This window comes from Lagopus leucura, unplaced genomic scaffold (assembly GCF_019238085.1).
Source record: "Lagopus leucura isolate 7727_CA_CO unplaced genomic scaffold, USGS_WTPT01 Super-Scaffold_100159, whole genome shotgun sequence".
Classification (NCBI taxonomy): Eukaryota; Metazoa; Chordata; class Aves; order Galliformes; family Phasianidae; genus Lagopus; species Lagopus leucura.
Window position 1 is genome coordinate 5,441,639 of NW_024962335.1, and position 144,179 is coordinate 5,585,817.

The window sequence follows — 144,179 nt, forward strand, 5'->3', positions numbered from 1 at the left end:
TATTGTTCAGGACTTTCACAATAAACTGTTATAAATCTTTCAAGACTACCTTTTGTTTTTCAAAAAATATAGTTGGTTTCTTTTGCTAGCTTACAGCATACACGGAAAGCCTTATTCACTTCTTGTAGCTAACCCATGAGGAAGTTTTCCTTCTGTGACTCCTTCTCCAACCCCCTCCAATCCCTACCAAAGCAGTTCTTTCAAGGCTTTTCAATCCTGATGTGAAGGAATTGAAGGATTGGAATAGCCTCCATCTCCTTTGTTCCTGTAGACTTTCAGTTCATCTGTAGTGATTTCTCTAGGTATGTACACCTTTTTTGCACTCTTGTTTTCCTTTCACCACAGACAGATAGCAAATACTAACACAACGGCTTGACAGCTCTCTCCAGATTCCCTCAGCATACCAATTTAATAGCTTAACATGAGCCTGAAGTGATGCACTGAGACGTGTGATCTAGCCCCAGGCGATGCAGCTACAGCAGTAGCCCTGAACAAGTAGGGGATCCTTCACCAGAGAGTCTTGCGCTGTTTCAGAATAGCAGCTCATCAGCATACTTAAAATGGCACCAGGCACTCACGCTGAGGCAGCTGAAAGTTACACAGGTGTCTGCTAGAGCCAGGACAGTGGGTCATCCAAGGTGAATGCTTAATGATCAGTCACCCAAATGACTGTGCAGGCTCTGGCAACTACAGGAGGAATTCAGACTCTTCTAACTTGGAGCTGAACTACACATACTGCACTGAAGAGCAGTAGAGGGTTCCCTTACTTTAGACCGATCCAAAATGTTTCTTGCACACAGCAATGTTTGTATCAACTACCTGGGAAAAATGCTTGGCCTGAAATTGCCATTCACAACTGTTCCTTTTCATGTCCATTGAGTGTCCGCGCTTAGTTTAAGATATAATTCTTTAGGCCTTCACACCAATTAAAATCTGAAGCATATAATTGATAATTTGCTGGAAAAAAAATGAAGAGCCACAACACACAGATATTTCCCAGCATGCTGGCAGTGGGTGAGATCTTGATGTAGAAGGCAGAAACCCAAGGCAAAGCACGAGGATGATACAGGAGAACTCCATAATTGTACCTCTTACTGCACATGCCCTTCACTGATTCTTTAGGATAGTCTTTGACAAACTGGAAGGAGAAGCAAGGAAAAGGGAGATCATACCTGGTTTTAGGTCATATCCACATTCCTGCTATGTTCACTAAAATGGCCCAGATAATTCAGTAAAAGGAAAAAAAGCTAGGAATTATTCCTCTTAGAAAATTAAAGTACCACGGCAAATAAATGTTCCAGGATTGGTGGATGGTTTTTTTCTTTTCATTTTAAACTTCATAGTAGTTTAGTTCTAGTAGTTTAATAGAAGTGCTTGTTATATGGTGGTTCCCAACGCTGTATTAAACTGCTGTATGATGTCAGAAACAATGTAGAGGCTCACATAATGTCTGGTGAGTAAAGATCTACCTTCTCATCTGCAGAAGTGTTGCTGCTCATAAAGCAAACCCGAGAGCCTCTTACCTAAATATCAATTCCAAAATCTCCCCATTTTAGGCAGTCTACGTTCTCACCCATGTGTCTTTTGACAGGTCCTCCGGCAAGGACCGGAATGTTCTTATTTGACAGTTCAGCAGGTTCCCCCCTGAAGTACGTAGCACAACACACTACTCAGTACCTGCCAGCACAGCATCAGAAATGAGCTCATTTCCTCTCAAACATCGGCCAAATCGCTGCTTACCTTCGGGAGATCTTGAGACTAGCTTAGGTTAAATCTAAAGATGCTTTTTAGCTACGGCCATCATCAGAGCAACCAACTTCTGGAAAGGGAAAGTGACAGGTTAAAGCCTTTACTTAGAAAATTGAAATTGTCAAAGAAAATTAATATATCCTCTGGAGTTTATTGGTAGGATTTTTGTTGTTGTTTTTTCTTTGTGTTTTATTTTTTTAAGAGCAACACTTTACTCAGAAGTTTTAGGAAGGTATTCACATGAAGTTTAGGAGCTTTTTTTTTAATTCTACACAGGTTAATCTTATTCATTAACTACCAAAAATAAAATGATAAAAAAAATCATTAACTTTATTTTCTTCTACTGTTCTGTGACAAAATTGATGCCTCCATTTCTGTTAAGTCTAGAAATACAAAAGAGTAAAATAACTGAGCTAGTGGGAACGAATGCAGTCTGAAGGAAACTTCATCTTACTTACAAACTTAAGTTTGCTGACTAGGGTAAAGGCACTCCCTTCCTAAGCTTTGGATTTTACACAGCTTTCTATTTGTTTGCAATATGTTTTTAAACAATCAAACAAACAAAAAGGATGCATTCACTTTTAATATCCGAGTAGCCCACCTATTTAAAAGTTGCATAACCCTGCTAAGCCCCAGGAAAAGCAGTGAAAAAAAATCAGCAGAATTTGAGTTTTTTGAGATCTTTATGTCCTTTTAAAATGATACAGGTTCCTTTAAGTACCCGAAGGAGGCTTTTACGTTAGATACCATGTAAGCCAACTCCTGGATTGGTGCTGTGATCTCCTGAAGAAATTGATTAGATATTTCTGCATAGAGATCAGGAGATAAGCTGAAGCAGCTCTCTGGTTCTTGACTCTGGCACAAAAATTCTCAGGACATGACCCTGAACAAGCAAGCCAGACCTTCTGTCTCAAGGTAAGTAAGTTGAAGTCGGAGCTGGTAAGGTTCATCCAAAAAAGTTAAGGTATTTCAGTGAGGGCTTGGAATCTGTAAGATCAGAAGATATACACTGCTTGGGGAGGGTATGGTGGTGGGAAAAGCAAGGAGCTCTTTATAACCAAGCATTTCTATTGCAAAAGCAGAATGGATGCTAAGACGTTCTACTTTAATTTTCACAAGGCTTAGTATTGTCTAGACATTACACTGCAGAAGCTGGCACTGCTAGCAGAAGCTGCACACATTATGTCTTTGGGAAAACTTCCCGATACCATCAGCTGAATATGAGTTATCCTTCCATGAATATTACATTTACTTGTTCACTTGGAAACACACTGGAAAGCTTCCTACTGTTCTAAATCCCTGGGTGTCAGTTCATCGTCCTTGGATGCTCACACTTGCTACAGACCCCTGTGTTTTCCTATTGGTTTGACATTACAGCATTGTTTCTCTTCAGACTATTCCATGCTGAAGGTTTTTCCTCCTCCTGTCAAGATCAATATAGAAAAAATGAAACCACTTATAAAACAACCAACTTTTCACCCCTCCTCCAAAACCAACATTATCTGCCCTGAGATTTGTCTTATAAAGAAATATATTAGAGATCCCATTCAAGATACTGAATTCAAACAGAAGTCAGTCTAGAACTACATTTAGATTAGTTACTATTGCTTGATCATAATACCATGCATACTTTGACTTCTTGAAAAGGAATGAGCTTAAAGTCATGGCAGTAAGAGCTGTTTTATAGAATAAGCATGCGTTTCTGATTTAAATCAGTCCTGTACTGACATTCAAGAATTTCAGTCCCCATACAGACTGAGATGAACAGCACATTTATTTATTTCAGTTACAATAGACAAGTAAACCTTACAACCAGAAAGGCAATGAAGGCCTCAGTAGCTTAGTGATAACCATTTCATAATCTAGGCAACATGTTATGATTTCTTGAGATCACAAAGAAAGCATTCCCTCCCCCCACCCCCCCCCCAACAACTTTTCCTTATTTAGGTTTCACTTACACTTCCTATAAAGAACAGCACACTGATATTAACAGAATCAAGAGGGACCACTGATGTACAAAGCCTACATTTGCTCCCCTGTCCCCCAAAAGTCTTATGTGTAGAATTTATTCCAAAAGATACAACGCAGTCATGAGCACAACTAGAAGAGGGAAAAACTAAAGACTGTTTTCAAAATCAAGTTGAGTTATGATACAGTGAATCTTCCTCTCACGGTGGTGTACTGTTATGGGTAACTTTCCACATTTTAAACCGATGCTTAACTGACTTCAGTAGTAGGGAGAAAAACCACGTACATAAAAAGGATTACCTCACCAAGCACTCTAGGTAAGAAATCTGAAGTGAGAGAAGTGCTAGAAACACGTGGGAGAAGTTACTATACAAAGTGTCAAGTGCAAACTCCCCTTGCCTAGAATTCAATGTATTTTCTTCAGTAAACTAGAAAGATTGAATTCAGATGTGGTTGACAGTGGGATACAGTGCTACACATTCAACATCAGCCATTGAAGAACAAACGCAAGCATGAAGTTATCCCACCACAAAGGAAAAGATCTGCTCGAGCTTGTCTCCTTAACTGCTCACTTCTGCAGTTTGCTCTAGTATCATCATCTCCTCCCTCATTACCAATGTAGTTCCTCCCAAGGGACCGCTTTAAAAAAAAATATTATGGTCTTCAATATTATGGACTACTCTGGGAAAGAAGAAAAATGATCCACGCAAACACTACGCTTATGAATACAGAGCTGTTGAAAAGAAACGCAGTATTAAACTCATGCTCTTCTGAACAGTAACGGACCTGGAAAACACAGCAATAGGAAATTCAGCGCTGCTCCACCATCCTTAGCTGTTTAAAGGATGCAGCGGAGGCAGACCGTGGCTCTTCCAGTCTATCACTAGCAGGTTAGTTTTGGTGCATATTATTCAAGTGGAAAGTGTACTTTCACCAGTGCCATCGGTCAGTTCTTCTTTTCCTCCTTTTACAAAGGGATGTACTTATAAATCTCTGTATCTCAGAATCTCAGCCAGACAATTCATTGCCAAGGAGTATCTTTTGGGCTCAGCCAAGACTTGTGAGTACCTTAATCTTACATTCATTCTGATGCAGCCACGGCAACTCCATTTACCCACAGTCCTGCTTTTAGTGGGGCTGTTACCATCTTGAAATTGTAGCTAAAAGTAGTTTTAACCAGTAATACAAGAGAGCACTTTTCAGTGTTTCCTGTGATGGAGATGAGGGCAAAAAAAAAAAAAAAAAAAAAAAAAAAATCTGTAATAAACCATTGCTGCAATTTTATTTTAACAAAAGGGCAGGTTTATTCATGTTTACAAACAAGTTTCAAAAACAAAAAGGAGAACATGTATGCTACCCACTAACAACCTTTCAAAATGCCAACAGCCCTCATGCTGCATGAAGGATTTTATAGATTAGAAAAAAATCACAGTTCCACTCACAGTTCACCAAGACAGCACTAAACTAACATGTTTAGACAAAAACAAAGGACTAAGATTCTGATGTATTCTGATTTAATCCATTTTGCCCGAGATAACAGAAATATTTCAAGCAAGTTCCATCACATATTGATGTCCTGCATTAAACAATCCTACTAAGTTCTGAACAAAAGTTATTCAGTAAGTTTCTCAAAATTTTTAAAAATTAAACAGTTGTTTCAAAACCATTAAGTAGTAAATGTATTTAAGAAACTAATCAGGACAGAGGCCATAACTTCATTAGAACACCACTGCTCATGTTTTTACAAAGCATTAGTGTTATCTATTTGGCTATTAGTATCAGCAATTTATCTACAATATTTAACAAGGTAAATTGCAGGCAAAATTTAGTACAGTTTCAATAGAAACACCCTTTTCCTGAAAATACAGCAGTATTTGAAGGACTAGTTTTTTTTTTTTTTTTTTTTTAATTATTATTATTTTTCTCTGCATCATTTATAAGGAAGCTTCCCATCTATGAACAGGAACAAAAAAGTATCTACAAACCTTGTAAACAGATCTGTATCATTTATAAACATAAATAATCCAAATTATTAACAGCCAACAGCAGAAATTAAAGTATCAATTCAACAATCCAGGGCCTCCTTGCCCTTCCCAGCCTTCCCCTCAAAAAAGGATCATGATAAACTAAAGCTCTGCTAACACACCGTTCAGGACCATTCTTAAGTACAACAGATGATCCACAGGTCACTTATGCCGAGTTACTGTTCATCTGTCAGAGTTCATTATTACTCCCACCCCCAGAAAAGCACCCTCCAGTCTGGCAGAAAGCTTTTTTTTAAAAAAATAAATCTACATTCGTACAAGTGTGTCTTCTGTTGAAGTCCGAGACAAGAATCTCATCTTGTCCATCATAAAGTGTGAAGAGACCCAGTTTCAATTTCTTTACAATGCAGCTAGTGTGTTAACATTCAGCTTACAATCAGAGTGATGTTTCCAAACTATGTAGCGGGCTCCCTGGGGATGAAGAGGTAGCAGACTTGTTCATGTCTGTTGTAAGGTGAATTCCACTGTCAACCGCATTGTTATTTTTATTGGGAGAGGGTGGGGGGGTAGAGTTGCGTTTTGTTGGAGCGTCATCTTCAGCATCAGTATCATCAATAAGGGGAATATGAGGCTCGGAGTCTTCTATTCTAAACTCAGGATGCGTCATAAAATTGTGAATTGAACTTCGTGTCTCAGGTTTCTCTAGCCCCTCATACAAAGAACTACGAAATGCATTCACCACTCGTATCTGAAAACAAAGGAAAAAAGGTGTTAACGTGCTGCAGATTTACTGGTAATGACATGGTTCTTATGAGTTTGAGTCCACAAACAGCTAGACATGAGTGATTCGAATTTGTATGTGATGCAGTGGAACTTGCAATAAACTGTAAAAAATGAAGAGCATTTCAGTACAGCACTGCCAGTCTACAAAGTAGGAATAGAAACTGTGAAAATACTGCAAGAAGCTGAAGGGCCTAAAATTCAGACATGGCACTAGAATTGTTTAATTACTTAACGTGGGCTAAGCATTTTTTTTTTCTAAATGAGGCCAACAATTACTTATTCACAAATTAAATAATTTTCAGTGAGATTTATAGAATACTGAGGGGGGTGGAAAAGGCTGAAAATAAGTTAAAGGGTAAAAGAGTTACTAATTCTCATGCTGGGAATTTAGGATTTCAACTGACTATGAAGAAGCCAAGCATGTGTAAGCCAATGTCACAATGACCAGACAGTAACGAAGTCATGCAAAAAAAGGATATGACTAACTATAAACAGCTGTAAATGTTCGAGTATATACCCATCTACCACACTGGAGAAAGTTTCTTACCTAATGATTTGGAATCTAAACACCAGAACTAGGAAACTGAATGCTGTATTGTATACTGAAGATGTAGCTACAACAGGTTACAATTTGGAAGAGACTGCTCAAGCAGCACTAAATACGAGAGAAGCATGTGATCAGTTTTAGCTTATTTGAATTTTCAACTCCCACTGAATTCGTGGATAAAATGCCCAGGCTGACCGTAATTTCAGGTCTCTTCATTGTTTAACTAACATGTGCAAATCAGAACACTAAGTTTAAAGAAACCATAAACAAACATTTCAGAAAGAAATTAGACATGAAATTGGATAGGGAAAAGGTGCAAGCTCATTTTACAAAATGTGCATGTCCAAGATGACTGGAATTTACACTTTTCTAATTGCGATGTGAAGGATGAAGCCACCTGCTCCTACCTCCTGCGCTCCACCTTTCCCTGACCAACTACATGAATTCAGGATTCATTCTTGACTTTATATAAAATATTTAATAGAAAACCAATGACCCCTTTGTCCAATACTTTGATCAAAACACATTCTTCAGCTTCTGTTAGCTTCTGCCTGTTCAATACTCAACATCTCTAATTAACCTGAGTAAGTCTTCAGGAAAGTACACAAGAAGTTCTGTGTAGTACAATAAGAAGCAGAGCAAAACTCTGTAGTACAGGCCAACTTACTGTTACAGAACAGTAAGTCAAATTTTAAAAGATTTTCTAGGACATCTGAGATGACTTCGAGAGGTGTTTCAGGATTACTGCTTCCATACAGGATGCGTTGAGTTCCTTAGTAGTAAAAAAAGAAGCAATTCCAGGTGAAGGAATGAAGCTGGAAGGTCAAGCAGGACAGGAATGATGACTTCTGAAGAGTTAAGATACACCAAACATCCTTTTAGTGCAAACAGAAAAGGACTCTCCAGCAGCAGTGTATCAAGTTTGTTATCAGAGCAGCTCTACACATTGATTCTGACCACATTCTTTGAGATCCAGAAATAGGTGCTGTCTCCCCTAACCCCGCCCTAACTTTCATTAAGAATTTTACTAAAAAGCTATAAAGTCCACATTTTCATACTGCAGGTATACAACTGGGCTCCGCTGATGATGAAAATCACTTCAAGAGGACAGGAAGGATACGTAATATTCAAAATGGACAGAACAGGAAATAGCGTTGTGCTTCAGAGAGGAATCATTACAGCAGCATCTAATGCTTTACTGTTAATCACATGAAAAACTTAGCACACTTTAAGAGTTTGCATGTTATGTGAGATTTAAACAAATCCAGAGTGCTGCATAAAATCTCTTGTCACTTTCCAAGTGAATCAGTAGGAGTGACAGAGTCGGACTGAAAGTTTACAGTGCCTTTATTTGGCATGTTGCATCCCACTGTGCCACTGATTTCAGTGGCAAAATGAAATACGACTGCCTCATGGAACTTGTTTTTCATTGCTTACAGATGCTATGTTAGAAAATAAGCAGTAATGAAACACAGTTTTTTAGCTTAATAGGAGAGCTGTAATTATCATAAGGATAGAAGAATATCCACAATAAAAATGTGATTCCCAAAAGACAAACAGCTGACCTGGATGATGATCCTACAAACCGAGGACCCTCATAAGGTCTGGCCACGAAGATTAGAATCAGACTACCAGTACTTTATCTTACACTTAAAAGAGAAACATCTATCATTTTTAAGGCTTTATTTTCAGTTACTAAAGATAATGAGATGAGATGAGATAGCTAACAATAAAATTGCATAAGCGAGGAGCAAACAGGACAATTTATTATATCATCAGGCCTATCCTACAGTAGGTACCAGAAAGAATAGCAAGGAATGCAAATCTTCCTGGCCAGACAGCTCCTTTGGACTAGCAACCTCAGTACATGTGAACTACCTTCCAGCTAACAGCTCCAAAAAAGACAAACTGAATAAACCTATCTGTTTGCCACTAATATACATTAACTATCAAAAGAGGATCTCCTAGCAGGAATAGCAGAAGGCTGTATTTCATAGTGAGGATCAAAAACTAGTTTTTTACTCTTGTAGGTTTGTATCTGCATTGGTCATTTGATGCAATGAGATGATGCAGTACCCATCAGGTTCTGCTCAAATGACAGCATGGCATGAAGTTGCTCTCTAGAGAGTTCTCAATGTCTAATTAATGTTCTTGAGTGTAGTTAGGGATACAGGTTACTCATTACCATTTTAAGTAGGAGATGCAATCCTGCATATCCTTACTGTGAAATCTACTTTTCATTTTGTGTTCTTCAGGCATGCAAATTTGTGAGCTAAGCTTCTCAACACTGCTCACTTGCAGGGTAGGGAAGTATCTGTGTCGCCAAGGGAGAACAAGTTAGCTTGTGCAAGCTAACACAGAAATTCTGGCCATGCCAAAAAGAAAAACATAAAAATAAAGAAACCAGAAGAAAACATTTAAGGCAGCTCCTGAAATTAAGGGTCTTCATCCACTTGGTAATCTGAAAGCTTAAAAAGCAGGGCAGGGGTGGGGAAAAGAAGCCTTCTCACAGTTATTTTAAAAAACAATTATTTAACTGGTCTATAGGAAGTTAGGGCAGTTAAACATATAATACATAACTAAGATGGAAAATGATTTCAACAACAGTTGAATACTGAGAGCTAGTATCTATAACTGTTACACATCTTCAGACTCCATAATTTAAGCCTACATATGAGTAATTAAATCTCTAACTTCTACAAAGAGGAAGGCTGAAACTGAAATGCCACTTAGAGTACAATATAAAGAGGGCAGAATTGAGGTGAGACAAGAACTGTACTGTTACTGATGGCTTATGAACTGCTGTCTGAAGAACCTAGAAAGGAAAAGAAACCCTTCAAACGTGAACAGAAATTTCACTACTTAGTCCTTAAGCCCTTCTTCTTTTTCATGAGCTATGTTTCTTCTGACTTGTACGCATTTAAGAAGCCTTGTTTCGCCACCTGAATCCTGATGTTGAGAAAGTTGTGTTATTCAGTAAAAAAAAAAAAGTCCACTGAAAGCAGAAACTCAGAAGTTCCTCACAAGCTACAAAGAAAATGCATTTAGTGTTCCATGTTCTAACTACATTCATATTTTTAAAACTGCAATGCTTTTCCATCCGTTTCTTCGCCTTTTCAAATATCATGTGCTGTGCGTAGTGCAAGACAATTAAACTAGGTCTATGATTATACACTTAATCAATTTGCTTATTCAACAGAAGTCACCCATGTAAGGTGACTTTCAAGGCATATACTCGAAAATTTACAACGGTTTTCCTGTTTTATCCTAAACATTCTTCTGTACACGAATGGATGAAGGCACAGGATGTGCAGGCTCACAGCTTTAAAGTGAAAGTCTTTTGTTGCAATTGTTCCACCTGTTCTCAGCCCTCTAAGAAAAAAAAGTCTTGAGGACTCCACTTTGTGAAAAAGCTCTATGAAAAGCCTGAACGATGAGTTTAAGTACTAAGGAGAAAATGAGAAACGTTAGGTATGTGAATCAGGAAATGTTAACTTCATGCACTTTAGGAACACACACTCACACCCCACAGTAGTAGAAGCAGTAGTAGAGGAAAACACTACATGTGTAGGGGTAGAAATATTTGTTACATCATGGTGCTGGCTGGCGATGGAGGGTTGCCGCCTTAGAGCCCCCTGAATGGTACTTCCACTCTGGAAAGCATTCACTACATCCATCTGCAAGGAATCAGAGATTGTGACAGCTTGCTCAGCAAGAGAGAGAGAAAGAGAGAGAACAAGAGAGGACCATCCCCATCTATAGCACACAAAAAGTGAAGAAAAAAGGCACTTTTTTTTTTTAAATACAGTAGATAAACAGGTAAGAGTTGAATTTAGAGCAGAAGAAAACAGAGAACCCTGAGGGATTGTACAGTCATCCATATCCCCTCGAGAGTCTCATCCACACCATTTAAAACTGCCACCTTAGTCAAAGGGATCGAGAGGAGTGATTTCCCTCCTAACACGCACCGCATCCTACCTTTTCCAAGACCATACCTGAGTTTGTATTCTGTTTAGGCCCCTAAACCACAAGATCTGACCACGACGTAATTCTCGCTCGGCATGATCAATCTCCTCCACATCTTCTGCTAGCTCTTCCTCAGGAATCTCTTCCTTTTGTGTTCCATGACCAGCTTCCTTAAGGAATTTCAGGCGGCTAGTTGGAATTGTTGAAATCAACTAACAGCGAATAAGAAGTATGGATCAGAATTATTATTATTTTAAGGGAAGAAAAAAAAGAAAAAAACATAATCATAGACATTTAAACATAATAACCTGTATATATGATTAGCACAGTTGAATAAAAAAAAAAGACATGAACGGGATAAGTATCAATGTAGAGCCATCACTCCAGCTGAATAGCTGCACAAGCCTAAGTTTTCTTACAACCTCAACAACATTTAATCAGAAGTAGCCACAGCTCATTCAGATACATAGAAGAGGCAGGCATTCTTTTGTCACCTGAACGGTATTGATCCACTTGCAAGCGATGTTTCCAAAACCCTTATATAAAACTACTAAATTGCTAGTTGCTCACATTAAATTGCTACTTATTTTTAATTAATTAATCTAGCTGAAGCTAAAGAGAAGCTATGTGTGTCTGTTCCGGCTTTCCTTTTCATCCCCACCTTCAGGGCTATTCTGTTGAACTATGTAGTGAAGGAGAATCATCTTTTGATACATCCCATCTAGCAGATCCACATCAGTTCCAAGCCTGCTTTCCTTGAGCATCATTAATCTAGAAGACCATTTCAGCAGCTGCAGAGGAAAAACACTGCTCCAAAAGCAAGATAAACTGCCTTTCATACTGACATTGTTACTATGACTTCAGTTTCTACTATTAGCAGAAAGTCAAAAGCCCTTTCACTATGATCAGATGCTAGAGCAGCATGAACTGCAGCAGGGAATCTCTGCCTTTCCAGGATGCTCTGGAATCAAAGATATCTCAAGCTACATGACTCTCTTTGAGGCTACCTTTAAACCTCAGCATGACTCTATTCAATTTTTAAAAAATAATCAGTCTTCCAAAAACCTTCTTAAAAAGTTTAGACCCACATTTAGAATATGCATTTATGTATTTATTTACAACTAAAATTCATCCTGAAAAGGTATTCTTTACAAATTAGAAGGGAAAAAAACTGTACTGGAAAACTCTTCATGTGGTATGAAGAATTTAGACAACCATGTCATTAACTAATGAGAAACTACACAGAGTTCTAAAGTTTCATGTAAATAAGCTTGCAAGCACTGTTACATGTGCAATAGCAAAGAAACCCCAAGAAAGAAAACAATCAAAATGCAGTAAGCTTAAAAGTATATTTCATAATTATGCAAATGAAGAATTTTAAAGAGAAAACTTTTGAGTTTTGCTGCATTTCTTGCTACTCTAGGATATCTTTAAACAAAAAAGACTAGCACGTATAACAGTTCTCATTTTTCAAGAAAACCATTCTACACCACATTAAATGTATTGAAACATTAGTATATTAATTGCCTTATGTTCTTATAGAAATTCTTAAAGTGTTTATTATCTGGCTGAAGACAATTTCATATTCAAAAGCAACTACAGCTGCTTCTAGTTAAAAATAACTGAACACAAACATAGAACCATAGAATGGCCTGGGTTGAAAAGGACCACAATGATCATCGAGTTTCAACCTCCTGCTATGTGCAGGATTACCAACCAGCTGACCAGGCTGCCCAGAGCCACATCCAGCCTGGCCTTGAATGCCTCCAGGGATGGGGCATCCACAGCCTCCTTGGGCAACCTTCCAAAAACTTCCTCCTAACTGTCCTAAACCAGACACAGTATCTAGTTATGACTTATAACCAAATAATCAAGTCATAGTCAGGAAATGTCTAACCACAGACTTTCTAGCTATTAACCCAGATAAATTTAGGCAGCATTTACTGTTAATTTCTACAAATTTACATAGTCCACTTCAAAGATCAGAATGTTTAAGGTAAAATGCTTTACATGAAAAATACAAATTCATTAACACAAATGGATTTGACATTTGGAAAAAACCTATTTTACCTGGCCCCAGAGTAGTGTTCCCATGCCCAGGAAAACAGACCACAGCCACTGTTCAATTGAGAGTTTTGAGCAACTAAAAGGCTTTCCACCAAACTGCACGATAATTATCTGTGAAGAGCAATACCATTAAACATGTATCAGTGATCCATTAATAGAAAACTCCCTGAAGCTTCAAGATCAGCATAGACAATGCTGCATTAAAACACTGGATTTACTATCTCATTAAGCACACACTTCTACGTCTCAGCAGCTTGAGTTATATTTCCAAATCTAAGCAATTTTCTCAGTATTTTATGAACTTATTATTATTCTTCAAATGGTTCACAAAAAGAAAAAAATGTTTTTTGCTTCTTTGTCCTTACACTTTTCCCCCTTCATTTAACATTTACAGCGTGTACTTGATGCTACATATTTATTTCAGCTATCTCAGAACCAAGTTAACTAACGATCTTCTATTAACACAAGTCTTAGGTATCCAAAACACGAACACGATTTCTGAAATCATTCAACAGAATATTACCATGTATCCCAGTCTTAAGCATGAGAGTTTATATGACAAACTGTGATGAGGAGCTGAAATCTGAAAGCCAAGTTAAACACATTCCCACTGACTTAACTACTAGAACAAGCTGCATGGGCTCTAATGAGCAAGGTATCCCACTGCATAGGAACTATATGCATGGAACACTGCCCTGGAGAATAAACATTCAAGCAGCAGGGCAAGTGTCAAAAGGAGACAGTAACAGCCATTAAATAGGGCTCCTGACCTAGAAAGCCCAGGAGTATCTTATTTTATTAACAAAGAATAAGACACTATGAAAAAACACAGCACTAAGTTATATAGGAAGATAAGCCCCTTATGAATCGCTGATAAAGAGAACATTATTGCAGGCAGGAATAATTTTTACTTATTTGGATTTGTTGCAAAACAAGTCTGCTGCACTATTGGCTCTAAAAATAGAAGCAGCTTTTGAGAAAGATTCTCCTGAAGAAATTTAAAAGTAGATTAAGTGAAGCAACTTCACACTATGCATACACTTGCATTGCTTGAACTGTTATACGTTTGGTTAACTCCAAGGAATTCCAAGGTTAAGATTCATCTTATACCTTAGATTACTCACATCCAAAATAAACTGTGTGAAAATGAAAAAGATTAAATTGTAAGAATACAAAAATCAAATTGTTGGTTATTTCACTGTTATTCGTATTGATTAATTAAACATAAAGGTTAATTCGAAGGTAAAAATATTTTGTGTCAACTATTTTCCTTTAATTAGATTTTGACTTGGTCTTTCTCAACACCAGGATGTTAGTCTGATTTATTTCAGATAATTTAATTCATCTTGTTAGTAAACAGAGAATTAACCAGTCAGCTCTTACAAATCTGCCTAGATGCACCAACTCAAGGTCCCCAGACATCAGTGTTTCATGCCAAAATAAGACCTAAAACAACAGCATCAATACAGACAACTGATTTCTGTAAGAAATACATACAGCCTCTTGAGAAACTGTCAAAAGACTGGACAACTGGGATCACAGAGAGGGAAAGAAAATTCAGAAAGTATATACAAGTAGTTCAACATTTGATTTTGACAATTTCATGAGGTTATACCTGAAGACCTTGTCAAGCAAGACTTGAAAATTATTATTATTTTAATAATGTATTTATTTTTGAATAGTGTGACACTGCAGATTCTTCACATTGCAGAAATAAAACATCTGGCTGCATAAGCATTAGTTGGTGAGCATTTCCAAGGTAAGCAATAAGTTACTCACCTGCACAACAAATGTTCCCAGAACAATAGTACAGAAGATAGCGTTGTTAAAGATTCCTTCAAAAACATTTCTTTCACCATGAATTTTCCGGGCATTAATTTCATTAAAAAGCTGCATCATTACAAACGTATTAAAGACAATAGTATAATGCTCTGAAGGAGGGGCATGCAGAGGTGCATTTCTTCCACTATCAATATCAAAAATTTTCTCACCTGTGTATAAAAGACATTGTATCAGCAGCTTAAATTGGTGGCTTTATACACATACACAGATAGATAGAACATGTACTAGAATTAGAACAAAAATAAATAAATAGTTTTTAAGACTTCATCTCCCTACAGCTTGGCAAAGTTTCAGTGCTCTTACCAGCAAACAGGAGTGTAAAGACCACTACGAGTTGGTAGAATGCATGACCCAAAATATTCTTCATCATCGTACGAGAAATCAAAGGTTTGTTTCTACCATAAGGCTTTCGCAATAGAAGAGCTTCAGTGGGTGGTTCTGTCGCCAAGGCAAGAGAAGCTAATGTGTCCATTATCAGATTTACCCACAGCATCTGCACAGCTTTAAGCGGAGAATCCTATAAAGACAGGAACGTAAGCTCTCTCCAGTGTAAGTGAACAAGCTGCAGCTATTAAAGGCATTTATTATAAAACACTGTCACATTTTGAATGGAGACCATTACATTCTTCAGGCTAGCATACACCTGAAAGTTGAATTCAAGAGAGTCAGTCATGATATTTACAGCATTTATTAGCTGTATCTACCAATGTACATACCTGTGTTATGCATGCTCCTGTAAAAGCAACAATTACTGCTACTACATTGACAGTGAGCTGGAACTGAAGAAATTTCGAAATGCTGTCGTATACGTTCCGTCCCCACATAACTGCTTTTACAATACTTGTGAAGTTGTCATCCGTAAGGATAATGTCAGAAGCTTCTTTAGCAACATCAGTTCCAGCAATTCCCTGGTAGAAAAAGAAAAACGCTAGGAAATGCAACAGGATGCACTGATGTATATAGTAGGAACAATTACATCCCTGGTCAGCATATCAGCATTCATTTTAATGCACCACGTCTTTAGAACTACTTTAAGGTAAACAACCTAAAGCTGTGCTGCAGCAAGTCTTTCTTCCACATTCTACTGCAGAATGGAAAACACAAAAAATCCTCATCTTTACTTTAAAGATTTTAATGAATAAAGAAATCTCAAGCTGACAATAAAAACCACACTGCGCCAGTTTTCCCTGTTCAAGTTAAAGGCCACCAGATGGTGCAGTACTACAGTTTAATCCACATGCTATATAGATTCCAGGAGTAGGAAAATACACGTGTACCTACATGGTAAAGTGATGTACGCTGCCAAAAGCTTTTTGAAGAATGTTGGCAAAGAAAAGCAGGACATTAAGTATAATTGCATTTAACATTGCAATGCAATGATACTGTTAGGTTTTAAGCACCTGGAATCTCCCACATATCTAAAAAATTAAACTTAGTTTATGAGTTAAGTAATATCCACTTAAAGCAGGTGGGGTTTTTCTTTTTTTAAATGCCCTAACTACAACTTAATAGGAAATTTAAGGATCCTTATTCTTGATGTTTACTAAGAAAAAGTCACCTGCCCAGCTATGCATACAACTCACAGTTATCTTTGAGTACGATTCTATCATTCCATGGGAAAGCAATATACACTAGTCTACCTACATAAACTTGAATCCAAATTTGTAACACAGCACAAGGAGCTGCAACTTAGATTATTTGTTGACAGTGATTTGGTTTTGAAGGGACTCGCATTCTTAGCTGTAATTTTCCTAATATTTAGTACCACATAGACAAACCAGTCTGCAGAACAAATACATAAATCACAATGAAAGTAAAGACAAAAACAAAGCAAAAAAAGCCACCACACAAGCCTTGCCTATGGAAGACACATTTATGTATTAAATTTTTATCATCTTTTTAATGTTCACCTATTAGCTGAGAAGAGACAAGTCAGCTATTTAATTCCTTCAAGTCAGCTCAGGAAGAACAATACAGTTCCCTTAGCTACTGTAGGCTGCTTAGGTCTCCGCAATAAGGCGTACTTAACAAATGCTAAATTTAGGCTAAAATGTTTTATCCCCAGCAGTTAATTTTCATGGACAGTTAGACTTTGTTTGGCTACCATTTCAAAGAGTGTTTGAGAATTTCAACTGAGAAAGTGTTTCTGAGCTCATACGGACAAACGCAGATCCTAGGCTGCTATGAATATGCTGTTTTATTTAGAATGTACAAGATGTCTTGGTACCACCTCCAAAGGCATTTTAAATATCAACTTCTACTTTTTGTCCTCCTAGTCTCCCTGTTCTTCTGCATCATTTCACAGAAAACAGGTGAATAAACTTAGTCCATATCATATATAAGGCTTACTGAAAGCCACTGTATGCTGTTTACCACGTCAGGTCATTTTGCCATATGCTGAATAGATCTCATTTCAGGAATATTTCAGTATCAGGAATTGCAGTGCAACAAGTTTTTGTGTAAAAGTGACTGCAAAAGGATCTGCAGTGTAAGTTTGTACATTCTACTCATTGGCAAAAGCCAGAAGGACATTTTTAATCAAAAAAAATGGGAAACTCACCAAAAAAGTAATTAGTTTTAAGTGTGAGAGAAGTTAACGCCCTTAAATGAGCTGTATGTAAGGCTCATGAAACAAGTAAGGCTGTTGAGTCTTGAAAGTGATTTGATAAACTGCTTTATTAGAAGAGTGTTCAAAATATTGAAAGTAAAAAAGTCGTACCATAGCAAATCCAACATCTGCTTTCTTCAGTGCAGGACCATCATTGGTACCATCACCAGTTACTGCTACAACTTGCCTCTGATCAAAGATAGTGCTGTCAATTATACCTAAAGTAAAATGACATCTCAGTATTATAGTTCAAAACAGACAATACAACAAAGATTGAGGTTCAAAGAGAAAGTCATTTTATCATCCTCAAACAAACAAAAACACACAACAACTAGAACCATCTATTATTTATCTCTTGGGAAAAAAAAGAAGAAAAAAAAAAAAGAGTTGGCATATGAAGACACCCTCATTGACATTTCCCACAAACTGTAATCCTATTTTTCTCTAGAAATAGAACTTTACTTGGAAGTTCAAATAACTTTTATTTACCTTTTACCAGAGTGTGTTTGTCAGTAGGAGATGATCTTGCAAGAACACGTAGCTTTGGCCAAATTTTATCTATTCGCTCTTGCTCTATCTGCAAAAAGAACATCAGGTGTATTTTGCAATTACAAGCCTTTACAAAATAGCTGATCCAACTTAAGTCAGCATGCTTACCTCTCCTTTTTCATTGCGTATTCTCCTATTAAAGTCTTTGCCCTCTAAGCACAAAAAGTCTTCACCAGGATTCAGAATACCACATTTTAATGCAATAGCACGAGCAGTATTAATGTTATCACCAGTGACCATACGTACAGTTATGCCTGCACGCTGACATTTTTTTATTGCATCAGGTACCTATATGCAAAAAGTGAAGACAACAAAAAAACAAAAAGTTAGACTATACAAACACTTAATAAATTAACAAATTCACATGACTTTCACATGACAAACTCACATAGACATGTGAGTGAAGTGTCTTCAAGTCAAACCAAAACAACTTATTTTAACATGCTGCTAAGGAACATTTAAGAAATTTAAGTAACCTGCCTTCATCATTTTCCTGAAAAACACACACACCCTGGATATTTTTTGTTTTGTCTGTCCCATTTATTCCCCCTTTATTTTCCAAATACTGCAGTGTGCAAATCCACCACAAAAAGTCCCATGATACACGTTATGGAGTAGCAGTCAAAAGTACTAAGTACTGGCTTTACATTTATGATTATGTAAAATGAACTACAGCTCACACACTACTTGTCAGCCCACAACTTTGACTGTGAAGTGACACTAATGTGGGTCAGAATGAAGACCCCCTTAAAGCATAAAAGCTTTTACTGTTGAGAAACACTGCCCTCCGTAGACTTCAACCACAAGCAGATCTCCTTAGCTCAGTTAACAAATCCTCTTCCCCTTTAGAACCTTGCAGCAAACACAATAGCTAATATGATCCTAATCCATACTCCTAATATTCCTAGTAGTTTAAAGAAGAAAAAAGACCAGTTGTTCCATCTACTGAGACACTGCTTAGTAAGCGCCTTAAGTCATTAGTTTGTACAGAGCTTCAGTAACACAGCATAAGTGTCATTAAGGTTTTAATCTGCTTTTGTAGCTACATTAACTTTTCCCCCTAAGAAATAAGATTTTCGTTTATTAACAATGCTAAAGATGCAAAACTCACTCTTTGCATGACTGAAAACAACATGAACCAGGACCTCCTGAAACAGAAACACTGCAGCTTACACAGTGACCCTACCTCAGGTCTCACAGGATCTTCAATCCCAACAACAGCAATGCATGTCAGACCAGTAACAATGTCATTTTCATTGTCCCATTCTGGCTCTGGTTCCCCTGCTGGAAAGTCTCTAAATGCCAAACAAATGGTTCTGAGCCCTTCAGAAGCCATTGGCTCAATTACAGTTTTTACAATATCATCACGGTCCCTAGGTCTGAATACCTTTGGTTCTCCATCAGCACTCAGTATTTTGAAGCACCTGAAAAGAAAATATTAAAGTTAACAGATCTTTATGAAAGTTCAGACTTTTGTGGTTAGTAGTTTATTAGTCAACTTGTTTAAGTTTCCATAAGCTTTACTCTTCCAGACAGACACACTAGCAGATAATCTTCTCCATATGCACTTAATCTCTTCCTAACTGCAAAACATGCTAGCTGTTCACTGAGATGGTTGTCCTGGGATGAAAATAATGCTCTGTAAATTATGGAAACAAAATTAGTTATCTCCCAGGAGTAACCATTTCTCATTGTACTTAAATGTAGTAAAGGCACTAGCTGTGTCAGTTAATCGAGTTTCAAGTTCAACAAAATAGTCCCACCTTTAACAGTTGCACATGGCTCAGAACTACAGTAAGCTTCCAAAACATGCACACAATGCCTCAGCACTAAACTTACAGAATGAAAAGCAAACTCGCATGGTATGAAGAACCAGTGATATCCTTTGTCAGTACAAAGGTTCACAAAATAATCAACACGCACGTTACCAGTTCTGAGTTTGGCAGTTCTTAAACATAAAGCATTAAATAAAAAACAAATACTTCAAGCTGTTGTAAGAGACTAGGCTCAAAATAACATACTCTAGCATTTCAAGTTGTGTTCTTTTAGTCTGTTTCTTTATGCCTAAACATCATTGCTTTCCTAGAGCATACATACTTTACTAATAACGTTGCAAATGTAACACTACCAAATGTTTTTAACAATAAATTTAATTTTGTTCCTTTGAGTCTTTACCAAAGACTTTAACACAAAACCATAAGAGCTTGTTTCACAAATCAGTGCTAATAGGACACTGAAAAAAAGCCAAGGATTTATGACATTTTGACAACACCTGAGAGATCTGATAGACAACTTCATTCCAACTGAAATTTGAAGTCTGTCATTGATTTGGGTTACCTGTTCAAATGTCAGCAACCACTGCATGTATCTCACATTATCACCAATCACAGGGTTCATGAGTAATCCCAAGTATACAGAGATGACTATATGGAAATCAGTAAGATTTATGTCAAGAATGAAACAAGTTTTAGTTAAAATACTTGACTTGAGACATGAGTGTAAATGAAGAAAAACTGCTCTGCTTGAAAAGTTTTGCAGCATTTCTTCTACACTTACAGCTGACTCATTTATGTTATTTTTATTTATATATATATATATATATATACTTATATTCATGTTTAAGTTTTCAGTGCTCAGTAGTCATTTCTGTGATAGCGAAGAATGTGTAGCACAACTGGCAAGCCATGTTATGATCAACTTCTTTCACTGCACAGACAGAAGATAAAGAAAACAGCTAGGATTTTCTCAGATGGTGCTGCTCAAATAGTTTCAGGCTTACAGCTACTTCAGTACCATCTAAATCACTCCATATTTTCTTGTTCTTTCTTAGCTATCACTATTTATTATCTCAGATGTGAAGCCAAATGAATCGTATGAGTCAAGGCTGAATGAGTTCTAGCATATTCTAAAGTTCAACTGTTTAACAACAAAAGAAGAAAAAAATTCCCCAAAGCTAGAAGAAATGCACGTGTAAGCATACTTACTGATGAAACTTGGCTTAAAATCTAGCTAAGATTTAGATATGAATTATTCCAAAGTTCTGTATCAAAAGGAACTAGAAAGTCCTTGAAAGACTGATATTTTGCTGTGAGCGCGAAGCTGGTGGAGAAGGAGAAAAATCATCTTTTCTACTTAGCGTGTTAGTATGTCCCTACATGGGGCCAGGTAGCAAGCTAGAAGTTAAGGATGGTACATGCTACTATTAAGACTAGAAAGAGTTTGAAGCCAGGACTGAAAACAGACTGGTTACAACTACAGCTCCTAGACAACATAACATAAGGCACACATGCCTTCTCCCCTAGCCTGCTTAGGAGTTACCACAGCTTTCTACATACTAAGGTTTGTTCCAATGGCAACACATCTCTCACTAACAGTCTAGCAAATAAAAGAAAAGGCCTCTGGAAATGGGCAGACAAGTAAGGAAACAACTTGCTTTGTCATACTAAAAGAACAATTAACTTTCTCTTTTACTCAAGGTTCAACCTTCTATCAAAGTAATCAGCTTTGACACCCATTCACACTGTCATTTGAAGCTGGAAGTAATCTTTTGCAAAGGCACCAAACTCCAGACAGAATTTGAATGGATCAGCTGCCAGGACTTCCACACTTAAAATTAAGGTGGTTTAACTAGACAGGCTTGCCTGTACCAGAATCACACGCTGAAGAACTCTACTTCTGCTTTCTATCTTTCAGTGCATGAGATTTAAAGTTATTCAAGTGTTCCTTCCCATTTTATTGCATAAAGTCAAATAATCAAGAGACACAAGACAGGAAACTAGCAGCTATTTCAAGGGTACAGGACTGTTGCACTTGTTCATAAACACAGCTACAGAAATAATTTGCAGACTACAGCATAATGTTGTTCAGCAGTTTACAGTCTCACAAAGTTGAACCAAATTCAAAGTGCTAAAGTACAATAGTAGCTGTTCTTACTTTTTAAGAACTATCTCAGAGGCACCTTTACTGAAAATTCGGAAACTGCCATCAGAGTTTTTTAACACAGTACTCATAGATTTTCTAACAGAGTTGAAGGTGTACACTTTGTGCAACTTCTCTTCCGGGATCTCATTTCGTACATCCTGATAATCACGTTTTAAATCCAAAAGAAAACCCAGCAAGGCACATTCAGTTTTGTTTCCAACATGACGTGGTAGACCACCTTCTTTTTCAGGAGGCTGCAAGAAAAACAATAATCTTCACTTACTAAAAGGTTAATGTAAGAACCACTGAAGTACAGCATTTAGAAAACAAGGAAGCCAAGTCTAAGTTCAGCTCTGAGTTGGGAAGTTTCACTTTTGCAATGATTAATCTATAAATTCCTATGAGTCATAAGCTCACACTGCTGGCTTTCATAAGTGACTTCTGCACCTGTTTAGTCTTTCAATACATTTCTCAGGCTCAAAAATCACCTATGAAATCTATATAAAATACAGAGCTGACCTTCCATTTTAGTTAGTTTCCACTGCTTGAAATAACTGTCTGGATCACTTGGGTGTACTGGATCCCTGAATAATTTTGCAATTTACAAGTACTGTTAAGTTTAAGGAAACTGTCTTTAAAATACTAGATGCCATTATTTCTGCAAAGTTAATGTATTCTCACATGTAACAGTTCTTCCTTAATAATATACTATGAACACATCACCTGGTAGCCTTCTATGGAAGAGAATTAAGTCTTTAAGCTTCTTAAGCCTCACTATAAGTTCTGTTTTCCAGACAATGTCCTGTTCAACATGTTTCTGAAATCTCTCCAGTTTTCAGCCCTTTAATACCAGAACGATTTCTTATCTCAGAAATGTGGAATATACAGACTTTTGTCACACATGAAAGAATACTTTTCTGAAGATATTTCTGAGCATATATATACATAACATCAGTTGTAGTTTGTAGAAAAACAAAGAAAAAAAAAAAGCAGGAGAACTTACTCTGCCTGACCAGGCCCCGAATATCTCAATCACAACTGTATTTGTTGTAAGACAGGGATCTATTTTCATTCTTAAGAGCTGCAACATCTTGTGTTTTAATGAAAGCTAAGTTCTAAAACGTTCAGTTCAACACGCTCCCCAGACATCAGCATACTGGTGCAAATCCAGCTGCAAAAATGAAGGGTCCAGAGCACCTGCCTAAGAGACTTTTATACATAGGTACCTTTTATTTCTATAAAAAGATTTTTAGGAATTGGACTATGAAACTCCTCACATGCCATAACTCATTCCACAGAGATAGATGCTTGTGGCCTTGATGCGCTCCCTCAACTGCTACCAAAAAAAATCCTGCGAACATCTTTGTTGGCTGACAATTGACTTTTGGACTGTGGTTTTGCTTGTGTACTCAGATTTGTAATAATAGTATCTGAAATAAAAACCCAAACTTGTCTGCACCTGCATTTTCCCATCATATTTTGGGCATCCTATGCTACCCTTAAACGTCGACTTTGAAGTAGCACTCAAATCAAACTATGATGCCTTCCAAATAAAAAGCTCTCCTTATAAAAACAAAATTAGACAAATTTACCAACTTACGAGGAGAAAACATACCTTTGGATCATCAATTCAAAACAGTTCTTTAAGTTCAGCCTTAATTGAACTGTTAAGTAATTCACAGTAAGTACAAAACACTATACAGTTTTCTGCCACACACTTATACTTAATTGCCTACCATGCAGCAAACAGACCATTTTCATCTTTTGAAGATGTTTAGTTGTTTTGGTTAAAATGAATAAGTGTACTTACCAGTATTTTGGAAGTGTAAGCACAATTAACAGAAATTCCTGTGACAAGATAAGCCATGATATTCTCTGGAATAGCTTCTGGTGCTGGAATTTTTTTGTAATGTTTTTCACTGATGTAAGCTTGGACCACTGTCATCCTGTTCATAGTCAATGTTCCTGTTTTATCTGAGCAAATAGCTGTGGCATTACCCATTGTTTCACATGCATCCAGATGTCTCACCAAGTTATTGTCTCTCATCATTTTCTAAGAAAATAAAAGCAGTTAATAGTCAACCATAACCTTCATCCCCCATTTTTGAAATTCTCATTTAGAGTGTTCAGTTTCAGACAGCAGTTTCAGAACACGCTCATCTTTCAAGTTCTCTGGCTAGTTGCTGTAAGGATTACCCTAAGTCTATCATGTCACAGTAAGCATCAGCATGACCAAAGAGCTCCTAAACAGAGCAACCTATTTTCTCCACATCTGCATGTCAGACCAATTACTGTTACAGCTCAGACTAATAAGGATATTTGTGTATACAGAACATGAATACAGCTTTATCAAACACAATATTAAAACATATTTCACAAGTAAGGTGGGATTCTATTGGCTCAAGTCTGTTGTTTCTGCACACTCAAAGGAGGAAGTAAGCTATGCCCCAGACTTACCATAAGATTTATATTTCAAAGATGCCAGCATCACACTTTATATCAAATACAAACTGGGAACCTAACTGGTCAGCTAAGAGAGTGAGGACTAGACAAGTAAAGGTCTAATATTGCTTACGAGTCTTTACTTAATGTGTTTGTCTTTAGAATCTGCTCCCTTTCCACCCACTTACCTTAACAGAATAAGCCAATGATATGGTGACTGCAAGCGGAAGACCTTCTGGTACTGCCACCACCAAGACTGTAACTCCAATAATGAAGAACTTCACAAAGTACTGAATATAAATTGGTGTACATTCAGCAAGCCAGGGTCGCTTCTGAACCCAGAAGGTATCAATCACAAAATACAACACAAGGATAATGACTGTGATTGCAGACATCAACAAACCTTGTTAAAAAGAGAAAAAACAGTTTTCAGAAGAAATAGTTAAAATGTGTGACAATACAGATTCTGGATAAGTCAAGGGCAAACATTTCTCCCTTTGTACAAGATACAATTCAGAATTTCAACAGGTAATTCAGAAAACATGGAGATAGTTCTCACAGGTATATTGATTTTCAACACAAGTATTTCCTCATGAATTTCACTTAAAAGCCTATAAACTATGGGTTGTTTTTTTTTTTTTTTTTTTTTTTTCCAATTAATTGAAAAGTGTAGATTTAATTATGAAGGAGAGACCATTATGTAAAGTAAACTGACTGTTCAGAATAACAATTAAAGGAGTTCAGGAAGCTTTCCATGACTATACTGGTGACATACTCAGCAGAGAAAGCAGGTATCTCTTCATACCTTACTTCCTGCTGAAGCTGGGAGTTAATATGGCAGGTAAGCACAATGTTCAATGACATTGGAATAACTGGGAAGACAAATTAGAACTGAAGTTAACAAGCTGAGTGGCACACTTCAGATAGTACAAGAAAAAGAGCAAAAGAAATTGCGCTTTGTGAAAACACCAGAAATAGCCTGTTGAACTCTACGGTCAATTTACTGTTCTCCAGATATATCACTAAATGCTATGTTTATCTAGAAATATCTTTTATAACAGTAATCCAATATTATGAAGTCTGAATTTTCTGTTCTAGAAGCTAATACACTAAAGCTTGAGTATTTAAATCAGGAAAAACATTACCAGTATTATGCAGTCAGAGAAGCCATCAGCACCCTTAAGCATGATGGCACACTTACATGTATTTGAATTTTACACTTCACTTCAGTAGCTAGCTTTGATCAGCTTATCTTCTCATGCAAATGTGAGGCATCAGCAAAAAGAGTACTGGTGAGGCATACCTGCTTTGCCAATCTGAACTGCAAGCTTTGTAAGTTTGCCTTGGAGAACAGATTTTTCTTTCTTTGGCAAATTTGATCTCTTCTTATCTTTTTCATCTCCATCCACACCATCCTCACTCTTCAGTGGCTGCATTTCCATAGCTGCACCATCTTGAGCTTTAGCTATAAGTTACAAACAAATAAGAGTTAGCCATTCTAGTATCCCTGAAATCAACAGTACACAGAGTTTGATTACATTGGCTTAGCACAAGTGTTGTGTCGTACCTGATATTCAGAGAAGGCATAACATTCTTGAATATCTAGCTAAATACCACAGAAATAAAGTTCAGAAATGTTTACTATCAAGACTATCAAGTTCATTTTTCATTTGATCATTTTTTTTTAGGAAGATTGACTTAGACGATGCTTAACCTAGGCACTTTGAATGTAAGGATGCAATAAGCATTTTCATTCTGAAGTATGTTGTCACTGAAAATAAGTACTTAGAAGGGAGGATCACAGAAACTGCATTTACCTTTGTTGCGGTTCTCAACAGCTCCATCTTGCTTTTTGCCTGTCAGAGAAGGGAACAAGTTATGTTTCACACTGGCCATGCAGAGCCCATCTAAGTATTAAGGCTTATCAAAAAGACATATTAATATCTGCTGAGACAAGTAACTATTTCAAAAACTGCAAATCAAACTGGGAGACAGAAGGCTAACACAAATAGTTGATGTGTAGGTTAACGCACAGAAACAACTCATTTTTTTCGGACAGCAGAAGTCTCATACAGGAAAAGCATTACCCAGACACAGTTAAGTTCGAACAGACTGATACAAACATTCATATGCAACTAAACGAAAATACAGCAGAAGGCATTGCTGGGCCAGACAGCTGTCCTGTCAAAGTGTCTTCAGTTGAAGAGAGTAGTGATCTAGTTGTGAGGAAAGCACCTAAAAGGCTTTCCTAAACTTTTACTGGGAAGGGGATTTGTGACAAGCAAGAGATCCTGACAGTCTCACTCTTACTCTGTTCCAACACTGGCAAGTCTGCCTGACTACTGCTGCAATGAATTTTAAAATTCCACCTACAGAATCAGTGCTTTTGCATAGCACTGCAGAAATTACTGTAGTATATCTTTACAAATAAATATTTATAAATCCACATCAAAGCTTAATGGAGGTACAGTGCTGGATTACTGGATCTACGCTAACCCTATTTACGCAAGCATGAACATAATCTGTTGGCAACACACCAACATTAAAGAATGAAGGGAATAGTTCAAGTTCCTAACAAAATACCACTCCTACCTCTGTTCAGAAATGGGGGTCAGCAGAAGATCATGAAGACCATTAGAATAATTAAAAAGTAATGAATGAAATTTATGAATGAAACATTAAATACAGCTAAACCTAACTATGTCAACAAGCAGTTCGTTAGAAGGTCACTATCCTTTTTTGTTTGGGTTTTTGGGTAAGATGGCTTACATGCCCTGACAAGCGGCAAACTGGCAGCTTTTCTCTTAACTAGAGAAATCTAACTTTACAGTTACTATTAGCAGTAACTTCAAATGAAAGAATAAAGTCAAAGAACCTTAAACAAAACCCAGAATTGTTCAGTTTCACTGCTATTTCATTTTATCTTCTGCTTTAAAGTAAGTAGCCTGAAGTGAATGAGAGCTAGAAGGAAACAGAATAAAATTCAGCTAGAAGAAAATCAACTTGTCAAGCATCCTATCATGGATGACATTTAGTACCTCCAGTGTACTGTTGTATTACTACTGATATCTGTTTTTTTACATACAAGCTTTTCTTCCAGCATCCTCTGAACAGCTGATGAGAAAAAACAGCATGCTCATCTTCTCCTGAAGATGTCACTTTGGACTTGTTAAGAATTCATTACCTGCTGATTTAGTATTTGTTCTTTCTTAGGTCTATTTTCTCTCCTACAAGAACAAAGTTATTGTACACTTGAACACTTGAATTGCTTCTAACTCCCTGCACATACACATGCTTTCACTCTGAACCAAGACATATACAGCCAACTAAAGATAGCCACTTTAATCTCCTTAACATTCACAGAGAAGCTAATTTAGTTTAACCTGAATTTTACCAAGGAGAATCTTAACAGTCACATAACTTAAGGGAAAGAGGAAGTTGCCTATCTTGGGAGACAAATTAAAGACAGGTTTTCTGTTCCAACAATACATCAAAACACTATTTGTCAAAAAAACTTTTGCTTTTATAATTCATATTAGCAGACTATCAATAAAAGTTATCATCTTGTCCCATCGCAGCTAATATAGCTTACTTCCTTCTCCCTCCTCTGTCAGAGAAGAGTAAAAAGCGGAAAATGCTCTAAATCAATTCCTGACAGTGCTGCAAATCAGCTTCTACTCTTCACTATTCTACTTAAGCTTGAATCTCACTCTGAACTCAAAGCAAATTTCAGAAAGGGCCAGAATTTTGAAGTTACTTGTAGATAAGGCTACCAAGAAAAAAAACACAGTTCAATCTTAACCCCTGCACAGAGCACACATTTCAATCATCACCAACTCAGTTTGAAAGCCAAGATTCCTAAGCACATTCCTATATGGCTTCCCATCATCATTTCTTATTCCTTTGAATAAAGACCATACTTTTCTGCAAAAACCCTCGCAGACTCCCTCACATTCAGTTAATCTCACAACGGTTTCTACGAAAACTTTGTGGTGGTAAAGTTCACCACCTAACACATCTTACGAAGGCTAGCATCAAAACATCACTGTTTAGCATTTCTAGGCTTTGATTCTTAGGCAAGATAAAAGATTATGACTTATAACACTAGTAGCTGATTAAAGCCTTCCAAATAAGGCAGATGTCCCGTTTCACCCTTCACAGAAGAGCTCTTATATGGTCTGGGTTACAATTTCCTTATTCTTCTGAAAGGAAAGTTTACAGAAAAGCATCACTAAATTCTTTTATTTTGTACTTCTTTGAGATTTACAACTGTGGAAAAGGGCTGAAAGAAGAAACTATCTGCTTACCTTTAACAAAATATGTTATATTTCTACTTAAGTTACCCACGAGCTCAGCATATCAATGATACAAACTTCTTTTCAAATGGGATTTTTTCATTAAAAAGCTTGCCTTACAAGACACAATTAAAAGCAGAACTAGATGCTCATTAGCCTGATTTATTGTTAATAACCCCTTTGTCATAAACAAGTGTTTGTTATGAAACATGAATGTACTTTAAAGTTACGTGAGATGACAGTTTAACAAGTTATACACAATAAGACTGGCTAAACATCCCAGCCCCTAATTCATCAATGTGACCAGAAGTTGTTAATTAAGCTTTTGTTATGTGTTTTTTTAATGATGCACACTTCCAGGCCACTGGACCCTTTTTTTTTTTTTTCCTTCCTGTGAACCCTCTGAAAATATAAGACTTAAAGATCTCTAGCTCCAGGTGACTATAATACTTTTCCATTCTACAATATTCAAGAGTTCACCCCTTCCTTCCTAACGAAACAAGATTATTATGCTTACTTTTCTTGTCCTTCTTCTCTTTTTCCTTCTCCTCTTCATCTCCTCCAGCCCCAAGCAAAGTAAAGATGATTCCTGTCTGAGAGTTCACACCTACAGCAGTAACTACCATCCTTCCAGAGCCTTCCATCACATGAGTACCTGGAAGAGGGTATTGGATTTTCCATTGAAACTTCAACTATTGTATGAAGAGCACATAGGAAATCCATTCTCAAACTTCATAGTGACAGAATCATAAGTTGATGCATATAGGTACCTTAAAACACAGTAAAATAATTGCAAAAAACTATCTGGAAAATAAAGCCATAATCAACCACACGAAATGCTCATCGGCTTTAAGAATCTGTTCGCTTGGACAAAGTTTTGCAGAAGATATCAGCCTAGATAAGGTCCAGTTCACTAGATCTAAATATCACAATTTAAAATCATCAGTTCCCAAAGGAAAGCTAATCACATTCTTTCAATGCTACACACCTGAAAGCAGCATAGGATCTCTGTCCAAAGACTTCTTAACATGGTCAGACTCTCCAGTTAGTGAGCTTTCATCAATTTTGAGATCATTTCCTTGAATAAGGATGCCATCAGCAGGTAAAAGGTCACCTACAAGAGATCATTAGGTGTGTTGACTTCAGATACTTCTTTGAAAACAAAATAAAGTTGAACTCAAAAAAAAGTTTACCATATTTCACTTGTGCAATATCTCCAACAATTATGTCAGCTACTGGTATTTGGATGACTTGGCCGCCTCTGATGACTGTGAATTTCTGTTCTTGTTCGATACGGCTCTGCAGTCCTCGAAATTGTTTCTCTTTACTCCAGTCATTGAAAGCTGTTACTAATACAACACAAACTACAGAAAGGAGGATTGCTGCTCCTTCAATCCAACCTGCTTCAGATTCCTCCTCCTCTTCACCAACATTTACTGATCCACATACTGTAGGAAACAAGATTTAGAGCATTTAGAGCAGAAGGCTTGCAGAGATAATTATTTCATAAAACAAAAGTTCTCCCATACAGAAGAGTGGTTGCTAAACATTCTCCTTGCTGGCTTTTACAGCAATTTTAGATTATTTTCAATAAGGGTAGCACACAAAGAACATCCGTGTTTATATAAACACAAGAGAAGCTGACAGAGAAACTTACCCAGTTTGCATTATCTTGTTACGTGACATGCGTTAAGAGGCAAAGATTGGACAACTAGTTATCCACCTCCTGACGCCAACATTTCCTACTTTACCCTTCTCCCAACAAACCAGATGCAATTGTGAAAGTTTGGTTTAACTGAGGCCAGATCCCTCCATCTTCTGTTTTGAACTTTTAGCTTCATTTCTTAAATTGGACAGTTACAAGTGCCATAGTGCAAAATCATGAAAAAATTAAGACACACTGACTTCCTAAAGAAAGCCGATGAACACAAGTTACAAATCGCTTAAATATTTGAGACGAAGCTAGCAAGATACTTGTGCAGAAGCTTGGCTGATCTCAGACAGAGCATACCTCCTGCTGCTTATATTTCATTTTTTCCACTACTTTGTCTAGAATCAGCCTAGATCATGACATGGGAAGTCCTGTGTTGCCTTTTTAAGGCACAATAAGAGTCCTAGTACTGTCTCCATAAGGAATAATCAGCTACATTTCCACCGTCTTATTATCTTCCATCAGATTCACAATAGTAGCATGCTGGACAAAGCAAGTCAGTAGTATAACAGAGGTAGGTATCTACTTTTTCATTTACTTACATGCTTCATTTCCTCCAGGAGGCTGGTAAAAAGAAAGGCCCAAGGACACTACGGCTGCAATTTCTAATATAATTAGTGTAACATCCTGTAGTGCTTCCCATACTAACTGAAGAAATGTTTTTGGCTTTTTAGGAGGTATAAAGTTCTTCCCAAAAACTGCTTCTCTCCTTTCTATATCTGCTGGGTTTCCACTTAAACCTATTTAGTAAGAAGACAAAGTTAGTGATTCCCCATTCATGGAGTCATGTGTCACTCCATATTTTGTAATAATACTGAAGAAAACATATCATGTACACTTACACAGGTGTCATCCTTAAACCAGACTTGCTATATTTCATAACTCACATTTCACCAATAATCAATAAAATGAAGGTCTACCTACTTGTACTTAACGTGGTGGAACAACAAAATAACACTGACATTCCCCCCCCCCCCCCCAAAAAAAAAAGTAAATAAGCATGCAAGACAAGACTATTAGAGGGCTGCTCCAAAAGTAATGCCTCCTATTTTATTATATTGCTCTTCTGCATCAGAGGCAGATGTGGTTGGTGGTATGTTGGTAAAGGTTGAGCCTTCCCACCAATATTCCACTACAGATGGCAGCAGGGGGCAGTCAGACAAAATGATACCTGACATGGGAACACAAATGAAGCAAATGTGTGGAACTGAATTCCTCCATGTGGAAAAAATTACACTTCTTAACATTCATTGATACTTGCTGACCATTTATGGTGACCAAACTATAGATGTGAGCACAGTGAAGCAGGGGGTGGTGAGTTTCAGCATCAATGACATTTGGTCACCTCCACTGAGCAGATTTTCAAGAACACAGAACACAGGCTCTTGCTTATCAGTGGCAAAAGCACACTGTAACAGTGGTGACCATGTTGTAAAACAGTGTTTTGTAGCTGAGAATTAGCTCTATCAAATAGTGTCACTGTGCTCCTTGCATCTGTTGTAATTTCCATGTAAATAAATAGGTTACATTACTTTCAGAGCAGCCTACATAGTAGAACTGCTACAACAGAGACTGAGCAGCACCATCCAGTTCTAGCAAGCCTGGGACTCCAGCTCTGGTTGCCTTAGTATGGATTCTGCATTCAGAGAGAACATCTCAGGATCCGATAGCTCATCTAATACTTTGATGATATGTTTAATTAAATTAACAATTTAAAATACTATGAATGCCAAGTTTATGCATTATTTATTATATAAAACTCTATTACAGTCACTGAAGCTCTCCAGGAATCACAAGGTGAGTAGCAGCCACAGTGCTGCTTCAATCTGGACAGCAGCTGTTGACTACTCTGAAGCTTCCATCTCTTCACATCCCCTATCAGAGAGCCTATGTGGGACTGCATATGTAGTCAGTCCTTATGGTTTATCATCTCAGCTTTATGCTCGCCTTCTTTCTTAGGTACTATATTTCTTTCTGAATCCTTTTCACTGCTCCAATTCTCGCGCCATCCTTGAGGACGCCAATAATTAAGAGTGAGGGACATTCACCAGAAATTGCTGCATCCTTCAACAGTTAGCTAAGCCCATAAAAACAAAAGAATACCAAGTATATTAAGTGCAAAGTCATGCACCCAAGGTCTTCCATATGTTTAGTTCCTGTTGAAGCCTTCAACAATAGTCAGTTGCCTAATGCCTCACTACAGCTTTCAATTTGCACCACTAGCTCCTTTTGGAAGGGAAAATGAATCAACTTTTTGCTGTATTCAGGGCAGAGCTTTGGATACCTCACAACCTTATTGTTTCAAGTTGTTGTTATGTGTGTTTCCTTTTAACAAAGACAACAAAGATGGCAATTTTCTGAGCAGTAGTTTTTCAGCAGTTAACCCAACTGCTTAGGGATTATCAAGGCATTAAAAACACACTAGGTAACCAACAAGTACGCAACTGGCTTTGATATTAAATGGATAATCTAACAACTCCAACAGTCATTTCCTAGAATCAAGTAGGAACTAGTAAACAATCAAAATGATGTAGACTTATGGAAACATTGATGGCAGTCTCTCTCCAGAAAACACAGAGGATTTTGTTATTATAGATACATCAAGCGTTCATTTATTTGATCTTATTTGAGTTTGCACACATAAAAATGACATAAGCATCAGCATTAAATAGTAAGCATTTAATTTATTTAAAGTGATACTGGTCAAAGATAGTTCTATTTCTATTTCTCATTTTATATCAAGTAGGTCTGATCTTCATTTTGTCTGAAAAGAGACATCATCTTACATTGTCAACAGCCTCAAAGCAAGCATTAACACACCGAACTTGCTCACTCCATTTCAAAACTGTCTGTACTTTTGCAGTGAAGCACTAGTAATTATGCAAGCCAGCATTTCGTATCATAGAGACCTTCTGAATAAGAAGTGTCATTAGGCCTCGTAGATACGCACGTAACTTCAGAGAACTCGAAGTAGTATAATGCATAGAACAGAACTATAAACTATTCTGAGTTGGAATGAACCCATGATGATCAAACTTAACTCCTAAGCAGTCTAGTTCTAGTCCTGTTCAGGTTTTTTCCTTAGAAATTTCTTTGCTTTTAACATTTACACCTTGAATAACAACACTGAAACCTAGTTCTCCTTCCACATTAATTCTACAGTAACACCTCTCTGAGACAACCTTATTCTCGAAAAATTCACATAGGGATTTAGAACCAAAACACCATTTCTGTACAATTTGTAACTCATCTTAACCTTTACTGATGTAATTATCAAGTTCAGCTATTGAATCTTTTTGCAAATCTATTGCAAACTTTTGAGCTGCTATCACACTTATAAACAAGCTGCATCTTTTTATCAAGTTAGCGATTGTTAAACACATCTAAAATGTTAAGCTCTTTTAAAAGGAAAGGCTCTGATTGTGCAGCTCTCAGTACAGTAGAATCAGTCTGCTATCTAGCTGTGTGACGTTACAGGACACCCATGAAGTGAACCCTGCAGTACACCATCTGCTTGGTGATTTTCATAAACATGCATCCTTATAGATTGTAATATGGGCCTTAAGCTTCACAGACCACTGCAGAATTGGATTGCACCCTCAGCTCAGTCCCGATTTTTTGAATACTACTGAAGTTTCCCTTCTCACTGGAAAAACATCAATCAAACAAACAAACAAACAAAAACAAACAAAAAATAACAAAAGCAACAACAACAAAAAAACAAACAACTTTCAATACCATTCAACAGGTTCACAAGGTGCCAGGATATCACTGCTCTTAACCTAAGAATGTTACATTGCTTGTACACATGCACTAACTTTAGAACAGCTGATGATGAGAAACAGAGTTTGCATCCCTCAGGTTGTACGTGTTTCTTTGTCAGCCTAAAACTGGTCTAGTGGTCCATCGGGTATATGAGCTAGCTACTTGCCATTTGTTAAAAGGAACCCAGCTGACATTCAGAAATCATTTCAGCAATCTGGACTTCAGGAATCTGGTAGAGAAAGCCAAAATACACTACATGTAGATGCACAGAGAAGTATCCTTCAGCATTACACAATCATGGAATTGCAGGAGTTGGAAGGGACCTCAAGAGATCATTGAGATCAACCCCTCTGCTAAAGCAGGTTCCATATAATAGGTCCCACATGTAGGCATTACTGGGCTGTTCTTGAGACAGGACGACAAAAAATTTCCATAGCATTTCAGAAGGACAGAAAGCAATACCTCTCCAGAATTAAGGCAGCAAGTACTTCACTGCTACCGACATGAAGCTGCTTAAAAGCTGTGAGAGTGCTTAAATGCAGAGACACCAGAATTTGTCAGTATCTTGATTTTGGTACTTGGTATCAATCTCTATCGACAGCAGGACATCAACTTAACATAAGCTAAACATGTTTTAAAAAAATGATTTCAATGAGATAATATAATTTAGATAAGCAATACAACTGGAACCTATTTCTTTCACAAATTAAAACTCACAGTTTTCACTTCAACTGGAAAAGAGGGTTAAGTGTTCAAGAAAACTTCTGGAAAGCTCTCAGCAAGGACACTCATTACATTTATAAATAGTGACATTTCCAGAATGCCACTGAGTCTGAAATGGCAAACATTTGTTTAAAAGATCCTTATTTCTAGAGACCAAGAATGCGTGATTACTTTGCATACCTCCTACTCGTGGTTATAGTACCTTTCAGTGCCTGAAGCTATACCAACAGTTAACCTTGTTGATCAACTGAAAATTACAGAAGAATAGCGAATTATGAAGACTTAAGTTAGACGTGGCTTAGAAATCCCATAGTATTGTACTACAGTACAATTACATAGCAATTTTCAAAACTAGTGAAATCTGTTATATTAAGGAATGCAAAAGCTGGGTCACAACACACAAGAACTAATTAGCCCTGCATTAGAATACTAGAACCTTGTTCTATGACATCCCTTAGTTCACAAACTTACACATTCATAGCAGGTTAAACACTGTTGTTTTGCATTTCTATTTCCTATCTGGATTCCTACATCAAAGCTTCCTCCTATGTGCAATTTTGCCACTAATTCAAAAGGATGCACAGTTGGACCAGTTGGAAACCCTTGCTTATTTAATGAAGTATCAACCTGCTTTAGAGAAGAAACATATATTATTATAGTAACTGAAATACCTTTATAAACTTTCTTATATTAAAACAACAATGACAAACAAAGTAGTTTGACTGAAACATTTCTGAAGTGGAATTTTCTCAGTAATAATGTGAAAATCATCTTACCTTCATTTGGTGAAGTTTTCAATTTTGTACAGATGCCCTGCACATCTCCATAGCATTCCTGTATTTTATGCAGTGCATCTGTAGCTCGAAGTTCCATAAGAGAGCGGAGCTCTGCAAGAGTGACTCCAAATTCTCCATGATTTGCTTCTTTGACAGCATTTTTTACACCACTATATGCAACCGAGTTGTTTGCCATATCACCCATCTTGTATGCAGTCTTTAGCGTCGGTAATTTCCAGTAAGGAATAAGACTTCAGCTTAAAATATTTCCAAAAGGAAAATAAATCCTCTGGGTATGAAGACAGTCAAGGCAGCAGACACATCACCCAAGTAAGAGACCCATTCTGGAGAGATATCTTTGAGGTCGTCCCATGGCGAGCTGTGTTCCCCAAGCCAAATGACAGGCACAATCTAGAGAAAGAATAAACACAGATTAATATATCACATTGCAAGACCATCCTACCTTATTGAGGCTACAGAACAAATTTCTGCTTAAAGACGAGTTCTATATATTTGTCACAATGTTTTTAGTCAGTATTCAGCTGGCATAGTGATAAGGCAAAATAAATGCTTCCTGTCCCAAAATAACCCTGCATTATTGCACTCCCTAACCTCTCAGAAGAGCCGTTGTCTTCACATCTTAGATTTTGCTTGGTACATCCCTATGGTTTGTCACCAACAGGAAACCTTTATAAATGCTTGGAAGTAAATCAGCTCCCAGGGAAATGAAATATGGAACATCCACTACGGGCAACACGCAGTTAACAATACGCTCAGGTCACAAATACTGATACAACAAAAACACCGGAGAAGTCTCAGAGCTCAAGATGAGCAAGCTTCCGAGCACATGCTTGAACTCATTTGTGCAAATCTCAAGGATAACAGCTTCAGCAGTAAGCTAAAACCACACACGAACCACTTTTGTACTGTCACTAGGAATATATTTTCAGGCAGACATACATCTGAACACATTTTCATGTCCAAGCAGTTTTAGCACCCCACTGCAGCCCATTTCATCACAACTCAAGCCTTAAACAGAATCTTCATTTTATTTTTGGGGAAAAAAAAAGAAAAGAAAAGAAAAGAAAAGAAGAAGAAATGCACAGTGCAATCCTCCTAAAAAACCGATATGGAAGACTAAGGTCAGCTCTTCCAGTTAACACCAACCCACAGGATTTGACCTGCACAGGCACTCCATATTTGTAATTTCCTACTCAGCTGAGATTTTCTGCATATACACATGTATCCATTTAACAAAACAGTGAATCCACAAACTTTTCATGCCTATATAAAGATCTGCTTCAAGCAGAAGACAGGAGCCTCATCACATCATCACATAGGTCAGCTTTAATAACCTAACAGGTCAAGGTGAGCACAATTAACTATATATTTCCTCATGACACATTAAAGTTGCCAGCTTCAGATGGAAAATGGGCACTTCCAGGTTAACATGACTCCAAGGTGCCACATGCCCATTTGTCTACCACACCACCACCTGCTCGCCCCTCACCCAACCAGGCCACAGGTAGTATTCAAATTTAGTGAATCTCATTTAGAAACTCTACTGGCATCGCAGTGAAAACTAATTGTATCATGGGCTCATTCATAAGCAAAGGCAAAGAGTTGCAAATGAAAGATTTCTGGCTACTGTCAGGTCAGAACATCTACAAATAAGACATCAGACATCTACAAATAAGCACCTAATAACCTGAAATTTAGGTGTTCTGGAAAGTCTCAGTTCTCTGCTCCAGAAACAATAAGCTACATCCATATCTGACCCACCATTTTGGACATCTAGTCACAGTACTGCATTTACACTGAAGACAACCACGAATACAGACATAGGAGTGAAAATGTCATCACTATGGCTGTTCTTCTGGTCCTACATCTAGAAAATTCTGAGAAAAAAAATGATTATCTATGGTCATTTTCCAATGAGAGATAAAAGGCATCAAACTATTTATACGCGTAAAATTTCTGCATCTTATACTATCAACTTAACTGACATAGAAATTCCATTTTAAACTTTGATAGCTTTCTTCATGTCAGTTACGAGAAAAATCTCAGAAATAACAACAACAACAACGAACCTATTGCAATAGTTTAAGAGCTCAGGTCAATGGCATTAACCTGCGCGCTAGGATTCAGTTTTCTTCAGCTGTATTCTTCAGCAGAACATGCTACAGTCAGATATGGTAACCTATAAGTGATGGGACTCATGCAAATCATGTATGAAAGAATGCTATTTCAAGGCGCCATTCATCTTTATTTAACCAGCAAAAGTTGAATTTGTTGGCCAACTGGCACCTGGTCACAAGTTGCAACAGTGTAATAAGAAACAGATCAGGCAAATGAGTTTGTATAGATATGGAAAAGATACAGTAGCTGCTAATTATAGAAGAATAGACCAAACACAATGTCCAACAACTAACTGTAATCAAAATTGATTCAAATATAATTAAGACTGTCCAGAAAAGCTCAATTCAAGATTCTAACCATAGTTCTCCACCTCAGGCCCAAATAACTCCTAAATTCAAATAACTCCCAAATAATTCCTAAATTCAATACAACCTCAGATATGAGGTTAGAAAAGCTACAGCTCTAGTCATAGCTTTGCAATGAAGTTGTAAGCCATACCAATACTTGTTTTCACTTGACATCGTGAGGAGAGGAATAACATCATTTAGTAACTCATACTGTGCTTCACACTCCAGCCCAAGCATTTTTCTGTCACCTGGATTCATTTTCACTGAGACATAATACTCTTAGCTATTGCTAAGTTTTTATACTGAAAGGACTTCTCCTACGTCCTGGTGTCCTAACATACCAGCAGATCTTCAGGGTTCACAAACATCTTCTGGAATCTTACATTAATACAAAAGCAGTGCAATTCTGCAGATCAGATGTTGTAACATTACAGACTATTCTGCACGTCCCATTTCAGAAATATTTCCGGAAAACTCAGAGGAATAGTGACAAAAGCTCTTTAAACCCTGAATTCTGAGCAAGAACAGATCCGAATAATAAAAAACTTTACTGAACATCAACAATTTTTGATGAACAGATCAAAAATCAACGTACTCCAGTAGCTTCATTTTTTGACAAGCATTTCAACAGTGTAAGAGCACAAGTTCAGAATGGATGTATATCCTGACCGAATTTCTCTGCTGTTTTCTACTGTAACATATCACTACAAGTTTCTTTAAGAAATATCCTTAAAGTCAAACCTTGCAACATTTAAACATTTCCTGTTACAGCAAGTTCCAACAGTCTGCTGCGGTAACAAGAAAGTGACAATGTAGAAGGAAGCTGTAAATCCTGAAATTTTAGTATCAGAAAATAAAGCATATTCCTTAAGGCAAACAGATCATCTAATATTTCTTTCTCCCAGTACTCCATTATTTTACTTGTTTGGATCAGTGCTCCACAGTTCTAAACTCTACTCTTCCAGCAGCCACTTGAAATGCACTGTTTGAGCACCACGAGCTCTGAAGCAACTCACTCTAAGCTTCCAATCCACTAATATCTCAAATTTTGAAATCAGGTAGTTGTGGTAACCATTACCAGCTGCTTGCACACCATTACATGAATTACAGTTTATCAAAAGTTTTAACTCAGCTGAAGACACACTAGCGTCCATATTAAAGCTGCATATCATATGATTAAGAGCGAGAAGTCGGTCTGCTATTAGGCACACCCTGTTTAACACTAGCAGCAACTTCAAAGCTCCAGTATGTAAAACCTGGGAGACAAAGAATCCTGTACTGTAAAGGCACCTGACGCTACCATTATAGGTAGGCTGAAGATGCCTGTGCAAATCGTTGTGAAAAGACACTGCTGTTCCATGACTGTGACAGCTCCACTAATTCAAAGTCATCATGGCTGTCTGCCAGGAGAACTGCATCAAACTGACATTCAATAGCCGAGTGTGTTTTGTTATGCGGTAAAGACAATAATTTAAAATAATTGAATCAAAGATCAGCTGCTCCCAGCTGTGTAAAAAGTCAGTCGTTTCATGAGTCTCTAGTTGAGACACAAAAAGTCAAACACATACACAGAGATGTTTACCGCAGCATGACAAGACTGTAGACTACAACTCTGTCCAGTGCCACCAGCACATACCATGTTGACCAAGCTAGAAGAAACTGCAATGTTTCCTGAAGATGTTTTATAATAACTACAAAACTGTGTTAGTTTTCTTTTCCCTGAAAAAAGAAAATACAGTTGCTCCTGTGACAGCCCTAGATAATCATGCTTCAAAAAGGGTCTCCAGAAATAGTCCTTCATAGACATAAGTAAGACTAAGCCCTTTATTTGGAAGCAAGCTATAATCCTCCTTCTACACTGGTTAAAATTAGGACTACCTTGAAGTAATAGTTTGAAGTGGCAACACAATCAAATGTGAACAGGAGAGGTCAAAGGTAGCACAATTACTATTGCCCAAATGCACAGGAACTAATACACCAAAGAACCACCTACGCCACCACCTATTATTCAATTTGTGTTTAATGCTGGCTTCACCAAGGAGTCACCAATCATCAGGAAACCTTTTAGTAGGAATTAAGAAAATTAAATCTTAAGATTTCCAATCAACTCATACTCCTTAAGATCCAGAATTTCAACAATTACATATCCTGTGATACTCAATTTAATTTATTCATCTGCATGAGCACTATGCATTCAGATTTTAAGTATTAGCTGGTACTAGCATTTGACCTTCAGCTACACACTAAAGCTGGCTGCTGTAATATAGGAAAAGGCTTGCAAAGTGATTATCTCAGGAAAGCCTTTGTTTAATCTAATTAGTTCAACGAAGACCAGACAAATCTACATACGAAGAGGCTGTAGTGTTAAGAACTGTCCCCATATGTTTCAGTTGTCATGCCACTTTAATCTGTTTTAAAGGTGTTTTTTTTTTAAAACAGCTTTAATACACTGAAAAATCTAATATGCCTTTGCATACATTAGGTTGAAATCCATGAAACTGGGTATGTTCTATAGCCTCAAGCTATCACATGACTTTTTTCTTAGGGGGAAAAAAAAAAGTTGACCACAATATTATTATACCGGAAAGTAATAGTGACAAATCTACCTGGAGAGTATGCTAAAAATGCCAAGGTATTCTGCTCTGGGGGGTGATTTTTTTTTACTTTTAAGAGAAAGCCCTCCTACCAACTTAGAAGATTACAGTAGCTCCTCACTTATTTCACAGTAAATGCATGCAAATAAAACACAAAGCTCGTAGAGCACTGTATGTGTTTACAAGTCACGATTCCGCAAGTTAAAACACGCTCAACTGAAAGGAGTCAAAGTGTAAAGCAGTCAAATCACTTCATGGCATGCTGCTGCTGTACTGTAGACATCTGAGCCTGCCTTATAAAAGGGCAGTTGAGAGTAGATGGAAGACCTAAGGCGAGTGCACTATAGAGAAAGATGCTCAGAATGGGTAGCTCTTAAATAAATTGCCTTTCAGCCCTATATATGCTCAGCAGTGTTGTAGTGACAAGTTTAGTTTCTTACAAAAACTGCATTCCAAGCAGTAAATTAATCAAGAGTCCTGAATTTTGCTGAGTTTTCAAAGCCAAATTTTATTTTGTTCTGAAGCTTTAATCCTAGGAGGCAGACGTACTTTGCAGAAATAACACTAGCAGCTGTTCCAGACTGCAGTGGATGCACACACTATTGTCTACCACATTTCACAGAATCACAGAATTGTAGGGGTTGGAAGGGACCTCCAGAGATCATCGAGTCCAACCCCCCTGCCAAAGCAGGTTCCCTAAACCAGGTCACACAGGTAGGCGTTGAGGTGAGTCTTGAATATCTCCAGAGAAGGAGACTCCACCACCTCCCGGGGCAGCCTGTTCCAGTGCTCCGTCACCTCACTGTAAAGAAGTTCTTGCGCACATTTGTGCGGAACTTCCTATGCTGCAGCTTATGTCCGTTTCCCCTTGTCCTGTCTCCATGTACCACTGAAAAGAGACTACCTAAAGGATGGTGGATGGCTACTGTGATCCCCATTTCTGTGACAGCAATGTCATCTAACACAATTTTCTTTGCTTTAAGACCCCACTCTATTTCTTTTTGAAATGATGCCTAACAAATCAGGACTTCATTAGTCTGATGCTGTTAACTCTGCATTGCAAACTGACAATGTTCATGTAACAGATTCCCAGACTGTTCCCTTCCTCAGAAGCAGTCAAGGAGTTATTACAGACATAAAGGTGAGTTATTAGGCAACTAATGACAGATGTTGATTCATTTCCCATACATATCAAGCTGCTGAAAAGCTTTCCTTTGTATTCATGCATAGCATGAAGAAAGTGGTGAAGCTTCCCTCATGAAACAGCCTACTCTGCAGTCAGCAAGCGAACAGACATGGTTCTATGCCACCAGCTATCAGCCCAGACCTCACTGCCATGGCCATGCCTCTTCCAAGCCCTGACGCTTCCACACTCGTGAAGCAAGTCATCTCTGACTGAAAAGACAGCTTAAGTATTAAAATTGGAAAACACGTTCCAGAAAAATCTTAGAGTAAAATCTTTGAGTAGAAAAGCTGTTTTATCAAAAGCCTAAGTAAATCATTAGCTCCCTGAAAGTATTTTGACTTCACTGAAAGAACTGAACAGATATAAGAAGAGAATGGTCAAACTTCAGAAAAGAACTGACTGATACGTACTGGAAAGTCCTCGAGAATAAAATCCATGCCATCGTTAGCCTGTCAAATCACTGAAAGCATCGAGCGTTCCAAATATTTAAAACACTATGTTTTCATGTTTTTCTACTTCATCTTGCAGTGCTGGGTTAACCACAAGAAGTCAAATACTTCTTCCCCCACTGGCAACACTTCAGGCCACTAACACATGCTTAAATGCTTTTCTGGAAACAAAAGTTACTCATTCTAAATCTCCATCAACTGAGCAATGTCAAGGGGCCTTCTGCAGCCCATTACCCTGACCAACATTTGAAGGGCTTTTTCCCTTTTCTACCCACAGGCCATGATGCTGCCTTTCTCTGCACTGCCTTTTACACATCTCAGCTTCTTTTTGTTTAGCAGTGACATCATAAACTAAAACAAAAAGCCTACATTTGACAAGAGTACTTATAATGCCAAGTAATTCCACTGTTAAGACTATAATCCCACAGGAAAAGTTTTAACCTCTAGATATGACTGTTTCCCATTAGGCATTATTTCTAGTGCATTCAAGTACCTAGAATGCATTTACTGTGTGCGTCAGCTTCCTCAGATAACTTGAGATGAGCCTAGCTGCCAAAAGTTGGACTGAGGCAGCAGATGGCTGAAGCCAAACCTGGAATATCACAAGGTTCCTATTTACTGCTGTTTAAAATGAATTAATTTATTTATTTTGAAGTGTTTGCCTTCCTAATGCCCAACCTCTTACTTTACTTCAGATCCATTGGGTCCTGAATAGATGACTGAGGATCTAATGTTTCTTAATTCTACACAGTTCAGGATGAAAATGTTTATTCAGGATAAAAGTGTTGTCACACACGAGCAACTTTATATATAGCCTAAAACTAGGAGGAGGTGGCTCCTAGCAGAGTCGTTCCTCGATAAATACATTAGTAAGTTCACCACACATCTCTGTGTTTATCAAAACACAATTGACAGAAGTTATAGCACAAGAAACAATTTTTTTTCAATAAAAGAGAAAGTAACACACGACATCCTGCTAATTAAAATTATACATCATTAGATTACAGAGCTTGGTTGCATTCCCAAATTACAAGACGCATTCCAGTCACAAAACCTGTCAGGCATGTGTTAAATGAGGCGTATCCTGAGCCCATGACATTGCTATATGCAGCCAAGTTTCAAGTAAAAAGAAAGTGAGACAGCAACTGTGCCAAACTCCATGCAACAGAGCTGGAATTGGAGTCATGGATTTTAGTTACTTATTGTATTTAAAGCTTAGCTCATGATTGGACCAGCTGGATGTGTTTCTTACATTCTGACAATAATTACAACTAGCAAAAGAGGCACTAACTTCCTCATAAGTTATTTGTGCTGGCATATCACTTGTCTTGAGAAATTTCTTATTAAAAAACAAAACCAAAAACTTTTCTTCCAACAAATTCTTTAATTACTGCTGCCTCTAACACTTTTTCCAGTATATTCTGAACTAAACTATTCTGATCTCACTTCTATATTTACTTCATCCTTTTGACCCCCTTTACTAGCACACATGTATACAACCATAATTGCTTTATTCAATCTAAGCAATTATTTTCCTCCCTTTCCTTATGACAGCAAGAAGTAGAGGTGAAAATTTCTTTGCTCTAAATCTTAAGTCAGCTTGTAAGACTTTCTAATACTGCAAACAATCATTGTTCATTTCAGAGCATGATGTGCCCATTTAAGCAAATACATTGGCAGATCAGAATTTATGTAATATTTTAGCCAGAACAAGACAGTCATAATCTCATGGCAATATGAACACCCTCCTTTCAAAATGTATTTTTTTCTTTCTCCATGTTAATATCCTCTTAAGCAGAGCTGTATGTTTTCAATTGTAACCAGCTCTTCCTGATAAAGCACCAAAAGCCCTGAGCTAGGTTTCATTCAGGCAAAGGACAAAATTCCATGCCAACTTTATTCTTCCTGTATTCAGGAAATATAGAGTTAAATTTTAGATTATTCTCAGGAACACTAGGAAATATTTTTGCCTAATGAGATTAAACCTGTAGAGACTTTTGTAAAGTCATTCTGTGTATCACTGATTTCTTTCAAGTAGGGTAGCACAAATAATTTGGAAAAGTATGAAGGCTCTTTTTGCTAATTTGGAGGAACTGCTATGTAGAAATAGTACTAATAAATACTCTATTAGATAACTGAACTGTAAGAACAATACATAAACAGGTTTCTGTGGCAAATCATCCATTCATAACCCTCAAATTTATCATCCCCTCCTTTCCCAGTGATGGCTTGTAACTAATAAAAAATAAAAACAAACATGTAAGAGCCGGGATATCCCCAATGAGCACTAATGCCAGTTGTTTTGCTCTTGTGTTTAAGGAGCTTCCTTCTCGTCCCATCTCATGCCAGTTCAAAAAATTTCAAAGATGAAAGCTCCTGAATAGCCTTTTAGAAACATAAGACCATTAATTCTTATCCTCACTCTTAAAGCCTTACCTTTATACCTTTATAGCTACAGTAGCTTCTGCTGCATGCTATATTAATCCCTCTCTGCCAGAAATACACCAAGAGAACTGGCTAAAGAGTTGTGAGAGACTCACTTCCAGAAACTGCTATTGCATTTCCCATTCCTGAGGAGCTAAAGTTTATTACTTCAAGTGTAGACCAGTTATGTACTCCTTTTTGAATTACCTACAAGTTTCCTGCTCCTTGTGATGGCATTTTGGTTTTTTCTCCAGATTTTTTTTTTTTTGGTTTTTCACTTTTTTTTTTTTTTTTTCCTGAGAATCTACTCCATTTGAATGAGACAACATATTTTATGGCTTTGCAGAAGCAAAGCTGTGGGAGCTTTTGCAAACTTCATTATGATAATACTAAGGAACACAATTACTAGTCCACCACCAAAAACAAGGCAATAAATTTTCCTGGCAGAATTAATTTCTTCAACATGGGCAAGAAGTGTGCGAGCAGGGTTAGTAAACAAGGCACCAAAGCTATAGATCCCATCAGTGCAACTTGAGGGGGCTAACAAGCTCTCAGCCAGCCCCAGATGACCAGCAATATATCTGTGCTACAACACTGAGGCTAAACCTTACATCCAGAGGCAGCTCTCTTTTGGCACTAATAGCAAAACAGACTTTCACCTTCTGTCAATATTATTTCTACCTTTATCCTTTTGCACTTGGAAAAGCTACATTAACCAGCAACACCACTAATAGTTGCAGTTGGACTTGATGAACTTTAAGGTCTTTCCCAACCTGAGCAGTTCTATGATTCTACGATAGACAATGCAAAAGGCTGCCATCTCAATGGCCACACAGACAACACTGGGCTTAAAACATTAACTTCCTGTCTGGTTTTGTTTTTGTTTTTTTGTTTTTAACTCCCTCATAGCACCTCTCAGCCACTAAGAGACAATGCTCTATTTCGGGTCCTGCACCAAGTTCAACTCCCATGGGACGTCCTGCACCCCAAGCAGTTTTAGCACCTCTTTCTTTATTAAGTCTTTCTCTTGACCTGTCCCTGGGGATGTCCAAGGCCAAGCTGGATGGGGCCCTGTGCAACCTGATCAGCGGTTGGCAACCCTGTCTGTAGCAGGGGGGTGGAAATAGATGATATCTTTGAGGTCCCTTTCAACACAAACCACTCTATGATTTTATACTACTCTTCAATTCTCCACACCAGTGCTGCCCACCACCTCCTTGATCAAGGCTCATAACAGGATCAAAAGCTCTTGATCAAGTTGCATGACAAGATTCCCCAGAAGATTTTCCACAAGATTATTTATTTGTATCAGCCCTAAAGGCCACATGCATACAGCAACCTTAAGGGATCCGCATTCAGATACAGTTGGGAGCACCTTCACAGAACTATGTTGCTGCCACCTTTAAGATCATTTATCTCCATTAAACGCCTATTTTCCCTCTGTCATTTCAGGTAAGCGACATGTCACAAAACAAATCACATGATATATCTCTTTTCCACCAAGGCTGGACACTGTTTGAAGTGAACAGCTAATTTACCATGCTGTCAAACAGCAGCTCATATAGATTTAGCCAAATAAACAATGAAGAGCAAGCAAACTGGTGCCTGTTTAGTTCCAGTGCAATCCTTATTCCATCAAGCAGGGAAATGTCAGATCTCAAAAACCTTAACTGGCTGGGCCTCACCCAGTACGCATGCTGTTATGGGCACTACAGTGTAAGTAAGAATTACACAAAACTAGAGGGAAGATATGAAGAGCAGCTGAGGGCTCTGGGTTTGCTCAGCCCAGAGCAGAGGAGCTGAGGGGAAGCCTCGTGGCGGCTGCAGCTCCTCACAGGGAATGGAGGAGCAGTGCTGAGCTCTGCTCTGTGTAACAGCAACAGGGCCTGAGGGAACGGCATGGAGCTGTGTCAGGTTGGGTGTTAGGAAAAGGTTCTTCACCAGAGTGCAGTCAGGACTGGAAGAGGCTCCCCAGGGCAGTGGTCATAGCACCAAGCTGCCAGAGTTAAAGAAGCGTCTGGACGTACGGCCTGGTTTTTGGGTGGTCTTGTTTGAAGTCAGAAGTTGGAGTCAATGGTCTTTGTCCCTTCCAACTCAGAATTTTCAATGATTTCATGAATCTACAATTCTACGAATATCCTGTGGTCATGGATCATTGAAAAACCAAAAGAAACCTACTGTTTGGATCTGTTCTTTCTGAGATGCCTGGCAGACCAGATGTGAATTCCCAAACCAAAATGTGCAGACTTGTCAGGGTCAGTTGTTTTCCTCTTTTCTCTGTGTGAGAGTAGGACAGTCTTAAATTGCTACAGTTGGTATGTATTCAGGCTGTACATAAGGTACCTTGACAATGAATAGAAATCAGATGATTTAGTTGTTGGGTTTTTTTTTTTTTTTTTTTTTTTTTGTTCTGCTTTGCCTATACACACACACACACACACACATTATTATTATTATTATTATTTTTTTAAGAGTTGCACCATGTAATTGTGTCCATCACCAAGACTTTCCTGCTCCCAGAATCCTGGGTTACATTGTCTGCTACTCCCCTCTTTTGAACTTGATCCTTGTGGGTCTCCTCTAACTTAAGATATGTTATGAATCTATGGGAGTGCTGAGGACTAGACAGTCATTCCCCTAACTGCCCTGAAGCACAAGGCTTTCAGGAATAACAAAGAGAAACAGCATGCTCTTAGTGCCTACCGCTTAGCTACTGTTGATGCACATGCTGAGGCTTCAGTCTCAATTTAAGGCAGTACTGAACCCTCAGCAGTAACTCCACAGGGTTAGTTCAATACTGGTAACATTGTTCTTATCAGAGGAGGACATCTGAATGTGGAGACTACTGAAATTAGTTATTCCAAGGACCAAAAGCCTATCCATCTATATAAAGGCTACAGATCGTCACTGACTCAGCCGCATCAGACCGGTTTTTGTTCTTTCTAACAGACAGCTAGTTCCCACAAGTGTTTATTTTACAGCAGTGCACAGTCATGTTCTTCAGCTTTTCCAGTCAGATTGTTTCCAGCAATAGCACAGAGCTTCTTTGAAGTAAGAGAATTGCAAAGGCATAGTATCAGCTTCTCAACAGACTTACTTCTACCATCCAGCAACAATTACATCTTTGACCAATTCCAACTGGCCATTGTGAAAGGCACAAATTCTTCCAAGAACCACCATTTCTATGCCCAGCTTGTGGCTTTCAATTCACTTCCTCAGAGCAACTGTAATTCCAAGTCTGACTGCAACACACTTCAGTTAAGCCCGTTTCTTTCCCCATGCAACCAGCCGGGTCTCACAGTGCAGCTCTGAAAAGCCAGAAGTTAAATTACATTTTTAACTAAACCCTGCAGCTACTAAGTTCCCCTTACTACAGCAAGCAGGTGCTGAGAAGTCAAGCACCTCCTCCAGTACCCAGTGAGACTGAGGAAAACAGTTTCCCCCCTGGACGACAGTGACTGAGAAGTGCACTAAAGATACCACGAAGCAAGAATGATACAGCACCTCAAAACAAAAGTTACCATGAGTTGCCATAAGCTCACACAGTTAGCAATTTGGTCCTTCTAGAAGTTATTTTGAAATATGCAGGTATGTCTCCCTGCAAGCAACCTCCTGATTTCCTCCCTGAACATGTCTGAGAACTTTTCTAATTAGGAATTATTCTAGAAGTGCTTCCAAACAAACTACCCAAGATAGACATTAGGTCATTTAAGTTGTGTGCATATTCAGGTCCGTACACTGCATCAAGCAGGTTTGGAAGCTAAGTTTGAGAGAAATTCCTAACTTCACACCAACTTCAATATTTTAAAACACTGCTGCATTCTCCTTTTCCAAAGGGAAGGGATATTTCAGATTAGATAGCAGTCTATGCCAACTTACACAAGTTTATAAGCACAACTTACAAACAGTTCCAGCTCATTTTCAGAACATAAGTGTTTACACTGAATGTTTACAAGCTTCTTTTTGTATGTTGCAACTGTAGATTCAATACTGAAACTGGCATGCAAGTCTCTATTAACCTAAGCCTACTAACCAGCAAGCTGATTCTAAGTGTGATACAGCCCTGCTAAAGCATGAAGATTTTTGCACGTCTCCATTCCTGCCATTAAAATTTCTATCTACACAAAACAGCATGAAATTGTGGGTTTTGGGGAGATAAATGAAAAACAATCAGTCTTGTTGGTATTTGAGCATGTATCCAACAGTTATGCAATGTTATCAAGCAGCATTACTGGCAGAAGTCAAGTTCAAACTAAGTGTAAAGGAACAAAATGTGAGACAGTTACACAGCTGTCTGTCAAAACCAGAAGCTAGTTTGAGGCATGTTGCCTCACGTATGTAATTAAAACAGACCAGCTTAAGACAGCTTTCTTCCTTAAAAATCAAAAAGCAGGTGATTACTAAAACATCACTTCTTTTGTTGAGAAACCATTATTAAAATAAGACATTAGATGTCAAAAGCATTTTTCACTGAGTACTTGTTTTCAAGTACTTAATTACCTTGCAGTAAAACTGCTCAAAGAAAGAAAGCCTAAGCAAAGCTATTTTAGGACATTTTATTATTTGAAGCTATTCTGAGAAGTTTCAGATACCTCCAAGTTAGGGAGCAAAAACTATATTAGGCCTTCCTAGAAAATGAAGCATTTCCCTGTGTACTGAGAACTCACAGCTGTTCTCGCCTGAGAAGACATGGGTTTAAAGTAAGCATTATTAAGTCAAAATTTACAGCCTCTATTAAGCAGGTCAGCAAGCTGTGGTTTACTTGTTAATGTGAACATTATTAAAATACATCTCTGTATTAAAACAAAAATTATTTAGCATGCCCACGAAACTCTAAATTCTGACCATAAGAGGACAATCTTGTCGTAAGGATGAACTCTACGGCCTTAACCTACAAAAGCATGTCCAAATGGAAAAACTGGAAGAGTAGGATAAACAGCAGGGTGAGGGTTACTAACAGAAAAAAAAAGAAGAGTTGTTCTAACTCCTGTGTGAAAATCTAAGCAATTGCCTGCTGTCACAGAGCCAAGCAGTCACTTTTAGGTATAACAATGCCTAAAGGTACCTGCAGATACAGCCTCAGGTATACTAAAAGAAACATCTAACAGGAAGAGACAAAGTGCTTGACTAGAATGAATTCTTAAGTAAGGTTTGCATGGTAATCTCACAGCTCTGAAATATTTGACAAGTCATGAATTTTACTACCAAATGTCTGGACAAAAGACTCTGTGCTTTCCAGGAAATGCACCTTGCAGGCACAAAAAGCCAGAACACACCCTCAGACTTAGCAATAAGAACTCAGGCTCTCTGCATTGTAAGGCTCAGGGTTTCTTGGTCAGGGAGATCCTGAAATAACAAATGTTAAAAGGCAATACAACTCATTTTTCCAAAGTTCCCAGGCCTCTTTCTGACCAGCATGGCACAGAAGGTTATTCCCTCGGTCCTCTGAAACAGTTACATCATCTCCAAATTTCAGAAAGCAAAAGCAACCAGATGGGTAGTATGATACAGTAACAATACCAAAAAGAGATGACAAAAAAAAAAAAAAAAAAACAGAATGGAATGGACTGGCATGTAGAGATGTCTGCTCAATTTCAAGAGCAATTGCTTTGCCTATGGACACAATACATACATCAAGACCTCTGTTCAAGGCCTGAAATCTTTCACCTCGGCTAAGAACTTTTTATTTCCGTTTAAATATCTCACCTTTCTTCACATAGGAACAAACAGTCTGAGAATAAACAAACAGATACACAAAGCGCTGGTACTTTATTGAAAACTGTAAGTCGTCTCTTCCCCCATGAGAGGCTTCCAGATATTGTTTCCCCATGCACATGCAGTGTAAAATAACTATAAAACAACTCCAAAAATAGGGCTCACATGTATGCATACTTGCACATATGTTTAATATTTTAGCTTGGATAGCCCCATCCAATCAATGACAAACAAAAACAGACCATACTTCATTACAAAGGTATACAGAACACCAGCGTTTAACATTATAGCAGGAGATAGCATCTGAGACACCTGATTAGCTTTCAGTAACTATTTGTTGACCCATTTTTCAGGAAAACCCCTCTTGCATTCTGCAACCAGTTTTTAAATCAGCATTTCACTTACATCCCTTTGAGAGGTACTACTTGGCTATTTCGTCTCAAGAAAGTTATTTTTGCAGAGCCAGCAGAGGGAGTACAGACATCATTTTACTTACCAGCTGTGGAAGAAATACCTCCTGTGAAAGCAATAAAAGAACTGCACCTGCAAACGTTACACAACTGGCTTTAAAAAAAAGAAAAAAAGCTAAGAACTTCTTCTGGCTTTCACATCAGCAGTCAGAAGAGCAAGTAATTTGTTTTCAGTCCCCAACTAGTAGTCACATCTCAAAGATTTGTATCTGACAATAACATCAGGAGAAATTCTAACAGTGGTAACAATTAGCTTAAGCCTGATGGCTTAACAAGTCAGAACAAAAGCAAAAAAAAAGAAACCCAAAAACATAGCTACAATTTAAGCTGGTAAACTATATGGATTCTGACATTTCTCATTTACAGGAAGGCTGAACGCTGCTGGTAGCTTACACCGTAAAAAGCAGCTGGCATGAACTTCAGAGTGTGAGATACTTGAAGCTCAAGAACTAACAAGCAGAGAAGTCAAGAAGGTAGGCCATGCACTATATCAGGTTAGAAACATAACAAGAGGTTCAGCCTTCCTGCTGGTTCCCAAAGGCACACACACAGTTGCAAATCTGGTTTTCCACATCCTCTGAAGCAAAAGCTCTGCTTCTCTATTTAGCATTTTGATTGACCAGCCTGCTGCGGAGTTGGCAAATACAACTGAATGGAATTGACACAGCATTGGCTATGAAAATGGCTTGAAAGAGTTACAGGCTTTAAGATAGATTGATAGTTTTTTGCCATCTTGTGTGCTCCAGGCTACTCTACTCTTCAGCGCAGTAAGGTACCCACCCAAAGAAAAGGCAAATTTCAATCTTTTTGAATTTCACATCAAGTTTAAAAGCCTTTGACAGCTTCAATCATTAGATCTTTAATCACTAGCACTACCTTGCCAAGAAGAATGTCCCTAGAGCAACAGAATTTAGCACTCGCTTTAAGTTTAAAAAATAGGAGAAACATACTTTGATAATTCAGATGGCTGCTCCCGTTCCCCACTTACAACAAGAAAGTAGTTTCATTTTTTCATTTTAGATTTGTTAAATGAGTAAGTCAGTGTGGGCCAAACAGGTGCCTGTCTTGCAGCTCTTATGGTTAAAGGTCATGTAGCTACAGTTTCTCCCTTGCATGGAGGAAGACCACATTGTAGTTTTACTTTCAAAACACAGGACTCAAGCACCACTTCCTTTTTGTTCACATTGTCCTGTTCCCAGGATCATGGTCAGGATGCACAGTACACTTTATGCAGAATAATGACAGCATGAAAAACCCTGCTTCTTCTGACACAAATAAGATGATACATACAAGGATCAAGATAAACCATACACTTGGGAAATACATGTTTTTCAAAAGACATTGCTGAATTCAACATCTGAGAAGCCAAACAGGTGCTATAAGCAAGATTAGCACCAGGAATTTACGTTCACATAGCAATTTATTGAATATAATGCCAGAAATGTAGTTCATCCTGCAACTCCTGTCTTAGTAAGCTCCTAAGTAATTTCTTAAAGAAAAAAAAAAAAAAATAGAAAAGGCATAGCTTGAAGAAACAAAGAACTGTTTCACTGACAACAGTATGTACTTCACCTCAAGCTTCTATATTGCTCCTAAAATAACCCACAGGTAAGAACATCTTTGCATTTAAAACGCCTTTCCATTTTAGCAACTGAGACTTCTAATCAGTAACATACAGCACAATTGACTTATGAACCAGGTGGGGTAGGAAAAAAAAAGCACCGAAACTCTCCTTAAAACATTGGAATGTAAGGAGTAATTTTTTCTTGTACAGCTCTGTGGAATTTGCTGTAGAAAGATACCCAACGACTATATAGGTAAGTATATGTTGAGTATCAATGAAGGTCTGCTGTTATCTCAATTTTAATTTGAAAAGCTTACCACCTTTAGTATGTTCCTGTACAACTACTGATTTCAGTATTAATGACTCACTAAAATTTTGTACTTAAATAATCAGTAAAAGCATGTAGCAGTTGAAAGAACTGTACTTTTTACAAAACAGTTGTAGTTTTATTCTTCTCCATCCCCACTTTCCTGTTATCAAATGGAGAGCTGCATTGACTTTTGTTATTTGAATTACAGGGGTTAAAAGTTCATATTCTTACCACTGTGTGTAAGATCTACCTGACTAAACGGTAATGCTAAGGTGGGCACTGTAGGCTTTTTCTTCCCCATATTAAATAGGGAAAAGATTTAGAACTCCTGCCAAAAGATCAAATTCAGCTGTCTAGGACACAAGCTAAAACAGTCACATGAATCTCATCTCAGCAGTACTTATGCCTCTTCAGCAGCAGAAGAGGCCTGGAGTGACTAGTTTCAGTTTTTGAAGTGGTTATGCAAGAGGCAAGGATTGCACTACCAATGCTAACAGCATGAATTAGCATATCGAGCAGATACATTACCATGTAAAAGCAGGCACATGCAAGAGTGAGGATGTGGTTTCACGGTTAGTTTAGGAATATCCGAACTCAGCCTGCTGCCAGAAGGTATAGCCCTGTGCCCTGGCTTGTGCAGGCACTAATGCTCACCTGACTACAAGGTCAGGGAAAGACCTAGATGAGAATTAGTGACAAGAAGACAGAAGCAATACATGTGGCTCCTTCTGAAGGTCAATGGGCTGGCAGAGGTTGCCCCGTCCCAGAGCAGCACAAGTTGCAGTAGCACAAGCCACCATAGAAGCTTTTCCTCACTTCTATGCTCATCCCTGGCCAAAAAGAAAAAAAAAAAAAAAAAACTTTACAATATTACAGAGAAGACCACAATGCTAAGATGGATTTCATCCTCCTCCTTTCAAGCAGCACAGTCAGCTTGCTCATCTTCATATACACAAGGTCCCTAACTGTCTTAAGTGACCCTCTGCTAGCTCCTTCTGTTTGTCACGGGCATGTAAAAACAAAACATCATCTCAGATGCTGCCTTGAGAACACAGGTTTTCTCTTGAACCACACAGACCATGGTTCAGCTAATGCTGCTTTGGGTGGGTTAGACCTCACCAGCACTCAGCCAACTCCACACCCTCTTGTTTATGACAAGATCACATAATGCTTTTGGTTGGACTGGACCGTAAATCTCATCTAGTTCCAGTCCCTGGGGGCAGGGGTGCCACCCACTAGATCAGACTGCTGAGGGCCCCATTCAACCTGTCCTCCAACATTTCAGTGATGGGGCATCCACAACTTCACTGCACAGTCTGTTCCAATGCCTCACCAATCACAAAGAGAAGAGTTTCTTCTTAATATCTAATCTAAATCTACTCTCTTTCAGTGCAAAGCCATCAGCTCTTTCCTGCCAGTAAGATTTCCTGATACCAAATCCTTCTCCAGTGTTTTTGTATGCCTACTTAGAAGGTAATCATACCTGAGATGCCTGAGGCTTTCCTTAAAGATCTCCCCAGCCAGAGGCCACTGGCCCAAAAGTGCCACATGAAACAGTTACATCCAAGGCATAGGACAGCAGGCATGGTTCTGCTCACCTTCCAAAGGCTGAAACGTATTGTACCATCATGGCAGTCCACTTTTTCACCCGCAGCAAAGAAACAACTTGGCATGGCTCCTTTGTCTGCCTTCACCCACGGGGATATGGGCTACATAGCAGCCTCACTACCAAAACCCAATACTGGACACATCACCATTTCCAGCTACTATGAAACACAGCAGTCCTGAAAGTTTTTCCATAGTCTTTCTAATTTGTCACCTCAACCACATTCAGGAGGAGCCTCTGGCAACACCTCTCAGAAGCCTGCAATGAACTCATCAGGTTTTGTGACCAAACGGTATCTACTTTGTGAACTTCAAACCACACTGCACAAGATTAATAACATAGTTTTGTTCTCCATATTCATTTATTTAGCTTTAAATATGGCAATAGAATAAGAACAAAAAACTTCAGTCTATGTGAATTCAGCATCTTAGCTTAGGATCAACAAGTCCTATTAAAACAGTGCAGTACCTTCCCAGAAAACACACAATAATATTTCAAGCATACACGTATTGTATTTTCCCATCTGATAAACTGATTTCCTGTGTTTTGGGGTAGCCTAAGTTCATACTGTAACTTCAGGATGTCAAACTTCACATAATTGAAACAACCTAAGCAACATTTTCTGAGGGATTTTCTAGAAGCTGGTGTCCAGTGTTGGTAGCAGCACTGCTGGTAAGACGAAGCCACATGCAAAGTGCTCACTCACAAGCAAATTATATCCTTACCACTGCTTGATACACTTTTGTATCATTTTCAGATACACACGGACATACTAAAGCCACTTCAAAAAGCTCCTATAAACTGGTATTTGCTGAGTGGCAGTCTCCATTCAGAGTGCCTCCACTAACAGAAACCAACTAACAAACAAAAAATAACAAAAAAAGGCAAGAGACCATGCTTTTCTCAAATTCCAAGTAGGTACAGCTCAAGTTCAGAAACAAGCCTCTAGATCTGCTGTCACCACAGTCAGATCCACCACCTATCAAAACGCATTGCTGAAACAGGACTTCAGGAAGACCTGAAGGCATTTCTCTATGTAAAGTAAGCTCACTGTCAGATGCAAAGATAGCTGTCACTTAACTACATGGATTTCAGAGTCGAAGCAGGTGAAAACAAGCTGAAGTGATCCACGTTGTTACAAAAGTATAAGAAAGACGGTTGGAATCAGTGAGTTACCAGCAGTGTAATACCTTCCCCACCCTCTCAGCTGTCAGTCTCCAGCTTCTCAGATACGTATATTTGAAAGCTATCTGGTACAGACACTGCTAGCCAGTTTAAATCATTTAATGTTTTACACTAACTCACAGGGGTGAGGTTGCTAGACAGTGTTCTAATTTAAGTATTGATTTGCATTATGTTCCATAGGCTTCAAAGTTTTGTACTACCAACTTCATTCCCAAGCGAAGAACAAAAAATTGGCAGATCTAAGCAACATGAGAAAAAAAAAAAAAAAAAGATGCACAAAGTGACTCCACAGTAATAGCAATACCATCTATATTGAAGTGAAAAAGAAAAACATTAAATATGCATGTTAACCTGCAGGTATTTAGTACCTAAATAGCCAGAGGAGATACAAAAATACTATCCTTTCTAAGATAACTTAAGGGCTGACCATACCTGCCATGTTTTCTATCCATTTACTTTTTCTATCTCCTCAGTCCTATCTAAGCAAAACCTCAGAAAGCAAGTCTGGATGCACAGTATGAATAGTGGTTCTTTATTTCCTCCACTGCAGCATTAGAAATCACTAAAGCATGCAGCAAACAGATCTCAGTATTCTTTAAAATCCTAGTTAGTGCAAAGATTTTTATGGATAAATTCAAACCTTTTTCTGGAAAGTCAGTAGTTGACAGCTGGCTCTCCAGTGATTTTCCAATCTGCTGTCAGAGCAGCCACTTTGGCCTCTTCTATGTGAAAAGGTTACTGCTTTCCAGCAAGCAGTGCCACCTGACAGATACACAAGAACATGCATTTCCACACCAGCTACCTGAACACTCACACTATGCTGCTTATCTCTTGCGAGTCCTGCCTCTCACCTCCTGTCATGGGGAACATATTCTCTGCACAAGATCTAAGTAGTGCAGCAAGTCAAAGGGACAAAAAGAACAACTAGCAAAAAGGAAGGGAAAATTACAGAGCAGCTCAGAACAGAGTGGAAGTGAAAACAGCTATCTGGCCGCCTCAGCCACGTCAACCAACTTTCTATACATGGTGACAAGCCAAAGAGGGAAGCAGAGAAGAGGTCGTCTCACTGTCCTCGCAGTCTCTTGGATAGTGCTGATCAGCATAGCTGCTGGAGAAGGCCACAATACAATCTCCAGAATAAGAAGAAATGAAAAAGAAAAAAACAACAAACACCTTAATGTTAATAAAAGTGATTAGCAATTATTTTGTTTAAGATCTGAAAGATTCATTTATTGGAACATCCACCATGTAAGATATAAGTTTGTGAGGAATAACAACAACCATCTTCTTCACATTTTATTACATTTTACAGGCTTTCCTAAAGAAAATTTGCAGTAGCCACAAGATTTACTGCTAGTTGCTAAGCTCTTTGTATCAACTAAGCGAAGAGCACTATAGCTATTTCTTTCTATGGTAATAAAATTCCGTTACGCACAGCTGATGCATCTCTTCTTCCACTTTTCCCCAGAAGGAGCTATCAGTTGTTCTCAATTTGCTTCAAAACCAGGGAGGCATTCCAACTTGACTTACAGATGTAGTTTATTCCATCATGCACAGCTGACTTTTTTTTTTTTTTTTTTTTTTTTGAGAACTCTTGCCACATAAAACCCAAGAAATCTTGGTTTTTGTTAGAAATGCAGTTGCTCAGGGAGCCAAAGAAGATACCACAAGCAGCATATTTCCATATTTGCACATACATTGAAGCAATCCTGAAAGAACCATGCAAACAAGACAGACACTTGTCAAGTGGTGTTAAAAAGGCTGTGTGACTTCTGTGTAATGGCACATCTATAATTCCAGGCTGAGGAACATTCAATCTTTTTTCACTGCTACACGTACATTAGAGGTGGCCAAGATCATCAGATCCAGAGCATCAAAATGAATACTAAAAGTTGAGTTTAAATGAGGACATTCAGAAAAAGAATATGCTGCTGTGAATTCTAGGTTAAATCCCAGGAAGTTAGATTGCCACTTAAAGTATTGGCTTTGTGTGTTTATATGTATAAGATGGTTATCAAGATATATTTATAAACATTCTTTGGAACCAGTGATGGCAAGAGCAACAGCAAGAGTTGGCATGTTGGTACCTCAGTACCTCTGTTTCCAAACTATAAAAAAAAAAAAATGTATGAGTGGCTGAATCACCCCGTCTGCCTTGTAGTCACTATCAGCTGCTCTGAGCATGGTACATCTCAAGCCTCTTCTTCATAGACCGGACACTGTACACCAAGTGGTCAGAACCTAATAGTGTTGTATTCCCTACTGCCACCTTATCTTTCTGTGAATATAAGGGCACAAGTAAGGGTAGCAGATTACAAGCGATAGGCTTGGAGAAGCGCGTTTCAAGAACATGATGTTTCCTGTGCTCACTGGGAGCGAAGGTGGCATCCAGCCTGTAAGCAATATTGAAAGACTGTGACACGTAGAACACTGAAGTTAACCATAAGTTGAAGGTCATGTCATGCAGGAACTTCCTTGGGTTTCTCCTTCAAAACTGTATTAAAACAGATCCATCAATGAACCAACATTACCCTTGCGCTGAGACGCACCAATCATGCTTTAAATGGCAGAACTGGCCAGCAAAGCTTATCAACCCTGTCATCCTCAAAGGTTATTTACGCCATCCTCAACTGCACATTTAGGTTGGCGACAGTGCTAACAAGAGGGTACATCTTCTTTCTTCATCCATTTACCCCTTAAAGACAGGGCAGATGTAATTTGCCTTGTAAAATGCTTTTGCATCTTATCTATTACTAGAGAAAAATAATTTGGCGTTATTTTTAAAAGCTATTTCTGGCTTTTTTTTTTTTCCTTTTTTTTTTTTTTTAAACACCTCCTACATTTTCTTTACATTTCTTCTCCCACCAGACCTTCGAAATACCAACCGAGAAAGCTTCATTCCTACTTTGCAATTCACCAGAATTAAACTAATAACACCTCCTGCTGTCATCTGTCATTTAGAATAAGATTTATAAGTGGCAGCAGAAACCACTTTCATAATGTTTACTGGAATATGAATAGCTTGAACAGGCGGATCTCTCAAATTTACTGTATATATCAAATGAAATCTGTCATGAAAACTAGAAACTCATTTTTTAAACTGTATTTGAAAGCTGGATGGTTTAGAAATAAAATACAAGCTGGACAATACCACGTACTTGTGTTGAGACTACATTCAGCATGAAAAGGTGCAACTGTACCACAGTAAGACTGCCTCATTTTCTGCCAATTGATTTCTTTGTACATGGCAGTTCCCAGAAATTCCTCCTATCTGTACTAATGGTTCTTGCTTCCATCTCCTGTAAGTATCTCTGAAACAGGGCACGCGCAGAGCATGTTTTTACTCTTCACAAATGGATATAAATCTTGGGTGGGGGTATCGTGAACTCAGATCCTTATTATTTATCACATCACCATGCAGTCAGTGAGCATGACTTTATTTGCTATTTGAAGCCAAAACTGGGGGGGAGGGGGGAAATAGTAAATTAGTTATGCATAAGTTGAAGAAATCCAAACATAAAGACAAGCCATTTTCAATTAGATTACTAATTATTAATTAGCACAAGTTAGAAATAACCTTCCTGTATGTAAGCCATCACAGGTTCACTAAGCATTCCTTATGCCTGCAGCCCTCCTTGCTCTTCAATCAGTTGACATTGTAAGGAGAAACAAAAAATGATACCCTCAATAATAATTGCAACAGGTTGAGTAGCAGAAAATAAACTCATCTGAGACTGTTGTATGCACCATAGCAAGATGGTAGGAACAGCTCATGTTGGATTTTTGGGCACAATACTGCAGTTCCTAGATTTTATCTAGTTTTTAATTAAAATACTCCACAAAAAGATCTGTATCTCACGAACAGCAGCTTTTAACATGTTTATGTTTTTTATTTTTTCCCTTATTATTCATTTTAGGAAACATTGGGAATATTTCGGAATATATGAATATAATTGCACTGATCCTTTTGGAAGAAGATAAGCAGGTACTTTTGTACAAAAATAATCTGCTACAGATTCAGTCTGTGTTCCTTCTTTCTCAAAAATGAAACCTACATTGATATGCTCCAGGCTAATCACTGCCATTCATTAATCTGCATTAGATAAAATTTTGCAGACTGAAAGGTGACTTTGAGGAAGAAACGCATCCTTCTTGCACTAACATTATTTTTCCTTCAAAAACTGAGCAGAAAGTATATTAAAATGAACAGTTCAAACAGCAAAAGACATCCTTGAGGTCACATTTCAGTGGTAAAGAATGCTTGGTGCCATTAATATTTAGTCTACCTTAATGGAAGAAATTTGAGTTAGAAGATACTTTAGGTTATCTTGTCCACCCTTCTGTCAAGGCAGACTTGCTTGCTCCAGCACGTCATTGATTGCTGTGCCAAGTCCATTTTGAACTTGTCAGTTAATAGTGAGTTCCCAGCTCCAAGATCTTAAACATTGGCAAAATCAAGTCTTCCAAGCACAAGTACATTTATCTCGCCTCAACATCTTCATCTTATGACCATTTCTTCCAGTTTGCCGTACTCTTCTTTTCCGAATAAACTCAGTTAAAAGAAAAATAATAATAATAACAGACCGTTATGATGGTGAGCTGCAAGGTATTTACCAGCCCCTCAGCTTCCTGGTTCAGCTCCTACAGCTTGGTTGAGAGGGTATCAACATCAACAGCTGACAGAGGTCCTCTGTACTGCGGTGCAGGAAAGGGCCACTCTCTAGATGAGATTCCAGCATTAGACAGTGGAGTGTTTGAACTGGCAGAATCTATCGGGGGTTATGAGCTGTGTGTGGTGCAAGCGGGGGCAATTCAGCTATGCCATTATCTCTGTGCAACACATCATAAGAAACCAAGACCCGCATCTGAACCCATGCTAAAGCGACACTGTCTGCTGTGTGCTTGAAATTCCCAAGCACAATGTCTGCTTAATATGCAGTACTGAGTCACTGCATGCATGCATACAGAGTGCAGCCACACCGCCAACACAATTACCTTCCCCTTGTGCCGTTCTAACGCCCCGCATCATAGGCAGCACTCTTTTTTGAATGAGTCGAAGTAGTAGCCCTGCATTCAGCACCAAGACAGCAGTACCGATTGAGAAAACCTGCACGTGCCTGTAGGAACACAGGATCCTTGTTTTCTTCAAACTACCCCACCTGGGTGGGCGATCGTAATAAACAGAACAGTGACAAATGGAACAACCCAACAACGCTCTTCCAGACCAGAAATTTTACATTTAAGTGCATGAATTTTTCCCTGACTGAATTCAGTGACCACTTTTTCCACTGACACTAGGAGAGTTTCCATTCATTATGCCATAAGTATTGCAGTTCTAGTACATTGGAAGCCATTCCTGCCAACAAAGTCCACAGTTTAAAGACAGACGGATTTACTTCTGTTAAGAATTCCTTATTTGTGGTGTTCGGAACAAATCCTTGATAAGGTCCAACGTAAGGAAAGGGAAATAAATCACACCAGCCATAGGCAGAGCTCCCACCCCGTGACATACTGTGCCACGACCCGAGGGCTGCCAGGTTTACCGAATCAACATCTTCTTATCCACCTAAAAACACCATTCGGACCTCAACTCCTCAGGACTCTCGGGCATTAAGGATGCAGCACTTTTGGACGTGGTGGGGCTTTCTACAGACACACCGCAGCCTCCCCCGCAGGCTGTCAGTGGCGAATGATGCCAGGAGAGCTCGGCCGGGACCCGCTGCCGGCAGGGACGTGCCCTGCATGTCCCCAGGCTCGTCCCCCCCCACCGGAGCTACGATGCACACCCGCGCCGGGAACGCTCCCTGAGGGAGCTGGGTAGCGAGGCACAGCGCACCGCCAGCAGTCTGCCAGACCGCGAGATGGAAAGCCCATCGCGTGCATTTACACAGCTACACGGAACAGATATTACCAATGCCACACGGAACAGATATTTCCTGTGTTAAGAAAAACGCAAAGGAAGAGAAAGAAAAAAAAAAAAAAAAAAAAAAAAAAAAGCCGCCGAAGACTTGCTGCTGCTCATCATCCTTCCCTTCACTTTCCATTCATTTATAAAAATGAAAGGGGAAAATGCCCGTCCAACGACTGCGGATCGCGGCGGCCCCGCTCGGTACCACCCGCCACCCGGGGGCTGAGCGCCGCGGCCCGCTCCCGCCCGCCGCTGCCCAGCGCCCCAACGCGGCTCTACAGCAGCACTCGGAGGAGCGCTCCTCCCGGACCCGCGGCCGCTCCGCCACCGCCGCTCCGGGCCTCACGTGGTGCCCATCCAAAGGTTACTCGCACGGCGCGGGGCGCTCCGGCCGCGGCGCGCTCTCACCGTCCGCGATGCGCCGCGCCGCGTTCCATCTCCGCCTCCCTCCAGGGGTGCGGCAGCGCGGGGCTCGCACGGCCGCTCCCCCCGACCGCCACCTTAATCCGCGCGAGGCCGTGCGGGGCAGCTCCCGCTCGGCCCCGCATCCGCTGCCCTCAAGGTCACGCCGCACCGCGCGCTCCGGTTACCTCCCGCCGGAGCGCAGCGGGAGGCACGCGGCGCCCCGGCCCCGCGGCCCCCGCCCCGCCGAGCCTCTGCACCTGCCGGCGCGCCACTGCGGAGAGAGCGGCGGAGCAGATCCGTGCCGAACGGAGCCGATCCGAGGCGCCTCAGCAACCACCGCCCGCCCGCCGCGCTTACCTCGGGGCCGCCCCCGCCGCCGGTCAGGACGAGGCGCCCGCGAAGCTGCCCCTGCCCCTGCCGCCGCCCGCCGAGCGCGAGGTCCCCGCGCCGCGCCGCCCCCGCCCTGCGGCCGCGGGAGGGAGGGAGCGGGGAGGGAAAGGGGCGGGGGCGCGGGACCAAATTGGGGAGGGCGGGAGGGGCGGGAAGGGGGCACCGGCGCGGAGGGAGGAGGGGGGGTGAGAAGGAGGCGGAGGAAGGGGGGGCTCGGGCCGCTCCGCCGGCCACGACCAGACTCACCCTCCGGCGGCGCTCCGGGGCCGCCGCCCGCTTCGTGCTGCACGCACCGGGCAGCGCCGAGCGCGCCGCGGAGCCCGAGCCCCGCACGGCGACCGCTACAGGAGCCGGGCGGGGCGGAGCGGAGCCGGGCGGGGCGGGGCCGGGCCGAGCGCGCCTCCCGCCCACTCGCCTCCCGCCCGCCCGCCCGCGGCCGCTCACCCTCCGCTGCCGGTGCCCGCCTCGCCCCTCGCCGCCCGGCCGTCAGTCACGTGGCGGTGCCCCTCGCGCGGTCGCCCGAGGGGGGTCCCGATGTGCGGCGCCCTCGGGGGGCGGGAAGGGACGCGCCGCGATAGGCACGGAGCCGGCGGGGGCGGAGTCCCGCGCCTCGGCCCGCCCCCACGCCGCCCGGACTGGCGGATGGGAGGTGACGCGCTTGTTTCCATGACGTTGCAGGGCGGGGCCTCGGCGTTTGATGGAGCCCGGCGGGTTCCGGGGGACGGTGACTTTGCCACGAGCGGCTCCTGCGGGGCGGGTCTGGGCCCGGGGACTGCCCGGGGGGCGGGGATTCCGCGGCGGCCCGCAGGGGCGGGGTGGGCCGGTCTGCCCGACCGCGGTGCGGCGGGTGACCCGGTGAGCGGGCGACCTGACCGCGCGGGGCCGCTCTGCCGGCCCGCCTCTGCCGCGGGGGACGCGGGAAGCGCGGGAAGCCCGGCTCCCTGGGCGGCGGGGGGCACCGCGGCGCGGCTTTGTCCAGAGTGGAGCGCGGTCGCGCGCGATGCAGGTGGGGCTCCCGGCCGCCCCACTGCTCGTCGCTGCTGTCGGAGCCGGGGCTATGGCAGCCGAGGAGCAGAGCAGCCCACCGAATCGCTGCTGCTGCTGCTGCTGCAGCCCGAGGTATTGCAGAGACCACAGAGGGTTAAACCACAGAATGAAGTCAGCACGAAACGGCCCACAAGGGCCGGCAGATAAATAACTCATCCTCGCTAGGCTGTGATCGTGGCTTACGGAGCGTCATTGTCTCCTCTCTTACCTGCATCCTCGTTACATTTTCCTCCTGTTCCAGTGAGGCAATCGAGAGGCAGAGAGCGGCAATCCGCTCCTGCCCGTTGTGGATGTTTCTAAAAATACTGCCTTACCTCTACGTAGCTAGAGGTCAATTGAAAAATCACAATACTGAGGTAAACAATCCTGCAGACTGCTCTGTTGAGATTCTTTCTTGCGTTTCTTCCCGGAAGGAGAACAAAACGATCCGAACGCAGAGACCCGCGCTCCACGACGCGCTGCCGCAGCGCAGCACCGTCCTCAGCACGGAGCGATCCGCGGGGCTCCCGCGGGCAGCCGGGCGGCGCTTCTCGGCGCAGCGCTGACAGACGCAGATGTGCTCCGCACAGCTCTGTCGCTGCGTTCGGGCACAGAATTAGCCTTGGTACCGCCAAGGAGGAGGTGATGTGTTTAACGCATTGCAGTTTGGGTACGTGTCTGTACCTGCTTCCTTTTGTCTGTGGGGAAGGTAGGCAGCCTGCGCTTCATTCCTCGTCTATCGAATGGGAAAAACTCCCATCTGCTGTCTTTAGGGAAGGAAGGGATACGTATATGCATTAATCTTTGAGATGCTATTACAGTAGAATTCTCTGCATACATTTTTCATGGCACAAAATAATTATTTAATGTTCCTCTTGCGCTGATTTATGAGGACAGCATAAAAATATGCAACACATTGATTGAAAGTTAAAAGAGATTCTTTCCCACTCCATAGAACCTTTTCCGTGGGAATTTCAATTTATTATTATTGTTATTATTATTATTATTATTATTATTATTATTATTATTTCAAATGAATGCACAAGCTACAACTTTATGGTTTTTGGGAGCAAATGGGCACTCCTCCTTTCTTCTAAAGGTCAGGGCCTGTAACCAAGTAGCAGAAAACATTCTGTGTAATTTAAGTCACCCATCTTATAAAAGAAGCAAAAAAACCCCGAGATACACAAAGGAATATTTCTGGAAGTATTTCATGTAACTTTTGAGGAAACATTGCCATTTCAGGAAAATTCAGTTTGGTTTGCAGACAGTTTGGAAAGGCCAGCTTGACACATCAATGACAATAGCTCCGCTCATTCTGTGACCAGCCCTCCAATGATATCACACATTTTTTACAGAGGCAGAAAATGTGTCATGGAGAATTTAAGTGGGTTGCCTGAATCCGATCTACTTAGCATGAGGCTTTTACCAAAAAGAGCGTGCTTGGATCATTATGGCCCTTGGTAAAAATTGAGTGAGGCAACCAGGGTCTAAATGCATGCACTTTGCTGATAGCTGCCTCGTAACCGTGGTTTTGGGCAAAGAGGCAGGACAGGCTTGACCCAAAAGAGGAGATGGTTGCAAAGCACACAGACCTCTCCTACTCTGTGTAGGAGTGCTTCAGTGCTTCTATACTGAATTGGGTTTTGAAACGTATCTCCTCACTGCTCTGCTACAGCTGATCCTCTTCAAACTGAGCCAATGCAAGAATGAGTGAAATCGGTGATTTAAAAAAAAAAAAAAAAATATTTTTTTTCATCTTTTACTTGTTTGATGAAAAAAAACACAGAGCTTAGAGAAGTTAGGAGACGTTTCATGTGCAAGCACGAAGAAACCAATGTTTAAAGAATTCCCCAGGTCTACAGAGCCCAAGCACCAGCACGGTTTATCGCAGTCAGCCTTCGCAGACCACCCCAAACCGGGACTGCCTCGGAGCCCTCGGGGCCATGGAGGCCGCTTCTCATCATCCTCCCGGCACTCCGCATCCCAATCCTGTTGCTACGAGATTAAGCAACAATTTGATTACAAGCGATTCCCCTTTCTTTCATCTTGTGAGTGTCACCATGGCCAAATTGTTCTATTGTCAGCTCATACAGCCTAGCAATCACCGTGTGAAACAAAACGAAATCACCCCATTCATCCCCACATAGCCATTGCCCCTCCCTTAGGAATGAGGCCAATCTATGAGGCCTATCTATGTGCTCCCGGTAGCATTCTTATCAGCTCCGAATTCTTTCTCTTGACTATTCAGGAACTCGGTATCCTGCATCACGCGTTTCCTGTTGTTTCCTGCCGTGAATGCATCTGTTAAGTAGAAGTACTCGAAGCTTTGTGCTCTTCTCCATTTCTGTCACGGCGTTCTGGATTTATTTATTTTTCTTTTACGTTTTTCTACTGCCTTATTTAAAGGGCGAAAGATTACACTGAAGTAAACAAAGGAGTGTGAAAAAGAAGAGCTATTGCACGAATGTCTTCTTCATGTATGCTCTGAAATATATCAGACTTTGTGCTTAGTACATTTACATGTTCTTTCCAGGTGCTGCCACAACAGCCCCAGACCAGAGAAAACACTTCACAGACAAAGGTGCAACAAAGAAAAAAAAGCCATGAAGTATGAAATCCTACAATTGACACGGAATCTGACCCACTGAAGGACTTGGGTAAGGCATGGAAGAGAAGAAAAGAACAGAGCAGGGTGAAAAACCATATAACTGCTATGAAGACAATAAAATAAGATGTTTGAGAAGCTTTTCACAATATAGAATTAAAAAAAAAAAAAGGTATGGATGTGATGAGACAGTATGATCATGGTTGTCTCTTAGAAAGCGAGAAATGTCCGATGAATGAATGTGCACTATTACTCTGCAAATTATCTGCTAGCAGAGCTCAAAAATGCATACAGTGAGTACCCAGCTATTCTACTGAAAGGACATTTCCTATGTAGCACTTCCCCAGTTTGGAGCAATCCTCTTTACTTTCTCCCCCATGGCAAAATCCCTTGAATTCCTAAAAGGTGGAAAAAGACCCAGGCAAGCTGGCCCTGGAAACATTTTGATCCAGTTGAAGAGAAGGACTGGAACAGGCTGCCCAGGGAGGTGGTGGAGTCTCCTTCTCTGGAGATGTTCAAGACCCACCTGGATGCCTACCTGTGCGACCTGCTGTAGGGAACCTGCTTTGGCAGGGGGGTTGGACTCAATGATCTCTGGAGGTCTCTTCCAGCCCCTACAATTCTGTGATTCTGTGATTTGTTAAAAAATCAGACTGCTGTAGCTCATCTGGGCCTGCTATTGGTCTGTCCCAATATGGATGCAGATTTGTCAGGCAGCTCACATGGCAGGCACCAAAGACTCAAAATGTGGAAGTATCCGTTATAGCTAGGAAGGTGCATGAGACCTTTTGAAGGGCTCATGGTATGTATAATACCACAACAAAATAATCTTTTTTTGCCTTTTTTCTTTTTTTTTTGTTGCAGATGTTTTAAGGTGTGTTGCTTTGTAAGCTGTGTTCTTATCTTTAAGAGCACATGGTCAGCCGATGTTTGTGAGGCTCCATTGAGTTCACTCATTTTGTGGGTCTGTTCCAATTCATGCTGACTGAATATCTGGTTCATAAATCGCAATGTTGTTATACGCTGCTCTGTGATCAAATGACAAGTATTTTGTTTATTTTTCTTTCCCTCTACCCCCAAAGATAAGAAGCAACATGGTTAACCAAGCTGTCTCTCTCTGAGGCTAACAACAACATCTCTGACCAGCCTGAGTCACACTCCTGACTCACAGAAATTAGTTTTAGGAAGAGTAAATATAGCCCCTCCTCTCTCTCATCAGTGCTGGGTAACTGTCTCTAGTAGAACAAAAAATTGTCCTTTTGTAATGCTACTTCAAAGTCCTTTGGATAAGACAACAGATAATTCGGTTAAGCCTTGCGTTCCTTCAGCAAACATTCTTATTTCTGCCTCTTGGCAATTGTTCAAGATGGTTTTGAAACATTTAAGAGTCATTAGAGCTAATAGCTACCACTCTGAATTTCCTTCAAGAAGGAGTATCAGAAAAATGCACCACCTTATTACCACTACTTTAATCAAGAATTAATCACTCTAGTGAGGAATGATGACCGGAACATACTTGAATCAATTATTTGCTTTCTTTGTTGACATTTTCAGCTCTGAATCATCTTACCTGTTCTTAAGATACTAATAAAAATCTCCAACCAACCTAAAACTGCATTTTTAAAATATTAATAAGGACTTATCCTACATTCATAGTTTAAAACTGGATTTAGCCTTATAAGACTTGTTCAAGAATAATTGTGTTTTCAGATTATGTAGTATTATAAATTATATTAAAAGTGTTACATAAAATGTTTGCATGAGTGTATATGTAAGTCTAAGTATCCTCAGAAAATTAGATTATAGGTAATAAAAATAGTAAAGTCTTAACTAGGGCATCGCCTTTAATTATCAGATAATACTGCAGCTATGAATACAAAGTGGAATAGGAACAAAATTTCGCAAATAAATTAGTGTTGCTTATTAGCTTATAAGCCAGAAGAAAATTAAATGAGTGCTTGTGACACAACAGCTATATTTCTGTTTTGTATTAGCAGAAACAAATCGATAGGATTTTCCTCTGCCTAAGTTTCCTTTTGTCAGTTAGTTAACATGGCAGCCCTGTAGTGAACCACCAGAGTTTAAATGCATTGTGTTATGGACGCATGTACTAATAGGTTTACTGTAGGCTGCTTTCAGGCTGCAGCATGATATACAGCAGTAAAGGCAATTTGGTTTAAGACAAAGATGAATTAAAAGATACAAAAAATCTTTTATACACATTGGCAGTCCAAAATTTTTGTTCAGTTCAGACTGGATTCTGTTAAAGTTGTACATACTTAGTGCTTACTAAAACTGACACACTTAGGATACTAAAAATACCTTGGATAACCAAAAGGGATTTCAAAATTAATCTCCAGAAAAATCTTGTTTATCTTTTGTGTTTAACCCAAAACAACTCAGCTCAGTGTTAACCACAACCAAGTCCCTTTCACTGTGGTCATGGCACCTTTCACATTTGAGACCCCAAGCCCTAGCACTGGCTATTGGACTGTGAGTCATGCAGAGAGCAGACCACCAGAATACCACAAAGGGCCCCATGGCTAATCTCTCAGACTCTGTTTAGCAGTAAATGTATGAGGTGTCCTTTATGGCATACGTAATGGTCTTTAAAATTTTTAAGGGTTAGCGATTTTCCATTGGTCCAAACCAACTGGGAAACATTTGTGCATGTTTCAGCTATGTAAGTATTCCTAATACAGCAGTATTATGAATGAACTCTTAATTAATGAGTATCTGCAGAGTACTTGCTCCACAAGTAACTGCAAAAGCACTTCTTATGGAACCAGAGCTCATGCACGGAGCCATCTCTCTCCAGCATCTTCTCTGGTCTAAGAATAGAGGGGACGAGGATGAATAGAGAGGACGAGGTTCATGCTTGTTTACTGTATGTAGGGGAAAATGCAGAGGTGAACCAATCAAGGACTCAATCACACAGTACAGTTTCCAAAACAGATGAGGTAATTTGGGATCATCTGGAGATCTTTCATTAGGACATTCCTGACCTCATGTTAAAGTGCTGAACCATACCCTACCCTGCCCCCCCCCTCCTCCCTTTGGTACTTTGCAAAACTCCCTTTGTCTCTTTTTCCTTCACTTTTTCTTCAGTTTAGCTGATATTTGGCAAGTTAACAGCTTTCTCACACTCCTGCCAAACCAATCCAAAACCAAGAACATCCGGTGGACCTCACACCTCAGGTGGTGAATACTGTTGTTTTGTAGTATTTCTTCCCCTAACATTTGGGTTGGAATTGTTCATCTTCACACAGACATCTTAAAGAGATACATCCAGATTTGTACTGCTAGTAGAAAAAGGAACCCCAGGGTTCCTTTCATAGCCGATGGTGAGAAGCACTAACCTCCAGAAGGCAGTATTTGTCATTATAAGATTTATGTTTAGGATATTTCTGCAGTTGCCTATACTTTCCTTTTAATTCTGGAGATGAACAAGAGTCAGTAGCTAAAGTTTTAATGTCTAACTCTCAAATGGTTAGCAATAAGTAAAAGAGATGGACTGCTCTTTCAGACTGCGTGGTTTTATGAACCTTCACAATCTACCAGCCATTACTTTTAAGTGGCCTCTGATCTGGACAGCATGTGCTGAGACAAAAGTAAAAAGATACAGTGTTAGGTGGGGCAGCTTGTAAAACAATCATTTGTCAGTGATTTTTAATTCATTAAACTTTTGCTAGCAGCTTTTAGTAATTAAAGCACTGAGACTTGAATTGAGGTGAATAGTCCTTACAGGGTAAAGGCCACAATCCTGAGTAATGACATAAACGAAGTGTCTGATTCTTGTAGAGCTGTCTATAGGGAAAGAGAAGTTCACAGGCTTTCATAACATGGCTGCTGGCTTCAGTTCCACCGAGATGTGAGGAGGTACTTCTGAGTGACCAGTTTATCCTGAACTCCCATGAGATTGTAAGCTTTGTTGCAAGACCAGTGAGACATAGGAGGAAACTGTGTGGGTCCCATAATGAGCACAGTGCATGGAGTTTCTCAAGATTAGAGTTACAGTGTGGAAATTCCAGCACCATTACAGCCTGTGTTTTGAATGATACTGGGATGTCAGTGACATTGTAATGTAAGCTCTGATGCATCTAATCACTGAATGCTTGTGTGCCTCCCAACTTTATGCGGTTTTATTGAAGAATGTGATGCCCTGCAGTGAATTGTTAGCACTCAAAAAAAGGCGTCAAGGATCCCCTTCAAAGATAGGGTGTGTTTGTATAAATAAATACAAAAAAAAAAAAGAGAGAGAAATTGCTTTAAAAGGAACCTCTAGTCTAAAAGTATGTCTAGATAATACTCCAAACCAGTGTTATACTTAGGTCAAATAAAAATACTTTAAAAATGATAGGCCAAGAGTAAAATGCCTGTAAAATCTGTTGATGTTAGAAAATCCAGTTTGTTACTTAACATTTAATTGTTGCTTTCCTTATTACCGCTCCTTACCTCAGACATGTCCCCATCCATTTTAACTTGTTCTAGGAAGACAAACAAAAATACATTTTAGAAAACTGCTAACAATGGAAAACAGTGGATGTAAAAGCATGAGAAATTTAACCAGATTTAATTAAGAAGTCTAATGTCAAAATACAGATAGTGTCAGTGTAGGTGCTTTATTTTATTTTTTGACCCTGCTCTTCTCCCTTTTTCTAAATTAGTTTAAAAAACCTACGTGAAAAGTAAAGCTAAGATGAAGATCTTTTAAGTTTTTATTGCCAGAAAATTCAGAAAATGAGCTAGAATGTTACTACGGCACTTTTGGTGTGTGTGGGTGGGGGGTTCATTCTTGGTATAGCACAAGATAGGTAGGAACACAAGTCATTTTTATGTTTCCCTGACATGTTTTTTTTGCTAGTAGTTGAAGGGTAGGTGTTTTTAGTACTGTACTACAACAGTTCTATTTTCTCCTTCAGCGTGTTCCGCTTTATTTTACATTTTTTTTTTTTTTTTTTTGTATTATCATTGAGGCTATACAAAAGCGAGTAAAATAATATGAGAGGAATGAGTGAGTATATATTTCATAGCTGTGACAGATGAAGGTTTTTTATTAGTTTGCAAGCTGTAAGTAGAAACGTGTATGTAGATTAAGTTAAACTTCTGCATGCCTTTGCAGGTTTAGGACACAAATTGCCTAAAGGAACTCATGAAAATGAAATATATTGCTTGAATTGTATGAGGGAGTTTCTGTATCTCTCTCAGTGTAGTCATTGTTTTCCATTTGCAATATTAAAAAGCATTTGCCAGAACTCCAGCCTGTTCCCTTGAAAATTTAAACATGTGCACTTATTTTCTGCTGTTAGGAGACTAAGAATGTTCTTTTTTCCTTAATATATTTCAACATTATTGCACTCCTGAAATAAATCAAGGAATATCTGATCTGAAGCCTCAAAGTGTGTGTCATTTTCAGCAGGGTTACAAGAATCAGCAAGTATTCCTACAATAGAAATCACTGGGTAGGTCCCATTTATTTTGTTGTTCAGCCTTTTACCTGTGACAACCATGGGGAAAGGATCAACTACTGTGCTTGTTCACCTCTTTCAGGAAGCGAAAGAGGAAGAGAGGAAGAAAGAAAAGTCAGAGTCTTAGTTCTACACATCCCTACCACTCTGTATATGTTGGCTTGTTACAGTAGAAAAATATTTATAAAGTCCTAAGAGTAAGGAGAAATCAGAGAGGAATGGATCTCAAGCATGAGCCTCTATGTGAATGGATTGTAGGTGTTCATCACAGGCTGATGCACCCATCCTCTAACATAATCAACCTACAGGAATAAAAAACTAATTGAGCACAAGCCTAGAAATAATGAATCATATAAACCACATTCAGCTACATTCCAATTACTTTTATCTGTATTTTGAGCCATCAATTATATAAGGTATAATAAACCAAAATTTATTTAATTTGTGATTTATATATTTTTATTAGTATTTAGGACAAATCTTGCACTTTCATTCCTGAATTTGCATAAATATCTATGGCATGGTCAATTTCAACTTGGCTTTAGTCAAGGAGTTATTTTATTGTTTTTGTTTTTAAACATGATTCATGAGGTTTCTCTACACTTCTTATACAATACTTTTTCCTTCCTGAGAGAGCCTATTTGTTCTCTATTTTTGGCTTGCTTCTCCATTGTTATCTTTAGATTATATATGTGCATACCATATGTAGGTACATATAGCTGAGGACTGCATACAACTGTTTTAGAATAGTTAAGATATTTTGCTATTTATTTAATGTCATTTGTTTTTAACACAGAAGATATAAAATGTAATTGGTGCTTTCATTATATTATTCTACAGTGTTCCTATGGTGTGGTACATGTAAGGTATTAAGTATTATTTATCTGATTGCAAAGCCAAAAATAAGTTTAAAATATAATTATGTTTGCCTGTAATAGCAGAATTTTCATGTTATAAAAGTCAGGTGCAAGTGGTTGGAGGAAATACTTGTGTAATCTGTGAAGGACGCTGAAGGTTCATGTTAATACAGATCAGCTAGAGTTATGTTCATGGACATTTATAAGACAATATGATAAAATTTTATTCTGGCTAAAAAGGGGACAGCTATCCAATAGGTTGTCAGTACAATAACTTTTAGAATAACTGATTCACCAGGTATTAGACTATACTGGCTTAGTAGATGTATGGATAAAAGGCTATTCTCGAAGAGTGAGAATGGCAAGTCAAGCTTCTAACAGTCTGAAGGAAACAGCTGGGAGAAAGGTGTCCTCCTTTTATTCTTGTCTTCTCTGGTATTTGCTTTCCTTCATAGTTTATATATATCCCAACAATAGGTTTCACACTGCTTTGAGAAGTAGATGATATAGTGAAAGAATACATATGTCAACAATGTGTAAGAGCAATTTGTTGTCTATATTTTAAAGTGTCTGATTTCCTTAATAAAATTTGCCATCTTTATTTTTAAAGATAAGATCTAATCTATGATGATATATTTATCATATTTCATTGCATTACAAGTTTCCTATATTGTTCGTTCATTAAATCTCATTTTACAAGATAACAGGGATATGTTTTTATGAATATACTTTGATATAATTGCTACTTCCTATTTAATGATAGTAATACCTTGCAATTAAAACATTTGCTTTAGCCCTACAAAAGGTTTCTATGATGTATTATATGCCTTTACATTTGTCCACTGAATTGCTGCCAATTCTTAGGTAGAACTACTTGCCTTTTCATCACACACCTTTTTTATGCTTATTTAATGGACTTCATGTGTTCTTCTTGAACTCTGGATATTTGTTGTCAGGCTTGCAGTGTTCAAGACAACTGATTTCTTGGGTGATGTCCCTTGGAAAAGGAGAACACAGAAGAAAAGATTGTTGCCTCTGAAGACCTGAATGGGAAATTGCCTTTCATAGCCATTATAAACCTCTGCAGGATAACTTTCAGTGAGTGCTAGATTGTTTGTGCTATTGGGAAATTGGTAGTAGGGAAAAATAAGGTTTAAAAAAGCACAAAGTTTAAAATCTCAGAAGTGTAGATCCCATATCTATCTGGAGCATATGAGAGAAATAGCCTACACTGTGCTTCACCTTATCTCCCCTGAAAAATTCCTCTGTTACAGGTCAGAAGTAAAACCAGCCTCTATTTGACCATACCAATTGGCTTACAAGCACATATTTATAAATTACTTATTCTTTTACTTGCACCTATTCATACTCGTTGTTTTTAGAAGCTGACATGCAGTAACCAACAGCACAGCTTGAAATCCTAATACCTAATCCAGCTTCTTAACTACTTTTTTCTGCCTTTTGTTCATTTTTTACATCAAAATGCTGTATATTACATCCAAACTTTGGTAATGTAAGGCAGAACTTCAGCCAAATGTCCTGTGAGTAAGGCAGAAACATTTTTTATTTTCTAGGGCAATTAATTAGACAACCACACTGTCACTCCCACACTTAAATTAATCTCCATATGTTCAGTTAACATAGGAAAAAATAAATGGAAGAAGAAGCTGAAAGAAAAACTCACAGACACATCTCTGCAATATTTTTTCAAGCACTTAAATTTCTGTCAGCATATTGGAAATTTATAACCTCATTATTACATGATTAACTAATCGGCACACATCATGATTTCCACACAAACAATATCTCTGTCACTTTTCATCATATACTTAAAATAGAGGAAAAAAAAAAAAAAAAAAAAAGCCTTGTTCAAGAGATGCCTGTATTTATTTTACATGCAGTTCAGGACAGTAACTACTTACTGGTGAAATACTATTTCTACCTTAATACCCCTTCTCAAGGTATCTGTTTTCTGATATACTCTCAGATTAATTTTGTTTCTCGTCTCATTGGCTTTCTAATTTTGGGAAAAAATAAAAAAAGGCAAACGCAGACTAACACCTTCTCAGACATTTTACTGAATTGCCTGAGTTCTAATGTGACTTGATGGGAACCTTTTTAGATTACCTTTTTTTTTTTTTTTTTTTTTTAAAAAAAAAAAAAGTTTAGTATCTTTTCTGATGGATATATTTTCCCAGGTTAAAAAAAAAAAAAAAAAAAAAAAAAAGAAAAACACCTATGAACCACTGAGGTGCTTTTAACATTTGAAGAGTTAACATGCAGGTAGTGAAACATGGGAATGTATCCCTAACAGCTGATGTATCTCTGGCCTGAGAAGAGTCTTCTATTTAGCATTCCTGTGTTTTAAAAGACATTACAAATGTTCCCAGGCCAAAGCTTCAGCTCTTACTCCAGCATTTTGACTACACAAGGCGCAGGTTGTTGATTTGATACAGGGGTTTGCACCCCACTGAACAGGCACAAGCCATTGGTGCTGGGGTACACAGCCAACAAGTGACAGGTTCATCCCTCTTTTAGTGCATTGCATGCCAGCTTTTTGGATGTTTACTGCATAGCTCAGGATGTGATAAGGAGCTTTCTTGGCTTAAGAAAGAATGAAGAAATCCTTGACTTCAGCTCCTTCTGACCCTACTCTGAAGCTGTTGAACCTCACCAGTACCATCATTCACAGCTCTACAGCACTTCAAGGTGCAGCAGGTACTCAAAGCCCATAGTCTTAGAAAGTTGTTAACCCGTGTAAATTTTACAGGCTCAATAAGCACAACCAAATAGAGGAGGAAAGGATTCAACCCTTTACGTAAAGGTCTGCATGAAATGCCTTATCTACACGCTTCCCATCTCTAAGGCTTCACTTTCTGTGCCCTTCTTGTCTTTAAGACTTCTCTTTTAAATTTTGCATTTTCTTGATTCTCAGAATCACATTGCTTAGTTTGTTCAGAGTTGTCTCTCAGCCACTGCCTACATGCTCACTTTTTTGATTCCAGTTGGGTTATTTTCCATGCACTGCTTGAGAAATATCTGTTTAGTTATAGTCACACCCACACTTTTTTAAATCATGTTTTTTCTTTCTTTTTTTTTCTGAGGGAATTGGAGAAAGAAGTTGGATTTTAATCAGTTATATACATAAGCTGAAGGCCCTTATTTTTCTTATTTACCTGCTTTTCTTCCTTTCGTCCATCCTCTCCTCTTCCCATATTTTGCTCATTCTGTCATTATCTGTCCATAGAACCAGTAGGGACTTCTGAGAGAAAGCCATGGTGAGATTCATAGAATCATAGAATGGTTTCGGTTGGAAGCAACCTTTAAGATCATTTAGTTCCAAACCCCCTGCTATAGGCAGGGATGCTTCCCACTAGACCAGGTTGCTAAAAGCCCCATCCAACCTGGCCTTGAACACCTCCAGTTTGGAAGAATCTACAACTTCTCCAGGAAATCTGTTCCAGTGTCTCACGCCACAAACCACTGACACACAGTGAAGAATTTCTTCCTAATATCTAGTCTAAATCTATCCTGTGATCATCCAGCCAATTCTTCATCCAGTGAGTGATCCATCTATCAAATCTGTTTTTCTCTGCTGTGGAGACCAGGATGTCATGCCAGACAGTGTCAGATGCTTTGTACGAGTCCAGGTAGGTGACATCAACTGCTCTTCCTTTATCCATTGCTGCTGTAACTCCATCATAAAAGGCCACCAAATTTGTCAGGCATGACTTTCCCTTGGTGAAGCCATGTTGGTTACCACAAATCACCTCATCTTTTTTTTCCAAGTGCCTTAGTAGGGCTTTCAGAAGGATCTGCTCTATGATCTTGCAACACACAGAGGTGAAATTGAGTGGTCTGTAGTTCCCTGGATCTTCTTTTTTTTTTTTTTTTTTTTGTATTCTTGAAAGCTGGAGCTATGTTTTCCCTTTTCCAGACAGTGGGAACCTCATCAGACTGCCATGATCTTTCAAATATGATGGATAGTGGCTTGGTAACTTCATCCACTGGTTCCCTCAGAACCTGTGGATGGATCTCACTGAGTTCTTCACTGCTGCTCCCAGTTCCTTGTAGTCCCTCTTGATATTCTTCAGGTTGCTCACAGCTGTGTCAGTGGTGCCTATGTGAAACAGCAGCAGTGGATAGTAGTCTGTGGGATATACAAAGTCTGGCAGCCTCTCGTCACATCCTTGGTGCAGACCCCTGTAAGCAGAAGAGCTCTGTAAATAGTGGATCAGGGTGATGAATGGTTGCCTCCATAACCCTCAGAAGACAATCACACACCACTATCACCAATTGCTTTTTCTTAGTTGTAGTAGTTGTTTTGCAATTGCGAGCTAGTCTGGCTTCCTTACTTGGTTCTGATGACTTATATGTTACCATTTCATTTTCCACCTCAGTCTGCAGAACTACTTCATGTTTCTGCAGAAGAACCTCCGGCTTTGAGGCAGGCTTCTTCCTCCTGTTAGTCTTTCTCATGGCAAATTTTCATTTCTGTTTGCTCCCCCTCTAACTGGATGTGCTGGTGGGGGAGCTTGGGGCTGTTCCAGATTCCTGAATTCATTGTAACTATATAACTAGACATTACAAGAATTGTCCTTCTGTATAAGAGCAAATAGGAGTTTAGTGAGAAAATTTCCATGGAAACAATAGTTTAGTGACAGTGAAAAATATTTCTCAACACAATGTGCTAAAAATAACTTCACAAATAACTTTATAAAATTGGACAATGTTTTATTGATAGCACAGGAGCCAAAGCCATTGTATTTTTTGTCTAGAGGATTATACATCTCGTTCTGAGTTCTGCATCCCTAGTTCTTGAATAGGATATCTATGTGTTTGCAATCCTGCTTTTTTAGGCCTATTCTGAAGTGATATACTCTTATTCATCTGGGTACGGGGATTACAAAGCAAAATGAGCTACACTGGGTGCTCAGTTGTTTGCCACTTCCCAAGTCCTTCTGTTTTTGCTACTTCACAGCCATGCTGAGATTAATTATCGGGGAAAAGAACAAGGAACATCTTGGATGTGCACATTCTTTGTCACTGCAGAAGAGTGATGTCTTCTACCCTTCCTACAATTTTGCAAGAAAATGAGGTTGATAGGCAGTTTCTCTGCAAGGTGCAATAGAACAGCTAAATTTCTCCTTTGTGAGCACTGCCACTGCACAGCATATGATGCTTGCTATATCAGCAGACTTATGAAATTCCCCTTGGGATCCCAGTTTTATGTTAGCATCTCCAGCATGTCTTTGTTGAGTGTGGTGTATCTGTGCATACTTCTAGCTTTCTTTTTTTCCTGCTTATGTTTTTCAAACACAAATATGTCAACAAATCTCTATGATGATTCTGATATCTAGTTTTTTGTAGTTGATTGATATTTGTTGATGTTATAAGGTGTATAATAAATACAAGTCAGCTGCAGAATGCAACCCTGTTTTATCTGTAATGGCTGTGTGAGCATATTTTTTTTTTCCCATCGTATTCCACTTTTTTCATGAATTGTAATTTTGGTGGAATTATCTAGATAAGTTTATTTAGCTAATTGCAATATCATAGTCATAGAAGGAGGAGTTCTCTTGTATGAAATGAGGTACAACTGTGCAGATCACTTGGTCAACAGATTTGTCCAGCAGGGTTTTGTGGTCCTCTGATGGAGCTTGTCTGAAGGACAGACAGAAAGGCTTGGAAAGAAGCTAAAAAAATATGTATGCTTTCTTTTTTTTTTTTTTTTTTTGACAGCTTAGTTAAGGGGAAATTGTCTGCATGAGTGGTTTGAAGAAGAGGAAATATTCCTATCTTCTTGCTGACTGCTGGACCCTCAGGGCTTTCAAGATGAATAAGCTTAGAAGTCCTGAATTTAGATCTGCTGCTTATATAGCAACCCCTGGCTATCTTTGTCTCCTTTCAGTGAATGAAACTATGTTTGAAAAGGTCTTGCAGAACTTCAGTTGTTCATTCTTATTTCATATTTCTTTCTAAGAAAGGCTATATTGATATTACGGAGGTGGCTGGAGCCAGATCCTACTCTGACATTGCTGTCTTGTAGGTTTGATTCTCAGGAGAAACACTGGTATCTGGTGTATATATACAGTCAGCAATTTGAGTAACACTCAAACTGAAAAACGGCGCTTGGATTCTGTCCAGATGATGGAGGTCTCAACATGGGAGTGAACACCTACGCATGTTGCATGGCAGTACCCAGGGCAAGGTACTTTGTTAGACATTATGATGAGGTAAAACACAGCCTATGTTTTGTGCTGTCTTCTCTGGCAACAATCTGTTCCTCTATGTCTGTAAATGATTCCCAAATATGTCAGCAGGTTAAGTGCCTTCAGAAATGACTTACAGAAAGTTAAAGACACTATTACAATTGAAATGAGTAAACACTTGAATGAAACTGCTAGGACTTTGGGACTAATACACCCATACTACATAGCCTCTTCCAGCCGTAGGACAATAAAGCAAATCTAATGCTCCTTGAATGTGAAATTCAGTAAACAATGTTTTGAGATGTAAAATGGGACATAAAATAACAAAACAATAGCAGCTTTGTCACATTTATGAAAAAAAAAAAAGAATGCTAAAGATCAGTGTATGTTTCTTCAATGTTTTGTCCAGCTGCAGAGTAAGACTCTTATGTTTAGATCAATGTTACTCAGAGCTGAATATCTGCAACTTATTTATTTGATGATGGGAAAGAAAAAGCAAGCTGAACACTCAGATTCTAAAGAACAAAGTTAAGGAAAAGCACTCAAATGAAGGTTTGCCTGAGAGAACAGATTGGAGGGGGAGGATATACTCCTTATTTACAACTTTGAAGCAGAATGAACACAATAGCTGAGATCACTGAGTAGAACCAGCATAGAAGTGAAAAGAAAATGAAATCTGACAAACAGAATTTCTAGGTTAGGTAAGGACAGCATGAAGTCTTGTTTGCCATTCTCCACAAGGTTTTGTGGCTGACAGAATGTATAGGGCCACATCTACCTTGACTGTGGGAAACGCCTTTAGTCTGCTACAGGCTTTAAAACTGGACGTATGTCAAACATTTTAATTAGGTACCTATGTCTTGATTAGGTGACTACATTACTGTTTTATTTATTGTGCTTTGAAACTTTGTTACCTACCCCAAATCTCATGCTCCTGGAATAACCTCTTCATTAAACTGATGGTGAGATCTCGCCTGGTAGATGGGACATAAAATCTGGTTTCCCTCTACAGGGAGTTAAAACCTGCAGCTTCCTGGTGGAATTCTGAAGATAACCAGTAGAGTATTATGAGTTAGGTTTTTGCATCTCTTCTGATGAAAAGTGAGGATAACAAGCAATTGTGTGGAAACACAACGTTCACCTAGGTGAGGAAACATCCAAGATGCCAACAGCCTCAGTGGATACTTGAGCATCCATTGCGACCCATTCATTTTCTTCTCTGCTTGGACTGTTTCAGCTCTTCAGCTCAACAGTTCTTCTCACAAAGCACATGAGGCTTTGCTCATCCCAGACTTCCCTGAAGTGGAACTAACTTTCTTCTTTTATTGTAAAGAGAGGAAAAATTAATCAGGGGTTTTCGTTAGTTTGTTAGTTTGGTTTTTTTAAATAGTATTCTACTATATTTTACTAGTTGGGATAGATTAGTTGTTTCTCTGCTGTTAATCTAATTGTTTGTTGTTAGCTGTTTAATTCAGAAGCAGAATGATGCTGAGAGAAATGTGAGCTAATATAAAGGACTGTAAGCTCCATTTAATCTTTTCTGACTTGCTAGATATTGCTTGAGTAAGATGGGTCAGACATTTCTAGAGATCTAAGCCTCACGGCACAAAAAAATACTGCAAACCTGCTCCAGAGCTGCTAACAGTTGGTTTGCATCAGGTGCTGGCAGGATTTAGTGCCTTGAGGTAAACAAAGCTGACAGCATTTCAAACATTGTTATCTTTGCAGGCCTAATCAATGCTGCTGCCGTCTCTGCTCTGCTTATGTTTTGGCATAAGGATAGAGGAGATGAATCAGTAAAGATTTTAGGCATTGCCATGACTTACAGGCTTCCAATCCATCACTTTTACTGAGATCTACTCCCAGAACACCCAGTCCATTTCCCCTGGACTGTCTGTGCACTGTGGGCTGCCTGTGTGGCCTGGAGATGTAGCAGCACCTTCTGGATCCCCGTAGGAGCTGGGGCACTGTGAGAAATGCAGGTCATGAGCTTTGTAGGAAGTCCCTGCACCATCTCAGTTCAGTCAGGAGACACTGCCACTTGTCATCGGTTACCATAAATGATAAACACGTAACAAAAATCTGTCATACCAGCAACTGAATCTATGAGTGCTGCTCCAAAAGTAGTGCCTCCCATTTTATTAGGTTGGCCCACGACATCAGGGTTGGATGGTGGTGGTAGGGCAATTGAGGTTGAACCTTCCTGTCAGTATTCTATTACATGTGGTTGCCATGTGGCAGATGGCAGCAGAGGAGCAGTCTGACAAAATGGTGTCTGACATGAAAGTGCTTATGAGGCAAACTGGATTTCTCCACGTGGAAAAAGATTGCATCCATTGATATTTATTGATGCTTGTTGAACATTTACGGAGACCAAACAGGGAATGCAAGCACAGTGAAGCAGAGGGTGCTGCATTTCAGCAGTGAGGACAGTGATATGAAAGACAGGCCATGTTCCAGATGACCATACACAGCTGTCACATGGTGAAATGAACAGCACCTCTATTAGCTCATCCATACAAATCATTGGACGATGACCAAAATATTGTGTACAGAGCTGAATATTGACTTCAATGTGTTGGAAAAATAGTGGCAATATTGGAATATTGTAATGTTTGCACCATGTGGATCCCACAAATGCTCACACATAAATAGAAAGAATACCTTATGCAAGTTTGTTGGCACTATTGAACTAATACGGGGCTGAAGGTGACAGTATCCTTGATCACATCATTATTGGTGACAACATGTGGTGTCAAGCTAGAGTCAAAACACGAGAACGTGGAGTACACCGAAGGAAAAGTTCAAGACACAGCCCTCAAGTAGATAAAGTGATGTGCACTGTATTTTGGAATAGGAGAGAAATGATCCTTCCGGATTTCCTGAAACCCCAACAACCCCTCAACTCTGATCACTGTGTCATGATGGTGACTATGCTGAAGGCTCAAAGTTCCCAAGTCAAGCCAGAGAATAAAGCAACCTTTCAACATGATAATGCCAGGCCCCATACCAGTTTGAAGACCGTGGAGCACACTGCCAATTTTGTCTAGACTGTCCTAACATACCCAATTTGTAGTCCAGGTCTTCTGTTTGGGCCAATGAAATGTAGCTGTTAAACAGTGGGGTCACCTCCAATGGTGCACATTTTTATAAATGCACCACGCAGGCTCTTGTTTGTTGCTGATGAAAATGCACAGCTAATGGTGGTGACTGTGTTGAAAGATGGTGTTTTGTAGCTAAGAATTTGCTCTATGAAATAGTGCTATTGTGCTCTGTATCTGTTGTCATTTCCATGGAAATTGGAAATTGGAGTCATTACTTTCAGAGCAACCTACATATATAATTTTAACCTTCAGTTAAAAGTCAGTAAATGAAATTTTCTTCCTAACCTTAAGCTAGATACTGAACTGGACTGTATCACCATAATCTTTTGGATCAGAACACACTTTTACAATATCGAATTGTAGATGACTCTATATGCATTCAATGTCTCACATTCTTATTTTCTGTGACATAAATCAGACTCTGGTCTTATGAATGCTAGTAGTTTGCACCATAAATCACAAATACTTGATAGACCTGTAAAATAGAAACCATATTTTTGAGAGTCAGGAATTGGGAAAAAAATATTTGATACAAAGCACAAATGGAAAAAATTACAGTTTCTTTTATTGTACCTTACATGACATAAAAATATATTTGAATATGAGATAATAAATTCAGAAAACTTCATGAAGTCTCTTGGCTATTTTGGTGACATGTATTTTGCTGTATTTTTTGCTATGCTTTCTTGCTTTTGATTGCCTTTACTGAATACTGCGTATTTTTAAATTCTTTCATATTTTTCAACGTTATTTTGAGTTTCCCATAAATTATTTCTATGTATTTTCAAATTTTTTTTGACAAAGAATTTTCACAGTGAAAACTGTAATGACTTGAGCCGGCCTCATTTTTGCTTGTCAAGTGATATTCCTGGGGAAACTCCCAGTTCACTTCAACTGGCATTTCTCTTCAAGTTTTATTGTAACATTCCTAAAAATGGAGATTCATTCTACATGGAAATTGTCTCTGACCTTTTGTATTACTACTCTGCCAAGCTCAAAGACTGCAGATTTGTCTTTTTTCTCCCTTTATTTATTTAATTTATTCAAGCTTTATTTGTTGCTAACTTCCCACCACCATATATGGTGTCATTGTTCACTTATTCTATGTATTTTTGTCTTCTGACTAGATTTAGTGGAATGATTGAAAACAGAAAAGTTCTAAGCATGCTTTGTGGGATCCTAAAGCAGTATTTCATTTCTGGCAACATATTGTAGGTATTATCTCCCTGTGCTGTAAAAATACTTAATATGGATAGGAGGAAAGGAGGAGAGAAAGAAGCAAATCTTGCTTTCCCTTACATGGTAGAAAACAGACCAAGGACATGGAGAGAGCAAAAAAAACATGTCTTTTACAGCTCCTGAAAAGGTTTTGGTAAGACCACAGGGTAGCTGTCAGCTTGCCCATTCTGGAACAGAGTTGTTGGAAAACAGTGGAAAAGAAGTAGGAAAAAAGGTCACTGTTAGGTCTGGATGAATGGATATTGTACCTGGCAAAAAATGGCCCAGTAAACTTCTCTTCTCCCCTTACTGCTGTAGCAGTGTATCTCAGTTACCTGAGCAGCAGAATGCCTCCATGAGAAAAACTCAAAATGCCACAGAAGGTTGGAGCTAGAGTTACTGGTTTGCTCTTCCATGCTTTGGAAAATAAAAATAAGAATAAATGAAGAGTGGTTCCAAGCATGAAGATCTTCCAAAGGTCAGCTATGGACAACACAAAACATAAGAAGTGTTTACAAAGAGGAAAGCATGAACAAAACCTGGTTAGGTTAGAGATGGTGCAGGGAGGTTGTGGGTCTTAAATAAAGGCTTGAAAGCAAAAAGGGTTGCTTGGCTGACAATGCACAGGAGGCTTCCTAACATAGGAAGTGATAAAGATTGTTAAAGTTGAAAGAAGCAGAAAGAAAAAAGAAATGAAGAAAGAGGCCAAAAATGATGAGTGTAAATACACAATCACTTCAAGGTTTCCAGTTCTATTAGATCTTTATTTTTTCAGAATCCATCTCTTCAGTTATTTAAACTAGTAGTGACTTTCTTTCTTTCTGAAATATGCTACGTGCTAAACATTAATTAAATCATATTTACATTTAAAGTCACTTAGGCAGTGCCAATTTGACTCCCTTTTCCCCTATTCTAATAGAGGAAAAGAACTCAAAACTGCTCTTTCCCATCTGCTCATAAAGCCAAAATGAACAAGATTGAGATCTGAGACTTGCTACTTAGCACCTGAATAGCAACTCCCTTTTAGCTGGAAAAAAATACATTGATCTTAGGCTTGGCTTGGCAGGTTTTACATTTTCATTAAATATTGATAGTCAAACATCATCTTTGTTTACACTGCATGCTGCTCCCTCTAGGTCTTAAATGAGGTGGGTTTTTTTTGCACACAGTGTTGGAGCTAGGAGTTCATAACAGCTTTATTTATTGCTGTGTGATGAAAGTTTGTCAGTGTGTATTTGAACGATACAGATATATTCAGATTCTGTGAATGATGCTTAAAATCCATATTTTATCAGATTTCTGACCTTAGTAAATGCTTTCAATTAAATTGAAATTAAATCAGATATAGTGTGATGTGATGTGGTGTAGTTGATACACCTGGGTATGGGATGCCATGCAGAGAGCTAGACAGGCTTGAGCAGTGGGTCCAGAACCTCATGAGGTACATCAAATCCAAGTGCAAAGTCTTGCACCTGGATCGTGGCAACCCTTGATATCCATACAAGTTGGTGAATGTAAGGATGGAGCACAGTCCTGCTGAAAATGACTTTGGGTATTGGTGGATGGCTAGCTGGACAAGAGCCAGCAATATACATTCACAGCCCAGAAAGCCAGCTGTACTCGGGACTGGATCAGAAGAAGTGAGGTCAGCAGGGTGAGTGAGGGATACATATAATAAGGGAGGTGAAGCACTGGCACAGGTTGCCCAGAGAGGTGGTGAGTACTCTCTCCTTGGAGACATTCAAGGTCAGGCTGGACAGGGCTCTGAGTGATCCGGCTTAGCTGTAGGTGTCCCTGTTCACGGAGGGAGAGTTGGACCAGATGACCTTTAAGTATCCCTTCCAACTCAAACGATTCTATGAATTTATGATTCTGATAAATAATCTGCATAATCGTCATGTTAGTTCTGGTCAAGGGTGTGCATAGTAAACACTGGAGGTATTAACATTTGAAACTGATTTAATCTGCCATCTTGTTCTGGTTTTACTGAATTTGTTTTCTGATGAAACATTTTCTCGTGATTTAAATGTAAAATAACTGCCTGTGTGCATACTCCTTCATATTGACTTTCCTATTTTCAGTAAATCAGTGCCTTTTGTTTTGTCTCGAGGTTCAGGAGAGGCAGAATGAATGCTGAGATGAAACAGAGCTGTGTAGAAAGAAAATATTGAAATATAGTGAAGATCAGCAAGACTCTGCTTGTGCATTTGCATTCCCAAATCAGACCTAAATCCTTTCTTGTAGTCATTACAACAGACTGAGGAACCCACTACTGCTGCTGGCTATTGCACAAGGCATGACAGCTGTTCCTGTAACACCTGGGTCAGATCTTGCTGGGTACAGTGGAAAGTGAGGACCTGCCTCTTACTTTCCCACACTTCTTCCAATGAAAATGCAAGAGAGAGAATTAAATCAGCACTTCTTCTATTGTCAGTGATTTCAGAGCTTGTGGGAATGGAAACCATGAAATCTGCCAAATCAGCAGTTCAACAAGTGGAGGTTGTGTGCAGCAATGAAGTCTGTGTGTTGCTACATCAGCCAACTGCATGCAGAGTGGGTGGGAGTGTGCAACCGCACTGCAGATATCTGCTATGACTTAAGATGGCACCCAGAAAGTGTGACAGACAGTGCATGGTGACTCTGCCTTGCTCTTTCCAGGAGCCACCTGCTCAGAGCCCTTCCTGCTTCCACTCTTGCCTATGGTAATTCTGGCTCTACAAGTGCCACCTGCAGTACCAACCGCTTCTATCCTACATCACTGCTATACTGCACATACTCACCTCTTACCTATGAAAAGCAGATATCACCTGTGTGCTGAAAGGAAACTAGTTGAATCAGATGTAGTCTGAAGTTAAAGAGAACCATTCAGATGCTATAGCCATAGTATCTTGATCAATCTGCTTTGTTGGATGGCACGCAGACTGCGGCGGCTGTCTGCTCCCTGCATGTTGCTGGACTGGATTCACAGCAGAGTCCTTGTGCTGGTGTTGATGGCCCCCTGAACCAACTCAAGACGTTTGAGGTGCATCAAGCATGGCATTACTAACTGGTCAGGGAAGGTGATTGTTCCACTATACTGCACAAGTCCAGCCTCACCGTGAGTACTGTATGCAGTTTTCATCACCACAGTACAAATAGGACACAAAGCTGTTAGGGAATATCCACAGGGGAATAACAAAGATGGTGACAGGTCTAGAGAAGCAGCTGAGATCCTTTGGTTTGCTTAGCCCAGAGCAGAGGAGCTGAGGGAAAGCCTCATGGCAACTGCAGCTCCTCACACAAGACGGAGGGGCAGAGATGAGCTCTACTCTGTGACAGCAACATGGCCTGAGGGAACGGCATGGAGCTGTGTCAGGGGATGATTAGGTTTGGGGTTAGGGGTAGGTTCTTCACCGGAGGGTGGTGGGCATGGAGCAGGCTCCGCAGGGCAGTGGACACAACCCTGAGCTACCAGAGTTCAAGAAGCACCTGGACAACACTCTTAGACATATGGTTTGGTTTTTGGGTATTCCTGTTTGGAGCCAGGAGTTGGGCCCATTGATCATTTTGAGCCCCTTCCAACTTGGGATATTCTGTAATTCTGTGATTCTAACAGGGCAGAAACACAACTGTGCCCAAGACAAAGATATCTGAGCTGGAGTTCAGCAAGCCTGATGGGTTATTAAAATTTATCAAAGGAGACTGATTTTCTCCTTCATAGAGATACTGGAGTTCAGCTAAAAGTTATGGGCTCCAGGCAGAAACTGGTCAGATTAAAATGGATGGTCTAGATTACAGTTGGGAATGTATTTGTTTTGCGGGCAGAGTCCGTGTAATAATCTTCTTATAACAAGCTGTAAAGAATAAATAGACATCAGCATAATTTAAAGAAAATAAAACTAAGAACAGGCACAAACTGGAAAAACAGCCCTGAAGTCTAAAGCTATTCTGATGTAAATTGGCATAGGTTAGCAGTGAATCAGAAGCAATTTGTAAATACCATCTCCAAAGAAAAGAATGCATATGGAATATTATTATCTCAAACAAAGTGTAAAGGTGAGTTACTATCTCCAGCTCATTTTGTTTATCGTGGTAATGACTGCTTGTGGAGTGAGGCAATTTCATAATTTTCCATGAGTGAGTTTTTCCATTGTGCCTTTTATGCCCATACATAAAAATCCAGGGTGTAACGAGGTGCTGTAAGAGCCCAGCTGCACGGCCTCCCAGCCTCCCACCAAGCCGGGCTGAGCCTCACCCATGCCGCCCTCACTGCTGGGAGCACGTGGGGACAGAGCCTGCCTCCTGCCTCCGGTCGGTCGGAGGGTGTGTTCGGATCGTGGCGGGGCCCTGCCCACTGAGCAGCGCTGAGAAACGGAGCTGAGAAGTGAAGGGAAAGGAGGAGATCAGCGTGAGTGGAGCCTAAGTTTGCTGTGCCAGGAAAAATGGGCAATAAGTGAATTAACCTTCAGCAGAGGCACAGAAACCCAGGCATCCAGACAAAGAGGGAATTGATTGTCGGGTCAGTCTTTCCACTGGACTAAATAACTGACACAATTAATGCCCTGCAGAGCGCTAGCATTATTTCCACTTGGTGTGTGGTGAGGGAGGAGATGGAAGGGCAGGATCAGACCTGGGGTAGCGCACACTAAGCACAGACCTATTTTGTCCATCGTTCATTTGTGACTGCTTTGTTTGCCCATTCATCTTCAGCACTGGGTTCACTAATTAAGACTTTTTGTTTGTTTTTTGTTTAACGCTTCTAGGAGCTCTCTTGTGCCTGTTTCCTAAGCTCACAGTTTTGTGGTGAGACAGCCCTCCCTGACTGCTCCTCACATGCAGACTCAGCTTTCCTGAAATGTCAGACAGCAGCACTCATATCTCTGCAATGACAGAATAGGAATCCTCCTGAAAATGGTGTTTCAGTATTGATGCAGTTCTAGTTTCTTTTCAGCTGAGTGAAAAAAACCAAAAGACTGCTTTTTGGTGCCAATTTTAATAATGAATTAAATCACTTTTCTGTGTGTGAAGGTGAATTGTGGCACCCTGACTGCAGCGAGATATGCAAATTAACATAGACGTCTGGCTTGACCGTTACTTTTCACAATACAAAACTGGTTGATTGAGCTGGATTTACAGAACTTCATATGCCAAATTAAATAAAGATAGGTTTGGTGAAAGCAAATAGATCAGAGTCTTTCAGAACTTGTAGCCAGAACATGTCCTTCCATGTTTATCAGAAGGGATCAGAATCTTATGATCGCTTGCATATTTCCCTTCTCTCAGAGTTACATCCTAAGCCATGTATTGTGATGGCAAGGGGAATTTTGGTTACGGTGTGCATTGCTGAAGAGATCATATCATGTTGTTTAGATTTCAGAGAAAAGAATGGTCAGAAAGAAGTGATGGAGTCAAGAGAATATGAAAACTGTAGTTATAGCAGTTACATTTCATTGGCATAAGCTATTTCTAATTCATCTATACTGGAGGAGCATCTCTCAGCTGACACGATTTACATGTCATTATAAAAGCCATGAGGAAAGAAATGAGACTAATCTAATACAAAATAGTGGGCTTGAGCAGCCTCTTAATGTCCAATATGCCTTTATCCACAACAGTATACAATAAGTCATGTTTAACCAAGGACAGTTTCTTGATTTTAATGAGATATGTGATCTCCAACAGCAGCCATAAATTCCACGGGTTATGGGCCTTCCAGAACAGAATGGAGGAGGGAGGAGGGAACTGAGTTTGTGTGTGTGAGGAACACTATGAAAACAAGACCACACTGCATGTTGATAAGCAAAATATGTAATATAGAGAACAAAGAAGCTTTAATAGGTTTTTGCTTATTTATTTATTTATTTAGTGCTTAACACTGTTTTTGGAGAAAATAGGGAAAAAACACATTGACTGAGAATACATTTTGCAGATGTGTGAACTCTTTTCTGCAAACTGCTGTTTGATCGGTTTTGACCACACCTTTCCTGTCTTCTAAAAAAAGCTAAAAACATAAATGAGGACTTGTGGTTAGAAATTGACAGCACTTACTTTGTTGCATGGTTACGGGCTATAAGTGTATAATATCTGTTAGGGTATATGGATTTATGTTCTTATTGACTCCAAATGTTTTGTGAGCTTGTTTCTATGTATAGATCCAGTAACGGTTGTGTAGATCGACAGAGACATAAACAAAAGCCAGTGTTTTAATGAATAACTACTGACTTTGGACAAAAAGAAAATTAAACTACTGGAGTAATAACAAATACAGTTTTATATGCTTTATATGAGAGTAATGTTTGCATCTTACTGTCCTTTAATTGGAGAATTAGTAGAATTTGGCCTAGCGTTTTTAAGTGGAAAAGGGGATGAAAGATATCTTACAATTGCAACACAAACTGTGTAGAACTTTCAATGAATACTTTTAGTATCCCGGAGCTTATTTTTCTGGGAAGTGTTACTTAGGCAGTAAGCGTGATACAGCTGCTTACATCATTTCACTACCTGAAAATAAAGCAAGCACAACAATGGATTCAAATAGTAACACTGGAAATAGAAATTTGGCTGTTGATAAGCAATGTAGGCTTAGTTCTCTATACTGAAGTTTGCATTCTTTTAAGCAGAAGGAAATAAAATAAATAATACAGAAATAGACCTGAATAACCTAGATGAGGTCCTCAAGTTGTTGAGGAACCTAAATTGTCCAACATGGTGCTCTGCAGTCAGGTTACTTGTTAAGATAATATCTTGTGAGGGAGTTTCAGTCCCTGCTTACTGTATTATAAGAGTGAAAATAATATAATATTCAGAAAGTTTCCTGGAAACAGATGATCTTTCAAATAATGTGCAGTTGATTTAGAAAGAAATGGGGCAGGAGCTGGAATAGAAGTGAGGCAACAGGACAAAATGTCACAGATTTTGTGGAAATCCTTTGTATTCACAAATTGTCCTTACACTCATTGAAGCCACTAACAATTGTGTTGGTTGTTCTCAGAAGGCTGAACTAACATGGTGATTATGCAGATTATTTATCAGAATCATAAATTCATAGAATCGTTTGAGTTGGAAGGGACACTTAAAGGTCATCTGGTCCAACTCCCCCTCAGTGAACAGGGACACCTACAGCTAAGCCAGATCACTCAGAGCCCTGTCCAGCCTGACCTTGAATGTCTCCAAGGAGAGAGTACTCACCACCTCTCTGGGCAACCTTATCGTAAAAAAAATCGTACCTCCCTTATTGTAAAAAAAACTTCTTCCTTACATACAATCTAAATCTCCCCTCTTTTATTTTGAAACTATTTCCTCTTGTCCTATCCCAACAGATCCTGCTAAAGAGTCTGTCCCCTTCTTTCTTATAGCCCCCCCTTTATATACTGAAAGTCCTCTATCAGATCTCCCCAGAGCCTTTCCTTCTCCAGACTGAACAGCCCCAGCTCTCTCAGCCTGTCCTTGTAGGGGAGCTGTTTCATCCCTTGGTGAAGGAGTTTATCTGTAACTGAACCTGTCTTGAAGAATTATACTTCCACAATGACTTAGATTTATGAGGGTTTAGGCTGCACAAAGTCTCACTAGATCGTCAGTATTCACTTGCTAGCAGAGAAAACTGCTGATTTCTTACCCAACTGTCCTGACATTTTCAACTGCACATCTAATGGAGCTGAGATGAAGGCATCCAATCAACCCATTTTTGGAGAGACCAATAATACAGCACTCTGATAGAACTATTATTTCATTCTTACTGAGGACCAGCACAGCAAGTGGCATGTACGACCTCTCTCTGTCAGTCTAAAAGCTTATTTTTGCAGAAGGGTCTTACACTGTGCCAACATGCATAATACTTACTGACTGTAATGGAAATAGACTGATTTATCGAGAAATTCTCATTTGAAAAATAAGGTGTTCTTGCAGAATTCTGTACTGCTCCTAAAACTCTTGAAAAGAAAATACAGGCCTACCAATGGGAAAAAATATTATGTTAATTTTGCAAAGTATCAACATGCATACTGCTAAAATAAGCTGTAAAAGATGGGATAATGACAAAATGATACATTAGATGGTGAAATTAAAGCCAGATGCTTGCTTCATTAAGAACAATTTGTATTTCATCATCATCTATACATTTATCAGCACTGTGACTAAATTCGCATGTCATTTGCTCCTGAAAGTAATCTCCTGTAGTCTTTCAGCCTTCAGAAACCATTAAAACTAATTAGCAACAAAAGTCTAGAGATCAAAGGTAGGCTGCCCAATATCTGGACATAGACTTTCAAACTCATAGGTATGGTAATACCAGATGAAAATCTTAATATGCCCTGCAATTTGTTGACAAACACTAGGTCTGGCAATGATTAGATTAGTAGTTGAAGGTGTGTTGCTGTTTTATTTCTCCTGAAAAAAATCAATGACTTCAATAAACATTACATATCAAAGTCCAGTAAAAGTATATATATATATATATATATATATATATATATTTTTTTTTTTTTAAGTGGGAAGATTTTTTTTGTGTTGTTTTGAAGACATTCTAGATACTCCCCACAGAAAATGAGCACTTTAAGAAAAGTATATATAAGTATACTTTTGTATATCTGGTATATATAAGAGTGTAAATTTCATGTCAATAGAATGTGAAATATTAATGACAAGGAAAACATTTGGTAGACAAGAGTTATCAGAAAGGGAGGTTACAGACTGCAAAATGCCAGTAAAGCAAGCTCACATTTTTTGTGTCCACACCATATGGTCTAATTATAAACACAGTAGTTGAACACTTGTTTTATTCTTATCCAGCATACTCTTCCTCTTAGGCTCATCTTCACTTCCTTGTTTACTTTTTCTGTTATCATCATTAGTGTTGATGATGGAGCAGGCAGGCGTGAGCTCCAGAATTTCACATAAATCTACAATTCCCGTTATTGATTTTCTTTTTTTCTTTCTAGTAGTTGAGATCTTGAGCTATTCAGATGTGTCTACTTCCTTTAAACACGCAAACAGAAGTTCTTTAAGGCCAATTAATATCTGATTTCTTTGGGACTGAGCCAAAAAGGAATGTGACCACTCATGCTTAAAGTCCAGAGGAACAAAGAAATGCTGTGATAGGTTGTCGCTGTCCTAGGTTAATGGTGAGTGATTAGGTGTTAAGTGGTCAACAGGAAAGGTCAGCAAACAAACCTACTGCTGATGCAATGATCTTCCTTTCCCTTGTCTAAGAACTGTATTTACTAACTCCATCCTAGCGTCCATCCATGCTAGCTAGCTCATATGAACTAGCTAACATATGCAACCAGAAACAGTTTCCTATTTCATTTGTGTTCCTAGCATGACATGAACCTCAACTAGCACTACTTGTGTAGATACGAGTAGGAGTGTTGGAAGTATCAGAAACGTGGAAACCTACACCTTAAGACCTACACATACATACTTGTTTACATATTTGCATGTATATTTTGGCACTTCTAAAAAGACGTATTATGCTGACTGATGAAAATGTATGCAGCTACTTCAACCCATTATGGGCTGAACATGAGCCAGCAGTGCGCCCTGGCTGCAAAGAAAGCCAGCAGCATCTTGAGTTGTGCTAACAGGAACACAGGCAGTAGGGTCAGTGAACTGATGATCCCCCTTTACCTTAGACTCCTAAGACCACATCTAGATGTTACTTCCAGCCTGGGGCCTCTGAATACATGAGGGCTGCCAAGTTGCCTGGAGCTGGAGCAACTGGCCTGTGAGGAGAGATTGAAGGGCTGAGTCTGGCCCAGCCTGGAGAAAAGAGAGGTTCAGGAAGATCTAATTGCTACCTTTCCCTCTCATGCTGCTCAGTACCTACAAGATAATGAAGAGATTAAGTAAGGCTTTTCACGTTTATCTCTAGTTGGTAGACAAGGAACAGTGGGGATAAACCGAAAACTTCCTGCCTGATAAATCCTTTATCGGTGTGGGGACAGTCAAGCAGTGGTTGACCAGAGAAGTTGTGCTGTCTCCACTCTTAGAGGTTTCCAATATCAGGAAGGTTAAGTCTCTGAGTAACCTGATCTGATCTTAAAGCTGTCTCTGCTTTATGAAGTTGTCAAGAGACTTCTTGAGGTCCTTTCCAACTTCAACTGGTAGTGATTTTGTGATTCTTTGATTCTGTGTGGATGAATACCCTTACTGTCTTGAGCTTTAAATTCACCCCTATTTAAGCATAAGAAAAATGGCTACATTTCTGCTGTTATTTATGCTATAAATGTGATTGTGAAGCTTTTTTAAAAAAAGTGCATTGCAATAATTAAAATGAGCTTTGAAAAATCTCATCCTTACAATCCAGGTTTGAATTTCTTGAGAGTTCAGCACGTGATATGGCACATTTACTGCATGTGCATAAAGGACTGTACATCAGAACAGACTTACTACAAAAGCATGCACAAAAAATTTCATGCATATTAGATTAAATTTCCTGATGTTTAGTAGTAGTTGGAAACCATGAAAAATAGAGAGCCAAAGACGGTAAGTGTGTAGTTTAGCTTTGTCTTGTCAGTTTTCCTTGTTGAGGAATGGAAATGTGGTCACATGTCATGCTTTGCTTCATTCTAGGTACTTTAAATTTTACTAATTTCCTGTATCTTGAATATTTTATAAACATTTCATGTTTCTTATGTTTTAAAACAGAATGCTAAAGGTCAATAACGTAATATAAATAAGAATGACAAAACAGATAAAAACCAGCAATTACTCTTTATGGAACAAAAAGTTAACAAAGATGAACATTTGTGGGTTTTTTTTTGTTTGTTTGTTTTTTTTTAATTCCCCTGTTCATCACAGGAGGACTAGAACCATTTGTACATGTAATTTTGGAATAAATTAAGATGTCCTGAAAAGTGCTACTCTGGAATAAAGGAAAGCTCAGAGGATAATCTACTTTGCTTATTTATTTATTTCTTTGTTTGTTTATTTTTGCTCAAAATATAACCTCTGTTCTATGGCAAGGTGAAAACAATGATTCAAATACCATTTATATCAGCTCTTTCCAAACAAGTTAATATATAAGAACTGTATTTCTTAGCTTCAGTGAACAAATTAGATCAGATGAGAGAAGACCTTGTTCTCACCCAGGCTGCATTTTGATCTCTGAAATGCCTGTATGATGGAACCTGGTGATTTCCAAGGACAAACACAAGCTTTAGTGCTTGCTCATAATTTAACTGGTGATTTTAGAAAAGCAGTAGTGTGTTTAATGGTGCTATAATTCACACTGGTTATTGAAATAAAGATGACAGAACAGTCTCCTAATCTAAATACATCACTGGAAGTATTTAGCCCCATTACAGAGTTTGTTATGTTATCTAATACAGAATGAATGGGCACTTTTTACTTTCTGGAAGTCCAGATAGGCCGTGCAGAAACTGGAAGTGACATGAAGATAGTAAATGGATCTTGTACACCTCCATCATGGCTCCCAGACTCCAGAGCTATCTGAGAGCCTTTATGTATGTCACCATTTCAATCATGGGCCACTTTGGCAACTGAGAGTTTGTAAGGCGTACAGACACTCTGGGTCATTCATTTTTGCAGAAAACAAAAGCAAAAAGCCAAACATTTTCCCTACCAATTTGTACCATTTTTTTTCTTTGAGGAAAATTTCTCTCTGACCAAACATCTATATTTATGTGGCACTGGCACTACTGAGAAAGGTAAGAGGAATGTTTAGTGCTCAAGGCTGCTCAGTGAATCTGTGGTAGAGTGAGGTATGTCAGCTCACTTGAACCTCAGTCTGTTTTGAATTTGTCTATGAAGACACTGAACTCACATTGTTTATATTATTTCTTTAATATAAACAATGATATCAACAACTACCCACAACACCAATCATCTGTAATTGATTCTGTTGTTTTAATAGAAAAATATTTAATTCCTTTTCTTTTTGGTTTTGTTTTTCTTTTAATCAAAACATATTGATTGAATCTTTAATACAAATTTCCCTGCTAATCAAACCATTCTCTATTTTAAAGAAGGGCTGACTTGGGCTAATGATTTACATGCTCTTATTTGTGATAACTCTATCATCAAAATATTCCTTCCAATTTAATCTAGCTCTTAGAATATTTATTTATGTTTAATACTACAATAGTACATGTGCTTGAGGCAGAATTGATGTCGCATTCTACATAGATAAAAACACATAAATATGTCTGTTCTGCCTGTGAAGAGTTTTCATGATTAGCTAAATGTCTAGTTATTATAGACATACATGGTATCTATCTTTGAATTAAGGGTTTAAAATTCTTTCCTTATATTCTAACTTTACATAGAAGACTTTGGGTTTATACATGGTAACTTCTGTCTGGTTTCAAAACTTACTGAAAAAACTCTTTCTTCACCTCCTCCACCCTCTGGAAGCTGTATCTAAAAGAATGCAACACAACAGAAGTTGTGCAAATATTTCTTGTATATTTAGATGAGTCCTATTCCTTGATGTGAACCACTCATCTCTTCACTGGAACCCTAGTGAAATTAAATTGTTCTTAGGACCTTTGGAGTAACTAGCAGGAGTATTGTAATTTATCTGTTGTAGTATGGAGTTGTTGATTTCCTCTTTCAGCTATCCTAATGCTGGGGATTGAGAACCTGAGAACCTTTCCAGATACCTTCCCACAGTCCACTGTACATTCATCAAGAAAACAGCATATAGCACATGTTGACCATTTCTATTCTGCCTGTATTTTGGTGATCCTCTTTCTCCTAGACTGTTGGTCTGCTGAGAATTTGTAAACTCTAGCTTGGAATTGAGGTTTTTTTCTTCTTCTCTTGGCAGCTTATCCCTAATGCTTTCTATTTTGTTGTCCTGTGCACTGTCATAGAAAGGGTTTTCTTCTATTTGCCTCTTTTTCTTCCCAGTGTTGTGGAAACACTGAGCTCAGAATATTCTTATTATTTTCTCAAGAGGTTCATGTTGAGCTCCGTAATACTCTACTGAAGTGATTAAGCATCTAAGCAGGTTAATGCTGACTCAATATATATGATTTTATAGTGCAGTAGAGTTACTCTGCTAATATATGTCATGTCATTCAAAATCCATAATGCCAAATGGGATCTTTGTTTTCTTTCCCAGTCTGAAGAATGACACAAACCAAAGAGGAATGTAATACAATTGCATTTGTTTCAACGTTTTGTGCTTTCTGCCTTAAAAATGAATCAGAGAGAGCTATGCAAATCCCTTTATATACATGTTCAGCATAAAATAAGGTCAGTGTTGCAATTTAACGTACAAACTGGTTGATTCACCAGTTCACGCAAACAAGTGTTTGGCTGAAATAACACTTGTGATTTAGAGGGTTTTTTTTTTTTTTTGTGTGTGTGTGTGTGTGTGCACTTTCTCACAGCAGGACACCTATTGTTTTCTTGATTTTTGTTGCTGAAAGCTTTCACTGAAATTTAAATTGAAGATAATTTGCAGTAGAATCATATTGTGTTTAAGGCTACTGAAAATAGTAAAAATAATTAGAATGACTCTGGAGATTACTTTGATCTCCCTAGGGGCTCTTTATTTGAGTGGAGTAATGTACATCAAAGATGAATTCCAAATGTGCCAGTGTAGCTCAAAGCACTGATGCAGGTCTTAGCTGTGGAAACAGTCTGTGAGCATGAAGGCTGTCACCTGTGTGTCTGTGAAAGCAGCCTCTATTGGAATAGCATGTTTATTTTACATGTGCAGAGTTGAACAAGAGTACTGAAAACTGAGAATGGGTGAAAGGAAGAGATGCTGGAAGTAACAGAAATATGATAACATAGCAGTCTTCAGTTCTGCATTGTCTACATTTAAAATAGAACAAGTTCGATCTTGAACTTGTTTTCTTTTTCTTTTTCCTTTTTCTTTTCAGTACAGGTAATTAGATATCAGAAACATTTATCAAGTTGTATTCCTCATAAGAAATGATTAAATATTCTGTAGATTTATATTATTATTGCCATCATCATCGCTGTCATCATCATCACTACTATCATTGTTGTTACTACTATTTTTGAAACAACATGCTGTAATTCAAAAAGAAACAATTTAGAACAAGTTCAGTAGCCTCCTGGAGATCATTAAAGTTATCTGACTGATGTGCCATTTCTACTCTGCATAGCTTCTAATTATACAAAGGAGAAATGTGAGGGCAGAGAGGGATTTTAATCTATCTCAGCTCACAGGGGTAATAAAACTGAAGACTAAGTGAGAAGAGACATCAGAAACTAATTAGTATTACTATAAAAGCAATGGCAATTGTAAATAGTTCATCTCGGATCTGAATGACATTGGATGTCATTCTTGAAAACCATATTCAACTTTTCTTAGAACAACAGCTAATCACAGAATTGTAGGGGCTGGAAGGGACCTCCAGAGATCATTGAGTCCAACCCCCCTGCCAAAGCAGACCCCCCTGCCACAGCAGCTAATCTTCCTAACCTTCTCCTTTCAAAGAGAAACTTGAAAACAAGCCACAGTTTCATCAGGAAGGATCAGAAAGAGGGATAAAAAAAAGCATACATATGATTAAAACAAATACAGAGTTAAAAATAAAACATCATGATTTTTGGAGAGGGAACTGATTCATGTATTTCACGTTTGAGACTATCAACAATGCACTTGAATAATACATAGATGCAGGCACTCTAAGCATTACATTTTTGTTTCACCTTTGCAGAATATGGCAAACAGCAGAAGAGACGCAGTTCAGGTCATGTAAGGAGGACACTGCTGTGACTCAACACAGTAATGTTTAGTTCTGAAATCACTAAAGCTTCCCAATTTCTTTTTAATGCCTAGGGAAAGGCATTCAATTGCCAATTACAAGAAAAGTCATGTAGTTCTGATCCATATTGAGGCTGCAAGTAATGAATAGCTGCAGGAGGATAACGACAGGTGCTAATAGGAGAGAGAGATTCCTTCAAGTGCTCCTGGTTCTCTTCCACCACATCTTAGCCTTCTTAATACTGAGGATTTCACCTGGGGCCTGCAAAACACAATAGGACTCGTGAAGTTTGACTTGGTCGCAAATTCTTCATCACCTGTTTGCTTTTTCTGCTTCAGCCTAGTCCCATAAACTTGCACAAGGGCTTCATATAGATGTTTCATAAGTCAGCAAAAAATCAGTTGTCAAGAATGCTGGTTTTGATATTTACTACATTTTATAATTATTGAGTCATTTAATCTCCTCACAGGAGAGGGCTTTCTAAGGATCTAAGTAGTCTATGCATGCTTAATTAACAATCAAATAGAATTCATGATGAGATCCAAACTGCAAGTACTGTATTTGGTCCTTTGATATAACTGCTAGAGCAAATTATCCTTATCTTAACTCACTGAGATGACAATCCATTGAATTTTGATGTTGTGTGAGTCTTAATAATAATACTGGTTGATGTTTTTTCTTTTTTTCTTTATTATCTTTTAATATTAAAATGTTAAATGTGATTTTGAAGTTAAAAATCTTAAAAGATAATTTTATTGATTGATTGACTGGTTGATTGATTGGAATGGGTTGCATATTCAATTTAGTTCCAATTTTCTGAACTGTTAATTTTTGAATGTGTTTCTGAATGCTTCGAAGTTATTCATGTATGGTTTTTGGTGTAATCCCTTTTCAGGATTGTTTTCTGTTGAGGGTAAAACTCTATCTTGGTACAATTCAGTTAGCTGTTTAGAGTAACTGAAATATTTATTTTGTATGCTTATTTATTTTAGTAATTATATTACAAAATAATGATTATTTACTAATTGTAAACCAGTTTGTAGTCTAAGAGGGAATTTGTGATCCCGTGATCCCTAACAAGACGACTACTTAGCAGATAGATGAGAGTTTGGGACCAGAAAATTTGCAATATAAATATGAGTAAGTCAAAGTGAGTCAATCAATTTCTTTGAAACTCATACTATGATATTTTTAAAATAAGTTAAGCCATGAAGTACCTCCTTAGTCGACCTACCTTGTGAAACAGCTGGGAGAAGAGAAGCAGTGCACTTAACAGAGCAGTAATCATATGATATTCTAGTTTGCTCCAAGGTCAGGTCCCTTGCCTCATGTCCAATCACACTGAACTCCTAATCAACTAGGAATGCGCTTAGTACAATCAAATCTCTGTTATTAGAGAGTTATACTCCCTTCTCTTTACAGACAAGAAATGTTAAATCGGGACTGGACAACTTCTACAGCACTTGTTCCTATGACTCTGCCTAAGGAAACTATTTTATTTGAAGAGTTGGGTCATGAAGAAACCTGAGCCACAACCTTATGCACTCATCTGATTCTGGAAAGATCCCAGAGGGGTCTTTCTGGATCTGCTGTAGCCAAAAACCTATGAAGCTTTGGACAAATCGAACTATTCCAGAGACATGAATTTTCCAAAAGCCCCAGACTGAGAGAGATCAAAAGCTGAAGTACTAAAGAAGTAACCACGACTTTAGGGATGGAAGAATGGTGCTATCTGTTGTTTTGAGATTCCTAATTTTAGATCCTTAAATAGACCTTTTTGGTTTTTTTTTTTTTTTAATTAAAATGGAAAACAAGCACCTATAAACTACTCAAGCTATCCCAAAGCACCAATTTCTGGCTCAATCTGAATAAGCATCTGGGATATTATTACAGATGTAGCAATCTTGTTCATGTAGCCTTGTAAGTCACACTTACACAGTTCTCAAGTACGTTATTTAAATTATGGTTTTTTTTAGTCTTTTAATTTTTTTTAAATAAGAACTTGTATTGATTATCATATTTCAACTAGATTTTAATTGCTTTGTTCTCGTATCTTTGCTAGAAAGTAAATCAACATTCACAAAGCAGCAAAGCCATATCTAGACCGAAATATTTATAGAGTCATTAAGTGGATTAATTATCCCATCACATTCCACTCAGCTGAGGTGAAGTAAATGGAAAACTCTGCTTCTACACTGCAGTGTTTAAAGAAGCAGAAATTTAAACTCTTGGATTTATTTGTGTTTGACCCATGCTTAGAATTTGCCTCTGTAATTGAACATGTGATGGCCTTGGAGTGTGCTAACTGACTTTTGTACGCCGCTTCCATAATAAGCACTGCTCTGCTTCCTGGCCAAATTCTCTCTGTCAACAGAACATTTTAAAGTTTTGACTGTGAAATTATAACAACTTTCTTGTTGGAAAAAATTTAGTAAGATGCTGGTTATAGGCTGCTTCATATTTCCTGGCAAGTAAGTAAAGCAGGTTGAAATATTTTTATATGAAAAATTTTCCTCCTGGAAAATGTGGTTTTGATGAAATGGGAACCTTCTGTGGGAAAATGTCAATTTTAACGTGTACTTTCTACTTTTCACTAGGGGTAATCAAAACAAAGCCCCCTTCATTTCAAGGTGACAGTTTGAAATAAAGATACTTTTCAGTTCCAAAAAGTGATTTGAATCAAAAAAAAAAAAAAAAAAAAAAAAAAAAAAAAAAAAAAAAAAGAGGAAAGAAAAAGAGAGTGAGCACAAATCACCTAGGAACTTTTGTTCCAATTGCAGGTGTGGTCATTTTTCACTTTGACAATTTTATTTTGACACTTCCTATAGTTTTTTGTCCTACTTTTTGATACGCCAATTTTTCATTCTGCTTTGAAGTAGAAATTAATTTCCCATGGAATAAAATTTTGGTTCCCATCTAGATCTACAAGCAACTAATTAGTAAATGGTTTCAAAAGGAATAAGGGAGTAATATTTTATGAATATATGCACGTAAGTTACAGTCATCTATCATATCTCAAACTGCTTTCGAACAGCTCACAAGAAAATGGTGTCATTATCAGGCATAGAACTCCTCAGAGTACCTTTATAAGCAATATAACATGTGAATCTGTTTTATATTTTTCTTTGGATTGGGTTACATAGACAAAAACTTCAGAAAATCTCCTTCAAGTCTGTCGCTAAAGTTTATGAGAACTGGGGACAATTTTTTCTGGGTGAGAAAGATGTAAAGACCTCACCATCACTTGGCTATCCCCAAAGGACATCACCATGGTCTAGTTGCTTTTTATTATTCCATGAAATTATGTGTGTCTTACCGTGTATAGTAAAGGCTCTTACAATCTGAAAAATCATATCTGAAGTATCATCTCCCTTTGATTTCCACTCAACTGAATAAATAACTTCTTTGGTTCACCACCAAACACTCTGACTGCTGTCTTCTATAAACAATGATATATTCAGCAAGTACTATATAAACCATACCTGAAGAACATCTCAGACAATTGTTGAAATTATCATTATAACTAGAGATGATCAAGTGTTTAGTAAGAAATAAAGCATTGTCTGAACATAGCTTAAATTCATCTGTTGAATTTTAGTCATCGACGTTCTGAGACTCTGGATCTACTGAAGAACACATTTCTAAAAATAAAACATCCATGTGATAAATATTGGGAAGATGGGCCACAAAGATGATCAGAGAGCTGGAGCACCTCCTCTTTGAGGACAGGCCAAAAGAGCTGGGGCTCTTCAGCCTGGAGAAGAGAAGGTTCTGGGGGGACCTGATAGTGGCCTTTCAGTACCTGAAGGTACATCTTGTCTCAGAAGAAGAGTTTTTATTTCCCCATTCTATCCCGATCCATTCTGAGGGGACTTTACAGTATTGCCTAAAAAGACTGCTATTAGGCATAAATAACAAGGAAGAGCTTCCTTAATCATAGCATAAGAGTCAACAGTTTGATTAGCTAACATGAGTTTAACAGATTGAATCAGAGAGCAAGGCAGTTACTTGCAGATAGAAGAAAGATCTAAAGAAAGGAATTTGAGAACAGCTTGTGGGACTAAGATAAAATGTCTTACACAAACATACATGCTCATGTATCCTGGATATATCTCAAGATTCAGGATGTAATCACTGCAATACAGTCAGTTTTTCCTAAGTGTTACAAGACAGAAGTAGATAAATCCAGCTGGGCAAGGAAGGGAAACTTTACATGAACGTAACAGCTTACTGTGAAGGATGACTGGATATCAGTGCATGACTGGGAAATGATGTAGCTATCTCTAAGTAATAGCATTTATATCTCCACAGAAGTACCTTTCCTGAGTTTGTGGGTGTTTTGTATTGTCCCACCCCAGTTAATGGCAGTCTTGTGTTTCATTTTGTTGTTTCAGACTGTGATGGCCAGAAGTTTGCTTGAGCAGAGATCTGAGGAAAACATGGTCTGTGAAAATGAGATGGACAACACACTTCTTTCAGAGACCTTACTTTTGAACCACATAATTTGCTTTGACTTTGCAAGGACTTTCACAATTGTTGGCCAACAGAAAGTGCTCTGCAGTTCTTGGATGTGCCCCAGTGCATCATCAGCACATCAGCACAGCTTGAGGAAACAGAAGCTTGGATTTCACTTAACTTGAATGCTTACTTCCATGGTTTCCAAGGAGAGTTGAAGTTCAAAGGGCAGAAGTTATCTGCTCATATAAATCTTGAAACAATTTCTATAAAGTAAACCACATCCACCAAACAGGAGCTCTTCAGACACTAGTACAAAGCTGACATTTATTTTGCTTTCACAAGGATAATGCTATTCAACAAGCAGTTACACTCGTTTGAGAAGAAAAAACATAGTTCTCTGCCATAATGCAGTAGGCTATTATCCAATTAAAAATGGTCTGATAAAAACACTTTTTAACATTTGTTCCATTTTTTTTTTTTTTGCCTGTTTGTAATCCAGCCAAAAAAATTCTATCATTTTCTGAATGCAACCAAGATGTAACTAACTGTTGCCATACCAATAACTAGGAAGAAAAAGAACCTCCTCCACATGGACTACCCACGCAGATCTGATGGGGACAGTTTGTGAAATGCCTTAGGAATAAAATGATGTGTTGGCTGATGGTATGCACACAGCTGCTGCATTAGGGTCTGGCCTTAGACTTACATGGTATGTGTGTGTGTGTACAAACTGTGAATCATCGAGGCACTATATCTACTCGTGTTCTGAATCACAGATCTCATCTGAGATGCTGGCTATCTTTTTTTCCCTTGTATCTTGAATTGTACCTGTGTTAGAGCAGCTGTGGGCCTGAGTGTGGCTGTATCTCTCTAATACAACAGGACAACTCACTTGATCACCACAGCAGATAAGCAGCTGAGATTTTTCTTATCTCTTTTGCACTAACTTGAGGACACTTTTGTCAGTTGCTCCGGCAACTTGTCATGAAGAAGGCTGCACATGGCATCTTATGTCAGATTTGATAAAACTTTGGCTAAAACTTCAATTCAAACGAGTCAGATGCTTCCATGGAAAATCTGTCAGGCTAGGGCTTTTTTTTCTGAGGTCGTGAACCTTGAAGGATTGCGACTGTCAGTAGGTCTGTCCTTCTGGAAAAGAAAAGCAGTGTTTAACTTAGTTTGCGGCTCTGCTTTATGACAGAGATGTACCACTTTGATTTTACCAGGGCTTCTAAAGACGTACCTGACGATTAAATGAGCCATCTAATAACTAATTGTAAAGATTTTTAGATATCATTTGCTGCATTATTTATTCAGAAAGTTTGTTCAGAAAGTAACCTTATCTGTAATTCTAATTTCCAGTTAAAAGTCTCAGTGCAGAACCCTTGCTATTAGCAGTAGAAAGGTATCAGTCTCTTTTGTTACTTGATATAGTGGTCACAGATACATGCATAGCAACTCTCTGCAGAGGTTAAGGGGAAAATAGTATCAATTGTAACCTCTCTGTGTCCTAACTGCTGTGCTTTCAGTAAGGTTGGCATTGGCTTTCCATGTAAGATGGAAATTTCAGCTCCACTGGAGCTAGCATCTTCTTACGTTTCGTCTCCTAAATTATGAAGACATGGACATTAGGGACCAGGAGCTGTGGAAACTCCTCCCACAGTATTCTGGAATGAATCAGGATCACTGAATGCACTGCCTCTTCTATTTTCTGCACCACAGATGGCTACATAATGTGCATGTCTGTTCTCCTAATGGTGTCCACAATTGTGTTGGTTGAAGTACAATCTAATCTTAAACAAACTTTGCACAGTTAATAAAGAATGCATGTCTTTCCAGTTATGATAACCAGACATTATTGCCAACACATATTTCCCTTCAAAAAAGGGAACTTCATAATGGGTTCAGGGTTTTGCAAATGATCCCTCAAGTCCTAGTCTTGGTGCTGTATAATGTACTATAATGTTCCTTCATACTGACTTTCTGTTTACTTAATAGAAAGCTATTTAGCTTTTAGAACTTCACAGATTTTGGCACACTGAAAGAAACCAACCAGCTTTATTAAATTCATGATTGAAGGAAATCACTGTAAGCCTAATGAGATTTACGTGTTTCCATTCAGTGTCGGCAGGGAGTCAGATTAAATCAAGGCTGAAGGTCTCAGCTGTACTTGAACCCTTGATCAAACTACTAATGTTTCAGTTCGAAAAGTATGACAAAATGATTAAACGATTCAAATAGCCCTGTGCCTTTTGAGACAACTGATATCACTAACACAATTATTTTTTGCAGTCAAAATACAGATTTCTCATAGTCATGTTAACCAAATGTGATTTGTCAAGTTTTCTCAGTAGGGTGGTTTAATGAAAATAATCATTTGTTTTGTTTCTTTTGTTTAACATATTTGCCTGTTATACAAATTGTCTGTTACTTAAAACATAATATCCAGTATTTACATAAAGCTGTCTCCAATGCGTATTACATAGGTTGCTCTGAAATTAATGCCTCCTATTTATTTCCATGGAAACTACAAAAGATACAAAGAGCACAATAGCACTGTTTGATAGAGCAAATTATCAGCTACAAAACACTCTTTTTCAACATAGTCATCACCATGAGCTGTGCATTTTCACCAGGGAAGAACAAGAGTCTGCGTGCTGTGCTCATAACAATGCACACCACTGGAGATGATCACTGTCATTGTTGCCACTGCTGAAATGTACCACTTACCTCTTCACTGTGCTCACATCCACTGTTTGGTCTCCATAAATGTTCAGCAAGCATTGATTAATGCAGCTGCATTTTTTTTCTATGTGGAGAAATTCAGTTACTCATTTTTGCTTCATCTGCATTTCCATGTCAGATGCCACTGTGTCACACTGCCCCTCTGCTGCCATCTGTTGCACCAATAATGGAATATTTGTAGGAAGGTTCAACCTCTACTGCCATACCATCAACATCTGCCTTTGATGTCGTGGGCCAGTGTAATAAAATAGGAGGCATTACTTTCAGAGCAGCCCTGGTAATAAAGAAATATGTGTTATTATCCACAGATCCGGCATGAAGTATTTTTAATGTTACAATTATTGGATTACATCCCAGGATTTCAGCACCCGTGCTAACTTAGAACAACTTATGATTCACTACCTTTCAAGGTCTTGTTCCCCAAGAGAAGTTAAAATCCATCTAAAAAGAAGGAGCTATTTATCTGCACTGACTGTTTGGAAGAATTTTCTTGTATGACTGGAAAATAAAGCAGCATTAGACAGCAAGCTTTCATGAAGGAAGTTCCAAATTTGCCTCTGAAGGTCTACAGACTGTCTCTACATGTCTCATTCCAAGATTAAATTGACACAGTACCTGTGCTCTTAGTGCCTATTGCTAACACATAGCATTCATGACACTTACAGGCAAGGATGAATATTTCAAATTTTCAAGTCCATCTACTGGATATAGAAACATATTTTCATTTTAATGTAATGAAATGCATCTTCAGTCTTCCATTTTGTACAAAGTAGAGTTGGATTTTGAGTCTTGGACAGCTTTGCCTTCTGAAGCTATCCAGGGACATGAAGTAAAATATTGAGAATCTTTTTTATGAGTTACTTGTGATAGACACATTTTAACTGTTCAATCAAAGTATGGTTCTGATAAAACATACTTGGAGTGTTAACAAGATAAATGTCTCTTTAGTCTTGATGCCTGCAATTACAAACTGCAATTCCTGCAAGTCAGACTGGGATCCAAAAACTGAAGATAATTGATCCGTTCTTAATCAGGTCAAGAGATAATCCAAGCACTAAGGGAGACGGTGGGTACTGAGAGTTAAGAACTCAGTTGGTCTTTTGCCATATCAAGTTCATTTCTAAACCATGCCTTCCTTCTTCCGTGAGTGGAGTGATCTTTGCTGGCTTTGTAGATTAGCAGTGTTGTTCAGCTTGCTCCAAAAACCATTTGGTACCACTGTAAAACAGAGACACAGATCAAACTTAGCTTTGGCAACAAGATATTTTCTAGTCCTTACTGGGTCCAAGTGACAATTATGTGGTGCACCCTGAGACACTGAAAGCTGTCAGCAAGGTAGTTTATATACATTTTATTCAGTTTAGGCACCTTTTAGAAATTCTAGACAGAATTCAGGATTTCATGCACACATATCATGCATTTGTACTAGAAAATAGTGTAGCATCATCTGTGCAGTGCTGGATTTTTTCTGTAGTAAAGGAATTAATGGAAACTGTTTCCTGGCTTTTCATCCTGGCTTTTCATCCTTCACCCTGCCCAGAAATATGGATGTGATGGGAAGGAAGTATCACAGATTGGCCCTTCACTGGGACAGATCAAACATATGGGAGATTTAGGCCTACCAGATTAAGAGGTATCTTTGTTGATAATGTCATGCAATTGTCTGATCTGTAATCACACTGCATTTTGATAGCCTGTATTTTCTTTTTGCTCTCAGTGATTGCTGAGAACTCTCCTTATAACATTTAGAGTCACTGAAAGTTGTTATCACCTTAATGAATCCTTAAAAATGTAGTGATGCCCAGATGGACAAATTGATTCTTCAACATACATCAATCACTCAGAGCTGAGTGATCAAGGATTCTCTAATGAAGAAAAACATTGTTGGATAATATAGCTGCCAATGTTATTCTCTACTGGTACATGCTAATTTACTCTGGCTGTGTAATGTTATCAGTCTACTGTACTATGAGAACGTTGATATATAGCGATAAGAAGTTTCTGTTGTTTACCTCAAACAGATAAAGGTAATGGCAGTCCTAAATAGAAGTATACCCTCAACTTTCAGACTCTGTGGGGGCATAGTTTGGTCTTGATTAATGTTGGCTGTAAAAATTCCAAATAATTCAATGACTACAACAAGAAAACACAAACACATATCATCATAGGTATAGTTTGGTGAACACTGACTGATAAATGGCAGTTTCCTAGCAATAAGTTCTGAACAGTTCAGAAGTTTTAATTGCAATACAAAAATGTCCTACAGGAAATGCAAGCTTACAGAGTGATTTATCTTAAATATAGGAAGCAACTGTATAAATATATATTTATATACATAAATATACTTCTACACATATAACAAATACTCAGTGTGGCTGAATAAGTGGCAAGGATAATCATACAAAGTTTGAGAAAAAATTCTCTCTTTTTAAGGAGTAAATCAACTCAGGAGTATTTTGAATGCTTTGCAGCATTGCTGTATGCTACAGACCACAAAATAAGATGTTGATGTGCCTATTTTGTTACAGGTTGTGAAATGTCATGTTGTCTGTACAGGAATTCCACTTCTCTGTACATGAATTTCCTATCAGCACAAATGCCTTTTCTAGAGCAGTACTCTTGGCTAAGGCTCTGCAGCAACCAGCCAAGCTCATACAAGTGAGATAAGACCATTTCTGAGTGGCAGGTGTCAGCAGCGTAGGCAGCTGTTTGTGACTGACATGGGAGGAACAGGCTGGCCGCCAAGACCTCTCAGCAGTGATGTGCTAGAGATCTGTGTGAAACAGTGAATGTGCTTCAGCTGCAGGTCTGCTCTGTCCCGCTTCGTGCACACATATGGAATGTCTCTGCAAGTACCAGAGATAAATCTGGAGCAATGTGAGACTGAGAAGCACAGGGGCACCCATAGCACTGAGCTCCCTTGGGTAACTTGAATGGACTCCAACGTGAAAGGAATTCACGTCTGCTGTGATAGAAGTGCCAAACGATAAGAGCTAGACTGATAACCAGTGTCACAAAGGTGCAAGGTGGGCTCTCTCATACTTGTGGCTAGACCTCTCCATAAGCATCAGAATTCAGTGATTCTCACAAATAAATAAAGAAGAGTCAGTGGCTGATGACACCTCCATTTTGGTCTTTTCAGATTTCACATAGACACTTAGATTCAGCGGTCAAAGTTTCCAGATGATAATTGGTAGTTTACAGAGAGAGAAAACTGCTGTGGCTGTCAAATAAACAAATAAACAAATTAAACAATAAGCAATGACACAGATTCTAATGTTGCCAAACCTAAGCTTATCTCTGGGATGCGCAAACTACTGAGCAGTACATGTACTTCCCAGCTACGTAGGAGAGGAGATGTGTGCTGCCCTGGACTCTTTCTTCTCTGCTACCTAGTCTTGGCAATCACTGTTCTGTCTTCTGACTCCCCTAGGGTTTAAGTTTTTCATGTCTCTACGTGCTGCTTTTGTGTATACAGTACCAAAAGCAATGGATGAAGTGTCTTTTTTAATAGATCATTGTGTTTGTTTATGCAACATAATATCTGTAGGAGACTGCTCTGAATGTTTTCTTTTTCTTCTTTCTTCTACTGTGAAAGAACAAATATCATTATTTACCAGCACACGTTGGACCGGAGTTAGTGAAATATATATATTAGTAATTTTGCCCCCCAGATCCAGACAATCTTATTCTTTTTTTATTTTTTTATTATTATTATTTTATATATTTTTTTGCCCTAATGCAGAATTAAGACACCCTTATACTTGTGCAAAAACAAGAAAGGAATCTTTGCCTAACAGCATTCACCTTCTTCCAGAGGCATTACACATGGTCCCTGTTGAGCAGCCTCTCCAGGTGAGCACGGAGTTATTTGTAAGATTTCCACTCACATTGTACCTGTAAGTGGCCCACAGTTCTTTGGGGCTCACAATGCAATGTTTCTGAAAACACTCCACTTTTTCTAGCAGTAGTAACATTGTTGAGCAATAGGCCTGCTGTTACATCTCATATGGTGGAGTTAGAGTCCAGGTAGGGAGAGGCTGCAACTAAAAGCAGGGTGAAAGGCAAGTGAAGGAGAGAAATTGCTATTGTTTCTATAGCATGTGAAATAAAATAAAATAAAAATAAAATAAAATAAAATAAAATAAAATATAAAATAAATGAACCATACGCTCTGATAAAAGTTGAGATCCTGTTAATTTGAATCATCCTAACAATGAGGAAATTGTAACCCCATCACCTGTGTCTTTCATATGAAGCAAGTCAATAAAACATCAAAGGTAGAAAAAGCCCTATATATCTATTTTTTTAATCACACCTTTCTGCAGCTCTGATTGCTAACCAGAGCTGTTAACATTCAAAGCAATTATTTCCTGTCAAATGCAGTCAGAATGAATTCCTGCAGAGAAGTTTTCCTGCTCTTCAGATAAGTTGGGGAACATTACCAGCTACTTGGAGACACAGCTGAGGCTACTTAGTGACTGTAAATCAGTCCCATCTCGTTAATGTCAGTAAGGCTATGCTAATTTATGCCTGTTGAAGTACTCAAACCTGCCAACGGGCATCTGGTTAAATACCTATGTTTAACCTGCTGGAATTGGTCAGAAGAGATTAAAGCAGCAACCGCTCCATTAAATGGGAAAGGGGCAAAGTATCACCTAGTTAAGAGTCCATCTCTCCCTTTAGCACTGGAAGCTCTGGAGGAGCCTTCATAAGCTTCCCTTCCACTACAACCTTTGATAGAGATATGAAGGCAGAGAATTATAGATGCTGACAGTGTGTTCTAGAAGCAACTGAAGAAGGAAGACAAAGACTTGCTGAGATCTTGTCCTGCTGTGACCTGAGCAAAATCCAGCTATGTCTTTGCCTTCTGCAAGCTTCCTGCTACTTATTTTCCTTTTAAGTGTACCTGTTTAACAACAGATTAAATATCATCATGAAATTGAGAGAAAAGATTTGTTCCAATGCAGCAAGTTATGACTCAAAGAACTGATGATGCAAGCAATAAACTGATAATAAACAACCAGATTAATGTTTAAAATAACACATTAACACTTAAAAAACCTTGTAATTCTGAAAAGTGCTCTTCTTTAAATGAGTAGAGAGATTTCAGGGAAGATTCTAATTGCTTGATTGCCAGCTTTCTAGACTATGACAGCAGCTACACTCTTGCTCTCCCCATTGCAAATTGTCTACTGAAAGTTCAGCCTGAACAGTACCATGTGTCATGGTTCTATGTTTTTTGTTTTTTGTTTTTTTGTTTTTGGGTTTCAGTATTCCACATCAAAACATCATGTAGTGTACGGGACATTAAAGTGTCACTGCCCCAATCCCAGCTACCTATCCCTGTACATTACAGCAGTCACGGGATCTGGCCCTTCCGGGTGGGGGGGGCGCTCTCTTGCTGCCTGGCAGTGGGTGCTGGAGGGTGCTTTCCTAGCCGTTCCAAGCTTTTCAGGTTTGAATCGGTCCCGGGAACTCTCTCTCTCTCATCTTGTCTGATTTATTAATCTCAATTGCAATTAAATTGTATCTATTGTGTTATCTTGTATTCCGATATTATAGTAAAATAAGTTTTCCTCCATAGATTGTTGCCGCTGTTCTTTTCCTCCCTTCCTTCCTTCCCATTTTGTGGGACTGGGGTGGGGGGGGGAGGGCAGAGGCCTGTCGCCCCTGTCACGGACATAGATTGATCTGGTCAAATCCGTGACACCATGAAAACATTCAGAAATGCTATTGTAGTCACACAGGCAGAAAAAGAAGATAAGTGTGGAAGATTTTTACTATACGCTACAACCAAAATCAATGTAACTGTGCCATCTTCTTTCAGGAGATGGAGATATGAGACATTTCACCTAAACGTAAACACCCACATCTCTGAACACATCATTCTGCTCATTCTATAGACAAGGGAAAGAACTGTCCTACTTTAGATGTTTCCTTTCAGATGAGATAAATTACACCCTTTAAGTGTTTGCTCCTCCTTCCTGACTCTAAAAGTTATAAAGACTGGAAGCTCAGATGAGATGTTTATGGTGTGGATGGTTGTGGTATGGATGGTTGCATTTGGGCAATTTTCATTTTCTTGGTGTTGGGTCTGTCAAGGTGTTAAGAAAACATATCTTCTGAAAGGCTTCATTCAACACGTACCCATCCATTGCTCTGACTAAGCATCCCAGGCTTGGACCAGAGCTAGGTCATGGCTTCTGAGTTTGAGATAAAATCAAAAACTGGAAAATCTAGAGAACTAGGCTACAGCGTTTGGTTGCCACTTATGTGAAAAGCTGTGATAAATAATCATCAGTACAAGATAGCTCAGGCAGACATGTGCCTCCCTTGGCAATGAAGAGGATGAAATACTGTGAAGGAATTTGCTTCCCTTTAGAAACTGAATTATATTTAAAGGTCTTCCTGTCACTTAAATAACTAACCTCAGAGAGGTGGGTCAAGGCACAGAGGGGTTATAGGAACAGCAATTCTGGCCACTACTTTCTCCTGGAGAAAAGTGGGAATTATATTCTTTTTCTGAGGTAGCAGAAAGCCACACAAAAACAACTGAGGAGAGTAAGCACTACTATTTTGTATTTGTAACACAAAACCCCTACGGTAATTTCCAGGGCAGTCAAAAAGATTCCCAAAGCAAAATCAGAAAAAAAAAAAAAAAAAAAGAAAAAAAAAAAAAAAAAAAAAAAAGAAAGAAAAAAAAAATTGGTTTCTGAACCAATCTGAAAAACAATCTGAATCTTTTTTTTTTTTTTTTTTTTTCAAAAAAGCTGGCAGTCATTATTTATAACATTGTACATAGAAAAACTGGAGACAGGTGAGAGGAACTTTTTTTACCTGGGCTCCCTGGAGGCCAGTGAAGCCACGCGTAGCTTGCTTAAACTCCACAGAGCTGCAGTAGGGCTCTGCTTAACTGCAAAGGATAGCTGTATTTGACCAAATGCTTTTCTATTACTTTGCACTGGATACAATCAGTTATTTTGCACCCATAGCTTTCTCTGGCATATCATTGTATCACATCAGCCTTGTGTTTGACATTAAACTGATGTAATGTGGTACACTAGTTTTATTAGAGCAGTTTTAAACAGACAAGCTATTTTATTACCTTAGTGAATATTTTCTTTGGGTAGCCTATAAAAACCATAAGGGAAAAGCACTTTGCACTTAACAGCAAAATGTGAGATGGGGTATCCTGCATTCTATTGGCTAATTACATAATAGTTAGATCATTTAGTTAATCTGTTGAATGCATATTGCATAGTTAATGAAAGATTTCAAAGCTCCAGGCAGACTTCAAGAAATGAATCATCATGTACAGTACACAGTCTTCATTACTCACAGCAGAAATGCATCACCCATAGGTATGAAGATTGAACCAGGGGAGGCATAAAAGGCAGTGTGACCCTGGCAAAATTTGCTTACTGTCTAGTTTCTGTCTACTTGAGGAGTCACACAGGGCAGAGTAAATAGTTACTTGGCTTCTCAGTGGGGCAGAGACTGGTCTTTGAGGTACTGATGGGAAAGGACTCATCTAATCCACAGGTCTCTGCAGAGTGCTACAGACTCCAGGAACTGGGGTATTCTTGCACTGCCGCTCTGGGTAAAATGTTCAGGAGGCAAAGGAACGGTAGAGCTTGCCCAAGCAGAAAAAGTTCTGGAACATGCTCGAGATGCTGCACACTTTTCTGTTGCTGCACACTGTTCAGTGCAGCAAAGTACAATGATCAGTTAACAAAGGTTGAAAGTCTACTTTGTCATCACCACCTTACCATCATGGCTTGAGTAGCACTCCATTTTCAGAGTGGATTTTTTTTAGCCTATTAACAGCAATTAAAGATATCATTTAACTTCTAAAATGATCAAGTGAGATTTTTTCCATAATTAAGTTTCTCTGGGATGGTTGGAGAGAAAGTGTTTTTATTTTCCTTTTCAATTATTTTTCTTTCTTTTTTTTTTTTTTTTTTTTTTTTTTTTTTTTTTTTTTTTTAAGGATAGATATGGCATACAACAACATTTCACTGAACTCCAGCTCCGCAATGTTCTGTCATCCCACTCATTAGGTTGGGCTAGAACCCTTAGAGCTGCAGCAAAATGCTCTATGAGGGTCCAGTAGACAAAAAGATGAAAAGCAAATTAGAAATGGTAGAGGAGAAAGGCAGATGGGCTGAGAAGGCAGAAATGAAGTCGATATAGTTACAAACTCAATTAATTGAACAGGCAACTCCTTGCTCACAGATTGGCCATGGAACAGAATGGCACAAACAGCACGATGTAGAATCACAAACAAACACAAACTGCAGAATCTCTTTTTTTCCCTGGGATGCAGCCAGGAGACTCCAAGGAGACATGCTTCTCCTCTGCACCCTTATCAGCGCCCACAGGCACTGGGATCATCCTGCCCCCGGTTCTCAGTGGGTGGAACTGCAAGTGCTCTCCCTATCTGACTCAGCCAAAGTCACCCAGTTAAGATCCATCTACTGCTGCTTTTTACAACTTAACTCTGGCTGAAGAAGATTAACGACCACTTGTGCTACCCCTGTTTGCGAACCCTCCAGCAGGGGTGGGAACAAACAGCTAAGGTGGGACTGATAATGTCTTATCTGCTCCAGCCTGTGGGTTCAGGGCATGTGGATATAGAGTGAAAAACAGCACACATCTTCTTCTCTTCCTGTATGTGGTCAGGACCTCAGTTTCATATCTCATCTGAAAGATAACACCTCCAGGAGCATCTTGGTAGAACAATACTGAGTCAGAGGGAAGAGAATGAGTCACTGCAGCTCTTAGAGTTTTCTTGGAAGTTTCTCACTAAAACATTGACCCAGCCTGACACTATTTAGTAGATGACATCAGAGAGACTACAGTTCATCTTAAATTCAACTTAGATAAAGGCTAGGTTCCCAGCAAACTGATTTAAAATGAATGCTTACTTCTTTGTGGGGCAATTCAAAGGTACTTAATTGGAGTGCTTTCATTATGCATGTTCTATAAAACAAAAGTAACTCCCTCCCTCCCAAAATCAGAAGACCATCTAACTAGAAATCTTTAGCTGTTGAGCAGCAGATACAGCATGTGTCACATTACAGACTGTTCCTTCCCTTAGCAATGACATACAAAGTGCACTCTTTATAATTGGATTGCATTTGGCTAGAAAAAGCCAAATTCTTTCTCTCTCTCTCTCTCTCTCTCTCTCTCTTTTTTAACCTTACTCTGCTTCTACCTGATTTTTGCAGTGAAGCTGCCCGCAGTCCCACAAAGGATCCCCTCATCAACAAAAAAGCATCATTGGCAGTGCCAGGTTGTCACAGTGGAGTGGTACTCTGGTGATTATCAGTGAATTGACAATGATTTGTGACTCACTGCTGCTCATTCTTAATCCAGCCCACTCCACCACTGCTTGTACTGCCTTGTGGGAAGCAAATCTGAGCACATGCACAGGAAGAAGCTTCAGTTATTATGCTGGCAGCCTTCCAGACATCTCCTTTGCACTGTAACTGCCTGTCTGCTACCCACTGAGTTTGTTATGCAGCTAAAGATTTTATTCTAGTCCTGAAGGGACTTCAGAGGGTACAAATTCTACATTAATTGCGAAAAAGATAAAACTGATTTAAACCTGTGATATATGAGATGCACATGGATGTGATACAATGCTATTACACCTATGAGTGAAAAATGGACCAGCTATAGCCTCTTAGATAGGGTCTTGGGCAATCTTATCTAGTATTTGATCTAACAGTTGGCAACCATGCCTGTTGCAGGGGGCTTGGAACTTGATTTTTGAGGTCCCTTCCAACCCAAGCCGTTCTATTTCTACAATTGATTCTACAGTTCTATGATTCTTGTGCCAAAGAGATGACCTTCTGTGACTGCAGGGGCACAACGCCAGCAGCCTGAGGGAAGGCCTAAAAAACAGAAAGGTTTCTTTAAGCTTCTTTCCTGCTGCTGCAAACCTGAATCCACATGACATGCAGATAACTGTTCACGTGAAAGAGCCACGTTTGCCACGTCTTGACCTCAATGTGCTACTCCATGACCATTCACAATGCAGACCTACTTGAAACATGGAGTGGTTTCTGGCCCATGTGTATTGGATCACCCAAGACAGATATGCCAGAATTTCCACCACCAGGTATCACGATCACATGAGACCAGGAACGGAGCAGGGCAAAAAGCTGAGGGCAGTTAATTGCAGGGCTTCTAACAACCTGTGCTGGTGATGCCAGAAGTTAACCTAAGTGTGGGTGTCTGAGAGTCAGTGTGGCTGTCTCAGCCACCTTAAACTGCTAAAATTCCTATCTCTTTTCTACTAACTTTCTGCCTCTATCATGCCAAAGTATTTCCTATACAGAGCTGGCTAAAGGCCATACAGATGATTTGGTCTGTTTCATATAACCCAGTGTCATCCGAAATCTTTATCACCAGGAATCCATCAGCAACAATGAAAAATGTTGATTTTTTTTTTTTTTAATGGGGCATATGACTCTATCTCATGGCCACTTCCAGAGCCAGTAAAAACTGATCTCCTCATATGATTAAGGATAGAAAGTGCAAGGATAGAAAGCTCAATATATTTTCAATAGACTATTCTTTAAGAGATTAGTCTTCCTGGAGAGAAGCAGTAGGTACCTATAGAAATGACAATCTTCCTAGTTTAGCTAGTGTATTTGGAGCAATCATTTTCAGAGTCCAAACTAAACACAAAAAACAAACTCAACAGCTATACGCTCAGCAGTATTATTGCTCAAAAGGAGTAACTTCTATGATAGCTGGAAGAAATTATAAAACAAGTCAATTACATTCTACAATCACTTTTAGTAAAATGGACAGGTCTGCTAGGGTCTCTACTCTTTGACTTTGTTCTTTATGCCAAACATATTTTGTCACATTTGCTCTCATTACTTTGAACCGTTTCTGGCAAACCGTGCAAGTTCTGCTTATGCAGCTATACATCTTGAAAAAATATGAAATTGTTTATACGTAATGTTTTGATGGATGGAATGAAAGCTGGCATTTCAAGCCACATTTCAAGTGTTTGCATCCAGCGATCTTGGCACGTTGGAGCATCCTGAAAAAAAAAAAAGGTTCTGTCTCACGAATGTGGAAAATCTCAGCTGTATTAAGGAGGTTCCAGATGAGGTGGCATTCACACAGTTACCTGTCAGTGCTCTGTCCAAATGTCCAGGTAGCTATTTTACTTTGAAGTACATCCACTTTACAGTGCAAGGCATCTCTCTATGCCCATGGGATGCCACACTAGCCAGGCTGAGAAGCAAATCTGTTACTCTAACAATGATGAGATAACTCTCAGAGGACTTTTGGGTACATCCCTGGTGTCTTTAGGTTTCAACTTTCTTTGGTTTTCTTTAGAGATAAAAAGGATTCCCTGATCCCATTTTTCTCTCACTGAAGGCCTTACCTACGTATCTTGCAGGCAGAAGACATCTGGAATGTATTTTTTATGCATACTAATTTCTCAAGATTTCAGGAGAGAAAGACACCATTTGGATTTCCTTTTATCTGAGGAATGAGGTAACACAGGGCTGGGTTGTGTGGTTTGTGGTACACATGGTCTTTGGGCTATATGACACTGCATGTGATCTCAGGGACTAGCCCTTGCGTATGACGCATTTCTGGTTAACACATCTTGGACGTCTGTTCTGTGACACCAGCTGCTGGTAAGCAAGCCACAGAACAGGCTGATCAGTAGTAGGGTGGCACAGTACCAGAGTGGATCAGAGCCACTGGCTTTGTCTTGCATAACTGGGACAAAGCACATTTATTTGTTAGGGAGAATGAGCTGCAAGTCTTGCACGTTGCATGAAATGTGATGGGTCTGCAGAAGGCTGTAACTGCTCACTGTTAGTATCTGCGCTATGGATCTTCACTAGCAGCTGCAGTGGCTTAGAAATCTCAAGTTCCTACTTTTGCATCTCTTGTGGGTCACTGTTTCCTGCACCAAGCTGCACCAATGAGCAGAGTCCTAGGGAAACAGCATGTCTGTGCTCCTCATGCTCGTTAAGGCAGCCTGTCCTGCTGCAGCTGAAATCAAGGGACAAAATACCCATTGAAGTTAATGAGAACATGGGTGAGCCCACTTCCCATATGGTGTCTGTCAACCACGTGCTTAAGAAACATCTGATATATTTTCATTGTGATCATGTGTTCGGTATAAAGAATAAGACTTGCTAAAACTTGTATGTCTTGAGCTTGTGGGCTGCAAGAAACTCCCAAGCTTTGTATAAGTATCCAGCTTTATTCCTTTGTGAGAGAACCACATGCCAGCACGAGAACTCACATGATTTTGGGTGCAAGTTAGAGAAGCCATCTGCCTTAAGGTACACTCACTGCATTCTGTGGCAAACCCAAGGCCTCCTGTCAGTGGAGTATTTGTTTATACAGACCTCAAGCGGTACGTCACTGAAGTTTTGATGCAAAATTGAGATATATTATATCTGATCCTTAACATTTTTGCATTTCTGTGGGTTTTGTACAGCTTTTATATATATGCTACCAACGTATCTTAGTCTATGTGAAGCTGAGCTGTAATGCTATCATCTTTGTTGTGAAAACATAATGATAATAATTTTGCTATCACATGCACACACACACACAAATTAGAAATCACTGGAACTGTATTTGTTCCTGATAGATATTCTGCATAGTTTAACGTCTTTTTAGGTGGTTCATATCAATATAAATAGGCCCATGAACTTTAGGTAGATGACCAAAATTTTATAGTGGAAGGATTTATGTGTTATGAAACAAGCTTACTGTTTTATGTCACCTTGACTTTGAGCAAATGTATCATATTATAGCTGAAATTGTTCAGAGTACAATGGAGCATAAAAGAAAAATGATTTTGAACAAGGCACAGACACAAGCTGACTTTCCTCCTTCCTAAGGACAGAGACTAAAGGAAAGTGAGAACCATTGTTTTTGATTTTCTTTTACTCTTCAGAGTTCCAGAGTTGTCTGGGGAGACTTCCAAGACACAGAGATTTCACTTGAGTGGACTGGATATAAATAGCATATGACATAGGAAAGATAAAAAAAAACAAACCAAAACAATCAAAAACAAATCAAAAAATATCTTCCTACAGCTTCTTTCTATTGTAGAAAATTGCTGACAGTGTCATCGTAGGAGAAACAGTCCTGTGTTTTCCTTTGCTAAAAGTAAGTCAGGAAATTTTTTAAATTTATTTTTTATTTTACTGCTTTGCTATATTTCTTATATCAATCATATTTTGAATACTAGTTTGTAAGCCTGATAAAGAAACAGAACTGTACAGCAGATATGTTGTTTATAGGAAACCAGAATGTATTTATTCTACTCAGGATAAAAATCAATATCTATCTTGAATGGGTAAGAACTTCACTTGAGTGTATGAAAATCTTCATTTACTTCCACTGCACCCACTGCAGACTTCCCACTCTGCTGCCTAAAGCTTATTCTTCACAATTAATCATAAATATCATTGACTAAAAGATGACTGCAGTTCCTCTGCCGGAATCACAAGCAATCACTTACATTTTAGCCAGTGCTGTTCTGCCCTCAGTGGATTCATTCATAGCACACTCTGAATTACCAAGCTGTGTTTGATCACTCGCTTCAGCCACAGCCAAACTCACTTAAAGTAGAACCATATACATTTTCCAAACAGTTGTGAGACACCTAATAAGCCTCTATGTTCTTCTCTCACTTCAGTTAGTCACTGCCTATTTACCATGGGGGAAAAAAAGAAGGACTTTGACTTCTAGAATAGAATTTCAGGGGTGATCTCATCCAGAACATCTGAAAAATGTGTCACCTCAAGCTAGTAACCTTTACTATGTTTCGTACTTAACAGAGAGAACAGTTTCCTTTAACTGTATCCTAAGGGTACATAGAAGATACCGATATTGCCTACACTGTATTCTGGTAGATAAGATTTCAATTTCATCTTTGGTATTTGAAGGGTCGAGTCTAATGACACTACATAAAAACAGCCATCTCTTCTGTGTTGATTTCCAAAATGGTAATTTGGTAATGCAAAAGTTGAGTGCTGGTAAGCTTCTAAAAATGGTTCAATTATCTGCTGCTAGTCTGAAAAATGTTGGCTTGGTCTCCTAATAAATAGGTGACTTTGTTCCTGGAGAGTTAATCAAAATAGTCTTTAGTAATCTGAGAAAGTCTGAAGGTTGTTTGAAAGTCTTGTACATACAGGCAATACAAATTCCATGGTAAATGCAATACAAAAAAGTTCTGGTTCCAAATTTATCTTCCTGGTGTTAACAGTACATACCAGCTTGTAACATAGTATAATGGCATTCTTAACAGTAGACCTGGAGTTGCTTGAGGAAGCCACGCAATGGTTGTGTAACACCTTGAGCACAGTCCTGTGAGACCATGCTTACCTACTTGTATCGAGCCTGCAGGTCCGAAATACTGTACGTTATGTTTCTGTCTCAAGTAACTAATTAATGAAGGCTGAAATAATTGATGATGAATGTAACAGAAGTACAGTGTAGGTACTGAGGTTAACAAGTTTATCTCATTCCATGCCATCCATTATCTGCGCATCTCTGATATTAACCGAGTAAACTGAAAAATTAAGAACTGAATAAGCATAACTTGACACATGAGTACTGTAATATTCCAACTATATTCTTGGCAATGTGAAAGGCATGCACTAAAACATCAATCAGTCTACTGAAGTGAGAGAGTAGCAGGTAACAGCAGACAATTCATTCCCCAGAGACAACAGTATCATTAGGACTGCCTGTTATTAAGTGGCAATACTGTGCGCAGGACAGCAAAATAATTACGTTATTTCAACCTGAGTGCTGATATAATTTCTGTCAAAACAAATGTGAAAATAGTCCCTTTGGGATGTGGACTTCAGCATGACTTCAACTCATGCTCAAGTGCTGATGGAACAGTGATGGCCTTGGTTATCTCTGAAAATACTTAGCAACTCAGTGAACAAAGTTCAGAACCTGTAGGAAAGGGAATAGTTCTCATCTCTACTTCTAAAAAAAAAAAAAAAAAAAAAGAAAGGAAGAAAAACAAATCTTTCTTGTTATTAAAAACAAATTTCCCAAGAGCATCTGGACTTTCCAAATGTTTAGTATGTGGATGACTCACCAGCTTTATGCTAAGATACCATGCTGTTATTTCCAAACCAAAATATCAGCTTTGACATTTTTATATGTCGCACAGAGATCTGTAGTCTTTCTCATTATTATATATCAATTCAGCTTTTAAAAGTCTGAAAAGAATTTTGCATTAGGCATGATACTGTTTTAGAATCAAAGAAGGTCTTGTACAAAGAAGCATTTTCTCTGATAAACTCAATCTATTTGGCAAAATAATTACATTTAAATATACATTTTTCTTTACTTCTCTTGTTTGGCCAGACTCTCATATTAGCTGAACTGTATTTATTGCCAAATTTGGAACAAGAAGAAAAAGTTATCCATTTATTTCCTACTAGCTAAGTAATTGTAACAAACCAATTAAGATGGTCTTTCAGGACCCCTCTAGTCACTGGATTTTGCTAGAATGTAATACAAAATGTAGTTTTAACACCACTTCTTAGGAAGAGTCTTTGCCCACTCAGGGACATCATTTATAATGAATGAGAGAGGGAAGAGATGTATGAACCTGTAGGTATGTAACGATATATGCACCTGAAGAGAAGAGGTGAGTACATTTTTATAACTGCAGATTTCCTTGCTAACAAAAAATTTTTATTAATATGAGTAGTTTAAAGGTAAATGAATAAACAAATAAATAAATAGTTATATGTATAGTGTCCACTTGTCAACAGGCCTGAAAAAACAGGAATGAGTAGAACAGCCTCCTCTCTAAAGGTTATGCCAGACTCCGGTGATGTCTTCTCAAAGCAAGCTACAACTTTTCAGCTACTTTACCTGCAATGGGCAGGATATGGTAATATAGCCATTGCGACTTCATATTCCCCCATATGAAGCTGTCACTACTTTTCTTTGGATCCTTAAACAAAATAATTGAATAGTACAGGGACACTAGTCCCTTTCCTGGGGGACAATCTGCATTTCTTGAGCTCTGAAAATCCCTTTGCTTTCCTTACTCCTATTCCTGCTGTCCTTTGCAGGCCTTTAGGTATACAGTTCCCTCTCAGTAGCTAATGAGACTTAAATAAACATAGTGAGAGACTAACATGGCCTCTGCAGTTTAATAAATTATGCTGATTCTGGTCTCAATTACGCTGGTGTAAATCTGGAAGAACATCACTGCTTACAGTTGAATTACTCTAGATTTATACCAGGGCTGAATTTGAACCATAGTCTTCAGTTTTTTTAATGTGCTGAAACTTTATCACTGTGATTTAAGCTATTTAAAATAAAACAAATATAAAAATAGTTTAACAGACCAAATTGCATTTCTAATTTTTACCAGATCTCTGCATCCTGCAACTCCAGTTTTACTTTCATCTGTTTCTAAACCTAACTCTTCCAGTGGACAAGAAAATGACAACATTTTACTGATAATTAATCAGCACTGCATATTGTAATTAGAAGATCAATGCTTCATTTCTGAGAGAAAGCCTGTAACTCTGCCCTTGAATTTGTGTATTTTTGTATTCTTGGCTGCAAATAATGTGCAGACCAAGTTTTTAAACATAGCTTGTCATCCAGTTCATGATTAAAATGAAGTGATTTGATGTATAGAAGAAACACTGCATATCTGAAACTAGTCAGAAGAACAAAGTACTATGTTGTTCTATAAAGGAACTAGTGCTAGTGATAGTATGATCACATTGCTGGTATATTATTATGAACAAGTTGTACAGAACCTGTCAAAAATCAAAGGTGAAATGGAATGGAATGGAATGGAAAAAAAGACATTAAGAGATGCAGAGAGTCAGCTCACAGGCAACACAAACCTTCAAATCAAACAGCTTTTTACCACGTTCTTCCTTTTAGGTCAAAATTAAAGTAAACAACAACACTCTCTATGAAAACAGAGTTTCCTTCCTTTTTACTAGCTCAAACAGAATATGGGTACAAATAACTACACACAGTGTAAAGAAGAAAATCTCAATGTGTTTTTATTCTTGGAGGTGTCAAACATGCATGAAATGTCATTATATTAACCTTGCTTGAAACTGATTCAGCTCAGTAATGCTCCTGGAAAGTGTTAGAATTTGGTGAAAAAGAGGAGTCTAAATTGATGTTGTAAAGTTATGAAGGAGTAGACCTCTCTGATTGTGACTCTTGAGAATATAAAATATGAAGGCATTCTAAGTAGACAATGGAGTAAAAGTAATTGCCAGTCTTGACGAAGCAATGATCTTCTCTAGTGCTGAGGACAGAAATCCATACATGTTGTAATAATTACCCACATCTTCCTGTTATAATAATAAGAAAATGTCTGTAGGAAGGGGGGAGAGGGGAAGAAGATATAAAAACCTGTGCAACAGAAGCTATTTAAAAGACAGGGTTTGCCAACTATCGTTACCATAGTTACCTTGCATTATAATTATAGAAAGATCTGTGGTGGTCTTATTTAACCATGTGTGGGACGTATCAGAGATTGCCTGATGAATTCTGTTCAGTGAAATGAAGACGATACGTGTACAGCAGACTCATGGAAAGGTATTAACAAATTCATTTAAAAAATCAACCTGTCAGTGCAATGATGATGAATTATGTTCATTACAAGACACCTGGTCACATTTCCTGGAAAACTATGACAGTGCTTTTAAGAGGAAAAAAAACCTATCTGAATGTTTTATTGTTAATTTTGAGACCCATTGTTGCATCACGTATTCTGGAAAAAAAAAAAAAGAATTAATACAAACTTCTATCAAAGAAGTGCATGACTAGTGCACTGTCTAGGTTTTTTTGAGGTCTGAATACTCTATTTGTTAAGGCTTAATATGCAAGCCTCTGTGGATCTTCATTCTTCCTGATTGTGACTTGATCTTTCTTGAGACGTGAATGCTCTTATGCCTATAGCTCATCACTTTTGATACTTTTTAAGTATTTTTATCTTGGGGAAAAATAAAGACTTTCAGAATAATCTTAAAAGATTAGGAAAGCCCACATTCTTCAGCTGATTTTCCTTGCAAATCATACTGGTGTACAACTGGTGTGAGACTCGGAAGACACACAGGTTCAGATTTCGCAATAACCTACTGCATCTTGATTCTCCTTTGAATTCTCAGGCTAGTTCAACCCATAGCTTGCAGATCATTGACCTTGCCACCGTTCTACTTTTTACCTTAGGGACACTGACAGGAGGACTACACAAGGTGGAAAGACATGCTAACTCATCAGCTTAGGGACTGGGCTAGGAAGGAGCAGACCTCTCCAGTTGTGAGCCTTGAGAATACAGAATCTTAGACACTCAAAGAAACCCAAAGACATGAATGCTTTGAACTTAGGAAGAATATATACAATATCAACTCTGTAATTCTTGCTAATCGGTGAGTTTCCCAGCTAATTTTTTTGCTGTTCCCATTCTTTTGGAAGGTGCATCCTACCTGTCATTACGAAAATCCTGCAGCTGAGTAAAATATACAACAATACTTACACAAAGAAAGGGACTGTTTTGTGGCCAGATGGCTACTGAGTCACAGCTGTACCGACATTTTCAGATGTTGTACATATTTTTACATTGTGATCAACCAACTGACTTCACTATAAGCTGGCTAATTTAGGACCTCTTAACATCACAGCTACGAGAATTTGAACAACAGGCCTTCTAATTTATCTGTTTATTGGACAGATTTTACAGTCTCTATTGAGCTTCTGGCTACCTCTTCTATCACTGAGATCAATAGCTGAATTAAAGTTTAAAATTACACTAGGTGTGTCTGCAAGGATTGGAATGCATCCCTTTATAAAAACTTTGTGCTGTGTTGTGATTCATGCTTAACTTTCTGTTGGCTTGGCTTTTTTTTTTTTTTTTTTTTGTGGCAACACCACTACATTTTTCTTAGATCTTGTTTTTCATAACTTCTTTTGGAGAAAAATCTCTCATTTTTTTCTACTTGGACTACTCATACATCTATCACCCAAACCATGGCATGCCTGTGAAGTACAGAAACACTGCAGTCTTGTTTACTACAAAGACAAGAGCCATTTGGTTTACACGTGGTGAGTCACAAAAATTGACTTTGTGTTCTTTTGGCCACTGAATAGTATTTGCATCCTACTTGTTCGGTTTTTAGGCTCTCATTATGGTTGCAGGGGATGGGTCATCACAACATCAACAGTTTTGCTTCCTTCCTTCTGAGTTTCTGTTTCATGCCCTTGTAATTCTGGACAGTTTGCAAATTTAATCTAGTTTTCCATTAAAGATGTCTTGAAATACAGGTAAAAAAATCTCTTCTTAAAAAAAAAAAAAAAAAAAGCAACAACAACAACAAACAAAACCTTCTTCTTTAAATGGCTTTCTTTTCAATTCATTAGATTTTTTACATACTTGCTTCCTTGCAATTCAGAAATTAGACAGTTTTTTCTTCACGTGTTACTTTTTTTCTACTTTGCCACTGATCCAGAGATATCAATCCTTTGGATAGCCATACTTGTGAGAAAGATTTTTCCTTTGCATAAACTGGAGTAACTCCCTTGGTTATCCTAAACTATGTCAGCCCACATAAACTGGTAATCTGATCTGTCCTATGCTTTTCTTCTCTACCAAATACTCACTCTTCGTAAACCTAGAATGAAGGAGGAAATTGGAAATAAATAATCCAATGGTTTTGGATTTTTCTTTCTGTGTAAAACTATTCTTATTTGATATGTCAAAGAAGAGAGTAAATTGTAGGTTCATGTTTCAAATCTGAATTTTCATCTTTTATTCTCCTGATGAAGGAATTGACTGTAAATGTGCAACGCTTTTTGGGAGTACTGAATTATAAATATATCTTTATAGAAAATATTTTTATGCAGATGACATTGCCTCCAAAACAAAAGCAAAACAATTCAGAGAAGCAAACCATGTCGACCTCACAATACTTCCTGAATCCTATCCTGTCTTTGCAAAGTGACATTTATTGGCTGGGGAGAAGATTAACTAAGAAACAGAACAACCCAATTTTTCCATACTTGATGCATGATCATGGATTTTGAAGAATTCCTAAAGCCACCTGATACCTTTTCTACATTCTTCTATAAAGCTTAACGACCTGAATAGTTAATTTTCATTGAGGGAGGCTGTAGCATTCATTTGACTAATGTCCCACATGCATGAATGACTAAATTTAAGTCTTAAGTCATTTCTCCAGGTATCAGCCTTATCTGGATGTAAAAGGTGAAAATGCGTTCATTTTCTCATTCTGATTCCACTTTGTTTTACAGAACAGAAGTGTTAAGTATCACAGATTCTTCTGTGTTACGAAAACAGTGCAAGGCTGTTAAGATGCAACTACAAATTGTCTTCATTTTGAAGCAGATTTTCCTATTTGTTCCCACTGCAGTAACGCAATAATGAAAATGAATAATCAGTTCTGGCTGTAAACACCAACAAATTCTTTGCTTATGCAAGTGAAATAATAGGCCCTTACACTCATTTTACTCATGTATACAATGCTTAGTATTAACATGCTAACATATTCTAAACCCTGTGGTTGCAGCCACTTGGGCACGTGGAGGTATATGCACAAAGAACCTTGCTGATTTAGTTCTGATATAAAAGCTCACACTGATGAAATCAGCCTTACTGAGCTGCCTGATTTAAATAATCAGAACCTTAATTTTTATAATAAATGTGTAAATGCATATCCAGAGCCTATTATAGCAAGGATGAAATGTATAAGAAAAGCTTTTTACCTTGGCAGTTTATTGGTTGTGCTCTTTGGGAATTATTATTGAACAAGTATTCACAAGTCTAGAATTTTAGATTAGAAACCATCTTATGGGGATGATAAGTGTCCAATTTCTTAAAAAAAAAAAAGAAAAAAATTTTCAGTGAGATGAGCCAATGCCAAACATTCAGTTCAACACCTGGAATCTCAGTGCAGTTTTACTTTTTTACTTTTTTTCACTTCTGTGTCTTCTGTTTCACTCCTACACCTGCAGATTTGAATATTCAAGCACAAGCTGAGAGTAGGAGTACATTATTTTGGGCTACTGGTATTTAGTTTGAAACTGTCAATCAGCCTACAGTCAGTGTACAGCAGAGAACAAATACTGCCAAAACCTAAAAAAAAAAAAAACACCCCTCATTAGTTTAGCTATGAAATGAATTATTACTGAATAATCTTAAATTAAATGTTAATAGTTCACAAACTGTTTATTAAATGTTGGTGCACGTTGACTTCCTCACAGGGTTCTGAACTAGTAAAAGCAGAAGTATACAAAGTATACAAATTTTCTGCACTAAGTTATTAGAATGAATTTTTCCTTTTCATTCTCTGTATTTTTCACGCAATTGGATTTAGACTCAACACTCCACAAAGCTGCACAAAGTGGCACCTCTACTAATGTACGGCAGGAAATTTTGCAGCCAGATAAATAAACTCAACACTCAGAAAATGCTCAAAGAGAACAGCGCAAATTCACATTCATCCATTTGGTCTATGTAAATGTCATCTCTGGGAGAAAAGCAAATGATATGAGAAAAGGTATGGGATCCTTGAAAATAAATTAAAATTTCTGAAAGAAAAAGTTGTAAGATGTTTATACAAAAACTTGTGAATTAGAAATTGAAGAGCAATGTCACCATCAAATCACAGAACTGACTAGAATGCTACCTTCTTGATTTCTCCAACTAGAGCTGATTTTTCAGAATAAAGCTTAGAAGTTGCACTGAGCTCATGTGCTGGAAAATTCTAAGCTATCAATCTAGGAAACATTTCAGAAAATGCATTTTGTTATAGAAAAATGTTTAAGAGAGCAACACATATGCAAGTTACTATAGAACCTCGTTCGCCTGCCTACTGTTCTGAGGGACTCTGGGTTTTGAAAAAGGCAGCTCTTTGCAGATGTTTTGCTGCAGTTCTTAGCACTTTTTTTTTTTTTTTTTTTTTTTTTTAATTCTTATTGGATTGTTGATGTTACAGTTCAGTAGGCATTTGCTTAAGATTATAATTCAAACATTTTCTACAAATAATTAGCATGTATTTCTTCTGTGCATGTTAGTGATATACAAAATAAAACTCTCATACATGTGTTTGAACGTGCAATATTTTTTCTTTCAAAATAATGTTAATCTTGAATTATATCCAGAATAAATGCGTTAAGTTTTTTTATTTGCATAGGAAAAAAAAAAAAAGTGTTAATATCTAATCATCCTCAAAGTACTTTTTTCAGAAAATACAACTTGCTAGAATTTACTGCATTACTTCTTGCAGTCTTAGTAAATTTAAATCATTCCATTCTAAACAGACAACGCTGTAACATCAATCTAAAAAGTTCAAGCAGGTCTTCTTTGGGCAATGAGTACTTAATAATGCACAGCCTGGTATACACCATCCCTGTTAGGAAAGATAATATTGCAGTAAACTCCATCAGAAGCAATCACTCAGAAAATGAAAGTCCTATGCAGAACAGAAGTCACTGTTAACACTGAGCGTAGAGATGAACCATCAGTCAAGGTGCAACTGTATTGACAGACATACAGGTGCCTTTGATTGGCATGAATGTCCATGGATTTCTGTGACACAGTGTAAAGCTGCTCAGGTTCTAATTTCAGAGATTGTTTTATGAAGGCTATTTTCTTGTGCAGACTCTTTTCCAGTTCAGTTACTACTGGTCATGTGCCTTAGTCAAGATTGTATCCATGCAAGTTGATTTCCTGTAGAACTATGTTTGTGAATATATTTCAAGAAGAATAATTCTACATACTTCTATCTCTTGAAGTTCATGCTTTTGTACTGGCATCTTTAACCAAGGCACCTGAATAGAGGAATTGCTATGTCAAGATTTTATTTTAACTCATTTGTAGGATTTCAATTTTTAAGCTTCCCAGTTTAATTTTAGATGGTGCCAGAGACCCTACACATGTGCTCGATATTAAGGCTGACATACGCTGTTTCTAGTCATGTTAGGTCAACTTTTGAAAGTAGTCATCAGATTTTCAATTAATATCTATTGAGGCAGCTAAAATTAGCAAATATAACTTGATCTTTCAGAACTGCTTAGTATCTGAATCTTCTGTTGGCCTTACTTCAATATATCTGATGTGCTGAAATCACAAGGTACTTTTGCCTCCAAGCTACCATCAACTAAATTACGCATCAGCACAGTCATACTAAATCAACTGTACTCTGTTGATAAAAATTCAGGATCATCTTAAGTACTGAACAGAAGCACTTCATTTTAACTTACAGTTTATCATACACATTTTTTGACCTTTGCCTTCTGCAGAATCTGGAGAGTACAAGCTATTCTGTTGATTGTTATACCGTTTTGAGAATTGAACTGCTGCTCAGTGCTGAGTCATATGAAAGAAATAAATTGATACCATCATTTACAGACTTATCTCTTGACAGCCATATACTTCAGTGGAAGGTGCAGGTTGTCAAGATTTTTGGAAAAGTCAGATCATTTTTATGTAGCGCTTTGTATTTTGAAGAAAAGGATCATTCCCTTATACTTGGTCTTGTATTTTAACATCTCTTTATCACTAATTTCACTATTAGGCTTTGATACAGAACTGTGGTAGATGGCAAGAAACTTTGTTACTGTTTCTGGGAAATATATTGAATATAATTACATTTGAAAGAATAATAAACATGGCTTCAGCCCCACTGATGGTGAAGAAGTACCAATGACCAAACACTGTCCCTTCCATATTTGCAAATATTAGAATAGTTAATAAAGTGACTGGAACTGCCTATACATACGAGAAGCAGAAACGTGCCCTGAATTAAAATTAATATGTAAAAAGTTTGAGAACATGGATTTACAGAATATGCTTTCTTGTCTGCTGGCTCAGACAGAGGCCAGGAAAGCAATGGCTATTTGCTGTCTCCATTTGGTAGTCTGTGTGAAATGAGATAGTGAGTGCAGCCAGTTACATTTTCTGACTAATCCAATGCCTGTTCAGCTATGGCAGTTGACATTGTGTCTGAATAATGAAATATATCCCATGCTCAAAATCAAGCAGGTGGTTTAGTACCTTGATGAGTCAGGTGTCGTAACAGAAAGCTCCATAACTCTTAATGCTTGTTGGCATGTCTATAGTTAGGCTCAGCCAAGAGGACAAGAAAGCAACGGACTTCTCAGCCCAGGAAGCTTGTTGGCAGCAAAATACAGGAGCTTACTCTGTCACTGCCTAGGCTGTGCTGGGAGATTAATGGTTATTTTATTCTGACTGTCTTCAAGTAGGAAAATAAACCACAGCCTTTTCAAGAGGGCTAAAAGTTTGCATGCACCTCTGTATAAATGCACAAATATTTATAGCATACATTCACACTGACATATATATGTGCATAAGACATTCATAAAGCTGCGCATAGATAACTGCTGCAACTTTATATAAAAAGTTTAATTGGCCTTTCTGTGCACCTTACAGCTCTCACACTTCAACCAACTTCTTAGCTGAAATAAAATGAAGAAAATTTAATAAAAATAAGAAAGAATGAATAATAAGTAATGAATAAAAATGAGAAAGAATGCTTTGCATCAGAGCAGATATTTTTCTAGAGTTTTGTCATTATAAAGTTTCTGCATGAGAGGATGGTGTGCAAAGAGCAGCTGAAGACTCCTGCAATTACTGTGCTTAAAAGGAAGTGGAAGATATTTATCTTCTGGTTACCAAGGACTGGATTTACAATGTCTGTTTTGTTTATGTGTCTCAAAGTATGTACACAGACATACAAGAGTTCAAAATACTTTCTCAAGGTCTTAAATCCAGCTTATCCCTCTTTTTTGACAGTAGAAACCTAACCAGCACTCTCTAGAATACATCATTTATCATGATTTAGTGGCTTAGCCAGCTGATCACACATAGGAGCAGTGAGAGGAGCTGTCTGAAAGTTGTGTCTTGGGCAGTGCTTTAGGGCTTCAGCTGACACCAAATCCAGCACCACGTTTGTTCAAGTCCCTGCAGCCACGCTAGTCAGCCAGAATGGCCTTTGCTCCTGCTGTCTTTGTGGGCTGCAGGGCTTCCATGTGAGGGAGCAGCCCCCACCCTGTCCATGGCCCGGCTGTCCGCCGGCGCCCTGCCACCTGTCACTGACTGGGTAGCTGCCAAAGGCCGCTCACCCAGGCCTGGAGAGGTGCACTCAAGAGCCTGGCCTTCAAAAGCCTATGTATGACTTGGCAACCAGTGCTGCCTCAGAAAATCCCACTGCTCAGGGAGGGGCAGCAACTGGATTGCGCTGGGGGAGTTCCCGGCTGTCCCCCCTCCGCTCCAGGATTCCTTTCTATCAGCAGAGATCCAAAAGTAATTATCTGTGGCCTTTAGTAGTACGGGATTGCTGTATGTCAGGCTCTGTGCTCCTGTAAACCACGCTTGTTGTCTGCCCTCAGGTCAGCCAAGGCACTGGAGCTGTTTAGACAGCTTAGAGTGATTTTTGTCTTGCTCGCCACCGGGTTAAAGATGAGGCCCGAGCATTTAAAGCAACAGAGAGATTAAAAAAATTAATAAAATCGGTAGCGATTGTCTGGCCAGTGTGATCATGTTTTCTGATGTGCACATTTTAGCATTCCATTCGTCTTATTCAGCGACTGTGGGAGCAATATATGCTGATCGATATGGTGAGCTTTTATGACTAAAGTAAGTATAATTGTACTTTCACAAGCCTTGATGAGAAAGCCAATCACTTAGTCTTTGTCTAATGTCCATAGAGACTGCAAATTCATAAGGGTAGTGAATTATCTTAATGTGTTTGATACACACCTAAACTGTGATAACAAATCTAGTGTCCTTGTGCATTCCTTTCATGTGCTTTATATTGTACAGACAAACAAAAACATCCTGGTCTCTACACTGACTGAAAAAAGTATGTCTCTCACATGGTAGATAACATTTGCAAACATGGTTACTGTGTTGGTATTCCGCTGAGATAATTAGACACAGCCTAGTTCTCTGCAACCACGGACCTGCAGAGCTTCCTTTCTGAAATCCAGGCAGCTTTGAGATACTTTGCATTCAGCACCTAGAAGTCTAGATGGCCCAAGTTGTTAGATGCTTGTTGCTTTTTATTTTTCCCTAGATGAGGTAAAGTGACAAACTGCTTTGCAAAATAAAACACTGTTTGTTCTTTAATGATTCATAACATATCCCCAGGTCACCCTCTTGCTTCTGTTGCTCATGAGATAGATCACTGTGCAGAAAGGCTAATCCCATGTCCTGAGCTAACGGTGGAAGGCAGTAAGTTTATTCCAAATTATCAAGAATTTGAATCATTTGAACATCTTTACCTTCAGCTCTGTGCTTTTTCCTCCTCAACTGACCTTCCGTGATATTTTAAATTATTTAATAGCCATCTAAATTTAATTTCACAAAGCTACAACAAATAAGACTATAAGCAAAGAGAAACTCATATTTGTACTATTACACTAATAAGCTTAATAACAATAATCCACCAACATCTGCAATCATAAAATAGAAACTTCATTATCATTTCAATACAGTTAATACAAATCCTCAGGTTCACCACTACACCAGCTGTGTCCTGGTGCTCTACAACACAAAACAGCAATTCATGCAAAATTACCAGTCTTTGTTACTGACTCTTTTCCCTGGCTTCAGTCCCAAAATATTCCTGCTGTTCAGGTCTTTTGTTTCCTCTCACTGGAAGTCTTTCTTTTTCTCATAGAATACAAAAGATCATCTGCAAGGATGCCTTCAGTAGCCTTCTCACCTCAGCATCATGCCTCCAGCCTTTTATTCCTCACAGTTCTTGGTTAATGGGCTATACTGATTTGAACTATGTGCTTCCTTCTCTGGTGCTACTGGCATTGCTTGATACATACCCAGAGTGTTCTCTAGCACCTTTAACTGACTTGGAAGCTTACAGTATTACGAAAAATAATAATATAACAATTATATTTTCTGACATCTTTCCTTAAGGATTGTAAAATGTTCAAAAAAGCAAACAAAACGTTTAATGCTTCTTTTTAAATCAGGATGATATTCACAGTGTTGAATATTTTATTAAGCTAGAAACTTGAGGCCTTAGCCAAGAGCAAGACCAGAATGGGCTGGGCACTGTACAAGCCTTTTCTGGGAAATGTTCTTTGTCAGAAAGAGTTAGCAAATGAAAAGTAGAACAGAGGCAAGAGACTAAGAAGGAGAGAGAGGCTCAGGATAAAATATTTATCTCCTGGATTTAAGTCAATAATTCAAAAATAGTCCCATTGCACTGGACCTACTGATTCAATCACTGACAGCAGCTTTTCAGCACGCAATGAAAACATGCATTAGAGAGGTGACAATGATCAAAAAGTTCATCGGTGCTAAGATATTAGTCATGTCGCTCACAGGCAGCTTCTCATTTGTGCCAAATAGGCAGCCATCAAAAGGATAGTTAAAGTTTCAGATTCTTGAGTTGTGCTTGCATTTCTTCTCTGTCTCACTGAGCTGGCCATCATCTTGCCTTCCTTCTGTGGGTACAGAAAAGCTGTTATATTTGCTGACTGAGACAGTGGATACCTTCCCAGCAGTTCTTGTGGGAGGGGAATTAGTGGAAAGGAGGTAAAAAGTTTGCCTGTCAGTCAGCTGCATCTATTATTCCCCAAAGCCTAGTTAGAGTACAAAAAGAAGAATGAGCATCTCTGCCCTATTATGTAGAAGACCACAGATCTCTCAAGCTGCCATTAAGATGACATCCAAGACTGGTAGGCAACAGAATAGTCTAAAATAATTATCCATTATGAGAGAGTTGGCATGTTTCCTGAAAGCATTATGCACTGCACCTTGGTGGAAAAGGAATACAAGCTGTCTTAGCCCCATGTGCTAGCTGCACACCCTCTCTCTTGTTATATTAGGATTCTGTCGCCCCTGGTATTTTGATAGATAAAACAACATCCAAACAAAAAGACGGCATGTGTTCTTAAGAGCACAGCTTTCCCAGGTGATAAGGATGCATACTTCTTTACATGGATCATTTGGTCTCTTACAAGCAGAGACAGTTGGGACTCTCCACTGGTCCACTGGTGAAGCACGAGCATGTGTAAACAGTGTGGTTTGCTCATTAGGCAGGTAGAAGGATTTGAGATGTAAACCATTTAAAGGTATTTTGATTGCAAGATGTTTTAATACTGTTTTTAAAATAAGCATCAGAATTATGTTTGGACAAAAAGAATGTGCCTGTAAAATGAGCAAAACACTTGAGACCTGAACTTACAAACTTAGAAAGTGAGGGGAACTAGGTGCTATGCTGCAGTCATATGCTTCTCTTTTAGACAAATAACTTCCTCAATCTCATTCTGTTATTCTCTATTTTGTTTATATTTTGGGATACTTATAGAAAGAGGCATTTCCTAATAAGATTCTATGTAGCACCAAACATTTGTAGGCCTTACTCCTTGTTTACTTGCATACTATTTTCAGATATTAAGTGACTTGTATGGAGCAAGTTCAAGGCAGACTCTATAAAATGCTCTAGTGCTATGGAATCAACTTGAATTTGCCTGCATGGAAACCATACTCTAGTTTGAATATTGTTGACACTATAACATTTTTGAGAGTTTTAAATTTACCTTTTAAATCATAGAATCATAGAATCACCAAGGTTGGAAAAGACCTAAAAGATCACCCAGTCCAACCGTTCACCTATTCCCAATAGCTCCTACTAAACCATGTCCCTCAACACAACATCCAGCCTTTCCTTGAACACCCCCAGGCTCGGTGATTCCACCACCTCCCTGGGCAGTCCATTCCAGTGCCTGACCACCCTTTCTGAAAAGTAATACTTCCTCATGTCCAGCCTGAATCTCCCCTGCCGTAGCTTGAAGCCATTCCCTCTGGTCCTATCACTAATGACACGAGAGAAGAGGCCGACCCCCAGCTCACTACAACCTCCCTTCAGGAAGTTATAGAGAGCAATGAGGTCTCCCCTGAGCCTCCTCTTCTCCAGGCTGAACATTCCCAGCTCCTTCAGCCTCTCCTCATATGGCCTGTGTTCCAGACCCCTCACCAGCTTTGTTGCCCTCCTTTGAACACATTCCAGGGCCTCAATGTCTTTCTTGCAGTGAGGGGCCCAGCTTTAAAGTCCAGCTTTGCATCTGTTGAATTAGTTTTGTTGCACTGTATAGATAATTTTTCATTTTAGATTAAAGTTCTTACTTTCAAGCATGTAATCGTTTATATATAATGCATAGCATTATAAAACTTTTATTTTGGGATTTACTCTCAAAATTTATATTTGAAAAATAGTCTGGGAGATAACTAACTACAAAACTGCTCTGAATTTATCATGTGACGAATGTGGGACTTCTTGTGTAAGTTCCTAACTAAAACTTGTTCAAATGCGCTAATTTATTTCAGCAACAAGGAATTTCAGAAATGAAAGAAAAAAAGTTTATTCTATTTTGATTTGACATTTTCAGATCAAATAATTTGATGAAACAGCTTTATGACTATTCCATTCTGTTACAGTTGCTATGATGTCTAAAGGTCAATCTCTTTACCCCTTAATACAGATTTTTTTTTTTGTTTGCATTGCTGATTCAGTCTTTCCTTCCTGAGTCATATTTATCTCCCTTTGACCTTCTCTGTAGGTGTAGTAGACTAAATATGGTGCAAGAGGTTAAGAAGGAATGCTTTCAGCTTTTAGCTATGGATACCACAGGAGTAAGACAAAAACAGCCCAGCATCAGCACAAAAAATATCCTTCAGGAGTGAGATTTTTTCTTGATCTCTTTGGGAATAAAGACTCCTTTATGAATACAGTACATCTACTAACTCTTTACTTAGGCAAAGATATTACTTCTTTGAAGTACCGTATAGCTGAGAATCTTTATATAGATGACAGAGAGAGCTTGGTGCATAACTTTTTTTTTTTTATGTCATCCTGTCACTTTGACTCTCAGCAAGCTTGATATTTTCCACTCCTTTTTTTTCCCCACATTTTCTGTTATATAGTGAGACAGTAGAGTTTTTTTTCAAGTCAGTATTACATTTCTCATCCTGTGAACATAACTTTGCCTTCATTTGTGTCCTCAGAGTATTTCACTTGAAGACCAAAATGATTCTATGAACATCTGCCTGTGACAAAGATGGTGACTTAAAAATATAAATTTAAGTCTTCTGTTCAAGTGTGGTGGGTAAATAGAGTGTAACCCTGCTGACAGTAAAGACCCTGTCTGTTCCTTTTCTTTGTGGTTCTATTACAAGAAATAAAATTTAAAAGTATTAGCTTAGGACTTAGCACATCTAGATCCATCAAAGGTCTTCCATGCCCTGCACTGCAATGTTGAGGTGCACAGAGTGCACAGCTTTATGTCTGGTAGCAGTTAGGTTTCCTGTGTACTGACTGATTAGATATGGAATACAAATTGTCTTCATGATTATTCAGATTCAAATCTTCAAGAACAAAGTCTTAAATGTCATTGAGATGCCTGAATGCACTTTAGACCTCTGATGCCAGGGTGGCAGGTAAAAGCTTCCATTCACTCAATGAGTGCCCAGGGTCTGTCTGACAGAAAGAAGTGTCTACATTTCTTTGAAGGGTCAAGATGGAATGTTGTTTCTGTTCTCATTGTTTCTGAATCTCCTCTGTAATAAAAATGATAAATAAAAACATGCTTTCCTCAATGGCTATGATGCATGACTGTGCACTTACTTCACTGCAGAGAAAACTCACATTTTAACAGTGAAAACTCATAATAAAATTCCCAGAAAGCACTTTATGCATCTCTTAATCTTTCTCCATTGCTTTAGGTGAAATATTTGAGTGGATGTTGTCAAGTGCTTTGTATTATTATAGTTCTTCTGACCTATATGTATACTGGAATATGGATATGCACATGCATCCCTTTCCTTTGTTTCAGCAAGGCAAATCTTTTCTTTGAAGTCAGCGACTCTACAGGATGAAGCAAAAGTTTGAACTCTCTCTGTCATAGCTCACTGTGCCCTTGCCAAAGCCTCCCGCTCAGTGTGAGACCATCCCAATATGATACCATCAGAATATCAGTGGTTATTTTCAACTTTCTTCTTAACTACCTCATAAGGCAAAGTTGCAGATTGTTCAGTTTTCAAATGCATTTCAAAAGAGATTGCAAATTATTATAGCAGAACATTCCAAAATGTTTTCCACAGCATTTCCTTGCTATTATGACCTGGAGTCCCTGAGCACTGTGGGATGTTCCTGGTCTTCCATTCTGCCACCTCTCACAATGACCTTTATTCTTCTCCTTGATGGCCAAAGATGTAGGAGGTAAGTAGAGAAAGCTTATCCCATGTCAGGCTTCAACACTGTATTGTTTATCTACTTCTTGTAGGTGTTAGCATTAACTATAAGAGGTTTGGGTAAGTTGCAGTTCCACAACCCATGTAAGCCCTGGCCCAGCTGGACATACAGTCTTACACCTTCACAAGTCTGTAAGCAAGTTACTGGAGCTACATATGGGAGAGAACATCTTTCTCTCTGGAACGTACTTACAACTAAAACCTGATATTACTGAATTCTTGGACTAAATAAATGCAAAAATTGTGAACAGTGAAGACAAAGCTCTGAGACTGATTTTTGTTTGCATTTTAGTTATTCAAGTCTTGCTTGCTTAGAGACATTTCTTGATTTTTAGTGTCATTATCTGTTCTATTTACTGTCCCAACAAATACATGTGAATATATACAAAATCCAAAAAAAAGATAAAGAAGTTTTATCCATAGATAAATAGAATTTTTTCAAACGTTGGGTCTGCAAATTGTGAAAACTGACATCAAATGAAAAGGAAGGCTTTTAAAATGAATCAGGAAAAACTTTCAAACTTTCACTAATGAAATATCTGCATGCTCTATATGTGTTAGCTCCTGTTCCAGTTCTAGGTGGGCTATGCCATTCTCTGAATAGTGGCTGTTCTGTTAAAACAGCTCTCCTCTTTTTTTTTTTTTTTTTTTTTTTTTTTTAAATTCTATAAGAATATCAAGATTTTCCACATTATTTCTGTGGATAAACTGCACATCAATGGTTCTGACAAAAAGCAAATGCTAAACTGACAGTCCATTGCTATTTGTTTTTGAATTGCTCTGTGTTACATTGGACAAGGCATTGCTAAACACAGAAGAAAGACAGAAAGAACACTGTCAGGGAGCAAGCGAATTAGCTGGCCTGTGATGTGATTATTCCTGTTCTAAGTAACATTTAGCAGGTGCTTTGTGCAGATGAGAAGGTAGAGAGTAGAAATAAAGAGATTATATTAGACATTCCGTAGAACAGAGACTCACTTTTGGTCTATTTTTGCTGCCTTTAAGGAGCCCTTGTTCATGAATGTGATTTCTAGTCAATAGAAAGTTTAATAACAAACATAATTAATCACATTACATCTTGGTATTGTTAACTCTTGCTCAGTCAGGCAGGACTTGAAAGACACAGACAGGAATGACTCAGTTTTTCCCCAGGTACTTTAGAGCTGTTTATTTTCAGCTTCCATCTTGGCCTTTCCCCAAGAGAGAGTCCAAGGCCTGGTGATTTCTTCAGATCTCTCCTGCTGCAAAAATGCTGCCCACCAGAAGGAATAGAAAGCACATGACTATACTCAGCAGCTACACACAGTGAGTGAACACAAGTCAATTTCTTTGTCAATATTTGTGGTAGCTGTTTGTAACAAACCTCATCACCTACAGCTTATGTAATGAATTAATTAAAGGTGAGAAAAACATTCTAAAGAAATACTCCCTACTAGAAAATAATCAGACATTGTCAAATTAATGTCTTAGTCCTATTATGTAGTTCTCACAACACAGTATATACAAATTTGGGTTGCATGCCCTCAGTCTCTACAGCAGCAACACTGAGATTTATGACAGCACAGATTTCCCATCGGAGTAGATGGAATACTGCAGCAGAATTTATTAGAGTTGCATTTCCCAGGTTTTTTTTCTGTAGCACTTTTGCTACTTCCCCTCCTATTCCTAAAGTGACAAGATATCATATGGCTCTGACACTGAAATTAGCATGAAGACGTGTTCCTCACAGATCTGCTTTGCATAAATAAACATTCAGATTACTGACCCACTGAGGCTCCTAGCTGGCAATCGCAAAGCAAAGGCTGTAATTTCTCCCACTTTGTGGTGCTCTGTCATTCCCAGACTTCTATGTTGTTATATGCCTCTTGTTTCTGACATCAAGAAAGATAATAAGCTGTGGCTCTGGAATATTTTCATTCTAGGTCTCCCATGGACATATCTTGGGTTAGTAAGAAGACAGATAGGTATCAAAACACAGATGTGACTAGACAAAATACAGCCAAGTTCTGACTATTTAGGCTTCCAGGAAGTTTTTTGTTTTTTTTTTTCCATTTTTTTCATAAACTGGGTTTGTAACAGATGGGTGGAATGTAGGATAGATGCAGCAGGCATATTATTAAGGACATACTTTATTGTTTCTTTGATCATATATTCATCTTTTATGAAATCACAGAATAGTTTGGGTTGGAAGGCACTATTAAGATCATCTAGTTCTAACCCCTGCTTTAGGCAGGGACATCTCTCTCTGGAGAGCACACACTGCCAACTCATGCTGAATATTACATTAACCTCCAAATCCTTCTCATCAGGGCTGCTCTCAAGCCATTCTCCTCCCAACCTGTTTCTGTGCTTGAGATTGTCCTGACCCAAATGCAGGACCTTGCACTTGGCCTTGCTGAACTTCATGAGGTTGGCATGGGCCCATCTCTCAAGCCTGTTCAGTCCCTCTGGATAGTATCCCTTTCCTCTAGCGTGTCAACTGCACCACACAGCTTGGTGTTGTCTGCAAACTTGCTGAGATTTCATTTGATCCCACTGTTCACCTTGCCTAAAACAATGCTAAACAGCACTGGTCCCAACACCTGTCCCTGAGGAACACCACTTGTTACTTGGTCTCCACTTGGACATTGATCCACTGACCACAAATCTCTGAGTGTGACCATCCAGGCAATTTCTTACCCAGCAAATGGTCCATACATCAAATCCATTTTTTTTCCCCCAATTTGACCACCAGGATGTCATGCAGGACAGTATTATGCAGTGAAAGAATGTTTAAGTCATTCCACGCAGATGATTAATAATATGACAAGGACCAGTGATAGAGGAAAACTGCAATATGATGGGCAGGATTCTGGCATTAATTGTGCCTTGGACCAAATTCATCCCAGATGCATACCTGCTGAATTTACACCATTAGTAGGTCCTCTGTCATGATACACGAAGGCATATGCCTTATGATCCCAGGGCATCAAAGAAAGGGTTAACCAAGGACTCAGTGGCAGTCTTTACTTCAAATTTCCTAGCTACTGTTGACCAGTGCAATACTTCAGGTTTTCTGGCTGTCCACATATCTTGAAAAAAAGCTGTTTGGGAAACAGACTCTCTCCTCCAAAACAGTAAGGACTTCCCAGTCCTTTCCCTTCAATAAATCACAGTCTTGCTGGCAAACATATATTGTGGAAAGTTTAAATCATGTGACTTTATACAAGATATCCTTTAGAGCTGTGAGGTCTTGCTGTGAGGATTTAGCTCCCTGGTGCAAGGGATGTGACTGCTCCTTTGGAACTGCCAGAGCCTTTCTCCTGCTAATGTGTCGCTGTACTCTCCTCTCGTGACGTATGCAGAGCTCCGTGTGCGCTGCTCAGTCCCTGCAGCTGCTTATGACATTGCTGGGCAAAGAGCTAACAGAATCACTGCTATGTATGTGATTTAGATTCATGTGGTAAAAAAATAAACATGTACTGAAAGATTCAAAATCATCTGTCATATTACCCTTGCCTCCTGAATAACCATTCTCTCAAAATATTTTCCTCACATCTGGCATCTTGCCCTAAATTAGATATCAGGTTCCTTGTTTTACATCACTGATTCAGTATTACTAGTGTTTTCATCCACAGTAAAAGATGAGTTGAACCCAGGAATTATTTTTATTGTACATTTCCAAGTTTGCTTATTTCTGAGCTGGAGACCAAAGGATTTTGGATACTGTCATTATTTCTTTGTATATTGGACTTCTTTATATACTAGATATATTATTCCTTTAGGTATTCTATCTTTAGGATTCAACCAGTAAAGTTCTTACATATGTACTTAACTCAATGCAATCACTATTCTGCTTAAATATATATGTAAGTACTTTCTGACATCTCAGAGAGTAGAGTCGTAAATATGAAATTATAGCTACTGAAAGATTTGCTGATTTCAAAATCTCTGTCTTACAATACTTTACAGCCTGCATGGAAAATAATGCTTGAACCAGATTTATCCATATGGGCAAAAAGTGGTTAGAGAATGCCACTGTTCCCTTTCTGTATCTCTGGGAACCACTGTTATGTGAGAGTCGAACCTGTGATGAGGTAGAAGGTGGCCGTGACTTCCTCTGAAAGTATTCCATTAAGAAAAGTGCAATGGGGAACCACTGACTGGGAACTAAGGACAACATCCAATGGAATTAGAATCAGTGGTAATCTTTCCATGGCATGAAATAGCCTTTGGATAGGACCCAATAGGAAAATAAATTCAAGCTCACTGTGGAACAGAGCATCTTTGTGGCTATCCTGCTTATTTAAAAGAAATATGCAAAGTCCTGTTTCCCTTCACACACCAGAAACTTTTTGGAAACTGCTCCTTTGGTGACTGTTCTAAGCTCTCCTCTGGAAATGTTCAAAGGTCTTTTGAAGTGTTTCAGATGAATGGATCGTAAAACTTTTTTTTTCTTCCTGATTCTTCCTTGCACTCTTTCTCCCTACTATTTGCTGGTTCTTCTATAATATGTAAAATAATAATCAGAGAAATTTAGCCATATGCAGTGAGTAGGATGTGGTCATGGTAAGTCTTTGGTGTGAACAGTGCTTTGGTCTCATGGAAATAGATACACAGATATGCTTATAGACTTCTCGGGCCCAGAAGGAAGTACAGCCCTTGCAAATTCTTTTATCTTCAAATAGATTTAATGTGATCCATTGCAGTTATGCTTTATGTTGTGGTTCTTCAAGCTTGCATAAAATCAGAGAATTGTGCTTTGCCTCCTTTGAGCTCTTGGCAGCTAGTGATCTCAGAAAATAGAGATGTACTGATGAACTGTTTTTGACCAAAAGGGCCACAACAAAAGGTACCTTATTTGTCTTCATTGCAACTCCAGACTGCAGATTCATTTGACACTATAAATAGAATGAGATCTGTGCTCATCAAATATCAAAATACTTTTGACAGAAAATTACTGCTTAGAATTTTTACATTGATAATATTATTATATTACACAGATAATATAATAGCATAAACCCCACTCTTATGAGAAGTGGAAGAAGAATACTGTGACTCATGACTGTGTTTGAGCCCTTAACAATGGACCATTTGATTTCACTGAATATAACACAAGAACTTTGAAATAAGCTTATCTTCATGTTTAATGACTGCCATTGTGGCTTTCCTCAATTTCAGAGGAGATGTTAGAAATTAAGCCCTTCTCCTTTTCACATTCTCATCTTTATACTCAACAAAACTGAATATGCCTCCCTGTACGATGTTGCTCTGAAACCATACATAATAATGCATTATGAAAGCATTACAATTATGCTTAGCAGAATTGTTTTGCAAAGTAGTGTTTTGACATACTGTGATGCAAACATTATGCTCTTGCTTTTACTTAGTGCTGACACAAGTTTGTTAACAGGCAGAGGCAAGGCCAGGACCACAGTTGTCAGAGTTGTGGCTCTTGGACTTATACCTCACTCCCAGCAGGCGTGGTTCCAGTATACCCAAACCACCAGGGAGAGTAGTGAGACACCTTGTGAGATAGATTCACAGCCACATGATATTTAATAAGATTTTCCAGCACCACAAACAAAAAGCAAAACACCAAAAACCTCAACTTACAAATCCCCTCAAATACAGAATGGAAATTATAGCCTGACAGAGATGACATTTCTCAGGATCAGCTATCTCCAACTAGGACCTGTTGATTACCATTGATGAGTCATTAATTTCTTTTCTGGGCAAGTAATTAGTGCTCTATTTCCAAGGAAGAAAATTTGCCTTTGGATCATACTGAGAGAGGTTGTACAAATGATGGGAGGCTTACAGAGTTTGGGCAGCCACCTAATTCTTAGAAAAGTTCATGGCAAGATGTGTTTTACAGAGGATCACTTGCACATCTGTAAACATCTACACACGCATTCATTCACAGGCACATAGGGATGTCAGGCCCAATCAAGGACTCACTGTTCCCTGTGCCACAAAAATAAGAGTTTACACTTAAAACTAATAAAGTCCACAGCTGATGTCGCCTCAAAAGTGATAGAGCAGTATAAATCAATGGCATTTGATTTATACCAACAACAACTACCCTTACTAGAGTGTTGCTTAAATAAAGATAATTAGCATAAATGAATATTTAAATATATAAAAGGATATATAAATATATATCATTTGAGCAAGGATAGAGAAGGAGAGAAATAAACAGAGAGGCTCTCTTTTACTTTACTATCTGTAGTATAGGTTATCCATCTCAGCTCTTGCAACTGAAAACTAGAAGAGGTTAATAAACTGAGTATTTCTCACAGCATGTTTTCTTTCTGTTGTTAGAGTGTTACTCTCTTCAGTGTGAACTGCAGAACATATATAACTTAAATCAACCAGTTAAACAAATTCCACCCTTTGTAATCTGAAACTCTGAAAGATTTACTAAACTTTCATGTTCAATCTCATGTGACTAGTATAGTCAGAGGAAAATACAAAAACTGCAGCTGGAAAGATGAGATTTAGATTAAGAGAACCATTACCTCATAACAACATTGAGAAGAGGATCACAAGTACTGAATTCAGTTTGGATGTGGCTCAAAGTGGTGGGAAGAGTCTGTGAAACCTCCTGCTGCTGGGCAAATCTCTTTTCTTCATGCAGCTGCAGCATTTAGGTAATCAAAACATGACACTATGCATTTCTTTTTCCAATTAAACATGAATAAAGGTAAATAAACTTTCCCTGAAACTCTTTTCACCACAGAGCATAACATTTCATATTCAAAACTACTGCCCCATGGCTTTCAAAGGCATTCAACCACTGGACTGTTTCCTACAAAGACTTGGGTCTGAAAAGGATATGGCCTATAGGGCAGGCAAGAACAGTACTCTGCTCATGTCCAAGGGCAGATGACGCTGTGCAATTGCCTAGTCTAGCAACATGCTGAACCAAGTCTTCAGCACATGCAGATCCCAACGGTGTCAACAAATCCAGGTCCCATTGCAAGAATTAACTCTTTGAGGTTAAAACTCCTTGGGTTTTGCTTAAGCAGTGATCAAGAGGCCTTATTCTAACTGGAGGTTTCCCCAGGTAAGTAACCCAGGGTTTCCTACTGTTCTTTTTTTTTTTTTTTTTTTTTTTGTATTTGCAGGCTCTCACTTGTCAGGTGCAGCAGGAATGTCTTGGTTGGAGGAGAATAGAGGAGAAAAGGAACAACACACATTTCTATGTTTTTCTGAGCCTGGAACTGCTGGTGTGTGAAGTAGAGCAACCTCGTCTCTGTTCATATTGAAACGACTCATTAATATTCCCCAGGGGAGGTTTATGAAGCAGTACCATCTCCCAAGGGTCAATCCCTCAAGGTAGTTGAGAGGGATAAAAAAATGGAGGTAACATTCTGTCTCTGTTTGCCAGGGTATTTCTCTATGTTGGCTGTTTTTGCCTGTTCCTGGAAGCATAAAGAAGCCAGGAATGGTTGTGGACCTGTCTGTACATGCTTTTTTTCAGCTTTCCTTTAAAGTTTATCCAAAGTTAGGAAGAAGAATAATCTGAGAATTGATTTTTGCTTATGTTGAGCTCTGCACTACGTGTCACATTCAAGCTTCAAAGAAACTCCTTATTCATTCAGAGAGGACTGTGCTATTTTTCATATTCTCCTTAGCAGTCCAATTGCACCCAGTGGATCGTACTTCCACGCACACAAATTAGATGCTCAGCTGAATACTGGCAGCTTTTCTGACTTCTGTGCTACTGTAAATATCTTTTTTTTTTTTTTTCTTCTGCTGATACGGCATGTATTCTGAACAGACCACTTTTCCCCACCAAAATAAATATTAGAAAGTATTTTGCTTTCTCAATTTCTCTTTTTCAATTTCAGTTTTTGTGATGACTAACAATTAGGCCCTCATAATTTTTTTTCTGGTGTCAGAGAAAGCTCTTAGTAATGTGATTACTCTTATTCGATAGTAGTAATAGGGTAATAAATGAGAACCATAAGAGTTCTGTTGATCTGTAGTTCACATTTCTTGAAGCAGAACTACACATGTACAGCTGATGACTAAATTCTATGAAATGAATTATATTCTTCACATGTTTATATTACTGTGAAACTTT

At 38.7% G+C, this 144,179-nt stretch overlaps 1 protein-coding gene across 4 annotated transcripts; it reads right to left on the reverse strand.

The window, feature by feature from the left end:
• Positions 1–4,996: 4,996 nt before the first annotated feature.
• ATP2B1 (ATPase plasma membrane Ca2+ transporting 1) lies at positions 4,997–62,681 on the reverse strand. 4 transcript variants are annotated; one of them, XM_042889658.1, is made up of 22 exons: positions 62,636–62,681; positions 35,698–36,108; positions 30,976–31,173; positions 29,916–30,170; positions 29,711–29,836; positions 29,240–29,377; positions 26,245–26,283; positions 25,731–25,892; positions 24,616–24,830; positions 23,796–24,038; positions 21,998–22,239; positions 19,452–19,488; positions 18,173–18,352; positions 18,005–18,092; positions 17,627–17,733; positions 15,624–15,815; positions 15,211–15,424; positions 14,845–15,056; positions 13,069–13,176; positions 11,028–11,210; positions 10,623–10,709; positions 4,997–6,450 (listed from the first exon to the last, which is right to left on the reverse strand). In XM_042889658.1, exons 2-22 carry the CDS (start codon positions 35,900–35,902, stop codon positions 6,139–6,141), a joined length of 3,543 nt encoding a protein of 1,180 aa, XP_042745592.1. In that variant the 5' UTR covers positions 35,903–36,108; positions 62,636–62,681; the 3' UTR covers positions 4,997–6,138. The 4 variants fall into 4 exon arrangements, with proteins under 4 accessions (XP_042745592.1, XP_042745589.1, XP_042745590.1 ...); XM_042889655.1 differs by having other exon boundaries at positions 19,251–19,488; positions 62,636–62,680; XM_042889656.1 differs by lacking the exon at positions 62,636–62,681 and adding an exon at positions 62,357–62,407 and having other exon boundaries at positions 19,251–19,488.
• Positions 62,682–144,179: the final 81,498 nt, after the last annotated feature.

Excerpts from the sequence above, each read along its gene's own strand:
- ATP2B1 (XM_042889655.1), bottom strand. The coding sequence starts at position 35,902 with ATGGGTGATATGGCAAACAACTCGGTTGCATATAGTGGTGTAAAAAAT. Across the intron at positions 29,837-29,915 it reads TATTGCACAAGTGAAATATG|GTGACCTTTTACCTGCTGAT; the intron begins GTAAACTTTTTT and ends GATCTCTTGTAG. Across the intron at positions 24,039-24,615 it reads CATTGGCTTATTCTGTTAAG|AAAATGATGAGAGACAATAA; the intron begins GTAAGTGGGTGG and ends TTATTTTCTTAG.